At 41.1% G+C, this 144,179-nt stretch overlaps 1 protein-coding gene across 2 annotated transcripts; it reads right to left on the bottom strand.

The window, feature by feature from the left end:
• Positions 1 to 71,291: 71,291 nt before the first annotated feature.
• On the bottom strand, positions 71,292 to 126,837 carry pcdh19 (protocadherin 19). Of its 2 annotated transcripts, none has more exons than XM_080502648.1 (5): positions 124,532 to 126,837; positions 121,616 to 121,961; positions 97,848 to 97,906; positions 95,906 to 96,078; positions 71,292 to 74,065 (listed from the first exon to the last, which is right to left on the bottom strand). In XM_080502648.1, exons 1-5 carry the CDS (start codon positions 126,676 to 126,678, stop codon positions 73,506 to 73,508), a joined length of 3,285 nt encoding a protein of 1,094 aa, XP_080358774.1. In that variant the 5' UTR covers positions 126,679 to 126,837; the 3' UTR covers positions 71,292 to 73,505. The 2 variants fall into 2 exon arrangements, with proteins under 2 accessions (XP_080358774.1, XP_080358775.1); XM_080502649.1 differs by having other exon boundaries at positions 121,616 to 121,943.
• Positions 126,838 to 144,179: the final 17,342 nt, after the last annotated feature.

Genomic DNA, 144,179 nt, shown 5'->3' with positions numbered 1-144,179 from the left:
TGGGCCCCACAGTGCTTGCTGCTTCCTTGCTGTCTCTTCATTAGGCGCCTAACAGAGCGTTGGGCTGTGGCTGCTCTCTCCCTCAATGCCTCCCATCTCCCTGTCGCCCTTCAGGTCTCATCGCCTTCGCAATGGAGGATCCATCCGCCATGATCCCAGGACACATACTGTCCTCTATTACCCATCCTCACAGCCCACTGCATTCACATCCGGCTCCCAGGACTCATATATGCCCATTTTTGCATGTGTGTGAATTTTTAGGGAGTACGAGCGACTCTGCTCAGCCTAAACCAAGGACACTGAGTCGTATCTAGTTACACCAGCGCAACCCAGAGAGAGCGAGAGTCTGCTGAGTAAAAGATCAATAGGCCATTTCAAAGGGTTTTGTTTTTAGCTTGGATGAGGTCCATCCGTAGATTCCTTACACATTAACTGAATGAAAGACCTTCAGCAGTGACAAGTCATACCCCCGAGCCATCACACAAACACTGAACATCTGCTGTAAGCACTCCCAAGTCAACTATTAACATGGCTGAATAGTTTGTAATGAACATTTATTAGAGAAAAAAAACTATTGCTGAAAAACTAAAGTTGTTATTTACTTTTAGTTCAAGTTCTTTTAATGATTCTGAGAATCTTTAAAAGATACACATTTAAGATTCAACATTAGGATTTGATGATCGTGTACAGTTAAATTTTCGAGTCACAAATGCTTCCTATTGATCCTATTAGTTGTACATTAGTGTGATGACAGGAGTCATTTCCTTTTCATATTAATTTAAACTGGAAATGCTTTTACTCATGTTTGTGATGCTGGAATTTTAACAATAACTATTTTTTCAGATCATTTGTCAATTGTTACAATTACATCAATTGTTTTTTGTATTATTTCAACTTCTGTTGCATTTGTAGCGATCCCTTTTTGTATGGACTGAATATTTATGGAAATATTCGTCATATGCACAACATTGGTGAATGTGCCAACTCCACACTTGCTCCACACATTCAAATCAGATCACTTGGTCTACGCCTGGAGTCACAAACACCCCTCCCAAAAACCACGATAACAAATTGTTTTATCCATAAGATCCAATTAAAAACTGTGAAATCACTGAAAGCCATTTGGTGTCTTGGATGTTTATCTCCTACAAGTGCACAAGCGATTATACTTGTCAGTGAACTCCAGGAAATCACAGCGACGAGAGGAGCCAAAAACATAACATTCCAGCTAAATCCCAGCTAAAGAGACTAATGAGGAAAAACATAATTTGATCAAATCAAAAGTGGTAACTTAATATTCACTTCTTCTCGTACGGGCTTAATGAATTTTGCAGTTGTGATGAAAAAATAGAAGCATCTTGCATGAGAATAGACAATGAAAGAAATGGGTACTAGATGCATTAAAATTAAGGCTGGTTTTGTTTTTAGTAAGCTTGATGTGCCTGGATTGAGAACGCCGTAATATAAAGGGCTTTCAAGTATTGCTGTGGAAATAATAAGATATTAATCTAAAAAGCATTTTACCATTTAAGAAACAATGGTCTTTATTTTGACAAACAGGATATCAGAGAGAACATTCAAAGACAATCAATTGAAATGAAATCATTTGGTTCTGTGGTTTTGCCACGTTTCTCATCCATTTGGCCATCTGTGGCTGAACAACACATTTCTACCACATCATGATAATACAAATGTATTATCAAACATTAATAGCATTGCTTAATGGAGCAGAACAAAAGGAACTGAGCTAAAGAGAAGGAAAGGTGAAGTTTTTAAAGTACTTTGGGTCACATGACGTTATGAAGGCAGATAATCGTGATAAACAGCCTCAAAGCCAGCCACAAGGCAAAAAAGAGCCTTAGTACGTATTTTAATATGTTTTTTTTACTGTTATTGTGTGTATAACTATCCACACATTCTCATAAGCACATCAATCCAGCTCCCTTCATTCAGAGTGAAATGCTGCTCATCACAAACTCATACTCAGCCCTCCACTTCCTGACCCACTCCGACCTTTGTGATTTTTGTCAACACACTGCCCCAGAACTCCTCTGATGCTCCAGATTGCACCACGAGTTCTGCATTCAACAGCAACGTCAAATGAGATGAGCATCCAGTAACTGTATTAACTACAAGCACAAATATAACCATGAAGAAAAGTTACAATCCGATTCATTTAATGGCTTTCTGACGCCTGACCTTGCTTCAACACATTAGTTGTTTTCGATGAGGACTTTTTTATATGTTGATGAATCAAGCACACATTTGAGAAGCAGGAGTACATCTCCATATCCGAAGCATGCAGCCACTTTTATAGTTATTCACAGCTTAGCAATGATGCATATATAATACTAATGTATTGGTGAGAACATCATAACATCCTGTTAACAGCATCATAGTGAAAAAATAGATCATTCAAATGTGGCACACAGCTAATTTGATGATGAAACATAAAATCAAAATCTGGCAACTCTGCTACTGTAAACATCCATCCCTGTGCTCGGAGGCTCAGACAAATGGAGACATAAATTGAAAAGTACGAGTCGCTGCGAGGAGAGGAGGCGGATGCAGATGAAAATGTGAGTGGCAGATAGGAGGGGATGTCGACTGGCAGACAGGTGGGTGTGGGGAGAAGTCACACAACCATGAGGAATTGCATAATGGCAGGGGATGGGGAGGAGAAGGCCTCAGCAGGAGGGGAAGCTTCCTGTGAATTACCAGCTACATTTATAAGTCACTCCAGCAGCAGCATGCTAATGAAAGACTTGATAAGACAACAGAGCAGGAGTCAAGTGCAAGTCCTCTGCCGAGGCATAATTTCTGCACACCTATCCTTTTTTCTTTCCATTTAAAAGTGATGACAGAAGACCTCTATCAGGACTTTGTAAGCCTCACCTCATATGAAGGTAGTTCTACATATAAAATGAGCCCCATTTAATAAAGTCTGTTCAACAGTAATGTGAAATACGGCCTGAAAGGATACATCTGGAAAGGAATGGGTCATTCATCCCAGCGCGTCTTGCTTCTTTTACTTAGTGCCTCAACATACTAGCTTTATATGCCACTGCTACAGTATTGGTAGAGGATCATGGACATAAAATGTAGACCAAGGCTAAGGAAAATCAATAGCTAGTGATGGATACCGTTTACTGTTTTATTATTCCAGATTCATGACCTACCACAGCCCCATGCTGTTGTTTCCCCCAGGCTAAAGCTCACTGTCACTCACATTTGCTCATTAAGTGCCAATCACGCAGTACTCCAGGCTATAATTTTGCCAGCACTTGGTGGCACTGCAGATGTCACATAATGATCCCCTGCCTACTTCCTGCATAATTCAATGTAGATGCAGTTGACATGGTTTACCCTTGACATTGAACTCTGTTTCTGTGTAAACTGGTGGTCAACTGGGTCAGCTTCAATTTAAATGAGCTGTCGATAGTTTTCTGTGACTCATTCCTTTATTTTCAGATTTTGCAAATATGGTTTAGGCAGTAAAACTTTGTTGTTTGCATTTCATCTTCAGTAATGCAAACCTTTTTTTACTTTGATGATATGCAATCTTGTTAGAGGCCTGTATCTCCTATTGTGCAGCACATGAAAGACTCAGGTCTAATGTGCATTTATTATCCTCTTATATGCATTATGCAGCAAACATATGCTAAGCTCTGATATCACTGCAAGAGGACAGTTGGAATACAGTTATAAGTGGGCACTTCATAAATGCTTCCTCCTTATGTACAGATTTCAGTATAAGGACCTTCAAAGAGTCTGCACAATTCAGATAAACTTTGATCTCAGGGTCAAACGGCAGTTCGGAGAGCATGTTCAAATAGAAATAAGGCAGAATAGCAGACTGTGAAAGCATAGCACAATTATGGAAAACATTTCAAGGTTCCCGTGGATGACTGTGATTAAATATAAAGAGGTGCACCAGCATGGCAGTGAATAAAATGAAAACTGTCATGTGTCAGCAGCCATGATCCTGACTTTAATTGACAAGTTGTCATAGTTCAGGCATTGGGGAGGCAAATAAATCATTCACAGCCGAGAGAGACAGAGACCTGATACAATTCAATGCTCCAGTTCCACAAGTTAAAATCACACCAATTTCAATGTGATGGCCGTGTGAATATGTATAAAAGTACCAAGTCCCCTACCCAAGTGAATTAGTTTAATCAAGCTAAAATTCCTAAGCATGTAAAATTATGAAAATGGCTCCAGCATTTAATAGCCTTTCAACAACAAAAAAAAAAAAATCATTGTAAAAAATTCAGACCAGAGTGAGTTAATTACTTTCTTCATCTTGACAAACCATAAAAATGACCGAGTTTCATACACGGCCCCTGCTTCAAAACATTATTTAAAACACTATAAAAAGTTTAAATATGCATTTGCTTTACCTTAAAAAAAACATCCTGAGCTGTCCTCAATCAACCAGGTGTGTTTGGATGATGACACATGGAAAGAACCAGATGTGCTTTTAAGTATTGCATCCATAAAATGAAAATCTCCTACCATTGATTTGTCCAGTGAGTGATTCTACACTTACTAATTTATTTTATAGTGAGTGGAGTAGTGTGCTGCTACTCACTGCTTCATGTGGTCACACTCCCAAAGTGTTCATATGATCAGAGGACATTGAAAAAGAAAAGTCACTAATTTCACTGTGCTAATTTGAGGCTGTGAGTTAACACTACTTTTCTGACCAGCTGTTCAAGCCTCAACATTGACATATGCCCTATTATTTAAGTTTTACATGGGAATGTTGCAAAACGAATATTGCTAAAAGAATCAATACAAAACTGTGCAAGTGTGAGTGCATTTTCCTAGTGCTCAAAGCTAAAGATTTGACCCGAGAAAGGAACTAAATTGAAGCTCATCAAGGATTTAATAGTGTTACTAAGTGTTTTACAGAAAAAAAGACAGTTATCAGGCTTCACTCCCTCTGCCAAAACATCCTCATTAAGGGGCAAACTGTTGTGTGAAATAGAACAACCACCATGTATTATAACCCAAAGTCTTCAAGCACAGAATCCTTTAACAAGTCTCTCTGCATTCCCAATTTTTACTGCAGACGTAATTGATGAATAACACGGAATTGTATGAGATTAAATGTAACCTTGATCCACTTTCCATTTATGAACACGATCTTCCAACTACCAAAGCACCAGTTTATTTAGAATCATTATGCTGCAGATTTTAACCCAGGAGTTATACCAAGTCACCGTAAGGATACTAAAAAACGTTTATGTGAAATAAAACACTGCAAACTAATAATGGCATTTACTTCCAGTCCTGAGTGGTGATTATTCCTCAGGTAAGCTAATAGATCTCTCTCTCACACACACACACACACACACACACACACACACACACACACACACACACACACACACACACACACACACACACACATACAAATTCCCACGGCTTGAACATTGATGAGATAGGATACGTGTTTCTTTGCATGGGTCTGCATGACCTTAGACCTACAGTTTGAAGCACATGTCCACCCAATCCCACAGCTTTAAAGACACAGTGACATGCTTCAGAAAATGAATGGCATTTTTTTTAAACAATCATCTTGAATATGAGGCACTGAAAACATGGAGTGTTAAGGCCTTGTTTACCACTTAATAGTATTTCTAGCAGCAGTATTTATGAGATGTAAATCCAGTGGGACACCACCTGTCAATCATTTTCGCCGTCCCTCACTGCAGCAAAGTGCTCAGAGCGGAGGAGCCGGAGTCTGGCAAGCTCGCATTAAAATATAATACCACCAGTGAATGCCATCTGAGGTGGTCATGTGACATAGTGATGTCTGTTGGGGGGCAAATGGAAGCCGTAAAGAAAATAGCATTTCACAATGTGCCAACTCAAATAGAAAGACCCTTGAATCTTGATTGACATTGGTTTGAAAGAGAGAAATGATTAAAAACCAGGGGCAGTTTCCTTATCAGAGATTAAATGTTCACATGTATATCTAGAAAATAGGTTTATCCTATTTATTTCAATTTCAAAATGTATCTAAATTGTGCAAACATTACATTTTGAAAACTTCTAGTTAGAAAGATATACAAGTTCTACACAAAATATATAATTTCAGTTAAAAACACATTGTCATGTAAAAAAATAGATGAATTTAAAAAAAATATTATATATATATATATATATATATATATAATGATATATAATATCATTATATTTCCCTTTTCCCAACTCTTGTGTCCCTCCGAGTGACTATAAAGCTGTAGTAAAACGTCTGATGGTGTTTGATCTTGGAGAGAAAAGATGTGCAGAGGTGAGGTCGTATGAAGGAGGAAAAAAACAAACATTTCCAAGAAATACTCATTTCCTAAAAGGGAAGAAAAGGACAGAAAAGGAAAAGACGTGCACTAAACTGAAGGGGAGAGAGGAGATTTATGCCTTGTTGTGCTATTTATTGTATTATACATTGAAACCTTGGATATTTGGAGACCTAAAGTCTAAGGGCAGGTGTCCCCTGAAGACGTGTGTGTTCTCTTTGGAAACACACATCACAAGGACAAATTGTAGGACCAATTGTTATCAAATGAACCAAACATCAAAAAGGTTATGGAAGAAACATACTTATTTAAAAGCACATAACTGAACCAATACAAATATGTATACAGTATCTCTATGCACACACACACATATATTCATGTATAAAATATATACTAAATAAATACTAAATAAAATTTTACTTCAGGCGCCACATACAGTCCAGTTTCTTCTTGAGTGGACCAAACTGGTGAACATAGCGCCATAATAACCTTTACATTTACACTTTGTGGTGCACAGTGTACATGATGAAACATTCTGGTGCAAATTACAGTGAAATGTAAAAAAAAACAAAAAACTCACATAAATCCTATATGTGAGTTTTCCACATGTGAGTTTTCCAGCTTCACAAACCACTTGGTGGTTTGTGAAGCTGGATTGGAGCCTTTTGCAGCCGGTTTTGATCCCCAGACCTTATGTTTTACTCCCCCGGTGTAAAGTGAAATGTGAAAGTTTAGCTCAAGAGTCACAGCGCAGCATTACAAAGTGATGCAAGCAGCGATTAATTGAAAATTAAAATGTGGACATCACCACAACAATCAACTATATGAATAAACGGGTCCAGCCGTAGTATTTGAGCCATTTTAGTGTCGTTCAGTTTCACAGTTGTTCATGTTTGGCAGGTTGTCTGCTCATCAATGTGTGTTAACAGTTAAATTCCTGTCGGTGCACATTGAGTTGTCTATGCTTGTGGTGTCTGCTCGTCAGAGGTTCCACTGTATTTGTATTTGATTGTTATATTTGTGCCTGGTTTCCTTCTTTCCATCCATCCATCCATCCATCATCCATCCATCCATCCATCCATCCATCCATCCATCCACCCCAAGATCCTCAAGCCGAACAGCAATTGATGAAATACATATTCGAAGTTTACAGAGCAATGACTTTTTCAATTCAACAAACAAACAAATGCAAATGATTCATAGCAATTGAATCTAATGAATAATCTACGTCTTTAATTTGAATGTCAGTTGTACTTTTTGTCTTTGAGGATCAGCCACTCCCTTTTCCTATCAGCAGGCACAGAGCTTCACATCAGCAGCAGTGGGAGGACAGAGGAGCAGATGAATAATGTCTCAGACTATTTTTATATTACACTGTTCACCAGTATAATGTTATTAAATGTCCACCTTTTCAAATTAAAATTGAGAATGCGGAGTATAGCATTGTGAAACCATAAACCTTGTAACACTAAATGTTAGTGGAGGGAGATGGATAAAATGTGTTAAACTGTTGAGAGCCATTGATTGACACTATTATATTATTGTAAAAGTATTCATGGAAAGTCACAGTAAGAGAGAATCATTCTGCAGCTTCAGTCTGAGCGTGGGCATCATTTTTGTATTTTTATTTACCATGATAAGGCTGAGGGCTGCATGCTGGTGCAGTGGGCAGGTTCATGTCACCTCACGGTGAAAGAACCACAGTTTGAGCTCATCTGGGGGGAGTTTGCATGTTCTCCCTCTTCCTCCCACAGTTCAAACAATCCGTGGGATGGATGGATGGATATTATTGAATGTTATAATATTAATGAGTTATGTGTTGTTACAGCATTACAATGGTAAACGGTTTGCTTTATACTGCCTTTATTTGGTCAGATGTAGCAGCTGTCATTAATAGTTTACTATGTACTTAAGTACACTGCTGGTACAATAACAATGTCTTAGAAATGTGTACACAGAGTAGCCACCACCAGGCTGGGATGAAGCTGGAGTATCCAGAAAAAACCCTCACAAGCAATGGGAGAACATGCAAACTCCACACAGAACAGCACCCAAGTCAATCCAGACTGGAACCAGATTTTCTTCTTTAAAATATGTGCTAAACAGTAAACAAAATATGGTGTTCGGATATTTGGAATGAATATGTGAAACATTATGCCCGAGATATTTTCTGGGTATAAACATATCCATATATTTGATCAACTCAATTCAAAAGTTATGAAATCAGTTTCCTTTGATGCAGCTCTAAACTTTATATCCATTATTTCTTTAAAGAAACTTTAAATTAAGGAGAGACAAACCCATAAATCTGACACGCAGTCTGTCAACGAGAAGGGAAGAAAAAAGCTTTGCCAATACAGATCTATTCTGAGGCAAAGAAATCATAAATAAGGACTAAAAATACAATGTTAATCTCCTTCTAGCAACAAAAGTGCTGTGAAAAGCCTTTTCCAGGTTGCTGCCTGAGAGGCAGTCAAATGTGAAGAGTTAAAGCCGCTCAGAGTGGCTAACAGCACTGAAGGCTAAAAATCCCATTTCCATCTGGATTTGATTTAAAATGTAAACACACTTTGTTGCACCACAACACTGCAGCAATGTTGCAACTCATGACATGTCTACAGGCATTATCTAATCCCAAATGCATTCAACTTGCTCCTTGAGTTCTTTGCCTCCGTCTCCCTCCCTCTCTTTCTGAGCACTCGTCTTTCTCCAGTATTTTCCCACTTGGAAAAAACCTAATTGAATTTGAATCAAATGTCTTTTGATATGTGCGTCTTGTGGACACATAGATAAATAGAAGTTACTAATGGAGGGGTTAGAGAAATCCTTCTATCTCCTGATTCTTTATTCCTCTGGGATCTGGCTCACTATCAAGGCTGTTTTTAGTGATTAGGTCCTTGGTGTTCTCAGCTGAATGGCTCTTTTATCAGACACCACAGCTTTTTTTTCCCTCCCTCTTGCCTCCCTGCTCAGTGTGAGAAGGGCTTGGACGCACCCTTGCACCCTTCTCGTCCACCCTTTTCCCATGCTTCATTTCCCTGCCTTTCCTCTCCTCTGCTTTTCCTGACTGGAGGGATTGCCATCCAGCCTGTGTGTGTGCAGCTGACCTGCGTTATCACAAGCGCCACAGAAAATAAGTGCACTCCCCCTCTGACAAGTCTCCTGAGATGGCCATCAAGTCCTTAACAGTTACTGGAGCTACCTTAAGTTCTTCCCACTTACATTAATGTATGCCACAGGGCCAATGACAAATGGTGAGATATGACTGCTTTATTGCATATGCTGCAGATATGAAGGAAGACTCATCAGAGGGAAATGTCATTTACTAGCTATAAGACCCTGTTGCTGACACTCATATCATAGACAGCTAGCTGTAGCTTCACGTTTCCCTATGCTAAATAAGAGAACAAGGAATTTGACAAAAACTGACGAGGGTGCATATTCACACACACACTGACAAATTATCCTGTTATTATGCATTCCCAACAGTGCATTGCTTCATAAGAGAAATGTACTTTTAAAATTCTAATTATTAATGCAGTCTCATCCTTATATGCACATGCATTTCTGGCAAAACCTGCAAACCCTGAACCAATAAGTAGTTCAAAAATCTCTGAGTTTCATGCATATTTCTATGAGCACGTTGAATTATTGATTAAATGGAGGTCTCATTTAAAGAGAGAGAAGGAGAGGGGAAATGCGGAAGAGCAGATTGTTTTGATTTAAGAACGTGTTGATACAAGATAATTCAAAATGTGGGCTATTTTAGGGACCAGCTAATTAGCATTTTTCTTCTAGGGCTGAAACCAGCTTGAAGAGAAAGATAATTAAGTGCTCTATTTTGCCCTCCTATTTGTAGCTCGTTCCAAACTTAATTGTGGCTAATTAGGCAGTGATGTGAGTATTGATAAGTAGCAAGGTGACGCACCTTTTACGAGACAGCCATGAGAGACTTCAAAACAGCATTTCATCACACCAAGTGACCGAGTGGGAAGCCTGCCCAGTAAAATGAACCTCTGCATCTTAATTTGTCATAGTCGTTTGAGCTGCGCGAGTTCACACAGTTTGACCCAGGGTTGTCGAGGAAACACTACTGGGCCCATCTGTCCATGCATCAAGATGAAAGTGCTGCAAAAATGGTACTGCACATTCTAATAGATGTGCAAATAACTGGTGAAGAAGAGAAAACTATAAATAAACATATCAGCAACAAATATGAATACAACTGATCATAATGCAAAGTTTTACAATTAAATTAAAAACTTTAAAGTTACTCTACCAGAAAAAAAGTTTCAAAATATACTTCCCATGAAAACAAGGCCATCACCACTCAGTTCCACTTATTTCTACCACTCATTCCCTACCTGCAGTTGCCTGAATCGATCACACTAAAGTTCATATATTTACAAACAAACTCGAGCCATCAAACTGTTTATGTTTTGCTAACTGACGTCATCTTCAGAAATTTACCCCCATGGGTTTCTGGGATCTCAAAGATGGCGTCACAGCAGTTCCAACAAATATATCAACATAGGCATATTCAGCCCCCAAAAAACCCAGACTTTCTCAAAGAAAGAGTATTCAAGCCACGAGAAAAGTTTAAAATGTTGTGAAATCGGTTTAGTGGAAACGCTGGAAAATCAGTGATTTGAGTGAACCAGATCACTTTAGGAGCGACACACATGTCAACCTAATACACACATGTCAATCTAATCCATTGAATGAGCCAACACTCCTCCTACATGCTCATGTTAGCTATTTTCAAAACTCACACTTAAATGTACCAAGCGGCATTCAGACACGAAGAATCTATTTAAGTATCATCTGTTAAGTTTGAGTGAAGACTGAATCACTCAATCTTTTTGAGAATAAAGAAACAAGGGTTGAATTCCTATAAAGTGACATTAGGAAGAAAGTAGTGAAATGTTGCTTTTAATGTGTGATTGCTATTTAATTGTTGATTAATTCCTGATGACTTCAGATTCAAAAGTGAATCATAATAGTACAAACATTACAGTAGAAATCACTATACAGCAACAAGCAAAGACACATTTAACCCAAAACTCAGCTTGATAAGAATTCAAGTCATTTGTATTAAAAAAAAAAATAAATCATTAGATTGGATATAAATGATTCAGCCGGTGAGCGCCTTGACACAGCGTTAAATTCTTGTTTTTGTTGACCCCCAGCAGTTCAGCTCCTCACTTTGATGCAGTGGGGGAGGCATTGTTCTGCAGGCTGCTGTCACATGACGACTGACTGAGGTTACAGGTTCAGCGGAGGACACTGCTGACCCCCGCAATCAGTCACTGCCTGTTGTCGAAGGTGCACTGGTCTCTGCACCTTCCCCATATTGGGTGGTGAGCCTCTGCCTTAAAGGCTGGTGTTAACTTATTGCTCCAAAGTTTCCTATCTGTCAAAAGACAGCTGTTTTGTTGTACTGCTACACAGGAGCAACCGCAACGTCCATCTTTCAGAAGAAGGGCGAGGCGTGAAGCCGGCATTGTATTTTGCATCCTGCTCGACTCCTCTGTTTACTTGTTTATAATTACCAGCCAAGCCCTGCAGCCTGTTGACTTTTCTGCGCTTAGAATGCCACAAGCACATTTCATGCAATTTAACTCCTGAATAATTTCTAATTGATTGGGAATGAGACACAACACACCTTGATTTATTGCTGGAATATGGGACACTTTCAGGCAGCTAATTGCTGAGATTCTATCTTGAAGAGTAAATGTCTTTCCACGTTTCATTTCATTCTACATGATGGCAGTAATGGTGCATTTGTGGACCTTCTCACAGTAAAAAGGTTAGAATAATGCTGGTGCTATCTGTCACTTAAGACCCCGGCTGGAAACGGGAGGATGGAGGACCGAGGGATCGGTGTTTACCCACCTGACCAATTAGAAGACAGAAAAACCTACAAGATGGAGTCTGCCTCCAGGAGCAGGTACAAGTAGCTGTTATGGCACTCAGCAGTTGCTAGGCAACACCGTCTATCTGTTATTGAGCTAACTTGTTGTGGGTATAGCTATTATATGTATAAATCACTGGTAATCTTTGCACTTCAGATAAGGTGCACCACTCTTGGATTGTGTGTAAAAAAAATAAATAAAAAAAAAAGACAGTATAAGGTTTCGTTTATTACTGCAACAATGGTTGAAATTGATCACGTCTGACTCTTTAAGATCAAGTAATGTACATACATGAGAGCAGAAGAGACGTGGTGGTGTGAAGCCTCTGTATAGGAGTGGAAAGCTATGGGAAAATAGCAGGTTGTAAAAGGAGCATAGATTTATCAGCATCTTCTAAGTCACCCAATGCTCCCGATTTAAGAGATTAATCTTATGTGAAAATCCAGGTAAGAGAGCGCAGTGTTTTGTAGTTTGCTCAAGGAAAGATGAGCTATGGGTTTCTGTAAGGATTTGATATATGCACCACTTGGCAGGGGATGCGGCGTAAGCAGAAATGATGAGAGCATTGACACGCCGGCATACATCACATGGAAAGTTGTAACCGCCCAGAGGATGTCTATTGAATTAAACACCTACTCTGTGTCTATTATAGAAATTTATTTTTAATGCAATGAACAAAGAAGTAGTTAATTATATTTTGTACATTAGCATTTTCTCCCAATAACTCACAATTGAGCGTATGTGAGCATCACAATGCAATTAGTAAGTCATTATGTATAAAGATAGATTGTTTTGTATTTATTTCATTTTTGGGATATTACCCTGGAAAAACAACACGCACAGACACAAATGAGAAGAAAATGAGATAAAGCTGCATTTAATGCCACAATATCTCAGCTCCAGCCTGTGAACAGATCTCAGCCTTGGAAAAGGAATGCAGGAATTTTATCATGTTTCATTTAAGGATGATATGGTTCCAACTTTTTATATGAATACAGGTCCCTGCATGGATGCTGACAAAGAAACAAATAACATTAATGTAGTCAGACATTACCAAGATTCCAAATTCTAAGATTATACAGACATTTGAATATCAAACCTGGGCTACATAATGCATTACACAGAAAGGAGGGAATGTGAGAGCGAGAGCGATGGGGCAACCAGCCAAACCTCTCTGTTAGCCATTCATGTTTCCAGAGCCCAGGTGCTGAAGAGGGTATATATACATATATATAAACCCATGACCTTTTTGGATATGTAATTATATCCTTCAATATTATATCAGCCTTTGCAGCCTACAGCTGCTTGGTTCAAAGAGAGTTTGGTATCACGGCCACACACACACACACACACACACACACACACACACACACACACACACACACACACACACACACACACACACACACACACACACACACACACACACACACACACACACACACACACACACACACACACACACCTCATTTAATTTCCCTTACATTTTTTGCTCACACTCACGCACTCACTCACTCACTCACTCACTCACTCACTCACTCACTCACTCACTCACTCACTCACTCACTCACTCACAGCCCAGCAGCACCAGCAACATTTTTGAATTCCAGCTAGGATTGAGTCACACAGTCACAGCATCAGGCGCTACGTGTTAGTCAGCTCTGCTGTATTCCGCATTTGCAGATCGCTATGATTTAAATGGAATTTTAATGGCCGACTCTGATAAAAGTGTATCATGGTTTTTCTGTATTTGTCTTTGGATTTGTCTCCTGCTTGATAAAGCTCCTTGTGCTCATCCTGGTGTTTGCCTTTTTGGTTCAAGCTAGGTATGCTTGTGATCCAATTACAGACTTTACTTGAAATCCTATTGGTAGCCACATGACAGCTATTTTTGAGCCTCTAAAATGACAAACTCCCACTCTCAATTTCACATACAAAGTGCTGAAAAATACAATCATCTGGTGATGTTTCCATTTTAAGATCCTTAATTGATTAACTATCTGAACAAACCATTGGGTCGAAAATAGTTCAGAATTTACATTCAGAACTACAAAAAGATTAAAACAAAACAAAAGAAAAAAGGCATAATAATACATGCAGAGAAGTAATGTATTTTTCACATCCCATGAACAATACATGAAAATCTTGACATCGATGGAAAGATTGTTGAACATCTTCCTCACAACCTTTCAACACAGCAACACACTAACTAACATTAACCCATTAAGAGCTGATTTAACCATTGGTATATTCTGCTTTGAAACATGTATGGGGTCCTATACCTTTAGACGTGAATGCCACGTCTTTCCACTTTTCCTATGAGTATTTCTGATCCCATTAATCATGGGTATTTAAAGTGATGACATCACATAAATGTGTTCACAGCATATTTGATTCTGTAGGAGGAATTCTGTTTGTGCATGTTTAAGGCAGTTTGGCTTCCAGTTACTGCATTCAAAGTGGGTTACATCACATAGATTAAAAATATCCATGACAACCATCACCACCACCCCCACAGGTAGAGTTTGGTGCCAACATAATTTAAATTGTACCTGAAAACTTCAGCCATTATAACCTTTAGAAATTGGATGAAATTTCACTTCCTGTATTATGCAGGTATTGACATTCTCAACCAGTTGCCAAGCACGGATGAGTTGTAATACCTTGAGGAGCTCACCTATTTATATTCATAGTTGTTCCCATACAGGAGGGGGCAGTGCAGTGAGCCTCTCTCACTTCAGCCAGCGAAGGGATGCAGAGAGAGAACAGTAGATGGATAAAGTGAAAGTTTAAACCCACGGCTTATGCACACAGAGACCATAATCCCAACAAAATCTCCCTTCACTATCCTTCACATTCAACTAAAGAAGATGACCTTTGGTTATTCTATTGGTCACACACTCTACACTGAAGGATGTGTTAAACAAGCAACTTAATCAATCGGTAGAAGTCTATTCCAAAGGCTTAAACATTGACAAATGTCTCTATAGTTGGCAATAGGTAAGTGAATGAAATTATACTTTCCACCATTTCACACAGTGTATGGTTCACTCGCAACTTCTCTTGTTCTCTTGTTTTCCATGATGTTTCAATGCAAAGTTTGGGGGTAGTATTGCAAATAAGTTTCAGTGTGTTATGCAAATTATTTCATTTTGCATGAAACTAAATGCTCCCTTTCTTCTCTTCTGCCCCACCAGACACATGACAGACATAGATTGCCAATCACTTTTGATTTCACACGTTTTCTTTCTAAATCATGATGGCAGGTTGTGAGTCTCTCAACAAAGCATTCAGGAAGTTCATGGCAGCCTCAACGCTATCCCTCTTGTTCAAGAAAACCAAGATGTGGCACATGAGCACAATACATTTTCTTGACAGGATTCAGCATCAGTAGACACATCAAAAAAATATTCTCAACGCCCTGACACACAGTTAATGTAGAGTCATTTAACCACAGAAACAAACAAATTAACCTTTAAATACCAGTAGGAGTGTTTAAGTAGTGGTCACACTAATTGTGCAGCTACAGGGACTCTTCCTTCTCGTCTCCTCACAAACACACAAGATCCCCCCCCCCCCCCCCCCCCCCACTCTAAATGCCCCCTTTGCAGTTGGCTGCAGCTGAGAAGTGAGGTAATCCTGTATGTGGGACATCACAGAGCTCATTAATGTGACTGTGCAATCAAATCAGGTCAGATGGATGCATTGGTGCCTGGAGCAAAGATTTGATAGCCAGCACAGAAATGCCTTATAATAAGTTAATTAGACATTCACTTACTGGTCCTGCAGCTATCCCATCGTTTGATAGTTCTTTGATATGGTTTGGGTCTTAAAAATTGAGTGTCACTGACTGGCACCTTATCAGACCAGTGGAGTAATAGAAGAGTTCTCATTAGGATTACAAACAGCTTGTTTCATGACTAGGAGTTTGACCATCTGAGAAATATAATCACCATGCATAAACCATTAAGCCACCAATCCAGGAAAGATTAAGACATTTATCAATTATTTTGGCATGGGCACTCTCCTTATTTTTGCAGTATGATGCTGAGCCACACACAAACCTGTGTTTGAAACTGGATATTGCTTGATGTTATACACAACCATTTCTGGGTAAACTGGATATAACAACTTTTGTTTGCTTGTTTATTTCATACCTACGGGACAACTCTTTGCAGGCTTTTTTTTTTTTTTTTTTTAAATAAGAAAGAAATTCAAAGTCAGGCTCAACAACATATGTTTCCCCCGAGTGCATAGTTTGAACTTTCATTATTGCTGTGATCAAACTGAAAACAAAAGGTGAAATACCAAAATGTAGGATTACACAATGCTTCACTTTAAAACTGACTGGAGAGTTTGTTTAACCAGAAACTCACACTAAATAAATGATTAAGCTCAGGTGTAAGCTCAGGCAGATTCATCAGACAACTTTCTTAAAAGAGGGACATAATCTCTAAGCAATCATATAAAATAATATTATGACTATGAGGTGTGAACAGGATACTCCCCCCACTTCTTTCATCATACAGGTCAATACATTTCTATTTGCCTGCACCGATGCTCATAATTATCTGGCACTCTATTCTGTTCTCATTCTGATGCTAGATACCTTTAAGACCAATGTCATAGAAAAATATATTGCTCGAGAGTAAACACCAGGAATATTTATAATATGATCATTGATAGTAATAATAATAAAAACTAAATATACTATATAAATACTCATTCTAAGTGTAACTGTTGGTATATTGCATAAACTGTGTATATAACAGCTATGTACAGCTATAATATGATATGATGTGTATACATGTGTAGTTCTAATGTATTGTGCATACTTGTATAAATTAAATGTATTATTATGTTTTCACTATCGATGAAGCTTGAGTTCAGAGTCTGATATCTGCGGCCTTGCTACATGTTGTCTTTGATTTGTTCATAGGGTTAGGTGAAATAAGTATTTAACTTCAGCCTAAACCCTTTCGGCCTTTACATTTGTCAACCTATGGATGGAAACACCTATTTTATTTTGTTGACCATCAATCAAAGAAATAATTAAATAAAAATAAATAAATAAATGGTATAAAATCCAGGTTTATCAAATATAAAGACTAAATACAAGACATGTGGCTGGTTCACAGGGAATTACAGTCCTTAAATGTTCGACAAACTGGAAACTCTGAATTGAGTTTGCCTCATCAAGGATTGAAGGCCTGCCAGTGCCGCATGCTGTCTGTGGCCCAGTGTATGCTGGGATATGCTCCAGTCCCCAATGGCTGTGAATGGAGGAGATGGATACAAGCAGATGGATGGATATAATAGTGTAACAGTAACCATCTGTACGTCTCTTTCTGTCTCTCCTATTTCGTCATTTCAATAAGGCTTTTTCAGTGTTGTCGCTCACACAGAGCAGCGGTACCGTCACAAGGGTCCGACACGCTGATACACCGTCAGTTCACGAGAGACTTAGTCTTTCTCCCTCCGCTTTAGTGTCAGTCATCTAGGCCCTTTCCCTTGTGGCTGCAGTCTCTGGGGAACAGCCCAGACAAAGTGACATCTGTGGAATTACAGGAAATCAGGAGTAACAGGATAATGTTGAGGAAATAAGAGCTGCTGGCTCAGCCATTACAATACTAATTATGCAATTTATTACACTGTAACTACTGAATGATCAATATATCAGAAACATAACCCCATTACAGGCAATCCAACAAATTATTGCTTGATATTGGAAGCTTTTAGGGTCATATAAACTCTCTAGCTTTAGATTACTGATGAGCAGGGTAACCAACTTGGCTGTATAGATTCTATTGCATTTGTAGTTTGCATTTACACTGTTGGCATTTCACCAGCAAAATACTTAGGTAAAAGTTCAAGACGTTATTCATCCCCTAAATTCACTACACGTATAGCTCTACCAAGAATACGATTGGTGAATAATGACATCAACAGCTATAGTCAAGCTCTTCTCAAGTGAAACATTAGATGACATTTTCAACATTGAGATGGTCGCTCAGCTAAAACTACAGAAAGCAGTCAAATGCTGAAAGACAATGGAATGAAGTTGAGCATCAGAGGAGAGTGGTGTTTACAAAGCAGAAGGTGCAATCATTATTTTTTTCTGTTCTGTGGTGGTAACACAAAAAAGAAAACTGAAATTGCCATGTTTTCTGCATGGATGCATCAAAGTGTGGTCTGAGCTGCACTGTAGTCACAACTATAAACACACTAATACCACAGAAACTGTTTGATGATTCCATGTATTGCCATACTAAAAATGTCAAGCATTCAAAGCGCTATTGAAGAAAATAGAATCCACAATGAGGCTATTGGAGTTTGAAAACCTGAAATTCTATCCAAAATCTGATTTGAAACTAATGAGGAGTTACTATTGGAGTTTTTTTTCTCTCCTATGCCTTGTATGAGGAAGATATCCTGGATATTGGAAGGGGCTACAAACTAACTTTTGATGTTTCGCTGCTCATTGTCAAACAATTTGTCCATACATGAAGAGGATTTTAAACTATTACTGACGATCAATAAAAAAAAGGCTCATAGCCAATTTGACAGCAAAACCAATGTATTGTACTTGTGGCAGTACAACACAGAAATAGTATATATATGTTGTCAGTGAAACAAGTGCAAAATACCTCTAGATTTAGAACAGTGGGTGGCATCGGGGACTAGTTTGCTACTTAAGGACCTAAACTATCTGTCATTATTGAGAGGAAAATAAGTTAATGAAGGTAGGTTAGAGGATAATATCAGGATTGCGGATTTTCAACTGGCAAATTCACAGAACACTGTGAAAGTATGGGGGCTTTTGCAGAGAGCCATGTCACAGCTGAACAAGATGGTGTGGAATGAGATCAACAAAACTGTTCACAACAAATGACTACCACATGTTTAAGCTGACGCAGGAAGAATTATACTAAATTCCTTCCGAGTTGTGCACACAGGGTTTGTTATTGGGTTCACTTCCTGTGAGGTTTATTGGCTGAGCTAAAGTACAAAATAACAAAAGACACAACTTCAGTTCTTTTGTTGATTACGTTTGGCACATTATGTTATGTAACCAATCCAAGGACATTTGCACAGGCTTGTAATCTTTTAATGTTTTGTTTTGTTCTGCTTCTCAACCTTTATTCGTCACTTCTTACAACACATTTGGTATTTTCTTTGCATTAGCCGCTCTGGTACCTATAGACAGCTGCTGACAGGTCTCACTAACTCCGTTCTCCCTCTACACCTGCTGTTCACTCAGTGGCAAAAATGTTCACCTCACCTGAGATCAGTTGGCAAGGTCACTGGAGATCAAGAGCCCACCTGCTCTCCTTTTTTTCATGGTGGAATTGGGGCTGTACCTCCGTCTGGCAAAAAGCCGAGATCTGCTTCAGTTAGAACAGATGTGACAGTTGAGGGGAAAATGCTTCGCTACATGGAGTCTACTCCCCCCCCCCCCGCAAATAGTTAGGGTCAGAGACAAGACATACAGTCACCAAGAAAGTCTTATTACGTTTACTGATGCAGGTGCCAATTTAGGGAACACTCCAGTGATGGTTTTAGCTCTGCACCATTTCTGTGTTCAGACTGTGAGCAATCACTTCACCGCACTGCAGTCAGTGGGTGATTTGAGTCTACTGATTGATAACGGCAGTGTCAATGGTTTTTCAGCAGTAGGTGGGACACAACACACCTCAAATCCGGCGTGTGACTAGCAGCTGATGGATGATATTGCATGTTCAGTTACAGCTAATTTGTCTGCAGAGAAATGATGGATTTGTTTGATGCTGGTCAATGTATCTTTAATCATTTTATGTCAGGAGTCATGTAAACAGTATATCAGTCATTAAGGTTATTCAACTCAATAATTCATATCTTCAATAATATTCAGTATTCAACAATTGGTGCATTTAAATTATTTTGACATCATCTTTAATTGAAAGCACTAGCCTTCAGTTTATAAATTATTATAAACAGATTTTGTTATTTGTTTATCATGTGTATTTTAGTAAGTAATTCATATGATAAAGTGAGACGTGCAGCAAGACAATGCTTTTTCCCTTTGGCAATCAACCAATATAAATTGAGGCACTCATTAAGATTGGCATTGTAATTGCTTAGTGGTGTTCTTTGATTTACTCTCATCAATAAATAAAATACAATCCATTGTATTTGATTACACTGCATTTGTTATTCTGAAGTGATGAGATTAGGCTGCTACGAAGGCAATGTATGGTTAACTCAACTATGACTATTCCTCACTCTGTGTTGTTTAAGTTCCAGCCTATTCTTTAACTGCATGCCATGCCTTACAGGGAGCTGCAAAAAGTGGCCTGTCTTGGTGCATTTGCTGGCTTTAACAATAGAGAAATAAAATAATTCTGGAAATATCTTGCCCAGTGGTGTTTCGAAAAAGCCTATTTCCTCAACATAAAGAGCCAGAGGGAACATTTCTTGGAGGCAGTTTCTTTTTGTGTTGGATCAATTTCTTATGGCACGCTGTTGTTACCCTTCTCTAGTGGTGCATAAACCCCCCCCTTAAGAGCATTGCTTTAGGACGCAGCCTCATGGGTTTTAGCTCTGTTTTGTAAGTCAGCTGTAGTGGGATATTATGCAGCTTGTGTCTAACACATATATATATATATACACACATACATATATACATATATATATATGTATATATATATATATATATATGTATATATATATATATATATATATATATATATATATATATATATATGTATATATATATGTATGTATATATATATATATATATATATATATATATATATATATATATATATATATATATATATATATATATACACACACACACACATATATATATATATATAACCCTGTGTGTGTGTGTGTGTGTGTGTGTGTGTGTGTGTGTGTGCAACAACATAGATGAGATTCTCATTAAGTTAGTAAGAGAACTGTGAGTTTCCACGTGGTACAATTGAATCAGCTTACAAAAGAGAGAAAAAATAGAACTAGACTTCCTTTTTAATCATCTTCAGGAGTCAGACCTCTCAAGCACATCTGTCTCATAATTAGTAAAGCAGCAAACACATGAATCATTGTGTCATTCAGCTGCATGTGTTTTCTAGCTGGGTGATGTCATTTACTGACAAAGACACAAATATCAAGATGGAAAGGGAAGCATGGGGGACGCGCTAACAGAGAATAAAGATGAACTGCAACAATTAATATTATAGAAAACCCCTTTCGTTTGCATACATCTGGATTACACAAACACTCGACACCCACCTTCCCCTGCAGCCATTAGTTTTTTTTGCATCAAAAGTTTTATTGAAATTTTGTTGTTAAATGAGCATCAAGGGTTCCTCTCAATGGCTCCACAATAACTGAAGACATTGCCTGTGTGCAGTTAATTGAGGGTAATAAGCTTTGGCTAACTAAGTAATGTAAAATTGATGAGGGATAATTAGACGTAATGGGATACAACACTTTCTAGTTTTTGTCACCTATTAGTTTGTAGCAGCCAATCCTAGACTATGGTGAAAAACCAGTGCTGGGAGCAGACACAGCCCACTATGCTTTTAGTCGGTCAACAGAATAAAAATGCATTGGAAATTCTTTTTACGCCAAAATATTCAGAGTGCCCCATCTTTGAATGAGCAGAAAATGTTTTCTTTGGGTTTTTGTGGCTTTTAGGAACTTAAGTAGGATCATATAGCAAACACTGTATTCATCAGTCTTTAATCTATAAATGGTTTTGAATTCGCTCCAATAGGAATGTTTCAAGGTCAAGGTCAGGTACAAGGCAAATGCATAAGCACTGAGAAAATGACAACCACAGTGCTGAGAAAACAAAACAAAACAGCTCAACATTCAATAAGTAACGTATGAGACAGCAGTAATGGGCTTCTTGTCAAAAGAAACCTTTCTACTGTGATTACTATCTTTGTTCTCATTAAGATGGTAGAAATACACTCTGAAACACAAACAAATGCAGTATTTTAATCATGCCAGCATAAAAACTACCAATGGACCCTGGTAAAGTTGAGAAATTCATCCAGAATAGAATTTTGTGTTTTCTATTGTAGTTTTTCCAATTCAGTCTTACATAATTAAGACAATTTCCTAATCATTAGAAAGTGTAGAATCCCTATTCATAAAAACAATTCATAATGGCAAGATCCGTCAATCTTTTTTTGTTATTGCTTCATCAACCCATTGAATTGCTGGTTTGTGGTCTTGCGGGGGCAGAGGGACTTGAGTGGTACAGAGTGATACCACCAGGAGCAATGTGATCCATTTAGGTTCACCCCTTGAGATACCTTGTGGATGGAAGTTGGGGTACCATGACTAGCTTTGCTGGCGATCCAGCCTTTGTACTCCTGCTGTGAAAGTTGCGTCTGTACACTCAGCAATAGGTGGGGATTTGAAAGGGTGCCGAGGAGCAGCCAGGCTAAGAAAGGTATCATGAGCGGAGGCGTGAACGGGTCTGTTGTTTTGCTATCATTTGGCTTCATTGCATGAGACCTTTAGGATGCACTGGAACAGCTTGCAGTTGAGTATATGAAGTGGATGGGTAATTAAAAAAAACTCCTTGAGGTCTGAGTTTATGGTCTCTCACAGAAAGCGAGATCAAGCTGGCATGCCATTTTTAAGGTTAGAAACCTTACCTAGTCGGAGTATTGTGACTATAGTGCAGTTCTAATCCTGGGAGACTTGAGGAGGCCACAATGAGGCAAAGGCCCTCTGTTAACCAGTCAGGTTACATTCCACCCTCAGCTACTGTAATAATTTCCGCATCATGACTCGGAGGTATAGTATGGTGAGAAGCTTTCATCTGGGTGGGATTCCAAGTAGAGCTCCCACTCGTCCTCATTCAGACGAGTCATCTGATTAGGAAAATCTGCTGGTCACCTCCCATACAAAATCTATCAGACATGTCCAACTCCAAGAAGTCTGGGGTCTGCCCACGGCCTGCTGGAGGGATTACTGTATATCATTCAGTTGGTCTGATAGACATTAAGGGTTCCCCTTAGTTGGAGGACGTTACAGGGATTGTGATATCTGACTTTGTTTTGTTGTTTTTGATCTCTCTGTACCACCACCACACCCCCAATATCAGAAAAGAAAGAAAATTCAATAAATATAATGTCAATTGTAAACTCACAGCACCTTCATGGAATATCTGTTTGTCTAATTTAAATGCATCCATATTAATAGATTTTGCATTTAGGATGTGTCTATTACCCACATGATGCTATTACTACTGATATACTAGTTATATATATATATATATAATTCAGTCTCAATTTGAGCCCGTAAACATTTTCAAACAAAAAAGACTTTGTATCAGAAAAGTAACAATGCAAAAACAGACATCAATGTCATTTCTTACAGTTTTGTACATTAAAAGAAATTACTGCCTGTGTGAACTTGAATGGTTATATTTTGTCAGTAGTGGTGGTTGTTAAAGCATTTTAGTCATAGATTTCAAATGTTTCATTGTAATCATGCTTTGGTTGGAACACTAGATCTTTGACCTTGTGGTTACTGGCTCCTTCCCATTATGTGGCTCCTTCCCACATAATTTCTACTCTAGTTAAAATAGCAGGTTTGCTTACTTTTTGAATGTTTTACTTATTATTAGTATTCAATAAATCCTGGTAATTATGAGAAGAGTTTGATTTTAATTCAGATCCTTAGTAATCACCAAAAACAAAGCAAAACATTATAAGCTGTGTCTGTAAACCTCCATCAATACACTGCATATGAGTGGTGTGACAGCCATCTATTGCACACTGACTTTTCTGTAGCAAAGTGCAGAGACGTGAACCAGTCTGTAATAGAGGTGGGGACAAACATTTGTTCAATAAGCCAGGGAGCCCTCAATCTAACAATGTCTTTCATCATGTAAAACTGAAAATTGTAGTTCAAAAACAATCCTGAGAGCACACAGAATTCACTTTTTGTCCTTTAACCCAGCACTCTTTGAAGGCTGCATCTTATTTGCCCCTGATGGGTCAATCTGTAATGATGTTCAGGCTTTACTGTCTTTGAGCTGTGCTTATCCAAGGGAAAAACGTATTGTGAAGTGTTTAGGGATTTCTTGGACCTTTCCACATTGTGACTGTGCAGCATTGGGACTTTGAACGAGGGGAGGTTCAGTCTGAAAATCCCAGACAGTTTTTCTCAGGACTCCTGGCCACAAGTTTTGGATAAGTAGACAGAGCCAGAGGGCACAAAAGTAATCTTCTGCAGAGAATGGACAGTTGATGACACAGTCAGACAATATGAGCATGTGGAAATGTGTTATGGCTGTGATGAATAGCTGTGTCAGCCCCAGTGAGTAACCTTGAACCTCACTCAATAAGTATAAAGAGGTAGGCTCTATCATTAGCACATTCGGTTCCCTCCCATTCAAACATGTTGTCTCTTAATCGCTTAATTATCTCTGCTTATTCATTAATGTTCCATTCCTTTGTACTGTGATTTCTACAGATATGGCCTTTCAAGCCGGGATTTTGCAGAGAGACTTCACTGTCCTTCAATATTAAGTACTGTTCCATAATATGTGATGTGGTGATTACAGGCTGAAAAAGTCTTTTCATAATTTTTAAGGATAGTAATATACAGCATGTTCAATTACGAGATGGCACTGATAATGGAAAAACTGAGGGACATTTGTCGTCAGTGCTGATAGTTAGCACCAGTGCTTAGGGGCTACTTGACAACAACCTCTCACATCTGCATCTGAGCCACAGAGAAAAATAATACATTTTAGTCTCAGCAATTCTGGTTGAAACCCCCATTTATAAAGTAATGTGAAGCTGGACTGCCACTTCTTTTGACTGTAAATAAACCATTTTGAAATTCGTAATGATATTACTATTTTTGCACGTTTTAGTGTTCAATTATTCTTGTCCAATATGAAAGCAGGTCAAACTGAGGATTAGCATTACCATCAAATGTTATCTCGAATGAAGGTCTGCTCGTACAGCATGAATGAACTTGTGTTTATTGGATGTGACGTGCCGTCATTTATCCAGAAACTGGCTCGTTATGTCAGACTGCACACACAAATAATGTCCAAGTGTTGAAACCTTATTGTTAGATTGTATAACAGAACCTGCATTAACAGCATCAAATAAAAATTTATAAGGACTGTCTGCTGTCTGCATGTTGGGCTTATATCTCTATAGATTTTCTGTTGCATCTTCTTTCTAAGCAAACTACAAAAAGACAACGAAAAAAAATACATAAATGAAACTGGTAATAAAATGCATCGTCCCTCAGCTGAGTGCCACAGTGCAACAAAAATATAGTAATACAGCCATGTGCATACCACACGCATAGAAGGAGAAAGCAAAACATACTTTTTGAAGTATGGAGAATATTTCCTTTTTGTGGTGTCTAAAAAATTGCTGTATTTTTCAACCTGAAACTTCTATACATTTTGAATCTCTTCCACAAACTTGTTTTTTACACAAGGTCTAAATGTTACAATAATTCATTACATCTTAATTTGATACAGGTTCACCCTGATCCTGAATTAAATCTTTTAAATGGTTGTATGGAAAAAAAATGCACAATATCTCTAAAATGTGACCCTGAGAATCTAATCCATGCATTTATTACTTCAAGAGTAGACAACTTTATTTCCTCATTCCAAATTAAGAAGATGCTTAAGAAGTCTTCAAATGACTCTAAATGAACCATCAGGAGAGACCGCATCACTCCAATGTTAGCTTCTCTTCACTGGTTTCCTGTTAAATCTGGAGTAGAATTTTAAATCCTTCTTTTAACTTATAGAGCTCTTAACAACCTCCAGCCTCTATCATATCCTAAAGAACTGTTAGTCCCATATGTCCCCAGAAGAACACTTACTGGACGTTCATAGGTTTTCTAAAAGTAGAATGAGAGGCAGAGCTTTCAGCTGTGAGCTCTCATGTCGAACCAGATCCCAGTTTCAGTTAGGGAGGCTGACACCCTCTACTTTTGAGGCCAGACTCAGACTTACTGTGTGTTTACTAAAGCTTACAGGTAGGGCTGGTTCAGTCCACACTGGACCATTTTGCTGCAGATGAAGCTGCTGTAGGTTTAAACTGCTGGAGGACCTACAGTGATGTTTCACTACTACATGTCACTCCCATTCTCTTTTGTATGAAGTGCTCTATCACTGTCATATCCTTCTCTCCATTTCTATCCCCTAAAAGCTTCCACAAATGGCGCAATTTCTGGCCGTCTGAGATGAAAGAATCGGATCGTGGGAGAATCGTTAGTGAAATCCACGATCGCGGCTGAAATCAGTTGGACTTTGTGCACAGTTGTAGGACGGCCAAAGTATAGGTCAGAAGCCCACAACCACTATCGGATTGTGTCTGATATTTGGGGAGTCATAGCAGCAGCAGCGAGAAGCCCCTGGGTGCGGTGTTGATGAGCTCATCATGCACCAATGTGGGCGGAGTCAACATTGACCTAGGTTGGGTTTGTGGCATTAAGGACGATTCATACTCCATAAGAACAAGAAAAAATTTCGGAACGTCGGGATTCTGCCTAATTAAATGAGGTCAGCTCCCTATGGCCGAAGCAATTTGGTTCGGCTGTGGCAACCCTGCAGGCTGAACTGTGCTGTGCATGCACTTTTCAGCTCACTAATGATTGTATCAGTCATATTTGAATCATATCAAGCATGTAACCCCGCCTGCAAGTTTGACAGATTCTTCATGGAGTATGAATTTTCCTGGCAAAAATTTTTTTTTTTTTTTTTTTGGCAGCTGGCTGACGTCACAACCCAATTTTTCTGGTTGTTCTTAAGGGTTCTTATGGGAGTATGCGGGGGCCTAAATAAGTTAATTTAGTCTCTCTCCAATTCCCTCTCTGGACCATATATGCCGCAAACGTTTGACTCCACCCACATTCCTAAATGTTTGCCCCCCAATGTTGCTCCGCTCCTGAAGCTCATAACCTGCACCCTGCTCAGGCCTGTGATCATGTCAGCTGCTGCTGCGACCTGCAGCCTGCACAAAACAAACATTTACATTGAGTGTTATTTTGGGAAAATGAAAGACCTGGAGAGGATGCTAACATAAAATGCTTGTAGATGCTCATAGATGGCAACAAGACTTACTTCAAGCTCCCGTTGCAACATCTCCAAGTTGTCTTCTCTGTAATTGTGACTACTAAAGATTGTTAAAATCTCACAGTGTGGGGAAGACTTAATTCCAACCAGGTTTCTTCCTGTTAAAAGGGAGTTTTTCCTGTCCACTGTCTCCTCTTCTTGCTCAAGTGGATTTGTTGGGTTCTTCTCTGTAAAAGTTCCTTCAGATGATTCTGGTGCAATACAAGTAAAATTGCATTGAATACCGACAAATCAATTGTGGTTTTTGATTTCCTCTCTTTACTGGAATGCCAGAAGTTTCAGTTTTGAACATGAGGTATCCTGGTCAGCACACTGGCCCCATCATGATAGTATCCTTTCTGTTTATATTCTTCCTTGGGCCTGCATGGGTATTCCTCTCGGACTCGTGTTTCTTGTTGGAAAAACATGCATTTCAAGGCTTTTGACTCTATATTGCTCATACGCATGGATGCAAGTTTATATAATTGTATGTCTCTCTGTGTTTACCCTGTAAAATTATTTTCTTCCTGCTTAAAAGTAGCTTGAATTAGCTGCAACAACCCACAATATAAGCTGAATAAAGTGATGAAAACTACAGTTTTACAGGCCACGTTTGTCCTCAATGAGGCCAAATTTAGATTAATGTATCTACAGTTAGAATCTGCTCCACAGAGAAAGTCTAACAACAGCTCTCTAAACAGGAACACAGTACAAAGTAATTCACTATTTGTGACTGTAATCCATAAACTGGTAACAAAACAACAGAAAAGTGGGATACGAGACATAAGGGACTGAAGGAGTTGTTTTACCAGGGCAGCCCTACTTTTATCTGTTTTGGGACCTCAGAAGCACAAAAAACATTTGCACATTTATTCACTCATTCCAACAGCATTCATAATTATTCCCATTTGAGAAACAAGTTCAAGAGAGCCATATATAGAGGTTAAAAAATGAATAGTGGAGCAATATGTGGAGAGGCACAATGCACAGCTCTTGGTTCAGGTATAACACATTTTTTCTTCAGTTTATGGGGCCACTGTAGGAAGAAGACATGTCATCAATCAAATGTAGACTGCTCACCAAAACTGCCAAACAAGAAGCAACATTAACTGCAGTTAACAGGCACGAGAAGCAAACATGCTCACATTTAAGAAGCATGCAGCAAAAAGTACAGCTCAGTTAAACCAACAGTATTTCATTAAACTATAAATTGTGTGCTTCGACTAATGATTAAATCTAAGTCTTATGAGCATTTATTTTTTTTAAATGGGAAATTCGATCAAGAAATAACAAAGTGATTCATTTCAGTGCACCGTGCAAATTTTGTTTTGCAGTACAAAGCAATGAAGGGGTGAACAACACGTTATCAGCATTTCTCTTGACTTGTAATACGTCAGTGTGCAAGTGCAGAACCGCAAACACACATCGGGCAGTGTTCAGCTTGATGCATTTGACTGCACAGCACGTAAAAGGCAAGCAAGTTTTGCAAAACTGCAACAGGTGAATTTCTATGACCCGGGCCTTGAGGGGCTTTTTAGCACAGTGCAATTTCCTTCAAATGGTTTGTGCAGACACTACAAATGAGTAACATCACCATTTTTGTTGTTGTTGTTGTTAAGGACAAATAACAAGACGAGAAATGTGTATGGAAATAGGTGGTTGAAGCAGCTGAGACTGGTACCAGGGTAGTACAGATGCTTACAGATGGAATCCAACTTTCAAACTGTAACAGGAAAAAAACATATTAATATTGTTGTATTTACTATTTTTATTATCACAAATGGACATCGATATTAAACATCATTAGCTCTAAAGTGCTTAAATTGCTTAAAATTGTTTTAGAAGAAACATTGATCAATTCCAACCAACCGTCAGAATGTCGCTTTCATTTTTCTACAAAAAGTGGAAAAGATCATTGGCAATAACAGCCAAGAAGACATAGTTCTTTCCATCAGTCATTGAAAGCGATGGATTTTGTAGCCACTGCTATAAACAGCTCCCGGAGCCATTGATCTGTCAACCTGCCGTTTGCCACATACAAAGCACCATGCACAATAAAGTACAAAGGTGACATGTTGAAGAATATCGCTTTTCCAAGTGCCTAACATGCCGGTACTATTGTACATGACGACTTTGTAAGTACAATATTAAGAAAAACAGACTTTTCAAGGATACGTTCTTGTTTCCTGACTGAAAATGCTTACATTCATGCACTTGTAGTCTGTTAAACAAACAATATTAACTAGTGATTCAGGAATACTGACTAATTTTATTTGAGTTAATTCAACAAATAATTGAGGAAATTCACTGAAAAGTTGACAATTTCGACAGAATATAATAAAAAAACATTTTTGAAATGTGATTCCTTAAATATGTGGCTAAATCTAAACCGACTGATTGCACCTTTCTCATGTATGTTAAAAGGATATACAAATTATTAGGAACATCCTAGAACACGGCAAACCACAACATAAAACATGTGTGTGAAGTTAAATTAAGAGAACAGAAAAAAACATATTCCAATATGGCCATGGCCATTTTGATCTGAATGTTATATATTGTACACACGTAACAGGTTGATTGAAAGGCTTGAGGTTTTGTGTATTGTTGTCATAAAGCCACACAATTTATCTGCATACTATGGAGTATCCAACAACTCCTCCCTCACCAAATCACTCCTGAATATGTCCAGGCCTCCATAAATGCATCAAGACTATGAGATCATGCGAGGAAATGCACTGTGCCAGGAATCACAGGCACACAATTACACCACATGATTTGATATGTAGACACCAGACAGACATGTAGAAGAGGTGTTCAAAGACGGGTCCATGACCAAGATAGCCTTCATAGGAAGCCAACTGCACTTGAGAAATAAATTAGTTCCCTGAAGGCACACTGCTGTGAGCTGGTTCTGAGTATGTTTCTGTGTAAAAGATGAGTGCGGGTGATGCCGGTAGTTTTGTGAGTGTACTACTTGTCAATCTGTGCTTGCGTGGCGCAAGTTATCAAAGTTATGAGAATGAGAAAAACAACGACAGAAAGTGATTATGGCAGCCAATAGGGGTCCAAGGGAGAGAGTGTGATTAGTGTATTAAGCATGCATCAGAGCCCCTCCAAGCTGTCTTGGCAGAAGCATGGCGCCGAGATAAATAGCTTTAATATCCCTGTATTGCGATCGTGGTGCAACAGTTGTTTCCCATTGATAGCTTAGGGCAGGGGTCGGCAATCTGTAATGCCCAAAGAGCCATTTGTTCCTGTTTCCCTCTGAACACAACATCCAAAGAGCCGCATGCATTTTATTTTGACACTCCCCTAGGTAGACCATGCCAGGACGACACTACACACAGAACCTCCTTCACTGCTGGTTGACAACTTACAACTAATAAACTAAACTACATGAACTAAGCAACAAAAACAAAAACACAACACAATTATTACCAACACTACAAATCTAATATAACCCCCAATAATTACATTTAAAACACGACAAACAGAAACTCCCATGATGCATTGCAGCTCTCAGCTCCTTTATTGCTACACATTATTAAAATGGAAGATAAATGTGGGAGATGTGGATTGTTAGAACCAAGAGTGTGAGTGTTGTGGCTTTAATGTCCTGTAGTTGTTGTGTAATTCACTAGAATGTTCCGTCACTCTCAACAAGTCTGCAATGAACCTCCTGGAACTGCCGACGCTCCGGAGCACAGCAGTTTTACTGTGAAAGGTACAGGAAGCTCCCAGCTTCAGATACCAATTGAGCCGCTGTCATGACCTGCAGCTGCAATTCTGCATTGTTCATGCCATTATTGTTGCGTAATGACTTTACATTGCTGCGTCGTTCACGACCCTACATTTTACCACTCTTTGTAGCGGGACTGCGCTCTGGGTGGCTTTGCCTCCTTACGTCCCTCCAGGATGAACTGCAGTGGGACGGAGGCTCAAGGAACCGCAGTGGAGGGACCAAAGAGCCGCATGCGGCTCCGGAGCCGCGGGTTGCCGACCCCTGGCTTAGGGGGATGACAGACATAGACACCGACCTTTGGAAAGCAGAACGACAACCCCCTGTCCTTTCTACCCCAAAAGCTTGTGACCCATTGAGGCCCTGAGGACAATGAGCGAGCAGCGCCACTGGGAAAAGCCCATGTATGTTCGATGAACAAAGACTGCCTAATGCACTGTTTCCCCTTTTCACACCCTGGTGGGGGTAATCTGACCTTCTGCCTGTTGTTTCAATGTGGTGAAAGCAACAGCAGCAGTAAGACACTGACCTCTGGAGCCTTGTCCTCAACTTCCCCACCCCCACCGACAACGGCACATGCAGTCTAAACCCGACACTCCCGCATTGTCCTCGACAAAGTATATCTGAAGATACTTAAACACACTGAGGAAAAACGGTGACACACAGGTTTGATAAATGGTTGAATGCTTTCTCCTTTTATTTCGGTCTGATTCTTGCTCACTGTCAATGCAACTAATTCGGCTGAGGAAATGCTGACATTGTGTCATCAGGTTGCTGATATTCTTTAGGAAAACACACCATTACTCTTGAAAGTGCTACGATGTGGCCCCTCATGACGTTTCTTTTGTGCACAAATAATCCAACATGTGTAAAGAGAAAGAAAAGCATTGATTCCACATGCTGCTGCTTGTACTTTACTACTCTTGATTGATCCTTTGGTATGTAGATATAATCAACCTGAATAAGTACTGTTGGCTCTTTGATTATAAAAATAAACCCCATCTTTGAAACCTAATTTACATCACTGCTGGGTAACTGCCATGTAGCTCACACCCTCAAATGGACAAATCGGCCAAGAAACACACAATCAGTTAAAAATAGATACATTTGAAGTAAGCAGAAAATAACACCAGCTCAAAATATATCCTATTTTGCTTAATTAAATAGAGCGATTTCTTTGATATTATGTCTAAAAGTGTGGTTTGAATCTCAGACAACAAAGCTTCAATATCATTGTAATATCAGCAAGGTGTAAAAATGTATGCCCACTGATAAAGGAATCTGAAGTCCAATCTCCACTTTTTCTATCTTCTGTCTCAAGCTATTGACACTCAACAAAAAAAAGCACAAAGTAATCTCAGTCATCTTCCACTTTCTATATACCCTCTATCTCTTTCCCTTTTTTCCTTCACAAAAGACGGATTTGAGTTGTTCAAGTGATAGCTTGAGTGATGGCCATCTTGGGAAATGAAATATTTGCTGAAACTGTGCCCTTGAAAGTTAATTCACAAGAACACGGGTGGTATGGTGGAAACCGTGAAGGAGAACAGTAATGGGTTTTCTATCTTACTTTGTGACCTCTCTCTTGTTTCTTCACTTTGCTGTACCATTCATTTGAAGTTACATTTTTGTTTATTTGTCTGTAAAAAGTAGAGGTTTTTTTTGTCACTTTAGTCTTTATTGATTTTTCTCCCCCCCCCCCCCCCCCCCCCCCAACACTAACAGAAAAAAACAGGAAGGTATATCCTGAACAAATGTAGTTGAGGTTAACTTAATCTAGACAGAAATAGGATATATTAAAAAAAAGAAAGAAAAGAAAAGTAAGGAAAGAAAGAAAGAAAGAAAAGAACAAAGAGTAGTATCCTGTTGGGAGCTTCAATCTGTTTTGTCAGTTCTTTTGCTCAGTTTTTGTCTTCTTTGTTGCTCAGTCTTTCAATTGTGTGTCGCTATCTGAGTTCCTGAAAAAATAAGGTCAATTTCGTCCACTTATCTTCTTGTTGTGCTTCTTGTAGTCTTAATCGATACGTCAGTTTTTCCATTGTATAGATTTCCTGTATTATGTCTGTCTATTATGCCCATGTCGGTGGACCCACTTTACCCCAGTTCCTTGTTCCAGCCTTTTATGCAGCTATCAGTAATAATCTAACCAGATATCTTTCCCGTGCGTGTATGTTGTTTTCCATTAGATTAAAAAGGATAGATCAAAAGGAGAGTTAAAGAAAAATCTAATTTATGACAGTGAGTTGAAGGTTTTTAAAATTTCTTACCATCAAATGCATCAAAAAAAAAAAGAGTGACACAAAAAAGACAGAAAAGCAATCTCCACCGATTCTATAAGATTCTACATACAGTGTATAATGAAGTCCTTCTGTATGTAAACAGCCTTTTCTCCTCGTCCTCACATTAATATCCTTTTAATTTGGATTTAATCTCTCGAGTAATCCATTGAATGAAAATAATCAGCAACTAGTTTGCTAATAGATCAATTGTCTGAGCCATTCTTCCAGGCAAAATATCAGCCTTGATCGGTTACTTCACTTCTCCAAATAAAGCTGACAAATAAAGATGACTGATATCAGGAGCTTGTTGAACTAGACATCCATCTTACGCCAATAAAAACTCTGATCTCTCCAAATGAGTACAATCAAATCATGCTGTGCACTCTTGTGATGAATACGCAAGGTGCTTCAGCCTCAGTGGAAGAACAGCACAGTACCAAGAATCATCAAGTTATATGGTGCAATGTTACGTGAAGGACATAGGAGATTTATGTTTGGCATGGCCCACAGGTTCAGGAGGAGCCAGACACATAGGGTGTGACATGCTGCCATATGTTTTCTGTGATCTCTTCCACTCAGGAAAGCACAGACGACGACGAGCCAGGTTTGTGGAGGTTAAAAAACAGTCACCATAGCAAAGGTTTTCAGACACAAAACTGTCTGGAGTCTTTTTTTTTGTGCGTGATAACAAATCACAGTTTGTTTGTTTTTTTTGTTTTTAAATGTTCAAATATTTGGTGAGAAAGATGAAGTAGGAGGATTCAATATTTTCCTTTTTATTGTGGTCACAAATGGTAAATGGACTTCACTTATATATCACCTTACAGCTGTGAGAGCAGCCCCAAAGCGCATTACATGGTTCATCACATTCACCCATTCACACACACCATTGCAGCTCTGCAAGGTCCTGTCACCCCAATGGGAGCAGTTTGGAGATCAGTGTTGCATTTTGATTGGGAGACTACCGCTCAACCAAGAGAGCCATGCCGCCCCACAAACATAACTGATCAAACCTTCATCATAAAGGTAACCATTTGAATTTTTTTTTTTTTTTTTTTTTTTACACATCAAACTCAAACTTTTGCAAAATATCTGCTGGTTTGTCTTGTAACTCAGTGGAGAAAATGTACTTTATCTCTGCCCTCGTTTCTTAAATGCACCTATATAGGTATTTTTATTTTGGTGAAAGTGTTAATTACCCTGTATTAAATAAGAAACAAAATATTAATGAGCCTTCATAAGCTGTGGAGTGGTAGCTGTTATGTTGGAACATCACCTTGGTGAGTCAGTTGTGCTATAAACACCACAAGGGTGAAAATGCTACCAATAGGCAAAAGAAGAATGAGCAGCAAAGTGCTGCTAAATTCAAGTAAGAAAAAATATGTTTTGCCTTTAATTTGCTATGGTAAAAAAAGATTTGCATCATAATGTTGTCATACAACACTTTCTATGTTTTTGTTGGTGTTTTGACAAGTTCTGAGCTGTATTTTCTACCAAAAGCACACTTTAATGGTATTTTTTTGATAATTTGCTGATGAAAGCTAAACTTTTCTTTTGCTCACTGATCCAAGGAATGGATCCAAGTGTTGGGATTGATACGTTTTGTTTTATTTCATGCATTGTATTACAATGAATTGATTAGAATTAATTTAGTAAGTCAGAAAGACATTAAAAATGTGAGAAATGTATGGGTTATAGAAACAAATAATTCCTGTACACCAGTGTAATTTTGTTTTTAAAACGTGTATGTATATTAATGATGTTGTGTATTACAACAATAATTCCATTGTCATTATGCAGGCTAGGTTTCAATAACTGGTTGGAACTATGGCTCGAACCCTGGATTCTCTCCAACTGGAGATGGCGAGCGTGTGCCCTGGACTGTGAGCTATTTTGGAGAGCACCATTCCTCTCGTCTCACTTCAGAACCAATAGAGTTGCAACAACTCACCACAAAGAACAGGAACATTTATAAGTCTGAATTCAAGGACACTGAATACCACTTCAAGACTTAAGATGCCACTGAGCTCAGTAGAAGGACTTTGGTTTGATTTGTGTTATATAGTATAATTGTTGATCTAGCTGTTGTCAAGAATTCATTCCTTTATATTTTTTCTACTTTTTGTCTCTTCGTTAGTCTATTGGTGTGTTTTCATGTCCGTCTTGTTTTAGTTTGGAGCCCCGGATTGGCCAGAGAGAAACCAAAAAAATAAACAAAAAACACATGAATAAGCTTGGGGCTTATTTTTCAACATTTGGTCATTACATAGTGAATTTATGCTCCTTTCACTTTATTTCTGGATGTGTCGGAATCAAATGCTTCAGCATCAGGAGGAATGGAGGTGTAGAATGATAAAACACAGCGTTCTAATGCCAGCATATATATACTGTATATATGCTGGCCTGTAACCACGATAATCACTCTGGGACTCCATGTTCGCTGTAGATTTTAGAATGCATCTGGGCCCGCACTAGCTCCGCTTTGGCCCAGCTTCGTACCCATTACGCCCCTGATTGGCTGGGACTTTGGCGGTGGAGACACAAAGAACTGGTACCCTGGCTCCGAACTAGAACCTGGTTCTTGAAAAAGCCCCCATTAAGAATAAAACAACCAACAGCACCAACTCATGGCCTGCCATGTTAACTACACATTCTTTTGAAAACACTGCCATGTAAAAGCGAAACCTTTCTGAAACGAAAATGCATAAAACAATGCGTTTTCACTTGAAATTTGTCAATTGGGACGTAAAAGAATCATTATAACATTATAACTTTATAACTTACATTATACATTATAACTTACAATACTTACATCATTGATCCAAATTGGTGACACTTCTTAGAGTCAGGCAGCTTGTTGCGCAGGTTTATTTTTTCAGTGTAAACATGGCAGAAAGCCACGGTGTGGACAAGAAACCGTACTGAAAACAGTCACTGTATGTGGACAACAAGCAGAGAAAAAGAAATTACCGCAACCTTATTGTACTGAGCAGTTACAGTTTCTAATTACAAAGTATTGTGATTTCTTGCACTGTCCAGCCACATGTCTGGAAAATATTACTATATACACTGTGAATGTCTTATATCATCTAATAGTACGTTTACATTATTTTCTTTTGCTCTTTAATTTATTATTTAAAGATGTAAAGTGGAAGACGGAACGTGGAAAGTGGAAGACGGAACTTAATTCCATATGCTGGAGATGATTCTCCAGTGCCATGGCAGCCACTTCCATTGGTCTGTGAATGAATGTGTGAATGGATGAATGTGATTAACAATGTAAAGTGCTTTGGGGACTGCTCACATGGTGGAAAAGTGCTATGTAAGGGGAATCATTTTACCATCTTTACACGTATTATGATGTAAGGAATATGATATGAGACCTTAAGGGGAATGTGGTAAGGTAATACATTAAATATTAAAGACATTTTGATGTGATGCCCTCACTTTATTTGTGGCACTTGAATTAGTCCAATGTGTGTTGGTGCTTTTTGAACATTTGCAGTTTATCTAAACGGCACTGTTAATACAGATAACCATGGTTTTGTTCCTAGCTTGAAATCTTTATATCATTATGCGCATTAGCTGCACTTTGGAATGATTGTGTGCTTTTTTTGTGAGAGTGTGCCATATCAGACATATTGGATGAAGCCTGTTGCCATATGGCCCCACCCCCTTCCTCTGGAGGATCAATAGATAGGCTGTGGAGGAATGACCACTGCTCTGGGAGGGAAACGCATCATTAACGATGCACTACCTCGGATGCCTTCCGAGGAAAATCGCCACTGACAATCAGCGCATTGACCTCGTAATACTGTAAAAGCTGTCTCATCCAGAAGACTGTCTTTTAAACACCATAGTACTTCCTCGATCAGGGAGCGATAGTGGCATAAAACACATTTATCTAAAATATCTGGAATTTTAAATGAGATGTGGCACTGATGAGATGACAACAGTGAGCGACAAATTGTGGACCAGAAAACCCAATAGTCACCATCACACACCTGCTTTGCCATCAAAATGGCATCTGTGCTCATCGCAGCAGACTATTTCATTGCAACCAACCTATAGAAGCTCCGATCTCTCATCTATACTGAGGGAATGTAGGAATAAAGCTCAACAGGCTGCCAAAACACCCCAAACAAAATGTGTGTTGAAGTACATTTTCTTCCATCGTGTCTATCACACTGGCCAGCACTGATTTATTTAAAGTGCCGTCCTGTTCAGGCTAAAGCTTGACTGAAAATACACACAAGCCTGGCAGAAAAGAAATGCTTCCTGTGTTTTAAGAGACTTTATTGCCGCATTTAACAAACACTAATGCAACCTGACAAAATGCTGCGAGCCAATCTAAATTCTTTAGATCCACAGACAAAGTCCAACTGGCCACAAACCTGGGTATATCCTTCCAGTAAAGCATTGAACCCAATTTTCCTAAGAGAGATACTTCAAATTGACGAGACAGCAATGCACGGTTGCAGTGTATTTGATTCATCACATGTTGGACAGACATCTGATGACTTTAGAAGAAATTCCAAAATGCTGAAGTTGTCGTCATATTCATACAGACGTGTACCACACTGTTGTGATGTGGTAAGCACTGTCCTCTCATAACAATAATGTTTTCAGTTGAAATCTAGGTCAGGCCTCTCTGTGTGGACTTTGCACGTTCTCCCTGTGTGTTTTGTTTTTGTTTTTGTAAGTACTCTGGCGATTTCATACATGCAGACATATTACCTTAGAGAACACATAATACCAAGGCAAATATCAGCACATACACATAGCTCCCTTTTTACTTCACTTCAACATCTACCTTAAACATCCTACATCAAACATCGACTCATGCATGATGGAACAAATTTAAAATTCCCTGTAAATTAAAGAGGACAAACAACCTTCTCTTTGTCTGTGACTGTGAGTATAGAACACCACGCCAACATGAGCTGCATAGCGATTGGCCAGTCGGCCAATATAAGTCAACAAGACAATCTCAAAGCCCTGTCTGATGAATCACAAGACAAGTGACATCAAATTGTCTGAAGTGCCTTGAGACATTCAAACATGTTATTACAGTTTGAACATGAACGTTCTATGCCCAAATGAATTTTCCAAGCCCAGGCAAAAAAAGTGACAGGCTTACTCGAATAAAGTCAATCTTAAACTTAATTTAAAATAATTATCAAAAAAAAACACTAGTTGGCCTTGAGGTGGCAGTGTGGTGATCTATCATCTATCACAATTCTACCAGAGAGGAAGTTTATGATAACACAAGCTACATTTCCAGCATTGACTGTCCTGGTTAAGAAGCATACACATGTAAAATGTCTGTACATTAATACATTCCTATTGCTTCTTACACTTTGAGTCCAATGACGATTCTCCGTCTGCACTAAATCCTTTGGCAGGAAAACAAAACCAAATGATATTTACTGTGCTAGGACTTCAATTATGTTTCACTTCAAACCCATTTTCCCTCTTCCAGACAGCCAATTGGAGACCACAGACATGAGTAATTGGCCAAAAGTGTCAGTAGTACATCTGAAGCAACTCTTTGTTGACACTCCTCTCTTTACAGCTCCTGCAGATGCAACAGCAGTGCAGCGTTTTCAGCCGTAATTGTGAGAGGTGAGAGGGCCAAGGCTCTCTCTGAGGCACCGAGGTGGCTCAGAGGTGACTGCAGTTCCTGGACTTTTGAAGAGCTGTCTGCTTGAAAGGGAAGTTGACCTAGACAAGACAGGAGCCTCTCTTTGCCTTTTGGGAAGCATGAAGGAGGGCAAAGTTCACAGCAGTCTGCCCACATAGCATTACTAAGACCTAATGGTTAATTGCCACACCGCAACACACCTCAGCCACAAAGAGATGTTTGAGGGACACGGGCAAAAGCAACTTCTCCAAGGTTGGACAGTCATTGCCAAAGGGGAGCTTTGAGTTGATTTCAGTGCGACCACAGTTTATGGTTTCCAGGCAAAACAATCCCAGGTGAGAGTTCCGGCATTTATTTTCCCTTCAGTAAATAAAGGTGTGGAAAGTGCTCAAACTAATATCCCTGTTTTCATGCTGCACTCTATGTCTGTGTTTGTCCGAAGAAATATACATATTTATTCGGGTGACTTTTAGGATGTTCATGATGTTCAAATATAGTGTCGACTAAATTAAAAACATTTATTTAGTCTCGTATTGATGCTCAGAAATCAGACATTTTTGCACAATTTAAAAATAAGGTATTTTAAACATTGTTCTTGAAAATATTGCTTGTATTAAGAGCTTTTAATCACACTCCAAAAAAACATATGTTGGATTTTCAATTGTGCTGAGGCATTGTGAATTTAGGCTCAACATAATTCATGTACTTCATGAAGTCTTTACCTTCCATAAACTTAGTTGGAAGAATATTTTGTACGGTTGCAGTAACAATGAACAATGTTTTGTAAGAGTTTCGGTGTAATGATGTCAAGCTGGCCTGAGAGTGGCCACCAGCTGTTTATTGTCCAAATGCTTAACTTGAATGGTCATTTTCTGTCTGAAACAGTCTACATACTAGTCTGTCTTTATTTTTTTGACTACAGTACTGACAACCCTCACTGGTGTTTCAAGAGATTTCCCACTGCACTGAATTGAGTAGTTGCATTTAGAGAAAAATTGCAGTATTCATTATAATGTCATTTAAAGCAGTGGAGGTATGCACAATTAAAATAAACAAGCAATATACATGATACATTTGCAACTATTAACATGCTTCAAAGACAAGTGGAAAACGCACATTTATTTTATCCAGCACCCTATTTTCTATTGAAAAATTATTGAAATAATGCCTTGACCTGACACACAAATTAAGCATATAATTGCAATAAATTTAGTTACCAATTTAACTGATAGACAGTGTACATAAACATATAAATAGACAGGAATCTATCAGATACACAAATTGACTCATGTCCATCTGTCTTATAAAAGAAATGTGTTGTTTTACATCATATTTATATAGAAAATGGCTTCAAAGTTGATGAAGTGCAAATATTTATGCAAAACAATTAAATTACTGAAATACATAAAGAGCATATAGTCTAACTATCTGATATGCAAATAAAAACAAACCAATATCCTAGAAATAAACACCTCAAGTGACCGTTCAGCCCTTTCCTCTATCTTGTAAAAATCATTTGTCTATATCATTATATTCACTTTTAAACAAGCTGTGCTGCTTAATCATTTCATTGTTGTTCAAAGGCATCTTTCATCATCATTATATTATTTTATTGATGTTAAAAAAGGACTACTGCACATATACATGCACTCACTGTATTTTCCACACTTGACGATAAGCCGCAGGCGTGCACGTTATAACAGGGCAGGAATTTCACTGCGGGAATATGGGGATGGCTCATATTTTCATCAATTCCCACAAATCTGTCTTTCATAGTGCTGGAAATTCCTGCACACAGTGCTGTGTGTGTGTGTGTGTGTGTGTGTGTGTGTGTGTGTGTGTGTGTGTGTGTGTGTGTGTGTGTGTGTGTGTGTGTGTGTGTGTGTGTGTGTGTGTGTGTGTGTGTGTGTGTGTGTGTTGTCCACCTGTTGTGGAGAAACCTGCAGAGAGAGAGAGAGAGAGACAATCACTGGGTTTTATCTCTGTTGATGAAATATTTTATTGGTTATTTGTTGATTGTGATTCTGAGGAGGAAGATTTCTTAGCCATGGAGTCCAGCAGGGCGGCTTTACGTGATGCACCTGAATGCATTGGTCAAAGCCGCCTGCTGCTGAAGTTACGAACCAAGGAAAGTGACACAAGACGAGGCCATGAAGAGCAGAAACATCATTTTTAGGGCTAGTTTTGGACAAGTACATACAGAAGTAGAATCTGGTGGCATGAAGCCCGTTACCCTGAAAAAACTCCAGAAATTAGCCGTAAGTTAGTCAGTAATTCTATAGGCCGCAGGGTTCAATGTGTGTGGAAAAAGTAGCAGCTTATAGTCCGGAAATGATGGTATGTTCTAAAACTTTAGGTTACTTGTGTAACCCTGGTTCTCTGAGTAGCATGAGTGAGTGTCTCATATTGGGAATGCCTTCAGCATGACCTCATCAGAAGCTTCTATTGCATTCTGCCAGCCACTATTGGCTGGAATCAAGCGCGTCAGTGTCCTTGGGGGCGGAGCCCCTCCCTCTATAAGAGGGCTTGACACCGTGCTGTCCGTCATTCCAAAAATTTTGACTTGAGGCATCGTACGGAGGCCTTAGCTCTCCATTCCCTCACAGTCAATCGTGGAGCTGCCTGCCACTGGGTGCTTATCTCTGTATGGCTTGTCGCGCCAGGAGACAGCAAGTTTGTCCAGTAACTCTGGAAATATCGGCAGGAGCTGTTTCTCCGTTCTCCTCACTTTTGGAAGCCTTTTTCCATCAAAGCAGGAGCGGGTCATCTCGGTCTGTGCTTCGGGCCACTGGATGTTACGCTTGGCAGCGGGGTGTTTGCACACATCCTGCAAGTCCAAGTCTAGCATCGGAGACGGGGATTCCCTGTGACGGCATCGTCACAGTGCAGGGTTTTTCAACCCGGCCCGAAAGAGCCAGTGAAGGCTGTCGTCCTCCTCATCCTCGTTGGACATGAGGAGGTAAGGCTCGCCGTCCGAGTCAACATCGACCGCACCAGTCATATAAGCCAGTGGACCTGCTTCAAAGTCGGGCTCATCTACAGTATGTCTTGGGGTAGCGGATCGACGAGGTCGAGCTGTTCTCCCCAGCTCCGGTCGGCCTCTGTTTCGAGGACCAGCTCTGTGAGGTCGATCAGCTCTTGCACCGTTGCGGAAGATGCTAGCAGCAGGTCCATGCTGGACAGATTCGTTATACAAGCCAGGTGGTGACGAAGTGCTTTGAGGGAGAGGCGGACACAGTGTGCACACTCATCCATGGACTCAAAGGCGGCTTGGGCATGTTTCAAGCCGAGGCACGTCACACACATTGGGTGAGTGTCCCCACCTGATATTTTGTTACGGCAGGGACAGGTTTGCTCCTCTGCCTTCACCTCTGCATCCGTGGGAGCGTTAGCGTTAGTGCCAGCCAGGTCCACTGGCAGGGTTTAATTAGTGTGAAGCTACTGTCGCACCGTGTGCACTCGCTCGCTTTGCGGGAAGCGGGGCCTGGCTGGCAGTGTTGCGACTGCCAGTCAGCTTGTGCAGTGGGAGTATTGCTACTCTAAAAGTGCCTTAGCTGTGAAGCTAGTGTTGGAGTATTGCCACAACGGGGGGGGGGGGGGGGGGGGGGGGGGGGGGGGGGGGTATGGCTACTTCGGTGGTATATTGCAACCACGGTTTTGGCTAGCTGTTGAAAATATTGCTATTTTCAGCAGCCGGCAGGTCATAGCTATGCTTGCATGAGCAGTACCACTCGGCCTACTGAAGCGTACCGTGCACAAAGCGCCCAGCGACCGAGTCTTTCGCTCGTGTCTGTGGACAGTTTAGCTATATTAGGGTGATATTCTGGAACTTCTGCTCGTTGCAAGAAGAGGTTTTTGAATGACGGACAGCGCAGTGTCAGGCCCTCTTATAGAGGGAGGAGCTCCGCCCCCTGGACACTGACGTGCTTGATTCCAGCCAATAGTGGCTGGCAGAATGCAATAGGAGCTTTTGATGAGGTCATGCTGAAGGCATTCCCAATGTGAGACACGAAACAAATGCTATGAAAGAGAACAATGACCATTATGTGTGTTACCATTATTGGTATATAATATTTTTGTCATTGTGCAACACAATTAGAGAACATGCAGACTGGAGGCCTCCCGGGCCAAACGTCTCATCTTTTCTCCACTGTACATTTTGCCCAAACAAATTCATTTCTCAGGGGGTTTAATGTTCACTCCTCCATAATAATAATAAAATGCCATGTAAGCACATTCACTGCATTTCTGAAGGCCAATTCTACTGTGGTGTGATTCTCAACATGTTAAAAGTTCACAAATTAACACTGGCCGGACCTCCCAAGCTTTTTACTTCAAATCAGATGAACTGTGCTCTAAATGCATAGTAGGAACCCATTACAATATCACTACCTTTCTGCTCATCAGAGTGCAATTGAAGGTGTACAAGTGTACAAGTACAAGTGTACTATGGCTAAGAAAAATCTTATTTGACTGAAGTGCAACCCTTGTAGATGTGATTTTTTCTTGATAAACTGCATTGAAAATAACCTTGCTCTCAAGTGTTTCTCTTTGAAGACTGCCTCAAGGGTTAGAATAAAAATATTTAAAAACAGTTATTTACACTCCATGCACTTTCTTGCTATATGTACACATCAGGGTGTACATGATGTTTGAATGCACCTGAGAACAATTATTTTGTAAAAACAATAATCTAATTTGTGTTGGCATAACCAAGATGAGAGACTACGGCCCCATTTAACGAAAGGTGTCCTTTTACATGACAACGGTGCTCGGACCCACTGAAAACGATGCCAAAACAGCTCCCAAAGTGGGACCTTTTGACTACGTCTCCATGGAAACAGGCAAAAATACAACTTTTCTGAAATGCACCAAATAGATCTTCTGCACATGGGCGTTACAATAGTCAATTCGACAAGAGATAAAGGCATTAGCACCTCCTCTTGCCTGAGAGAGAAATGGGCGGACTCTGGCTATATTCTTCAGATGATAAAAACCAGTCTTTGTGACATTTTTGATGTGTGAGATAAAATTAAGCTCAGAGTCAAAAGTTATGCCCAGGTTCTTTACAGATGAAGATGAGTTAAAATCTAGCAGTTTTGGTAAAAGTTTGGTAAAAGTTTCTTCTCTCTCTTGGTAAAAGTTTCTCTCACAACTAAAATCTCTGTTTTGTCTTGGTTGAGCTGGAGGAAATTTGCTGCCATCCATGACTTGATATCTAAAATACAGTTAAGAAGGGCATCAATCGGCCTTGTGTCATCAGGAGACACGGCCACATACAGCTGTGTGTCGTCAGCACATTGGCAATATACCAATATACTTTTACTCTTGATGTTCTCTGCCTGTAAAGTGGGATCAGATCTGCTGCCCTGCAAAGCCAAACTGGATAAAGTGCAGTGGAAGATGTATAGATGTATAATGTTTAGTCTTGTGCTGCTTGATGCTTTCCTCAGTTTCTTTACCCACACTGAAATAGTCCATCTAAAATAGTTCATATTTATCATAGTGCATTCAAGTGGCTGCAGTCTGGCCTGATGCTGACAGCTTGTTCTGGGTCCCACAATTGCAGTTCCTGTATTGACTCATCAATGAAAAGCACTGAGGTGATCAGCAACAAGACACATGTAGTCTAAGACAATGAATTCACAGGGTCAACAATTAAAGGTTAGTACAAACGTACTTTTTAAATATTCGTAAGAGCGAACTACTAACTTGCCACAATGCAGAATAAATTGTGCGGGTTTTTCCACAGCCTTGGCAAGATCGGATAATTTAACTTGGTCAAACCGAATAAAATCAGAGCGAACAGCTGCAGGTGTTCCACAGATGAATTATGAGATGTCCTCATGTAACTCCCTTAATTTCTTTAAATTAAATTATCACTTTCATCCAGTGTGTCCTTGTCATTTTCCCATAACGCTCTCAAACTGTGGCTTATGCCTCTTCATACAATTGTGAAATGACTGGATATTTCACTCCATCCAGATTCTACACATGAAACGAATTGGTTTGGTGAAGAAAAAAATAAACTGCAGCTTTGGCATTAAAGCATATGATAGTTATTTGCAGTCATAACTGGGCACGGCATCATAACAATATGAATAAATACCGTTTGAGGAGAGGAGTGATAACGAACTTAGAGCTAAAGCCCATATTTGAAAGCAGGGATCTCTTCCCAATACAGAACACTACGAGGCCTGAATGTCAACAGAGATAGAGCATGTGTGTCTAACTTGTGTTAAGTAGCATAAGTACGGATGGGTTTGACAGTTTAAATGACTGCTGCAGCCCACAATCTACTCCTCTCCTTCCACTAAAAGGTCGTTGGCTGTCAAAGGGCAATCATAGCAGTCACTATGAACAACAACACTGATGTGTCAGAACAATGTCATGTCAAGCTGAACCAGTGTTCATTCACAAGTGAGGCGACAGAAAACAAGTGTCCAGTAACAAAGACAAATATGACACAAGCATTGAAGCACTAGGCAGAAAAAAAACAAACTGAGTAAAATTGTCATTGTGGACACACATATACAGAAGACACACAGTTTAATCTTCACACCAAGTTTTAGTTTGAAAGTATTTTCACCAGTTGTTGATGAGTGATAGTTCCTCCTGCTACGGTCCTCAGGCTCTAAACTGCAGAGGTTCTGGCTGAAACTGATGAGTTCGCTCCAAACTCCCAGCACCACGGTGCACATGAAGATGCCGTGCACCCAATTCTTCTCCTGGCTTGTCCCGACTCTTGGCCTGTCCTGTGCTCGCTCTCATCTTTACTTTATCTGCCCCGCGAGAGCTGTCGTTTACAAGCCCTGCCAAGCAAACAGTACCGTTGCTGATGATAGCCGTGCTGCTGGCGGTGGGACTAATGTGTCTGCTCCAACACCACCACTATCTTTCCTGCAGATGTCTGACTGCGGCTACTCTTGGCAGCAGTGTTAACTGATGAAAGTACCTGTTGCTGATGCTGTGATTTCAGAGGTTGTCTCTTCGCCGCAGTATTTTTACTGACAGCAGAAATGTGGGGCACATATTTATTAAACTCAAAACGATGTGAAATAGTTCACTTATCACTTTCCAAATGCTACTCAAATGGATATTTGGTCCGTGAAGCCTTGCCACATGTTGACAATACAAACTTGCCCTATAGGGCAGGTGAACTTTACAGCATCTTTTATTGTGGTTTTCAGTGGGGCTGCACAATATTAGCTGCAATATAAAATGTCACTCTTGAGCATTGTGATTGCAATATGACTCGCAATAACCACACAAACACTTGAGGATCTGATTTGATGTCTACGTGCCTTTGTATTTGCACTTTCAAATAGTGGTTCAAAGTGGTCAATTTGGACCAGTAACTCGGCTTTTTTTTCTTTTCTTTTTGTTCTTAATCACATGCATGCCAGCAGCATTCCAAAGCATCGGAGCATGAGTTTTTTTATTGTTAGGTCAGTCTTTTGCAAGAGGTATATAGCGAATGTTGGATTTACAAATACAATATATTGTGAAGTCTAGTTCGTGCAATAGATGTAGCTTCATAACTCTTTAGTATCTATGACTGTCACTGCCAACAGTTTTTATCATTTCACTGCTCCTGTAATTTGTGAATTCGGATTCGATCCAAAATTGGATGTCAACTTTTGCAAATGACCTTTTGACGGAGTGAAGCTTCAGTCCTTCAACACAAAATCTATGTCTATCTCTACACAGTGTGAGTTTATATACAGGAAGACAGAGTGGCCTCACATTGTCATGGACACTAGTTACTGTAGTGACATGATTTCCAAAATACACACATTTGGAGATTGTTCTAAAGACTGAGAATCAAGAATCAGGCAAATCTAGAAATCAAGTCAAATATTTGCCTGAAATAATATACTTTTCAATATGGCAGGACTGTGCAGTTCTTAGGAGGAAATTTAAAGGGGTGATATTATCTACCTTCACAATTACAGGTATGGGGACACTTATTAATGTGAAGGGAATTTTGTATTTTATGACTCCTTTAAGTAAATTAGTAATAATTGGAGAAACTATATTTGATTTATTTTCAGTGAAATGCTGCGTTTTAGCATTTAATGTAATGTATTGACGAATATAATACAGGAAATTGTGAAGGAGATACCTTGAGTGTAATGTTGAATGCTATTTTCTATTTCTGATGTGGTTTACATAGCACAGTATATGGAGAAGAGGAATGTTTCACTTCTCTGTTATGCAGTCCATGACATCTCCATCATTAGAATAACCTAATTTCATACTAAAGCCTTTGAGTGTTTGAAAAAGCTACTTATTTGGCACTATAAATATGCAATGCACTTTCCCTCTACATTCTCAGCTTTTTCCCTTTTGAACATCTTATAATTTTAATAAAGATCATCCAGCAATTACTGTGTGTTGGCACTCTGTAAATACTTGGCTCATGAGGTGCTAAGAGAACCCCCCCTACAGTTTTGCTCTGTATATCGAGAGTCATCAACTGCAAAGCCAACGCATCAAGTAAACCTGATTTGCTTTGTTTTGTTTAGTGCAACACAATTGTTGCTCCCTTTTTGAGTGAAACCTATAGATTTGTAATTGAAGAGTCAACTTTGATTTGTGTCTTCACATGTGATTAATTTTTCTTGCTCTTGTCTATTCATTGTCCCAATGCCCAATTTACAAAAAAAAAAAGAACACTTGAGAGAGCTGAGAAGACTAGATCTCCTTTGAAAATAAAACTCTGATAGTCTGTACCTTGGAAAGAGGTTTGCCTCTTGGGAAAAGCTTCTTTTTTTTTTTTTTTTTTGCCCAGAGTTTTCAAAGAGATACAAGACAAAGCTATCATTAGCATCTCCTGAGCTGTGACCAAGGATACTACGCCTCTGAAAACAAGACTTCCTGTGACATTCCTCTGTTTGATTCTCTGCAGTAACCTTGGCAATTGCCTCAATCACAGAAAATTAATTCCAGTCATGCCCCTCCCGCTCCCTCCCCTGAGTTGTATCGGGCCCATGCATCGTACTACTGGCCCTGGTTCACCCTGAATACCAGCCAAGCCTAACGATTTCCAGGTCCCCAGGCCCCTATTGGTATCTGTCTGCCTCAGTTCTCGAAATGGACCAGTCCTTTGTCTGCACACAAATTTCAGCTGCCAAATTGTGGCATATTCGGTCCTTTTTTATTTCCATATTCGCACAAGATGTCGAGGGGCAAAGGTTTTCTTTGCTTAACAATGGTCAGTCTTTCTCTATAGTTGTGGGAGTTTATGTCAAGTGCAAGATTACGAACTTCAGCCTTTAATCTTATCAGGTTATTCATATGACCCAGTGTTTTGAAATGATATCTAACGAAAAGTGAAGAGCATGATCTTTGTGTACAGCCTTCGTAGAAAAAAATGCACGGCACAGATAAATGGCTGCACAAGGGTTTTATTTGAAATTTCACTGATAAAAGATCGTGGGAGGAAACTGGACTACAGAGAGAAAACCCAGAATCGTGCAGGGAGAACTTGTAAACACCACACACAAAAGGCTCTGATGCGAATTAAAACATTTTTCTGTAAACATGGCTAGAGCTCTGCTGACCACTACACCACACCACTGTGCAAAACTGAACCATTATCTTTGCTATTACAGAGCTGAAATTATATGTCACCCTTCCAATGATTTATATTTGTTTTGAGTGATATTTAGTTCAACCTTGGCTTCAGAATATTAAGATAAAGTTGAAGCAATGCCAAGGAACTTCTTTCATTTAGGCTACATGAGAATTTGTACTGGTTATTATAGCAGCAATGCATTAATGTATTTAAAGTGAATTTACAGTCAATCAGACCTTCAAGTGTTTGTTTTTTCCCCCTGTGGAGCTCAGACAGTTTTCATTATTCTAGATCTCAACTCATCTTTATTGGGAAAACAGCAGTGACGGCTTAATGTCACTGTGCTGACAATAGCCTTGCCAACAGTGAGTCTGGCTATGTAAAGGGCCGTGCAGTTGTGCCATCAAGTATATTGCTGCAATTCCAGGCAGGTAACCTTATTTCCGCTGCCACGGCTTTGTAATGCACAATTAATGAGCCATCTCACACGAGTTGGGCAAGGCCTTTTAAATACTAAGGTGCTTTCAAGAGCAATCCTATTTTGAGTCCTCTTTGTTCTGCCAGACTGACCACATAGAGGACTGTTTGAGGCTGTTGTATGGCAATTCTATTGAAACTCATGATCCAAACTCTCTGTTGGTAAGGTTTTAATGAATGATAATCGACTACTGAGTGCAGTCGCCTCACAGCAAGAAGGGTAGCGCCACTCAAACAGGAGTGTTTGTGGTTAGCGTACTCTCCCTTTACATCTTCAGGTCAAGGGAATTGGATAGTGAAAAATATCATTAAAAGTGGCTTGCTTTCTACATATGTTTTCCAAGTATTATTGTTGTGACTCTACTTGGTGGGCATTGCCTTCTGCTTGATGTTTGCTTACAAAAGCTCCACCCTCTCATGATCCTGAAGAAGAATGGTTCAGAGGGTGGAAAAAAGAGACACACGACAAACAAGTAAATCAAACAATACATCTTTAAAATGTGTGCCATCAACATTAAGGTTAACGCCATGTTTTCTTATGATTTAGCATGTAAGCCTAGTCTGGTGGTTGTTTCATCTGCAAAAACATGCATAATGTATATCTTGAATGGATTTTTGTCATGGGGAAATGATGTATGTATGCTCATGTAAAGGAATGGTGACTGAGGAGGAGGGGGTTGAGTCTACAGTGGGAGGTTGTCTTCGACCAAAGGCATCTGTCTGGGAGTGGCTGTAATTGGCTGCAGTGTGGCATTGTCTCATTAATATGGAGCCCAGGGGAAGGAGACAGCCAACTTCCTCCCTGTGTGTTTGGTTGTTTGACTGTATCTCCATTGATGCTAAACGCGGTGCTCCCGGGGCACCCCGTGCTTGTTGCCTGCTTCGTTAAAACCAAGAAAATGAATATTAATGTTATACAGACTGGAAGCTTCAGCAGCAGAAGGGGGGTCGTCAGTCTAAAAGGCAGTTACCACTGGTTTCTGGGTGTACTTAATGGAGTGTGTTTGGGAAGGTCCAGATCCAGCATGAAGACATGCTCGATCAACGTGCTGCAGAGGCCTGCTGACACCTTATTTCACTGTCTTCGGGGAATCATGGCACGAAGTGCCTTTAATGAAATGCACAGGATATAGATGAAAAAAATGGCTAACTATGACGTACTTGCAAATATATGCCTGAGACATGCTGGATATAGGTTTTCTTATTCTCAGTGGCCACATACACACGACAAAAAAGAAATAAAGAGTGTAGATATATATTCATGGAAGCCACTGGTGCAGAGTGAAGTAAATTGACAAAACTGAGAGTGCATGGGCAGCTGCAGAGGCAAAACCTTGATCTGGGAAGACTGTAAATAGTGTCTGTAACTGCCACAGTAACATTTATGACAGCTACCACAGCACGTTTTCAATTTACTTGACACCAGTAACACCGGGAAGCAGACGCGTCAATTCATCCACGGATGTGAGTAAACAGCCGAGCACAACAGCATCATGCGTTCTTTCTCCTGATGATGAACCTGCTTGGAGGGCACGGATTGATCACACATTGAGAAAAGAATCTTAACACACTTAAAAAAAAATATTAGCACATATTTGAAGCAAAGGCTCAGACCTTGAACTGACTTGTGAAACAACAATAACATTTGACATTGTGAGGAAAAAATGGCTTTCTTACTGAATTTGAAGCCACGACTTTGTGATGTTAAACTTTTTTAACATGGAACCCTTGAAGCTCATTTATGCTCCATGTTAGAAACAAACAGGCACAGAGCCCCTCGTCCCATCAGAAGCTTGTGCATATGAAGCAAATGTTGCATTACCACTGAGAATCGTGGGGGCAATGCTGAGATTCGAAGCAAAAAACTGAAATTTTGCTGTGTTTAAAAAAAAAAAAAAAAGACAATGAATAGAATCTCACTTTATTAATCCCATTGGGGAATATTACCTGTCTGCATTTAACCATCTCATTCATAGTTAACATGAACGATACATTCAAGGGATCAATAGCGGTGAGTTGCCAGCAGTGGGATTCAAACCTGCACACTTCCAATCCAAAGTCTACTTCAAGAACCTCTCGGCCAGGGGTCGGCAACCTATAACTCTCAAAGAGCCACTTGGACAATAAAGAAAACTCACGGCTTCGCATGGCGGTTGAGTTGTGGCTTCAAGGAGCTCACAGCTTCGGACGGCCGCATCACAATTACTGCGCTCTTCATGCCAACCATTGTTGCGTAATGACGTTACATTACCGCGTTATTCACAATCCCGCCTACATTTTACCGCACCCTCTGTAATTGGACCGCACAAGTGGGACCGCCCATCCACAATTCAAAGCCAAGGCTGCGTTTCAGAATTATCCCACTGTGGATATTGTTTTATAAAAAAAGAAAATGTTTTCAGGCTCTTAAAACATCTCGTCATGTGGATGATTGGCCAGAAACTATGTGGTTACATGAAAAGATGTGCTCGTGTGAACAAGCCCTGAGTCTTACATTAAAAATGGGTGGGGTTCTTTTTCGCTTTGTAAACATGAAACATCGTCACCTTTTTTGGTTGGTGTACTTCCCTTGCAATCCTGATTTAACTGCATCAACCCTCTCAAATAATTCTACAAAAGAGAGCGAACAGGCATCTTTTCCAAAACACGAGTCGGTTCCTTTCTGTCAAGCTGTCCAGCGTTATTCCAGTTCACGCTGTGCTGACTTTCTGTTTCTGCACTCAAATTAAAACATACAGTTGTTGCCTACATCAGAGAGGGAAGCTGTGGTTCTGAAGCCTTTTTACAAGCTGAATCATGCATGAGGATAAAATACTTCAGGTGGGAATAAAGACGGCCTTTCACTAATCATTAAGCAAAGTGCAAAATTCACAGATTTATTCTTCAAAGCTCAGGATAATCTCAAATAGTGCACACAGGAAGTCGAAGAGCAACGTCACTCCTCTTTTTGAAAAGTCAGAACGGCTCGGAGAAAAGAGCAACTCAATGTTGAATATGCGCAGTATTGTTACATAATTAAATACAAACACCTCATTAAGATTGAGTGAAGAGACTGCCCCAAACTACTAAAGTGTCAGCGACCCCAACCCCCCCAACAGACTGCTATCTGTTAGCAATGAGCTGATGAATTATTAATTATAGAATACATAGAAACTCTCACGAGGGAGCGACTCTCAATCCTCAAAGCAGACAACCACAGAGGGACATTCAAGGTCAAACAAAATTGCTTTCTTTGCCCACAGTGTGGGGATAAAGACACTGGAAAATACCTATAATTGGTTTAAAACACCGCGATGTGGAAAGCTCCCCGCTAGCCCTGCGGTCATATTGGCTCTTTTTCCAGTTGAAATTCAGCAGCATTAATAAAACTTCAATTAACCATCGGGGGTCCATCTTCCAGCTCACCTTCCTAATCCAGTTTGATAGAAGCAGTTAAAGAATCAGCAGAGCCAATTTATGCCGCTTCCACCTTGGTTGTGAGGGAGAACATTCGATACATGTCGTTATAAAAGCGACACGCTTTCACTGTTGGACAAAGTGCTGCATCATGTAGCTCCACACCGTCCCTCTTTAGTTTCCCCAATAATTTGCAGCTCTTTAAACACTGCTACGATATAGTCCTGATGTCACACTGGTTAATCGGATATGACCCCCGATGGTTAAATTATTTAGGTGCTTTGAAGAGAGGAACCCAACAAGTCTCCCTAATTGTTACGCCCACACAAACCGTCACACTGCTGTGAATGGGTGTGCAGGTCCTCCACGTGGTCCGTTGTCATTCTTCTCTCAGTAAATTGGAGGTTTTTAATGAGCGACCACCCTGTTTCTCCAGCATTCTCTGCAGCACAGCCTTCTACAGCTGGACTTTACGGTCTGACAGACTGTCCATTATGTTTCCTCAGTAAACGAGATGAAGTGCAAGCAATAGAGTTTCCTCCTGTGTCCGTTTCAATTATGCAGATATTCTCTCAAAGTCCTTTTCACACGTCATTCACATCAGAAACAACAGTTTGTTGGTGTGTCACAATGTTTTGTTGCACATCATTGTTGAATTACTCAGAGGAAGTTTCTTTATGCTGATTTCAATGTCTTCATCTCAAAATAATTTCAAATTCATGAATTCAGCTCTTTCTTGTTTCTGAGGAATGACAATTCGGTGCATGTAACCTCCTGCAGCATTTAATTGCAAATTAATCCATTTTCTTTGGTGTTTTATCGGATTCAGTCTGAGTGAGGACTGGAGCACAGTGGAGAGGTCACCAGTCTGAAACTGGGAGCAATTTCGAATGACCAGGTGATCTCAAAATCCGAGAAAACTCACATACACCGAGGAATAACATGTAAGCTCCACACAGATAGAACCCCAGCTATGTGCAGTGATAAAAAAAAACAAAAAAACCCCTCTTTGTTCAAGTTTGCTGATGCTTTTGAAGCCTAAATTTCCAAAGTAAAGTAATTATATCATCAATAACAAATCAATTGTGTTTGTGTCAGGCAGCACCGTGTAATTGTAAACCATCTTTTTTTTTTTTCTTTCTAGAACAATGTCAAAATTCGTAAAGATTTGAAAGGACCAGTGACCGGAAAGTAACAAAGAGCAAAATAACATTTGTTAGCTCCACAGCGCGTGGATAATAACATAACAGCATGATTGTCACAGTTTCTTGAGAACAATCTTGAAAGGGGATGAATGTTCTCAAATATAATACCTCAGCAAAAAATAAAGAAAAAATACAGTGTGCACATTGTGTTTGTTGTGACTGCTGTCATCTATTTTGAACAAAGACATGAGTCACGTGACTTTCTGAAAAGTGTTTTCATTGACCAGGGATTTGATGTCTGGTTCAGAACAAATGTTTTTGCTGAACACAATGCATCACTTTTACGCGGCCCAAAATTAAAAATAAATGAATTAATTATGACTCTTACAGAAGCACAGATCCTTTGGTGTTGAGTCAAAGGAAATTTAACATGTCCATTTTTTATTTCCTCTAACACGGATTATCTTTGAACAGACAACGTTTAACAAAGTATCTCAACATCTACATCTAAATAGAATCATGCTGGCTGTTTCCTTTGTTTTTTGTGTTTTTTAGCCTTCATACTTAACAAATGCCATAATAAATTCAGACTCGTGTCTCATCAGCTGCTTTTCTCATGCAGCACCGTGGTGAACGCCTATAAGGGCCGGTTTCTTTTGACATTTTCATGTTCTCTCTTGAGAAGCCATCTGCTGCCGTCTGTTTACATGTGTCACCGTGTAAATTAGAGCGAAATAAATATCAGTGTCACCTCGTGGATGAGGCGGAAATGTTCAGTTTGAATGAGGAAGTGTCACCACTGTGGAAATCTTATGGAGACCTTGAAACACAGAGAATTCCACTGTAGCGTAGTTATCAGTAAGAAAACAAGAGCAATTAAATATTTATCTTTGCATAAAGAAAACTGTTTGTATGGATGTATGGTGTGCACAATGTTCCGACAGTCTTATGCACATACATTTATTTGACAAAGAAATGTACTTTTTAAATTTTTACTGTTACAGTATGTAAGTCAATTTGTTTCTTTAATCAATTGGTTGTCAAGCTTTTTTGTTCATCTGGTGGCTTTTTTAAATTCATTGTTACAATTTTTTATTTTTCCATTGTCAAATAGATACATTAGTAAACAGAATAGAAATACATAAGCGAAACCTGAGCATCCTATCTATGTTTAACAAATACAGGAACAACACTAACAAAATTAAACAAACCAAAACATAAAACTATACACAATAGGAAAGAAACTTTGTACACATATTTGTATACACCTAGACACACATACATTTACCTATACATACCTACACATATACACATGTAAACCAAAAATTTACTTGTAGCATATATCTGGTGGCTTTTAATTTAACTCAAATGTGGACTCAAGTGCTCAACGCAGCTGAGATATTGTGAGATATTGTCTTTTATTTTGACAATAAGGGAAAAAGAGAGGTGGAAACCGTTGAAGCTAATTCGAAGGGTCACAAGTCTTGAAGGTCAGAGGGGAGGGCTGGACAGGAATCGGACAGAAAAAAGATCAAAAAACACAAAAAAGACAAGAAATAGAGTAAAAGGCTGGAGCGACTGGTGAAACAACACGGACCAACTGGCAACAAGACACAGAACAGAAGGCCATCTTCAAGAGCAGTCACCAGGTGGAAACAATCACACAATCAGGCCCAGGGTGAAAGACATCAGGGCAGGTAGCAGCAAAAACACATGAGGGGGGGAAAACAAGAAGCCTGAAACGAGAGACAGCATGAACTACAAAATAAAACAGGAAACAGACAAGACAGAAATGTGCACTGTTACATAAAGGTAATAAACAGCACTTTCTAGTCCTACAGTCTTCAAACTGGGTTGTTGTTTTAAATCTCTATGAATCACTGTTCATGGAGAGAATAAAAGGAAGACAAACTAATATGGTGCAGAAGTTGACACCTTCAAGAGCCATAAAGTTACATCAATATTTGATGAATGCTGAGACTTATTGTTTCTGTTTCGAGTTGTTTTATATGAAGCCCAGACAGGATATTACTTTTTTTCTTCTATTTAATTTAGAAATTCACTCAAAACTGTGATACAAATTGAATTACTAATGCTTATTCTGGTGAATCCAGATGAACATAGAATTACAATGGCACAAGTTATAACACGCATGTAATGATAGGTGTAATCAAATTTTTGACCACGGTAACTTTAAACAGAGTATGTTTAAATGAAGCTTAAACATGTTTATTTTACATTTCATGTTTCAATAACTCCTTCTTTCTTTTTCTTAAGGTAAATAAATAAAAATATCAGTATTTTGCACCTTTATGCTAAGAATAAATCACACTGTAATCAGATCTGCTGATCAACATGGCACGTCCCCGGATTTCACTAAAGATTAAGTTCATTGAATATTATCACTGCTAATCGTCATGATTTTGTCTCAGAGAATTCCTTTTTTTTTTTGTTCAAGTAAACGCCTCCTGTCGATACGTTGCCCAGACAGGTAAAGTGAGCCTCACTCATGTCAGTTTGTTACGCAAGGCGAGAATAATTTAACGCTCCCTCCATACGCTTCATCATGTAAAACACACAAACACGGCGGTGATTTGTTGGCTGCCAGTTGTCCCCACATCCAGGGAGAGCCAGCGGATAGATCAAGCCAGCTGGATATTCCAGCTCCACTTTCACTTTGGAGCCATTAATCCAGACCTGTCGGTGTGCCTTTGCTTTGTATTCACTCTGCAGAAAGAATAATACAGACAAGTCTGTTTTGTGTAGGTCAGAATATTACATTTCTGTCACTTTCACTGACCATTGTTTTGTTTTTTTCACAGCAAACATTTGCACTTGTGAATGTATATTGAATTCACACGCGCTCTGTCCTTCCTTGTAAACACTGTAATGAGATGTATGCATTATCATTATGAGCTCACATAGTAGCTTCTTCATTCCAGAAAACAGACATTAAATTGCTAATCAATGTATGGAATCAAGAAATCTGTTGCTATAATTTACAACAATCACTCTTAAAACTAAACTGTGCTGAAATAATCCACTTTTTAAAATTAATTTGGAGCGTTGTGATTAATTAAAGGCATCTCAGTATTTGATATTTGATAGAAAAGCAACGTTTTTCTTTCTGAGCTGATTTTGAACCATATTTTCTAATCAATGAATTGACTCATTGTGTTTACAACATATGTTTATTTATTTATTTATTTTACTTCATGTATTCGCAATGGTTTGTACTTTCAATATTACGCCTGTAATAGTCTTAACTTTAGCTTGGGTGTCCATGAGGGTGGCTTCATGTTTAGCATTGTGTGGACGTTTGAGGTCATTACACCAACACTCAGATAACCGCACATCACACACATACTCTATTTGTACATAGTGTTTGCTGTTTCGTAGATTAGATCTCTATGTTAGATGACGTTTGCTACTTGGGTGTGTTGGTTTATGGAATGATTTCTGCATTATTTCTGAATTAATACATTTTTATGAATACACACCTGTTCGCTGAATTGAACGATTCCTGGTGATTATTGTGTATTTATTGTTGACATTCACTGGTTTGTAACAGTCTGTGTTTGGGTCTCACACCTTCCCTGTTATTTAAGATTGTTGAATTTTCACACAGAAATATTAACTAACTTAAATTAACGTTTTACCAAACAAGACTGATATTTTAGTATTAGCTATTTCCAGATTCTCTGGTAGTGCCCCTTTTATTATTAATGAATAAATAAAGAATTTATTGAAAATAATATTTTTTCATTAGTAAATAATTTTGGATAATTTATTAACTTTAAGTAATTAATCAATTTCTTTAGAAGTTGTTTATGAGTAAATGACAGTTTCCTTCCATTAATAATATAAATTTTTTTATAAATTGCTTCCAGTGATTTATTGCTTTCAGTAATCTATTAGTGACCGAAATTTTATGCTAATAACCAACAATAAATTCCAACACACACATTCACACATACAGGCAATTATGAAGTGGTCATGTTATGCAGAATTCAATTTCTAAAGTTTTCCAACAGTAATAATCCTCCCCATACCTGGAATGACGCCCCAGAAGTGAAGAAAGTGTGTCCTCTCTCCTCCTGGCTTGTTTTTAAAAAGTGTGTTGCTCCAACCAGCCAATCAGAAATCAAACCCTATATAGTGTCATTGGGGGTTTAGCCAATCCCAATCAAGGTTGGCTCCTCCCTTTGACCCCTCCCACAATTAGGTAGCTCTGCTCTGGCACATGGAACCACAAGAGGAAGTGCTTCCTCCTCTTCCTCCATGTGTGGGCGGAGCCAGTCCAGCTCACACAGACACAGCAGATTGTGAATGCAGCTCATATGATCCAATATTCAAATGGAGGAGAATCAAGGAAATGCTGCAGTTGTGGAAATAAACTTTCAATACAAAGTTTTTGGACCAATGAGACCCACATGAAGTGTTATAAACCTGGATCATGTGACCCTAAATGGAAGTGACAATGTGCAAATACAACTAGAGGAAATCATAGATCCTCCTCTTCCAAAGATGGGCGTGTGTGGGTGGAGCCCGTCCAGCTCACACAGACACAGCAGATTCTAAATGCAGCTCCTGGGATCCAATATTCAAATGGATGAAAATCAAGAAAAAGCTGGATTTGGGGAAACAAGCTGTGAATACGTTTTTGGACCAATGAGACCCACGTGAAAGTGTTGAACAGCTGGATAATATGACCCCTTTAAAGTCACCAATTAATGCAATAATCAATTTTTGCAATCTATTCTGCAATAAGGTTTGATTAACAACTGCAAGCTCTCCACCAGCTGCCATTATTAACATCTGAACAATCTAGGCTGCATTGTTAATGTGCTTGATTTCCATTGCTTTAGGAGAAAACAGGAGTGTTTATGGCTGCTGAAAGAAGACTTTGAAAAAGGTTAAACTTCTCCGATGTGCAAGTCCTTCAAATATCGAACAAATGAAATGTCAAAGTTGGGACCCCTGAACAAATGAAATGTCGGGGACAATACCAGAGCTCAGGCCCTCCCACACCAGGCTCATCATTTACAAGGCAGTCATATTTGTAGTCAGACGTCAGAGGACAGACCAAATAGGCTTTTCTCTCACCGGGCTGACCTATTAGCACCCTATTATTTGATCCGCTGAATGAAAATTGCTGGGGTCCTTTCAACCTGAAGCAGAAAGTTGAAGTCAGAAAGTATAAATCTCTTGTACTTTCCCCCATCCTTTGGCTCCTGGCTCGGTTCTCTCCCGTTTCCTCTGCCTGGCACAGAGCCTCAATTCCTCCCTGTGTGGACATTCTCCCATGCACCGACTCTCACTATCAAAACAACAGTCATTAGGCAAATTTGCTTTGGTGCAGGATTACGTTAATTATCATGGAATTATCACTTCATTAAAGCAGGCAGAGATAAATTATCTCTGATGAAACGAATGCAAAATGAGGAAATAATGATCAAGCCAACTACAAAATAAGAAAAAAATTAAGAGACTGCTCGTTGAGGAAATCAAGTCATTGTGTTTCACAGAGTTGATCCCAGAGAGGCAGTGCAGCACCGCGCAACATGACTGAGCAAGTGAGGCTCCACAGAGAGCGACGAGGACCACCCACCCCTTTACCCAGAGCCCCCAATCCTCCTGCACAAGTCTCAATGGAGCCGGAGCTTCCCCCTGCAAATCGCAAGTATCATTAATCATGCCAAATACCAATTTTAATGAATGCTTGCGAAAACCCCAGCAACACTCTTTTGTTTCCAGGCAAAACGGCTTCCATGCTGCAGGGCCGGCGTCACATTTCCTACACTGGAAGGATTGTGTTCTCTCATGACTGTTTTTCATGGACACAAGCTCTTCCTGTATTGACCTCACTGCTGTCATGTTGCAATGGGGAAATGACCCACCAGGGTTACAAGATGTATTTGCTTACAAGTGTGAAAAAAAACCTTGACTGTAATTTTTGTCATCTCTTTTCTTTTACAGTGGCGGATATTTATGAGACAAGTGAGTAAAATCCTGAAATCAAATTAATCACTAAGGATTGTTTTACACTTTTGCAAAAAAAAAAAAAAGCGTGCATGTAAAACGGTTGTGTCGCAGGTATAATAAACAATTCCATTCTTGTTTTAATGAAAGTATTGCCTTCATACAAATTGTTTTGCCACACAATTACTCCTTTTAAAAGCACCCCAAGAGATATAAAGCCATCAAGCAGATTACATATTACTTAAACTGGATTTAATTATTTGTCTATCTATCCCAACGATGATGTAAAAGACTTCAGAACAAGGACACTTGTCTCCAGTTGATTTGTAGTAATGAAAGCAACCATATTTCTATGACATCCTCGTTTGCCTCAGAAATAGTCATTCATCTACGGAGAGAAATATTGTGGGAGAATCATGAAGAAAAATATTTCCACAGATTACTCTTGACCTTTATTTCCACTAATATCATTTATTTGAGCAGGCTGCAATTATTGTGCGGGTAGAAGAAGCGAGTTTCCTCGTTCTGATGGAAGTGTTTTTACGGTCACTGTGATGCTTTTTTCAGGCAGACAGCAGCGATCCGCGATGTCACAATGACAGACAGATTGTTTCTCCGCAAATTGAAAGGGCTTTTCAGTATAAAATTTTGATGGAACAATATAACCTCCAACATGTCTATGATTGCGTTCTCATCATCACACAAGAAACGACAGCACATCTCACTCTGAACTCCTGTGCGACTATGATGGTGTCAGGCCTCAGTGTCTGCCCCGGTGTCTCACTTTGTGTTTTTCCAATCAACCAATGATCTTCTCGATTTGTGTGCTCTCTTCGTTGAGTTCCACCTGTGTGCTTTGCTTACCTGTGTATGCAAACCCTCTCCATCTGTTGTCTTTGTCGGTTCGTCTCGTCATCGTGTCTTGGCGACTTGTCTCCTTGTCGCCCTTGTGTCTCCTGCGTTTCCTCATTTTTCCTGGACTGCAATAAACCTGATTGTTATGGAACTCTTTGAGTCTGTGCAATTATTTTCATATCTAAATATCATATATACCAAACATCGATCAGGCTGTTACAAGGTTTTGCTCTGGATCATTCAAGTTATGGTATTTTGTATTTTGTTGGCAATTCGCCCAGTAATTGTTGACCAAAGCACTGCGCTCTTCACAGTCATTAAGAAAAAAGTACAAGGAGTCAGAATCAGTATTGATTACTTACCTGGACTTCATTGTTGAAAATGTGAAGAGAAACTTTTCAGTGCCTGTAACACCTTTTGAAGAAATAGGATCCTACATCAAATCGTTTTTGTGCTCATCCATCGTTCTCAGGACAAACAAAGGGACAGATAGTCACACACACTCACATTCAAACATACAGGGAATTTTAAAGGGGTCATATTATGCAGAATTCACATTCTGAAGGTTTTTCCAACAGCATTAATCGTCCCCATATCTGGAAATGACATTGATTATTGATTATTAAAAATACCTCTTTAAACTTGGGTAAAGGCATGCCGTCAAGAATAAACTACGCACACTGAACAAATCAAAGTAGAGCAGTAGGACTGCATGCATCAGGTATTTAGCTTGAATAATTTTTATACATAATTTTCTCATTAATCTGATGCAGACTGTTCAATCAAAATACATTTCAGTGCCCCAGATGAGATCTGATGATCCCACAGGACACATTTCTTCTCAAAATGGCAGCACATTGTTTCATATAAAATATTAGCTTCCTTCAGAAATTGAGGTGCAGGTCCATTAAAAGTCAAGTGAATTTAAGAATAGCGATCCAGCGAGAGAGGCCAGAAGAGTCATTGGTGACAGGGGAGGAACTTTCTCATGCTCACGTCTTGCTTTCGGTGAATTCCTGGCAGCTATTCCACTTTCTCCCTCCACTGCACTGTTGGTGGTATCACCCAGGTCTTCCATTGTTAAAGCGTTTGTGGGGAAAAGCTCACACCAGGCTACTTATTCTTCATGAGGTCACATTAAACAAAGACGCTTACTCCCTGGGGTTTTCTGTGACTTCTAAAAGCACTGCACAGAGAGGCTGAGCTGCAGATGAAACAGAAAACAATCTTCCAACAGAGGAAATAGAAATCTCATCAATCTGAATGCTGAACACCAATTTAAATGAAGCTCTGGGGGACTTCAAACATGGTGTTTAACAACAAAAATGCAATGTTTGGAGCACTAAACATAAGGATGGAGGCACAGTAAATAACAAGTAGGGGCCAAAATTGTTGGTAAATCTTTAGCGATTGTCTGCTGTTCCAAGGAATATCAGCAATACAATCCTCACAGCATGGCGATATATACACTGCTGTGCTGAATATCCTGGTGTCGAGTAACAAATTACATAAACCGCCCACAAGAAATCTGTGAAGATGTATTTGCAATGATGCAGCAACTCGCCACGATGGCCAGAGCGCATCCTTTCTGTTCTGACGCTTGATTCCCGGCACTGTTTAATGTTTTTCCTTTTGTGATGAAGGGAGTGCGTCTGGAACAACTCCTACAACCCAAGGCTCAACAAAAACCATGTCCAATTGCTTCCAGCAGCTGCAGTAGAAACCACACACACCTGTAGTGGGAGCTGCAGGCGAACCGCTCGCTTTTGTGCAGAGATTTAAATAACGGGACAAAAAGAGGGAATGCTCTGCAAGTAATCTTCCATTCTTCTCGGCACAACGGTTAAACCCATTCAACTCCTTTATACAGCCACCTCTCACAACAAGAACAATGATATATATTTAGGGACATCCTCAGCAAATAGCACATCTGTGCATGTGTTAAAACTTTATTTCAATACAATGTTCCTAATTTGTATGATAATTTGATGCAGGTAAATATGAAGAGGATGTATACACACAGTGTGTTTATGTGTTTGTGCGTACTGAAATATATATGAGCAGATGTTGCTCCCTCAGATTTGATTGACTGCTGGCAAGAAGAAACAAACACTAATTAGTATCTGATCAGGTTTGCATTGGTGCTGAAATCAAACTGGTTGGAGCGTGATGCTGAATCAACGCAAGTAGAAAATGAATCGAATCAGCTTCACTGATGTCTTTGCTTTCTGAAATGAAGTAAGCATTGATGAAACTAGAAAGTTTTTAAAAGACAAGTCTTCATTTTAAATATGGGAAGAAAAAAACCCAATGATTTACAACCGCAGGATTCATAGAGATACATATTTATGTTCAGTACATTTATAAACTAAAAGGTATAATAATCAATCACTAGTATTTAGTTTTATTTCTCTAGTTCGCTGTGGCCAACAAATGAATATATTCCATCACAATGTAACATCAGAGGGCACTTAACTAAAAGGCAAGCAGGACACAACAAAAGTTTTTAATTTATTTAAATTTCAGCTGAAAGCTTCTTATGGTCACATAGTCGAGATGTCGTTTGTCCTTACTTTACTTTCCTCAAGCTGCACAGCTGATTAACTGAGTATCTGCAGTGTTTTAGGCCACGTTTACATGTAAATTAGTATTTTAAAAACAGTGATATTTCTCTACATTTGGGTTTTGCGTTTACACATGAAAGCTGCTCTGAACCTTGATTCATGATTCATGAAAACTCCAGCTATAGTGAAGATTTTGAACAACGAAATGTCTATTTGCATCTAAGGCCCCGTTTACATGACGTTTCACATTACAACACCTAATCGAGGGGTTTAAAAAAAAAAGAAAAAAGGAGTGTGTTTACACTGCAGCAGTGGCCACACAGACAACAGTTGCTTGATTTTGTAATGAAACCACACAGGCGTGTGCAGAGAACAATATGCTATAAACGTGAATAAAATGGAGAGAACCCGACATCTGTATGGACTGAAGATGCATCAGATGCTATCAGGGGAGAGTTTCAACTATAAAACTACTGATATGGAGGATAAAACTAGAATACGGACCGCAAGTCAAACCGCTATGAGTCCGCCATGTTTGTTTACAGGTGGACGAGCAGAAGGAAGGGAAGGAGGGGGAGATATATATGCTCATGGGCAGTGACAGGCTCTATGGCCTCCAACAGTCTCTGCAGGAGGGAACAGAGGCAGTGAAAGAATATTTCCACCTTAGGAGCTGGTACAAAAACATATAAGGTATATAAGACAAAAACAATTGATTTTTGTCTAGATTGTTGAGCAGCCTTATGAATTTTTTTTCTGAACAAATTATGGAATAGTTGCTATTTCATAGATAAGATTTTCTTACAATTTAGGCTAAGTAAATTGGCCTAAGTCAGTGCTTCTCAAATGGTGGGGCGAGCCCCCCTGGGGGGGCGTGGTGGGGTGTCAGGGGGGGCGTGAGGCAGGCGCGACTTTCAGTATTAGTGTCTTTATTCATGCTTGAATGATAAAAAAAGGGCCTCCAGCTCATTTTATTAATTTATTTTGATAATCAGGCGATTGTATGCAGAATCCTGGTGCCAGCAAATCATACAGTGGTTTATACAAATAAATAAATAAATATTATCAGGTTCTCAATGGTAGTACAATTCGGGGGGGGGGCTGAAAAAATGTTTGTCCTCTAGGGGGGGCATGACAGAAAATAATTGAGAACCACTGGCCTAAGTAACAATGTTGACATAGGCTGGTCTACTGTAAGGCAATATGATCTGCTCAATACCGGGTGCCAGTTATCTTAATAGAGCTGTAGAGCAGCACTTCAACAACATTATTAAGTAAGCAATACAAAAGCAGTTCTTTAAATGTGTATGCTTGTTGCTTCTTTATCTGCAGCGTTGCTCTGACTGGCGTTTAGCAGCACATAAAAGGTGCATTACCACAATTTACCAGGCTGACATTTTGAACAAATGAGTGGCCTGAAGCTAAAGAAAGGAATAATAATAATAAAAAAAAACCCTCAAGTACCCAATCAAATATTCTTGCAAGCAGTGTTTGGTAGCACAAACATTTTGGTCCACTGAATCAATGAGCCTCAGGACTCGAGAGGCCTTCAGGTGTCCAGAGTGCCTGTGTATATTACCTGTTGCAACCTCCCTTTGCCTGCCTCAAGTATATAGTGCAAGAAAAAAAGGTGACTATTGAATAAATATAATGAAGCATTGACAGAAAAACACTCAAATCAATAGGTTATAATGGTTTTGATTATAAATATAAAATCCAATACAGTATATACCCCACACATTACTCACTAATCTATTAAAGCAACATCTTTTGATGTTTGTATTTAATTGTCCTTGTTAATTCAGTTTAAATCTAATACATTTGTTGGACACATTTTTAGTAAAAATATAGTTTCAGATTGTTAATATTGGCTAAAACATTCAAAAAAACATTTTTGTTATTTTAGACTGTTTAACTTGTGTGATTGTCTGCTATGAGTGTATTTACAGGAATGATACAGACACAAAAGCAAGGAGAAAGAACAACTCACTGCTTTACCAAACAGAACAGCCAGCGAGACATTTGTCTCTGCCTCCGACTGAAAATTCAGCTTGACATGCTGAAATTGGACAAAAGGTGCGATGCCTCTGAAGTTTGTATTTTCATTCATCATTAGCTCAGTACAAGCAGAACATTGCACTCTACCATTCTGCCTACCAGGAACATTATTTTCACTTTCTCATTTCTCATTACCTGAACACAGAATAACTTTTATTTTCTTTGGCAATCCATAGAGAGCGGGATGGCCAAGAGATGAGCAGTGAAGCATGTAAACTTCACAGCTTGACTAAAATGTTATCTGTAGCAGCAGGAAAAAAAGAAAATGTTAAAATCAATATATCACTGATTTATAGTATCAATAACACTGACTAAATTGAGTTACAGTGTCACTCACATGCAAACAACCTGAGTCTAGAGTGTTCAATAAAAAGGCTTTGTTTAGTGTCAGAATAAGTTTTTTGTTAAAAGATCACAACAATCTAAGCAGCAACATTTAACACCCGTGAACACAAAGATCTCTCACTGCAGCAAAGGCTCCTGACGATGGTGCATATTTTAGAAAACTATCCCTTTGTCTGCAAACAGCCAGACGGGAGAGTAGTTTTAAACCACACGAACTGACATTTGCAGTGATATGCTCCTTTGGTTTTAGCTTTTCGCAGCAGATTCTAGTCTCACTCTGGACTGCAATCCATCTTTCTGAATTACTGTAGCAGTGGAACAATTGATCCAATCTTTTAGTCCCCAGTATATTCCTGTAAGAGACATCATCCTACAGGGACAGAAAAACAGACGGCGATAGACTGAAAAGCAGATTAAAAATGCTCCCTAAAACACTTGTTAAGCATTTATGTCTCTTGTGGCCAAAAGTTCAACTGAACTCTGGTGTTTTTGTCACTACAAGAGGGTGACGAGGTCAGACAATGTACCTGTTCCAGAGTAAAATAATCATTGGAAACCTGAGAGTTTGGGTCAAATAATCACTCCTTCGATAATGCATGTCCATAGAGAGACAGCAGAGATTCATTGCTGTGCTCGCGCTGACAATAATGGAGGCTTTCAAAGGCCACAGTCTTTAATTTCTCGTTGCCGCTATCAGTGTTTTCATCCTCCAGGGAGGGGGAGGTCAAACGCCCCTGTTCCACAGCCCCAGAGCCTGTATCCTGGGCATTAAGGGCTGAGTGAAGGGACTGAGGTCAGGCTGTGATTGCCGCTGGAGATGGCAGGCTGACGGGTCCCGGGGCTCATCGGACCCTTTTCAGACAAAGAGGCTTTACAGAGCAGCTCCCAGGTCAGTTTTATCAGGGCATCACTAATGGTTATGATATGATCTGTCTAGCATCACTTCCAATTAAAGCCTGCCGCAGGAATGTGGCAGACGCCGCTCCCCGTCTCACTGAGGGCTCAGCGGCGTTCAGTGAATGTAGACTATTGTTTGAGTAGCTCATTTTAGAGGCGATCAAAGTTCCATTGTGACCACTACAAAGGGAAGTGGTCAGTGACCAGGCCTGTTAGATATGTGGCTGTGGTGTTGAATTGGACGGAGAGGGTAATCTGTCTTCTTACTGATAGCAATGACCAGTCGACTCCTCACTGAGACCGACCTCTTTGATGCAATATACAGCCATAACAATAGTGTCCTCTCCTTGTTGCGGACAGGCCTGGACAAAAAAAAGAAAGGAAAAAAACCAAGGAAAGACACATTCCCAACAGTCCTCATAATTTCTACAAAGTTTTTTTCTGGGATTGAACTAAAGTCTCAGAGCTAATATCCAATTCTTTGAGCTTGACATTTTCAAATAACTGTGACTGCAGCAAAACCTCAGCAGTGGCAGAATCTGAACTTGTCATCCACGGTGCAGCACAGGCCATAGTCCACCGAGGACCAGACATCTCCACCCAGGCTCCCACTGCATGGCTGCTCTGCAGATGTGCTGTGTGAGGACACACCACACGGTGAGAGGAACTCGGCTCAGTGCTGATCTGATTTCTCTCCAGCAGTGAGGATAATCATCCTTCTTGTAGGTGTGTATCAGAGGAATGAACCATTTTGTGCCTGTTAATCGGCCTGAAGAGGATGTAAAATACTCAGTGGAGGAAACCCAAAGGCCAATATAGAAACAACATTTATATTTTAGGGATAATTACTTTTATTTCTCAGAATTTTAAAGTTTGTGTGGGAGTTTTACTTAACTTCTCTGCTTTGTGGCATGAAAGTCTCTGAAGTTTCTTCATCTGGTTCCATGGGAGAAAACTGGGAAATACTTAAGTGTCTAAAGCTAGTGTCTCTTTTGCACCAGTCAAATAAAATTAATTAATGAGCAGTGAACCAGGAAATAATAATAATAATAAAAAAAAAACATAATTGGTACCTCCTGTATTTGTGGGTGTAAATACTGAAATAAAAGACTACATTATCCCAAATGGACATTTTAGCTACATCATATAACCAATAAAAGCAAAGTAACTAATTATCCTGCATTTTTAGAAAAAAAAGTTTTATTATACAGTATCTTATAAGTTGACTTCTAACATTTACATGTTGTAACGAACTTTGTGAAGGCAAAAAGAGATTGTTGTTGTTGGCTGCCTCCTAATCCCATGGTGAACCTCCACTGGAGGTTACTGAATGGAGTAGTTGGTCATAATGAGGGAGCAGCAGCTGCAAGCCCTTTTGATAGAATGAGGTCACTGGAGCGAGAGCTATCAGTGCGTCTGATTGGGGGCTGGTTGAGGTTGGGTCTCCCTTAAAAGAGCCGGCGACAAACTATTTTGTATTGAAGGAATTTGTGAGGCTGCGGGCCATCCTCGTGCTCCTTCACAATTCACATCTGTGTGAGGAATAAATCATTTTAATTGTTCTGTGATTTCCCCCTCTCACCATTTTGCAAAATGATAATTGAAACATTAATAGGATGTTAATAGGATGTGTGTCCTGGTAACCTTTGATATAAATCTCATCGAAACAGAGAATATTCTCCATGACTGCCACGAATTAGCAGTAATTAAATATGTGTGTGGACCAGCACCAGTTTGGGGATTTCCTGCATTGGCAAATAAGGTTTGACCAAGGGGAAATTAAGATTTAGATTGAGGACAAAACTTTATTTGTTCCAAATGTGTTTGTTGAACATAGAACGGCCACACGATTGTGCCACCAAGTCCATTTTTTTCCCCCTTCAGGCTAATGATATTGAGAATGTCTCCTTTGAAATGGATATTAAAATGGACATGTTGCCCTTCAGTGAGAGGCAAGACTGCACCTTGGGTTCAGGAGACTTTGTCATGGAGACCTGGGGGTTTAAACACTGTTGAAAGGCCATAAGTAATTCATATGAGCAGGGCAGGGCTACCGTAGCGGTATTGCCCATGAGAAGAGAACTTAGCTGGAAGAAACAAGATCCTCCTTATAGACTAATGGATGTGTTAGCAAGTACGCTTTCAGACCAGCTTTCATGTTGGCTCCACCAAGGGGTACAGAGGGAATGGCAAATTAATTATAGAAATGAAGCCAACCTCTTTTTCTTATCATAGAGGGCAGCTGTGTGGCAGCTGTGCACCCCCCCCCCCCCCCCCCCGCCACCCCCCACCCCCCGCCCCGCTTGTTTTGAGCCCTTCTCTTTCTGCGCTGCTGGAATGTGTCCTGCTCTACATCTATTCTCTGCCTCTCCTCATCAATCCATACAAACCTACTCTATGGTAGAGATGAGAGGGGAGCGTTTATTGAGTGAAAATGTCATAGAAAGTGTTGCGGCCTTGCTTTTCAACTTGTTTCATATCTTTTAGACCATTCCACTCAAAGTCAACTAATAAATCAATAAATCCCAATCAATAAGTGGGATCTACTGCTGAAATGACATCATATTGTTGCCTGTGGAAGTACATTAGCCACCAGTGGAATATGAGTCTCAATGACAGGCGACATGGTACCGACCAGCGTTTACATCGTAGCCTTTTTGAGAGACGTTCAGAAATGTTAATGTCTCAAAAATGGCATGTGTGTGACCCACTCTAAGAAATGAAAAGAGCGCTACCATCAGAAACAGTCTCGACCACATGCTCACTGCACTTGTGGAAGGATTCCCAAAGGTCTACTTAGGAAATAAATGGGAAAAAGCAACAGTGAATGCATAGAATATTAATGCAGAGTCAGAATGAGCCACAACTGAAACTGTTAATTTCCATTTTTATCCCAACATATAAATGAGACATGAGTTTGTCTCTTACTGCGCTGATTACAATGTCAGACAGCTTCAGACGCTCACCTCATACCAACAAACTGTAAATACATCATTGGGAGGCCAAATGTAATTCCCATTTGGGTTTCTGAAACAAGCTGCTCTGACCTCCCACAATAGTTTAGGGTCTTTCAAGGTAATTGCTGATGCTCTAATCTATTTTAAACAAGAGTAGATTTAGCAGTTCCACTGATAATACACATTTTTATATTAAAAAACCCCAGACAGTTCATGCGTTCATGTGAACTTTTGCAGTTTTAAAAATTTCACTTAATTTCTGAGAAAACGTTATTAATTCATTGAAAATTGTTTTTGTTCTCATCAATCTGTCCCACTAATCCAATAAAAAGCCAATCAAATTTAAAGAAAATGTATTGCATTAATTTGATCTTTTTTCTCAATAACTGTGTGTGATTAAAAAGAATACAGCATGTTTTTTTATTTTGTTCATTTGGATGAATTAACTGTATACACATTTTAGAGAGAATCGGTACCTTAAAGATTTAAGAAATATTTTATAGATTGATTCTGCAGAAATCCTTCAAGTTAATTTACCTTGGGGCATGTCCACATTCCCCTGTGTGATCCTGACCAGAGCTTTCTTCATGGTAAAACTGTTTTCATTTGGGAGACATTAACACTTCCAAGAACTCTGAACCGGAGGTAACACGCAATCTCTGGTCCCCTTGAACTATGAGGGGTACGTCCAAATTGTCCTTCCTATCCCTCTATCTATCGACTTTAGCTTAAGGAAAGGTGTTTGGAGGCTTCCTAAAGGCGTTCATGTTGGTGTGACAGTGAGACCACACTTTCACTTAGTGACGCCATAATGATCCAAAGGCGGCGCAAGTCAGTCACGTCTGCTGTGGTGGGGTAAAGGACTACAAGTTTCTGAAAATGGGCTACAAAAAGTGCATTTGGGTTTGAGATGATTTATCTTACTGAGAATCTTGAGTTTTCCCAAATGCCTGGATGAGCGGGTCCCTTTAAATGTCGTCACCACAAGGAATTGTGGGGTAGCATGAGCTCACCTCCTTTGCAAAAGGATGCATCAGTGGTTCTGATGCTGAAGGAGGCTCTAAAGGAAGCAATGAGCCTCCTTTTCTTTGCTTATTGAGAAGTCAGACTGTCCTTATCACGGCCACTACACAAAACACTTCTGGGGTTGAGGAAAAGTTGACAGATAAGGAAATAGGAGGGACTTTTCAGACGTACCCTAGGTTTCGCTTGGTTTGCAAACAATCTTTCTTGGGGACGGGGTGATACGACGGAGTGAGAGACGTGAAGTAGTGCGCAATGCATTCTGGGTAGTCAATAAACAAATCTAACGACATGAATCAGAAGAAGCAGACACAGAAAGAAAAAGTTGGAAAATATCTCACGGGCAGACGTTGAGTCGTAAGGAAGGAGTAGAGACGAAGACTCATTGATATCTGGCCTGAAGACTATATATCATGGTTGTTTGTGGCTACCCATTAGCCACGAGCTAACTAGCCAAGCTTTTACAGGCTAAAGCAGCAGTATTTAAGCTTTTGGTTTGGATCAATCAATGAGCCTTGTTTCTTCTTTGCTTCCTCTCTGGTCAGTGTTTGTTTCAGGCGACGGCGCCCCCAAACCAGCAGCTGGTGTAATTGTGGGACATTTTTCAGGTGGTTTGGTCTCTAAAGTGAATGTGAACGCCACCGAACCAAATGAAGGGGTGAAAATTCTGGCTCCCCCTTATGGGTTAGATCAAATAACTTTTTTGTATACATTTATTTTGATATATATATATATATATATATGTCCGAGAAGCTCTTACTTGGTTTGGATTCATTTCAAGTTCATATTACGTTCCATGATTTACAAGTTGACAGAGGTAAAGTATTGGTCTATTTATTTTAAATGATCTCCTATATATTTAAAAAAGTTAAATGTACATCATATCAAAATGTCTTCGAAATTTATGCAAATAAGCCTGAGAAATTGCATTTAGTTTAGACTTCATATCCCTTTGTATAATGTTTGGAGTGAAGCTTTAAACCTCACGTTTCGAGTAAAGACAAGGAAACAGAGCGGAGAACATTTAATAGTTTAATTATAAGCTGCTGTATACATTCAGTGATTATTCCGATTTTCATGTTGCCAGAAGCCATGGGTGAGACCAGCAAAACATTCAGCTACAAGATCTAGTTGGTTGTATGCAATTTTGTCCATTTTCATTCATATTTTCCACATTGTACATAGTTCACTGCAAAGCAACATAAACCACATTGCTGATGTGCAACACGGTTCTTCCGAGACCTTAGTTTATCCAAACATGATTCCACCCAGTCTGTAGTGTGGTGCTCGTAGGACTGGGGCGGGAGGGGCGGGGTTGGGAGGTGTGGGGGCGGGCTGTTACCTCTGCGAGCTCAACCTTTATCTTTGAGATCGGCTGAACACACAAGGCAAGCGGTGACAGGACTGCTGAGTAAAGCTAGTCTGCATGTCAAAATGCCCTCAGTTGAAGCTGGAACAAAAAAAAAAAAAAAAAAAAGAAATCTAGTTTAAACTTGATTGGGCCCAATAGAAAAGCTGACTGGTTGCACAGATAAAATAGGTGGAACCCTGTAACAGCCCGAAGAACACTGGAAGCTGTTCGCTCTCCTCCTTAGATACTAAGATTAAGCAACATCCTGCAATCATTTAGGTTTTGTTTGCGTCTTTTTTGGTTTCTTTTGCTATCTCACTCTAAGCTCATTGAACTGACACACTAATGTTGGTGCTGAAATCGCTTTTTTTGACGATGTTTTTTTGTCTTTTTTTTGTCTTTTTTTTTTTTTTACATTTTCTAGTAGCCCACACAGAAACTGGATGGCACAAGAACTGACCAATAAGAAACTCTTTACAACAAGGTAGACTGCAAGTCAACAGTTTCCAGGGATCACACAGTAAACAAAAAAAAAAATAATCCAAGTTCATTTTGAAAATAAAAAAAACAAATCAGGTTCAATATAAAAAGCAAAAGACAAATGAACAAAAGCAAGTTAATTTCAAGTATAACTTACTCATAAAATAACTACACAGCATTAAATATTCTCATTATACATTTTTAAATTATTTATAAAATATATTTTGGCATATATGTTTTTTTTATTTTTGTGTTTGTGTAACAAACGCTACTGTAGCTTCAGTTGAACACCAATGTTTATTTTTTTTTCTCTTGAAACAAAACATTAAAGGGATTGTCACATAACAACAGGTTATTAAAAATGATAATAGTAAACCCTATACAGAGTTTCACATAGCAAGACATGAGTGACGATCCCTTCTATCCTAGCCCCATAGTCAAAAGTCAAAAAAGTACAAGACCAAAGCACAAGGTTCTAGTTTGTGCTCCACTGGCTACAATCAAAGTTGGGCACAGGAGATTTCAAAAGCAGTAAGTCTCTTTTTATTATTTTTTTCATACCACTGGATTTGAACACAAGGATCTGTCTGTCCCACTTCCAGTGTTCAGAGCGGCTTGGCAGATAGCGAGAGTTCATTTAGCTCCATCCGTGATAAAATATAAATACTGTAAAGACCTCACAGTCTGATGACAGTAGGATGTCCTCACAGATATGCAGAGAAAGTTTCTCTTTTTACCATGAAGAGAGGGCCGAGAACGAGGCCGGGGAGCCTCTCGTTCCTCCTCTTGAACGCTCTGAAAACTGCTGAAGGATTAATCGACAATATTTTTGGATGACTCCTGTGTTTGTGTCTGTGTGTGTTTATGCATGTGTTTATTACAGTGATGGAGCTCACTATACAAAGGAACAAAGAGCGATTTTGGCAGCTAAAACAGACTGCAAAAACCAAAGAAGGCAAATGTCAGTTTGTGATACAAAAGTAGTTCAAAAGGCATAACTGTACGTATGATCCGGCACCTCGGGTGTCCAAACATGTGGGTGTCCTGCTTTGGCTCCAGGGCTGGAGAGCTCCACTGGCCGTGTCCATTCAGTCAACAGTAACCTGCCTGTCCACTCTTTGCAGACCGATAGAAAGAAAACCGAACAAAAAGCAAACAAGGAAAAAGTTCTGCGACTACAACAAAGCCACATCCACTATCTCTCGAGCACACAACTAGCTGCAGCATACTACAGTTCACCGTCGTCAGCCCAAGCTGGTTCTTGAATTTTTGTATACTGCAAATGGGTGTGTCTCTCTCTACTTCCATAGCCTGGCTTTCTTCTGTGTACACACAGCTATTGCGGGGTATATATATGTGAGTTTACGCTGTATGCGTGTACGTGTGTCCTAGAGAGACTCGCTAAAGTACAATGTCCTTCAGGCGCTTGCTGCTGGGGGATTCCTTGTCCCGGCTGTCATGGAGAAGCGTGTTGATCTCCCTGACAGCCGGCTCACTGTCCTTCCCCTCCGGCTGCCGCAGCAGGCTGTGGTTGGCAATCCGCTCTGCATCGCGGCATTTCAGTGTGTTGTAGGCAGATGAGGGTTTGGATACTGGGCTCTTCAGGTGCACGGGGGAAGTGATAGGGCTGGCTGCCTCGCGCCCATTGCCAGCTTCACGAACAGCCCCTCCATTGGCCTTGGGGCTACACACCTGAGACTCCTGAGTCCACTTTCCCTTCATCTCTCCCCGCTCCACATCCTCCGGCCCATCCTTGCCAAAGGTGGCAAAAGTCCTCTTGGTTGTGCCGTCCTCGTAATGTGGCACATCCACTGTGGTGGCCTCAATGGACAAAGCAATGACGTTACGGCCGTGCTCTGGTGACTTGGCACGCGCCGGGATGGGAACGCGAGGCATCCAGCAGCGGTCAGAGTGGCCGAGGATGCGACACTCGTCCTGGCAGTGGAAACCTTCACTTGGATCTGTGGAGAAAACACAGGACAAACAGTTAAGAGTTGTCTCTCAAAGTTTTGCACACAGATCTGCTCCTGACAACAACAAATTCTGTTTCAATTTACAGCTTGAGGAAAACATTCATCTATCAATCCATCATCTGCACTGCCTGTCCAAACACAAAGAGACACATTCACATCTACGGGGTGTGTTACGACGGGTCCGGCTGGAAGAAACCTTGGTTTTATTGTTGCTTTAGTGCAGCCCATTTGTGAAGCCTTGAAAGCTGCCATGTAATGGAGTCTGATTGAATCTGATGGGATTATGAAGCCAGCACGGACCAAAGAGCTGTAAATGGACAAAACGTGAGCTGTGAAGGACTGTGGATGCTTCTTATCCTCACAGTGCATCGTAATTAATGTTTATAACTGAGGAATTCCTGCTGCTATTGAACTTCTCCATACAATTAATAAGCTATTGGTGAATTTTTAGCAGGTATAAATACGTGACAATGATCCAGCACACACTTTGTTATATACTAAGCTCACCACACAGTATTTTTATGGAAGTTTTGGTAAATATTATAAGACAAAGGAGCTTTCACTTTGTTCACATCACGAGATCCAATGTCATAAAAGTCAGTGTGAGCTTGAAGGAGAATGGCGCAAACATTCCTCTGCCTCTCTTTCTTTAGCCACAATTCATCCATCTCCTTGATCACTGTATCAGGGTTGCAGGGGACTGGATGGGCTGCAGGCAGGGTACATCCAGGACATGTCGCCAGTCCATCACAGGACAAACAGACATGATCACACATACTCACAACTATGGACAATGTCAGTCACTAATTAATCTCAAATGCTTGTTTTTGGGTAATGGAAGAAAACCTCAGTACCCAGAGGAAAGCATGCAAAAACAAGGCCCCAGAAATGAATTGGGAATGTCTTCACAGTGTGGTGAGAAAAATAACCACAACACCACTGTGCAGCCCTGAGTTAAACATTTCAGAATGATTTTCCTTCACTCGAATTGCGCTCAGTCTTCATGAGCTCAAGGCCGCTGTCCCGTTAGCGCTGCATGCTGATAACAGGAGCTGGATGTTTGGGGCGCGTCTAATATGCCAATTAAATTATGTATTGTTAAATCAAAAGTCCATTTGCAGCTCTTGTATAATTGGGTTTTCTGTTGCAACATCGGATGAAAGTCAGGTTCAAACAGTGCAATCAGATATCTCACAGAGAAAGACAGCAGACGAGTTGTGGTGTTGCTGCCTGGTTCATATCTCTCTCCCTCTCTGTCTCTGTCATCTGGCGCCGAGTTATAAATATGTAATGATGTTTAACGCTCGAGTGAAAAAAAGATTTGTCTGAGTCTGTATAACTGCGGCGTCTGTAGTTTGTTGTTTTGTGGGAAGAACTTTCAAGACCATTTTTACATCATTATGACAACAAAAAAAAATGGTTGTAGCCTTCTATTGAATCTCAAATGGTGTGATTTGTGTTTGTTCTTAATTTACAAACACGAGTTAAAATAGAAGCCCTATTTTAAATCCAAACATTATGTCGTTTGTCTTGGTGCTCATGACAGCGGATTTATTGCACATCAGAAGCAGTACAATGATTTTTTTTCCCATACAGCTGTATTGTAGTGTTTTCCTCCAGCTCACATCTAAAGGAGGAACACGCCTCACAGACACACAATGACATATTTCTGTGCTTTCCTACCGCTCGTCTCCCTCCTCACAGAATCCATCCTCCATCTCACAGACCCAAGGTGACAAGAAGGGATTGTGAGAGAGGGATTGCAATCGACCCAAATGCATACGCTTACATCTGGCAATCGCAGCTTGACAGATCACCTAATTAAAATCACTAATGATCTGTTTTTCTCTGTTTTTTCTGCACTCATGAGAGGCACCTCTGCTAAGACCCCGGGGGATCGATATTTAAAGATTGGAGACGTGCTTTTCAGGGGCAGATATGCCAGAGCTGTCTTTCATAAAATATAATCCGATGAGACTGACAGATAACATGGTAACTAAATGAATGAGTGAGTGAAGCCAGTAGAGGGGATCATGGGCAGTTTGAGCTTAAATATGGTGAGTGCAGCTCTGGAAGGATCATTTGGCCTGTAGGCAGAAAACATGAACACCAGCACCGAGAATGCAGACCACGAGCAAGCAATTGTCCACATGACTGGTTCAGAGGCGTCACAGAAGTAGTTTCCTTTCATCGTGTCAGACTAAATGCACACACTGACACACACACGCACGCAATCTCTCAAACAGATGCAGATCGGGAAATTCTCTCGCTTCAAATCGTTGAATGTCTCACAAGCTTCCTCCATGTAGTCCACATAAACAACACGCACAATTTATTGTCTCAGAATTTGAATTTGTACAACATTTCATGATAACCATATTATGCAAAACACGGCATAAATAGGCTGTTTTATAAAAGCACTGTAAAGTAAAAATCTGGGGAACTGCGGAAATCAAGAAGGCAAAAGGCATGAAAGTGAGGGTTTTGTTTAAACATATCCAATCAGAATGCAATCACAACACAACATCTTTACCAGGTACCAGAAAAATGATGAAGAGTGATGAATAAAAAATAAATAAATAAATAAGTGAATAGAGTTGAAAAGACCTGATTACATTGTCCAATGCAACAGCCCTCCGAAAGCCTTTTTAAATCCCTGGTTTTATTATTTTCTAAATCCTTTGCGACCACTAAATGTACCCTTTTGGTGGCTTTTCTTTTGACAGATTACTAACAATAAAGCTGCATTAAGTTGTCAATTTTTCAGCTCGCGTGGCTACGTAAAGTAGATTTGGACACACTACATTTAAGTATTACCTCATATTGAGCCTTTTGCACATAGCAAGCATTCAAACACTGTAATACAAATGCCAGCGCTATATTTCATACTCTGAAATTTCTCCCCAAAATTTGTTTGACATTTCTGACAAAGTGCTTCTTTTTCTCAGCTGATTAAAAATTTACAAGCGTCTCTGTAATGAATGCAATTTCCTCCAAACACTTTGGCTTATTTCTATAGCCTAAGGCATTTTCTAAGGCATGAAAAGCCTTGAGGCACAAAGAAATACACACAAGTTGTATGCTGTCTCTTTAGCAGAGCATGCATATGCAGTGAATGTCATTTTCCTCGGCTTTCTTTTAGGGGTCTATGGGAGAGCAACTGGGTAATAAATGACATTGTTATGAAAGCCAAGTGCTATTAACAGTCACACATCCTGCTTCTGCTTAGAGCTTCATAAAACGCAGATGTTACTCTGAAAGACCAGCAAAAAAAAAAAAAAAAAGACGGGACCCAAATTTAAATAAAAAAATTACAGGCCATCGACTTTTGACAGAAGATAATCTCATCCCATCTTGAAAAAAAAGAAAAGAAATCTGCAATGATATGAGATAAATTAAAGGCTTTTACAGCTGCACTTTAACTTTTGAAGTCAACACAAGGAGAATAAAAGACAGTGAAGGCACCTCCTGCAGTGAATGTGTATTCAAAGTCATCAGGGAAATAAGCTTGCCAATCACTTCCAGGAACAGACTTAAAATACAGTACAGCACGGAGCAGGATGTCACTGGGAACATTTCCGATCCACGTTTTAATGGCAATTAATTACTGACGGGGGCAAAAGATGCTTGTGCATTTAAAAATCACAATACAATCTGATGTAGCGGGGCATTAAAACACACGTCAGTATGACAGCATTTTATAACTATTATTTATAATATAATTTAAATATAAATTTGATAAATTAGACACACTGCACTTTAGTAATGAACTGAGGTCAACGGGTCAGTAAAGTCACTCGGGAACTCTTTGGATGTGTACACACTGATGTACCACTTCAAACAAAAAAGCCAAATCCTCCTTGTGGCGGTGTCCATGATTCTTCTGTTTGTCGTTACCTGGAATAGCATCACTTTGCATCAGCACATCCAGAAAACCCACAGGTTCACTGCCATTTTGTCTCTGCATCTGCCAGCAGCAGATTCGGTCTCATCTCTTTTCCCTCAGTCAGATGAAGGCGTCTGAACTTTTGAGCTACAGCAGAGATCTTTAACTCCAGCGTGGGAATCCCACAACCTGACAAGCTCATTGCTCAATTTACCCTTGTGCACTACATGTAATGATCCCTTCATATTGTACAGCTGCAGGTGCTATTTGTTTGCTGCTCATGCAACAAAAAGAGTGGAATCAGCAAAAGTTTAAAATTCTCTGATGCAAAAGAAATGCATTCAGAGAGAGAGAGAGAGAGAGAGAGAGAGAGAGAGAGAGAGAGAGAGAGAGAGAGAGAGAGAGAGAGAGAGAGAGAGAGAGAGAGAGAGAGAGAGAGAGAGAGAGAGAGAGAGAGAGAGAGAGCGGTAACTCCCTGTAAAACTCTTGGAATTTTTGCCAGCTATTTTGTTCTGTTTGGCAAACACTAAGAGTCTGGCTTGGAAAACGTGGATGCTTATTCCTCCGAAAAGTAGCGCACACAGCCTTGATGTTTAAAGCCATGATGTCATCATGTAAAATGAGAGTGCGCAGCCACAAAAAGTTGGTGGACCAGATTTAAGGGGCTGCAGACAGGATCTGAACCCAGTTTCAGGTGAACCGATTTTCATTCAGTATTTCTTCTTTGAACTGGAACCACAAGGCGTTGGGGACTTGGAGTATGACACGATTCAGTCAGTTTGGTTTTGCAGCACGGTGAACCCTAAAAAGAATTTGGAGCAGCAGCTTGGCACGATAAATCATTTGAGAAAGAATATCTGCCACTTTTGGCTTCAACCACTTTTTGTATTTTCTCTGTATGCTGACAATTGTTTTTGTGGCGGCAACAATAACTGTCCTGATTCTGTTTGTCACATGAAAACAGATACACAGACAGACAGTCACAGGTAATGTACATCTTCCTGTGATGTTGCTGGTATGAAAGAATACAATTTAGGACAATTTAAACCAAGGTATATTTTTCTCGTGGCCAGCCCAGGTTTTAGAGATTGCCTTTGATTTCTCTTGCTTTCTTGTTGTTTCCTCACTGCCTTTGATATTAAAGCCCATTAAAACGACAAACGATAGAGCCTCGTCTATCTCAATTCTGAAAAGACAATTATTCAGCTTTGTTGAGTGAAACAGTAAACAGCAACTCTGTTTTTATGCTTTGAACTTGGTTTCAACGTTGAAATCTACTGGTTTTGATAGGGAAGTTACACAAATGTGACCACAGCCCTGGGGAGGTTTTCTGAAAATGGATAACAATGCCTGCCATGTCTGAGTGGTGAAAAGATGCTTTTCATTTGCTGGTGAAATGTCGCCCACTTTTCTGCTCTCATCCTGATATTGTAGAGTATCTTTGACGGTGAGATGGCTGTTTTCTAATTGTGTTCCATATTAATTTTCCATCTTGGCAGTCACATGGCAAAGATTGATTAAATCTAAATTGTTACTACGGAGTCTTGATGGAGGCTGTGATGCAGAAGCTGATGAAAGTAACACAAGGGAGGGTGGGAATCAGAAACCAGCAGAATAGAGGGCGACTGTCTGTGGTTGCTGCTCAGACTCCAAAGCATGCTCAAGACCTAACAGGCTTTGCCCTGTCTGATCTGAACTCTGGGAATGAGGCTTAACATCGAGTCAGTCCTGACTACAGCGGAGGACAGTTCTACGGCCAGCTGAGGCTGAAGCCGGGCCAAGCAGCCTCCTACACTACTCACCGGGGAGAGTCCAAGCACTGCTGTCATCCCAGCCAGCCAATTCAGTCTGTGGGCCATAAATCAGCCTGGAGGCTTGGCTCCTGCGGGAGCGGCAAGATGGAGTGTGATGGTCTTGTTTTTACAAACAGTAGAGGGGCACCCTTACTGCGCCACGCAAGCCATCATTCTCTGCACAGCACCGAGTCGTCTCCTTCTCCCCACAGCATCTGGTTCAGTCACATCAAGCTATCCCCCCTCGAAACCTCCGGATTCATTCCTCGCAGCTTCCTGCACAAGGCCATCCTTTATGCGTCTCCTCCTTCTGTCCTCTGCTCTCATCTAATCAGTACTGCTGTCTCACGTACATTGATGTAATTAAATGAATCCCTCACCCAAAACTCTCTCCGACCCGTTTCTGCCTATCTGACTAGATTTCCTTCAATTCTTCCAGTCAAACATTAATTGTGGGGAAAATGAGACACGCTGGGCGGCCTTGTTAGTACTGGCTCGTGAAGTCAGAGGTTCATGTGGTCATGATTCTATTTTTGAGTATTAGCAGCAGTCAATTTATCAAGAACAAATCCACTGTCTGGTCCACCCAGCCATGCAAAATGTCTGACAACTTGTCACATTCACCAGGCCTGCGTGCATCCTCCAAAAAGCTGACGTGAAATGGCAAGCCAACACAACTTTGACTCAGACTGACGCATTTGCAAGTGTTCGTTAATATTTGTTTTAAAGGCAAACAACAGTTCAGGTCAAATTCCACAAATGTTTGCTTGCACTGTATGCTCCCTTCCCTCGCTGTTGGACCATCCAGCAGAGCCAAAGCTTGCTATAATGGGTCCTGGTATAAAGAATGAATTTCCAAAGTGGTGTTGACAAACAATGCACTAGCTTCTAAATTGGTACAAACAGCATCTGTTTAACAGCTGTGTAACAGCAGCGGGAGGAAAAAAACCAATCGCTACGCTGTTTTATAAATCACTATGTCATCGCTGAGCACTGTTTGTTCAAAAGGAGGACCACTAGCCAGTGGACTGTTTGATGTCGTGGAAATGATGCAAACTAGTTGTCATGATGACATACGGAGTCGGGGTGGGAGGGGGGATGGGGGTATAAATGCCCTGGAAACCGATTTTACTGAGAGGATTCTTTCAATATATAATGCCCTGCTCCAAACATGACTGCTTCCCAGATGATGCAGTGTCTTACCATCAGTTTCTGAGGCTCTAAAAGCATTGCGCTTGACTTCTATCATGACACATGCAACACTTAGAGAGGCAGGATTTACAATGGTCAGGTCTGGTGTGATCTGTGGGTTTATAGACAAGTCGGAATCAAAATGTATGCCTTGGTTTGAGTCAGTGACCATTTAACTACCTTTAATAGGCTGCATGAACTGGATTTAACCCAGACAGAAAGGAATAAAGAGCTAAGCCTGGTTGCACAAGGGTGAACTGTGGTGGGAAAGTCATAAAGAGGATTCTTTAGATAGGCCTCAGTACAATGAACTCAAACACAAACAATCTAATAACATGCAGATGTATGGATGAGTTCTTTACCAGCCACTGAAATACTTCCTGTAAATGTAGAAAGGGGGCACTGGTAGCCAAGGGGTTAAGGAGGCAAGCTTGTGACCACATGTTCAGCTGGTTTGAATCCCAATGCCCAGGGGTCACCACGGTCACTCCCTGTGTAAGGTCCTGAACTCCAACTGCTCAGGTTGCATCAGAAGCAGCATCCAGAGAAAAACTTGCACCAAATCAATGTGACAACCTCCGAAGGCAGCAGCTGAAACACTTTCAAATCAGGATGCGAAACAGATTGTGTCAATACTGGTCAGATTGTGTGGAATCACCAGAGTTTTACTTATCTTTACATATTTTCATTCAGGAGCTATAATGTTCTATACACGAACCATTTCTTTTCCTAACTGAGTTGTACATTTCTAAAATTGTATTTCACAGGTTTTTGAGATGTGGAGCCATTAAGTAACTAAAAAAATAAAAGGTAAACATTGAGACTAAAAACAAATCTCATGAAAGAATGGAAACCCAGTGAATAAATAGTCACATTTCCCTCACACATGCTGCAAAGATGATAGGAGAAAGGTCATTAAGCGTTTGTTTGATTACATAAAGTTGATCTGAACACATTTCAAAAGAACTCATAATAAAAAAGTAGATTCCTCCACTGAAAAATAATGATCTCATCCATATCACTGTCAGTGGAACAAGAAAGTAGCTTAATTACTTTATGGTAGTAAACTACATATTTTTGTGGCCATGTATAACATTTCCAAGAAAAACTAATTAGGGATGTAATTCAGTGATGTATTTCATCGAAGAAAATTCATCTTTGGGTTAGAAGTATGAAAGGGACAGTAATTTCTAAATGTGACGGATACAAGATGAAGAAAATGCAATTAAATTCAAAATTAAACTGAAACTTGAGCTCATTTTGTTCTCCTAATTTGAAGTATTTCCACTAAAAAATTGGATTTTAGAGGGTGGGAACATCAGGATCAGAGAAAAGAAGATAGATGTGACAATCACTTTTTGTCTTTTTTTTTAATGGGGGGGGCGTTTCCATATTAAGAAGAGTCACTGCATTTCTGCATGAAACAATTTCCAATGTGAATTGCAAACTACATTCTCCATATATTTGGTGCGACTTTTGTCTCGTTATCACCCTACAAAGTTCTTGACCTTCCCAACATTCTCCGCTATAAACCCTTTTATAATGAACAATATGCTCGTATTACAATCTGTGACACTATAAGGGTTGCCCCCCCCCCCCTCTTTTTTATGGCTTCAATAACATATATAGTCATTAACACCAGGCTATAAATGCCACAAACTGATTCTATCAATGATCATATGCATTACTCACATATTACCAGTATTGTGATCTACTGTGATGTGATGTACTTTGCCATAATGGTGCAGCAAATATCACCCTTGTCAATTGTGAGCATCCAAATTGCCCTTCTAATGATGAGCTACAAATTAACCTGTGCTCTGGCGCCCGGGGCCCACAACAACAATACAGTGCACTCTCTACACTCAGCACAGCAGGCTGCTGGCGTCCCATTTGCAAGGCCTGCCCGCGTTTGCTTGGCTCGTTTCCTCGACAATGTATCGGTAGAGGACATCTTTAAATACACCAGAAGAACTGCAGCATTTCTGTGTTTAAGCTTGACCGAACTAGCAAGCTAATTTCCTCCTAAACCCTTGAGTCTGAGAGAAACAAGGGGGCTGAAAGAGACTCTTAAATTACATCCATGAATGGGGGGGTTCGGTGGGGGTGGAGGAATGCTATATGATGAGCGGAGATGAAGAGCAATCGGAGATTTGGCTTCAGGATAGGAGCACTTTGGATTGTGATCACTGATGACAAAACTGAAGGAGGAAAAAAACTGAGGTCACTTCATCTCATTCTGGAGTAAATTAGCTTGAATATACTTCTTTTATAGATGAAAGGATTGAGCAAACTTGGCAGAGGAGAAATAGCAAGCACAGCTGTCAAAGAAATATTACACTGGAAGATGGAAAACAATGCTTGTGTCAAACCACAACTAATCACTTTAGGTGGAAAAGTATTGTCGGCTTTTTAAAATCTATAACCAATAAACAGCCCAGGCAGAGAAACCATTATATTCTCACTCATCTGCCAGAAAGAAGCATTTCTAGAACTTTTTGCTTGCTGATTACTTCTCCCTCCTTTTTCCTTTATCCATATGAAATAAACACAATATGTCAGCACTTGTCATCATGGCCAAACAAATGTGGACGGCACACCGGGCAGCAAACCAACATCTGAGGATTTCTTCTCCCTCTCTGAGCTTCTGATTTGTCTCAAAAGAGCGACCTTACATTATTAATATAATGTAGCTTCTCATTCAGTCATGTTCACTTTGTGTTAGCCAGGACTATGTGTTTTTATATTCCATTTCATCTTGTCACAGAGACACCAGTATGGCTCCAACTCTGTCATGTCATAATTTTTCTTCCCTCCCTTTTAAAGAATTCTACTTGTGCCTTTTTCTCGACGGCTTTAAAGACGAGACGCTATACCACAACACTTGTGGTGATATGTAGCGTGATAGGCGAGCTTGGCTCAGTGCGCAGAGACATATAGAGAAAGAGGAGGTGTGGGCCACCTTGGGCAACAGATCATGGCTTGAAAATACTATCCTCCTGCTTCCCACTGCACTGGACAGACAGCGTCATTTAGGGATGAGCAACAAATAAAAGAAACAAGAGAAACACTGTGAGGCTCCCATTGTGTGGTGATGCATTAGACTTACACCCACTGGGTGAAGGAAAATCAAGAAGGAGGCCTTCTCACACTTTCTATCAAAGTGTGAGAAGGCTGTGCTTTCTATTTCTTCGACGTGAAGGCCAATCTGTTTGGCATCTGGGAGGCATGCTGATTCTCTTCCAGGTTCTCCATTGCACACCACAGTGAGGTCTTCACCATGATATCACTTAATATGAGACAGTCAGGACCAGTGTCTGTAGCATTAGCCACCCACCAGTCTATATAGAGGATTGTCAGTAGCGAGGCAGTCCGTGAGAGGAGCTGCAGCTCGTATCTAAGACACACAGCTTGAAATGGAGGTGGGAGACTGGTCTGAAGAAAAGAGAAGGAACTAATAGGCACATCTTCTCTGATTTGAGGAACATGACTATAGCATGCATAAGGATGATGGCAGGGGTCTGACACAGTGGTAGTAATTGGATTTCTCAAGCTCTGTGCCCACTCATGATAACATGCTGAGCTGTGACATGAAAACTCCTTATGTGTGGCAAGGGAGCAAGGTGCAGCAGAGTGGAAGTGGCAGGTGTCAAAGATCCAATTCCCTCACTCCTCTACATCCCTGAGTTCCTTTTCTCTGGAGACAGCTGACGAACAACCGGCCCTGTGGTAAAGCCAAACACCAACCTCGACATTCAGTTGCAACTCCAAGCCAGTTAAAGCTATGTAAAGTGCAGCAGAGGAGAAGGAAGGCGGGGTGATGGCTGTGGGGGTCTGAGGTCACGGCCTGATTGCTTGCTTTATTTATTTTCTGATGCTAATGTGAGCTGAAGACAGAAGCAGTGCGGGGTCCTTCGCACACAAAGGAGCCCGAGACCCCCGTCGCACGTCTTGTAGAGGACCGGGGGGGGGATGTGAAGTCTCTGGCCACAGTCCCCTCCCTGTCCTATCCCTGCATTCTGGCCTCATCTTTAACGAGCGCTGCATGAGAAGAGGCACATCATTAAAAAGTGCCATTCTGAGATCTTCCTGTCCACCATTAAACTTAACAGCCAACCTCTCTCATTATCTTTAATCCTCACCTTTATGAAGGTGAGGGGTTAGAAAAGTCACATTTCACTGGCAATACACATCCACAGGATGAGATATGTTCTTCATTTATTCCCACGTATATGTAGACAACAACACGAAAGCATTTTCTTGACCAATATAACATTATTTCTCTGAAAAAACTCAATTAACAGTCAATGCAGTAATCATATGTTTCGCACTAACCTGATTTTACATAATAAACTAATGTGAGATGATAATTAGGTTAATGCCCAGAAAGATATGTTGTAGCCTAAAGGAACTACTTAGCCATGCAATATAAAAATAGAGGAAGCATTGTGAATGTTTTTCAATGCTGATGAATATACTTTAATTTGATTATGCACCACCGGCAGCTATGCCATGATGTGGAAACACCACTCTGAATCCTGCTCAGCTCTTGACCTTTTTCACAAATGAACCCAGTCAAAACAAGCAGGGTACACTGTGTGTACAGCGTAGTAATTCATATTGACTAGTAAAGTTGATGTGGTGTTCAGGCTATGCATATTACAATTTGCTCTTTCTGCAAGTAAGAGGACCCGGCTAGGATCAGTTGCAATATGTGCTTTCTTTACTCTAAATTACGAGCGTGCGTATTTATTCACAGGGAAAAGAATAAACACAGCGCGGAGGATTAAAAGTCAGAGTCTCAGAAATATGAAGATGTGTTGAAAGATGAAATGCATGTACGGTTCAGTGGAAACTGGTGGGCAAGGAACAGACGGGGAGGCTCTCCAGGTCTGCACACACCTCAGCGGGCCTTGCATCTCCGTTACTTTCGCTCTCATCAATAGTTTATAATCTGGGTCACGAGCAGCCGCAAGGTGCCTCCCACAATTCAGGCAGACTTAAAATGTTGAATTACAACATACTGATCTCATCTGTGCAAGGTCATGTGGGGGACAGTGAGGGAGAAACTGACACTAATTGGTGAATGGATGACAGTGATGATAGAGGTGGTTTGCTAGACTTCTGTTTAACCTCTGGTTAACTTCTGCTTAGCACAAATCCAATGAGCACACTGTGCCATGCCATGTTTTACAGCATGTGTAGAGTCTCCGCCAGCATAATTCAGGTTTCCAACGACTTTAAAATGTTACAGAATAAATCATTCTCACTGAATATACATGAGCAGAGCAAAATATGGAAATATTACAGCTCTCTGCCTGAGGTAGTAACCTTTTGTTGCCACAACTGAGGAGGACGACATAACTTTACATATCCCTGCTACATATTCCATCTGAGTTATAATGTTGCAGGAGAACCAAGGTGATGAAAACTAAGATAAAGAAAAAAAAAATAGGCTGGTGATGGGGAAGGCATTCGTGCAGGCAGACAGTAACATAAAAGAAAAAAAAACAGGAAATCTCAAATGGATTATAGCGGATGGAGGTGTAGTGTTTTTTTCCCACAGAAAGGAAGTAATAGGGGTTAAAAAAAGAAACGCACATCGCTGCAGCACAGGAGACCCCCCTCTCCGTCTCTTCCTCCCTTACCCCAGCTGCAGTGATAAATGTCTCTTTATATTCTGGACAGAAAACTGCGGGCTACAATGTACTTGTCAGAAGACAGCTGATTTTCCCCTTAAACAGAGCAGAGTATATTCTTAATCTTTCCTTTCACAGAGGGAGAAGATAAAACAAATGCCTTGTGCCAAGACGCATAATGCCCAGAAAATCTCTCCCCATTCACTGCATGTTTGTGTGGCGTGCCGTTATGAATGCGCTGCAGTATGCACAACCTGTGCGCCTGTTGCAGGTGGAGCTATATCATGTGCAACAGCATGCTGTATGTACTACCCTTGAATTTCACAACATCCTTAATCCCTGCAGTGTCCAATAGTTCCTCTATGAGGGCTCCTAAATAGGAGTCAGTGCTACAGGTAACGGAGCTGATTATAGCTATCTGGGCTATGGGCCAGCTGCCAGACTGCCCTGCCTGGAGGGAGCACAGGCCGCCTGGTGTCTGATATCCTGGGATCCCTGTAATACAAGCCTGGCTTTGGCAGTGACTCCTTGACTATCCTGCCCACTGCCAGCCACACACCGAGGCTCCTTTGAGTTGGTCTACGTGTATAGTATGTCCTCATCAGGTTGTTTACACCACATGGTCAAGAGTCAAACTATTTCAGCAACAAGGCTGTGGTAAGCCATGCTTTTCTAAAAGAGCAGTGTCACGACAGGGACTTGAGTTTTCAACAGAGGAGCAGGAGCTACTCTGGAGTTTCAACGGGCTATTTTCTGTCCTTGGCGCAGAGTGGTTCTGGTGGCCGACAATACTGTTGCGTGCTGAAATTGCATTCCTGACACGACAGATGACAATAGCTAATCAGGTGGGCATGCTTTCCCTCAGCCTTGCCATAACAACATCTCTCTCTTAGCTGAACAGCAGCGATCAGCACTAACACGGTGGTCACGCTGCCTCATTTCCACTAAATCTCAGAATTAGGATGTTCAAAAGAGGGCTGGACATGGAGCATTCAAAAAAACCATGTCAGTGCCCCAAATGAGGGTTGACAGTAATGTAATTCACAACTGTTTGTCAAGTCCTTCATTTAAATGACAAAGCACAGCTAGTTATAGGGATTTCCTAATGAATCTTTCCATTCTTCCCAAACATATTCCACTGTGAAAGAATGTCAATCGTGCAGTGCAGATATGGTTCAACACAAAGCGTTTAAGACTGGATAAAAGGCATTTACTTAACATGTTTACAGTGACAATATAGTGGACAAATACGCCCTCGAAACATCTGATGGTTCGACCTCCATCTCCTCCCACCTCAGAATTTGCTCAACAATAACACCACCTGACCGTCTCCTTTCTTCCTGCTGAATTACTACTTCGACTAGAGGGTATTGTCGCTTGAACATAAAGGAGGGTTGAAACAATATTTGCTGGGTGTGTTTCCCCAAATGACTGATGCCGTTGCCCGTGGGAGGACTGCTTCTATAACCGTGACTTCACATCTAAAATTACAACAAACATGCATCAGCACACTCAATGAGGTGCTGTATTTGTACAGTTTCCTCTGGCTCGTTGTACCTTTTTAATTTGCTCACATGCCCTCACAACATAGCAAGATGTTCACAAAAATAAATAAATAAATAGAAAAGCATTGCCACAGAAGGTAGTCTTTGTTAATCTGTGTGTATGCTGAATTCACATTACGAAGATAAGATCGTCACTGCAGGATGTTTTATCGTGTTCAGATGACGATCAACTGTCCATAACAAAACCCTCACGATGAACTCGTGGCACAGAATCATTGTCAGGGTACATCTACAGTAACAGTATGAATATTTTAACTCGTGCTGAACACAGAAACGGAGGATAAGTTTATCCTTTGAATCTGTGGAGGGGATGTAGAAAGTTTGATAATTCTAGGACAAGCTGTTTTTGGATTTCTGGAGCGTAGAAACAGAGAGAACGTGCAAACTCCACACGTGAAGGCCTTCAGATGCAAAGCAGGGGTTTTCTTTCTTTATGCTTTTTCATATTTCTAAGTACATAACTTGACATTTACTCAATCATCTCAAAAGTTTATTTTGTCCTGATTTATTTTCACTTCTCATGTTTTTTCTGCTCTTGAAAGATAAGAGCAATGTAATTTGACATTATGCGCAAAAAAAACAAACAACTTTTAGTAAGATGGTAGTGGTCACATTGTATCATAACAGTTCTATTAATATTAACAATGGGAATAAGTTACATTTTATACAAGTAACTACACTCAGATAAACCCATTAGGAGTTTGTGATTTCAGTACGAATGGGTCTGCAGCCCCTCCGGTCACTCGGCCATCTGTTTTGAACCCATGGCCCTATTACTGCTTGCTTTGTATTACTGTGGAGTAGATGTTGTGTCCATGCTGTGACCTCAAGGAATTAAAAACACAATGGTGCGTTAGAAAAATGGCTGCCGCCTCAGCTCCTCAGACAAGAACCCAAATCAATCAGAGCCACAAAAGGCGGGCGGACTGGAGACAAAGCAGCAGCTCTGCTTCTTGAATTTCACACTGTTTCCCCCCTCCTGCCCATACCATTTCTCTCCTGTGCCATCTCTTTATCTCTCTCTCTCTCTCTTTCCCACTCCTTCTCTGATTAACCTTTAAAGACACACACTCGGCTGCCACACGCACAGACACTCAATATACTCTGTACACTCTCATACAGATTTAAAATTCAGGTACTCTCTCCTCTCTTTAATACACACTCGGCCCCCATCAACTTCTGCACATTACCTGTTCTTAATCTCCCTCCCTCTGTCTGGGATCATCCTGATCCCCCTGTTTTCCCATCTGCCGTCGATTGGGGCCCAGCTTGGCTAGGTGTTCAACAAACAACTGTGATTCACTTGGTTTCTGCGGAGATTATTAACACACCTAGCATGCCACAGTGTTATGAATAAGCAATGGAGATCCAGAGCCCTATTTTCTCCCTGCCTCTGTGTTTCCTCCCTCTATCCCGCTCTCACTTACCCTGCCGCGTTGTGAACTGAATGCCAGGATTGTCTAGAAAATGAGCTGTCAGTGGAGGGCCTGCAATGAGATACATCAGGCTCATTGTGAGTCCTAGAAAATAATGAACTATTCCCATTTCTCTCTCTGATATGTTCAATGCGCTATCCATGACAAGTGCAAAGAGATAAGCAGTCCCCTCTTGAGCTGATTAAACACACTGGGTATATTCAGGAGAGCTTTGGCAGAGTGCGGGTTCAGGGGATGCCATTATAGCATTATACCATCACTATATGTTTTCAGACTGAGCTGGAAACCGACACCGTTTTGCAGGCAGTGTTGTTTGAGTCTGTCTTCGCAGCATTTGCAGAGAAGGGAGAGCGACTTGAGACGATGCTGAGAAAATGTTCTCAGGGAAAAAAACATATGTCACATTCGTTTTGGTTCCTCTTCACATCTTTTAACATGTTCTCGCTTGAAATTAACTTGAGCCTGCAAATGATTGTAACAACATTTTTATTTTACATTTTTTTGGGAGGGGGGGGCTTACTTATGAAAGTATTGAAAACAAATATCATCAAGGGACTTTTTCTTTGTTTGAATTCAAACACAAAAAAAGAAGTGTCTATTTTTTCTATGACATATGAAAAATAAAGAACGTGAGTGAGATGAAAAAAGACATATTTCATTAACTTGATAGACTATTTCACCATAGGCTAAATTGATATTGGTGAGCTCGGTTCTTATCAAGCTGGATGTGATTTTTACATGAAAAAAACTGACAAATCGATGTTGTAAGCAAAACGATGAGCACAGATGGACACAGCTTGAAAAGACGCTTCAGTCATTTCTTTTTCCTCAAGTTGCTTCATCTCAAAGGTGAAATCTGCACGGTGGTTATTCATTACAGACTTGACTACACCTGCTCACGAGCGATCTCTGGCATGTTTGAGCGCGTGTTCGCACTCGATCTTCCTTAATGCTCAAAATGCACCGAGCTCTTTGTCACTGTCAGCCATTTTACCTCCACTGGCTCCCCATTAGATTAGGCAAATCAAAATCAAAATGGATGGTCCCAGTATGGAGTTTATATGTTAATCTAATCATGAAGTATCATAACGCAACACGTGCTGTTGCCAGGCTGAATCACAACAAGAGTTTTGATGCTTAATTCAATCAAATGTTGTTTGTGAATCAGTCACATCCTCTAGCACACTCACAGCTACCTTGGAGTGCAAGGAAGCGAAAAAAAAATGTTTCTTGCTGTCAGAGAAATTGTTTCTTCTCTTCCTCTTTTTTATTTTCCCTCGCTAAGACTGCTTACTAGACTCTCAGCTCATCTCTCAATCTCTGTCTCCCTCACACACGCACGCACGCACGCACGCACGCACGCACGCACACACACACACACACACACACACACACACACACACACACACACACACACACACACACACACACACACACACACACACACACACACACTCTCTCTCTCTCTCTCTCTCTCTCTCTACCCAGCTCGTGTTGTCAGCACGGCCCTGTTCCTGTTGCCTTCCTCATTCTGACACCTGTCAGCATTTCCGTTAGTAGATCAGAGGACTGCAAACTAGAGATGTTCCTGCGGTGAATTTAGGGCAAGTTTGCAGCAGATACATGCGAGGTGCCTTTACTCGTTCTTTAATTCAACAGGGAAAGAGACCTGCTTGACTGGCATAAAGTTGGGAATGTTGGTGGAAGATGTTTGCAGTCGATGGATGGAATCAGATGAGAAAGACGAATGGAGGGAGGGAAGAAGGAAAAGGAAAGGTGGGGAGTGGGGGGTTGAAATCAATTAGGAACAGTGAAACCCTGTGGATCTGCTGATGGAAGAAGGGAATATGGAGAAATCTTTGGCCCGTGGAGGGGGCTTCCATTCCTGGGCTCCAGCTTCAGGCACACACCCATAGGGAGCGAACAGATAGATGAGAGATATTCTCCAGAGGTGGAGGCCAAGCAATATGTCAGAAATAAAAGAGGCCTGTGCCTTGTTCGAGCTAATTGAGCAGTCTTGGATCCCTTTGAGCCTAATGCGCTAAGAGGAAGGGATTTTATTTGAAGAACACTTACACATTGACCTGGAAACAATTCAAAAGCCAACACCACAAACCTCTAAACCCACAAATCGGACACTGTAAAGTGACATCATGCTCTCTTTTTCCCTCCCGCAGAGATAACTGGAGAGATTTAACAATACATGAATCTTAATCCCTGAAAACCGTGGCTCATCCATATCCGGGAGGAATTAAAGTGTGAGCTATGACAATCAAAGGAAGTTGGAAAAAAATAGATTAAGCTCCCTTTGTCACAAGCCCCCTCGGAGTCTGTTCCCTCACTTCTCCCATGACACTAATGGTTCTACAGAGCCAAAGCTAGCATGTCGCACATTTCAACCAAATCCCCCCCCCCAACTTCACAGACATGCCTATAAAGATAGAGAAGAATTCATTTTATATAGCCCTTTTTCTCAATTTATAGTTGCAGCAATATCATCCATTTTTATTCTATTGGCGGATATAAGGGAGCCATTACATGTTAAAAGTACCCGTTCCTTTATAGATTTTAAGAGATTTAATGTAATTTGCTCTTCAGATACTTCCCTAATCTAATCCACTGGGTGAGGATATTTAAGGGCAGGTTTTCAAAGAGAGCGCACACGCCTCTTTAGATTCTTGGCAGGGATTCAACAAAGAATTATTCGCTCAGATTTAGGTCTGAAATCTCCTCCCAAGCACTTCGCTGAAAGTTACCTTGGTAGTGTCTGGTGTAGGAATAATGAATAGCACTGAAACCGCATCCCTGAAGACGAAAGCATAACTGATGGACAAGAGCCAAATATCAAACTCATAAATTGCTTCAGAGTGGGAAAATATGCCCACTGCAACATGGTGCTGGGCTAGTTAGCAGCTGATTCTCGTCACATGAATGGAAGTCAGCAGGATGACAGGGAAACGGGGTCTTTGTGTGAAGGCAACGTCTTGTCTCTTGGGCAAACAGCATCTTTACGTGGCGCTGGGAATGGTAAACATTTGCATTGTAAAAGCCTGAGAGTTTAACCCTTCCTCCCTTCCTTTCCCAGCTTCCTTTTGTTCTCACAGCTCAAGAAAACAGAACAATAAAAACACACACAAAAAACAAGGGTTCTCTATCCTCTGCTACTGAGTGTTGGTGTCCTTTGGCAATTCCAGTCTCTCAACTTGTTTTCTGCTTTAGCTGGCAGGAGAGGCCCACTATACTACAAAGTTACTCCCGGAAGACATCTAAGCAGCGGGGTGTTTATAGAGGATGCCTATTTGTTTTTGGAAAAAAATTCTCCATTCATTCAGTACAACTGACTTTTGTCAGTCAGATTGTACTCAGAGTAAAACCACAGCAGAGTAGGGGAGAGCAGACACCTATAACACAGGTCAGTTTTAACACTTATTTTCTCATCAGGAACAAGCAAGAATGACTGGTTTAATTTAGGTGCACCGTCCAAAGGCAGTGCAAGAGAGAAAAGTACAGTCGTGGTGCAAAAGTCTCATGTACTGTACGTTTGGAAATGTTATTGTTTTATCATGTTAAAATGTCTATGACTGATGATCTTCTGCGTGCACACACACACACACACACACACACACACACACACACACACACACACACACACACAACACACACACACACACACACACACACACACACACACACACACACACACACCAGTACAAATATTACCAAAGAATTCCCTCAAAGAACTAATTTCAAAATGTTCCATGTGACCACAATGTCATTTATATATATAACCTGGATTAGCTTGGTGATGCAGCTGTGAGAATCCACCATTCAAACAAAAGCTAGCTTTTTGTAAAATAGTTTCAAGGTTTCAGGCAAAAGGGAATCTGAGATATTGACGGAAATCCGAAGATTTTTACGACTGTCCCTTGTTGTCCTTATGTCTTATAATACACAAACCTTAAATATTCTGTTTTTGCCAGAGCGACAAGGGTTTTCCTCATGAGAACGAAAAAGAAAATCATCATAAATGAATAGAGAAATATTCAGCTGTGTGTCATGCTGATTCTGCCTATTACCGCCATTCCACCATGCCACTAAACTATGTAATTAGACCATCAAGATTGTAATAGAGGGACAATTTCATTTGCCATGTCATTACATTTCCGCACGTGATCCTTGGTCAGTTCATTTAATGGCTATGAGCAGCCTCTTACTGGGCTTGAAAAAAACAACAACAACACATTTTTCTCAGTCCTTATTGAAAGAAAAATGCAAGTTGAAAATCAAATAACCAAGTCATCACATTGTGATTCTAAACAGACACTTTGTGATCATCTTTTTGTTCTGGTCAAAAGAGAGGACGGCGCTTTGAAACTGCCTGGGCTTCTGTTTACCAGCAACGTGGGATTGCATTACACATTCAGACGGCATGCATCCATTTTGCTGAAACAGATACAATCATTGGTGGTGTTAATGAAAAAAAGAACTGCCTCGGAGAGCTCTCCCCACTTGTAATATTCCTCATGTACATCATTTCTAATTGTCTGCTATAATGAGATCCCACTACTAGAGGACCTGTCAGTATGCATTTTTTAGAGCCACAGGATTTTTTTGCAGGTTGTGAAGTAATTACAGCTGGCAACCAATAGTCAGCAAAATTCACTTTTCATTGTTCATTATCGTCTGACGCCGCAGAGGGAACACTCAGTATAAGTTCATTCTAATGGTCACCATACTTCTCAACCCTATACACTTCTATCTCTATTTGTCAACTCGTCATTAATGAGAGCGACTGGCCAAGCAGGCACATCCATTTACAGAGCTCATTTCTTGATTAGAATAAAATGTAGTATGTCTAACGTTATTATTTCTCAGTCAAACAACATCAACAGGCTAACTGCTCCAAGTGAAGTCTCTGGTTAGTTAGATATACCAGCGACCAGACAAGAAAGAGCCTACACATATCTATTACTGCTTTTTGCAACCACACCCACACACTTCACAGTCTACTGATAAAAATAGATGGATAAATAATTAAATGAGAAAAAAAAAACCACATAATCTTCAGCCCTTTATGCATTTTTATAAAGTAGGCTTCTTTTTCGTTATCTCTTGCTCATTAAAATTTCTCCTCTATAAGAGCAGAAGAAGAAGAAAGAGTCGGGAGAGAGTAGACAGCCATACTAGGCCAGCGTTAGGAAAAAGCCACTCAAATGATGTCGCGTTTAACTGGGGGGGAGGGGGGCAAAAAAAAGTAAACTAAATCTGGCACAAGTTCCCAAATTAGAGCACAGAGCAGATGTAAAGTTCAGATACAGCAAGTGATATCTGTAAATGCTGTCCTCAGGAGTGTGCTTCTAATATGAAACAGCCAGTGTGTCCGCTCGACTCTGAATGAAACAGCTAATGCAAGTCTGCAGTACACACACGAACACACACACACACACACGCACACACACACACACACACGCTCACACACTCTTGTGCCCCACTGAGCCATTGCACCTGTACATGTGGCATTTCCTTTGAGCTCAGTAAATACCCTCAGGTGCATATAGTAACATCCTGATCTGTCCCAGACAGCTTTATCCTGCTTTGTCCTCCTTTCTCTCGTGCTTACTGACCCACTCTCTTTCCCAGGCTGACTGGCAGTAGTTAAGAATGAACATGACCCTCACTCTGACTTCTGCCAACCAAGAAGATGTCTTTTTAAACGATGAGTCAGAAATGAAACATCAACATTAATTCCCTGCTAAATGATCCCACTGAATAATGGATGAGGGCACATGGAGATATGTAGATTTCCACCTTCTACCTTTGTGAGCCTAATTGCTGCCATTCAAGCACATCTGAAGTCAGCCCAGCTTCAAGAACAGACATGGCTACTATCAGTCAATAATGTTGCCTAAGCCTGTATCAAAGAGTAGCCTTAGATGTCAGAGATCCCTCACATTAGCGGCACGAGTAGGACATCAAAGACAAAAAAAAGAAAAAAGAATCTGTGATGTTATTCAGACCTGCACATTTGAGACCTGCAGTGGGCCTAATGCATCTTAAGAGATGCTCTGGAAACATAAAAAACAGTCTCAAATGCACACAAACACAGCGGCCTTATCTTGAAACTGGCAAATGTTGTCGCAATCCCTCAAACACAAACACACACACGCACGCACGCACGCACGCACGCACGCACACACACACACGCACACGCACACACACACACACACACACACACACACACACACACACACACACACACACACACACACACACACACAGAGAGAGCACACACGCCGACACAAGCACAGGTTTTCTTACCTTGGTCTGGCAGCTGGCAAACATTGGGGGGGACAGTCATGTTCAGCACGTCATTGACAGCCGTGTCAACATAGTGTCCTCTCTGGACATCATGTTCGCTGTCGGTCTGGTCGCTCTCCTCGTGGCCGCTGTCCTTCAGACTGTTCCCCTCCAGGTCCTTGAATGTCGATGTGCTACATGGGGGCCAGAAGGGAGGAAAGGGAAATGTTGATTAACTGTCACATCACCTTCTCTCACATGCTCGCGTTCATCCCTGTGTTTCTAATGCTTGGTGACGAGCTGTCAGTCTTTCCCTCCACATCTCTTTTTATGTTTTCTCGGGATTCTTTGCCCTCTAACACAGTTTTTCCTCATGAATCCAAAACAGATGAATGGTAATTTATTTTGCTGTAAGTACACCTCACAGAAGAACAAAGACTCTCTGCCACTTCTGTGTTTCAGTACCTGACATACAGAAGGAAGTTTAAATCTGCATCGGGTCCTCAGTGGATTAAAGTGAGCATTTATTTAACATCACGGATAGCTCGGCAGCCATGGGACGTTTCAGGCAGGGAGGGACATTTCGGATGGATGCATTGACTTCAAGGACATCGCATTGAACAAACAGGAGGCAGCCGCTCACTACAATCAAACAAATACTGCGGTAATCAGGAATTCCTGGAAGGAAGATGGATGTAGGAAACGCTGGAAGCATACAAACTGAGCATCTGTCTTGTTCGGGGCTCACAGTCAATAAAGAGGGTGGGGTGTGGGAGCACAATCAACAGCTGCACAGTAACAGCGTGATTTCCCTTCATTTGAGTTCCATCCCACTGGAACAAATTCTGCTTTACAAACAACACTAAATAGGGGTGAATATATGAACATGTGTTTCTTGCTGGAGAGAAAGAAAACCCAGATGAGTTCATATGAGGGAAGACAGGAGGTTGGAAAAGCAAGGGGAATCATGGACAAAGGAGAAAATGAAAGTAAACAAAAGTGTGCAAACAAAAAGAAAGGCCAAGGAAGTGAAGGACAGTGCAAGGTGGCTGCATTACCCAGCCCAAAGCTCACATTCACAAGCCTGGGAGAGAGGACTGCAGTGGAGGTAATGCTGGCTCTCTGATGTTATCACTGTAATTGCACCTGTCCCAGACCATAGGCTCACTGGCTCCTGGGGGGATTTCTTTGTAGTATGCTGCAGAGGCCCACACTTGAATGCTCTTTGTTTACATTAATGCAGGAAATCTTTTGGGGGTGGGAAATTGCCATAATGGCTTTTCAAAAGGCTGGGATGGCCTCAAACAAAAGCAAGCCTGGAATGTCCTATAGCTGCAGGTAAAAAGGGAGAACTGAAGTTTGTGAAGCGAGCCTGGTTACAAAAACCTCTGTGGCCAGAGAGAATTACAATATGACCCCCTATCCGAACCCCCCCAGTGCTGAATTCCTGCAACCTTATCTAATACCCTCTTTCAGGTGGACTGAACAACAATGCACAGTGAAAACATTCACTCTTCCCTTCTTCACCTAAGAAAGACTGTAATTACTAACTATTCATGACGCTATTGTCTTGAATAAACACAGGAGAAGTGATTTGAATATCATTTAATCACTGTTTAAAGCCGCAACCTGATGCAATGCCAGCCACACGTGCCACTTATGAACCAAATTACTCGAGTGTAATAAGGTTATCTGTAAATATGGAAATAGTTTCTGCCGTTCTGTGCAGTTTAATAACCAGAAGTATGACTTTGCAGCTCATTTCAACAAGTGTTTACTAAACGCATTACGGAGTAAAGCTATTTATCCCCAAATCTTATCCTCCCATTGCAATTATCCCAAGTGAAAAACATGCAGGTACACATGCAAACCGCTGTAACGGGAGCTGTGCACTCATTAGATAAAACAATTACAGATAACAATGGTAATGAGGTGCTGGTAACAATTCCTAATCAAGACATACCTTTTAATGAGGTGGGCTCTGCTGTTCACGTAACTGGAGTCGATGGAATAATTCTCCGTCTGTGAGAGAAAGATGAACAGGGTGGGAGAGAAGGTGAGGGTGGGGTGGGGTGGAGGAGAAGTGATGGGGGGCAACAGAGAGAGGTACTTTTAATAATGGAGGCAACCAAAATAATGTTACCAGTAATTGGCTTTCAGTAGAAATGTTATTTTACACAAAGGCCCTGGTGAGCAGCCTCGGCTTTCAAAGGGCTCAATCCTATTCTCTTTCAAAGCACACACACAGAGAGGCTGACCGGGAGCTGAGTGCTGCAGTGAGCACAGCCTCTCGTCTGCTCTTCACCCTCCCCGCTCTCGATCCCTTGCTCCCTCCCTCCACTGCCGGTCAGCCCACTGTCTTTAAAATGGAGTCATTAGGGAGGACAGACTATCATGCAGACAGACGGAGAAGAAAACTTTCTCTCTTTTCTTCTCTGAACTCTTCACTTTTAGCATGTTTGAGAAGACATTAATGTAGGAATATTAAATAAATAACTGTGAGAGAAGTAGATGAAATTAAGAGTGTACCAGGGGAATCTTAACTCTGCAATTGCAGATGAAAAGGCTTTCAGAATATGCATGCGATAGATCTCTGACCCACATTAGAGAACACAGTTCAAAGGGATCCTACATTCATTTTTTCCAACGTTTATTTAGTGAAGGGACCTCTGCCGAGAACACTGCACAGACAGAGGAGGCGGTGCACAGCGAGCAGGTAACCCCTCCTGCATCTGCCAAGCATCTCCTCACATGAGGTGAGATGTCAGCGAAACATGGGATATCAGGGCCCCTCGAAGGACTTTCCTGGTCCCATGAAAAGTCAGGATGTGACCCTTTCCACAAAGTTTGATAAGAAGCAGGTGTTTCTGCGGAAAGAAAGCAGATGCCCCACTTAAAATTCCTCTGTGCAGATACTGTATCCTGATAAAAGCTGTGGGTCTATGGCGGACTTCCGAGAGGGAGCGCCAATATCAAAGGCTTGTTGAAGAAAAAAAAAAAAAATCTACAAAAGTCACCCTCATAGTAAGAAAGATTAATGCTGGCACTGGAGGAGCGTTGCTGATTATCAAGTGAGATTCACATTTGACACAGTCCCGCTGTTGAGGTGGCGGTGGCCCAGCACAGCTGTCATACAGTGACCAAACAGGTTTGGATTAAAACTCACAGTGCCACTGAGTGAACGCTCTACTTATTACACATAAAGGTGCTTGAACATTTGTAACTGGTTTTTTTTGTTGTTTTTTTTTTCTTCCTGCGCCTGCGTGAATGTGAAATGTTGAGTCGTCTGAGCAGCAAGGTCGAGGTAGTCGGGGGAGGTAACAGGAAATGTCAAACATTATTCCCAGTTTTCTTGGATCTCTTTTGAAATACATAAATAAATAAATACATAAATAAATAAATAAAAGTGAAGCTGGCAGATCACAGCAGCGAATGTGGGCTGTTTACTTCTGGCAAAACGCTCCCAGGACCTGTTTGCGGTCTATAAAAAATGTAGGAGCGTGTTAATGCGACCAAATGCATGTCCTTGTTTGCTCAGATTGCTGGTATTGATGCCATTTTCCCATGGCTTCAAAGACAACCTATAGCACGCGCTGAGCTGCATTATTTGGTGTTTGCAGAAAATGGTCTGGTCTCTTCTAAACATCAGTGACTACGTATTGCTATCAGAATTCAACAAATGCACTCGAATCGACCTGAAATCATTAGATAAGCTGCTGCTTGTCTTCTCACCTTTTACACTCATTATTTTTGCAGAAAAAAACTGTACGATAAGCAACAATGAGGAGCACGCTTCTGATTGAGGCTTTTTAAATTATAATGCAGTGTGTTTAGGCACTGAAGGTTAGCATCATTCCTTTTTTCTTTTTACCATTTACCCCTAATTAAACTCTACCTCATTAGTACGGGGAAGACATTTCGTAAAAAGGGGATTTAATTAACATTTTATTATTATTCCATAATTTGGAGCACACAATGTTTGTTCTTTTGTATTTCCCCCGCCTCATTGTGTTCCTCTTCGTCTTGACTCCGTTGAATATCAAAGGTAACAGTGGTGGCAACATACTCTAACTCGGAATATAAAAGATTAACACTTTTAATGTATAAATTCATGACATATTTTATAAAATGTTCTATTTCATTATACACTTTGCTTCCCCAGTGAAACTACATGTAGCTATAATATTTCTAGATTATGCTTAAAAAAAAAAGAAGATATGAATAGGTTCATGCAAATAATACAGAAATTATGATCTGCACGTGTGCTCGTAATTTGCGCTCCACCTGTACTCCCCTCTGGTCTTTGTGTACATGAATTAAACTGCCTCTCCTGCTACAGTCGCTGAGCATCCGGAGAGAGACTAATGAAAATGCAAGGCATGAGTAACGAGGAGAAAACTTCATTTAAAAGACAAGATAAAGAATTTCTTGCGACTGTCATTCTGGCTGCAGCCTGTAATTGGTTTGGTTGGCATGTTCTGTGTGAGCGCAGCCTGAAGAGGAAGGCAGTATGCTCTTGCTCTCAAGCTCTTCCTGTCCTGAAATTTTTATCCATGATGTAATTCTCTCTGAGGGTTTCTACATGGAGTCCTCTTAAGGGTGTACTAGGTGCAGCAAAAAGAGACGCTCCATAGTGGTTGATCATTTAATGGTTTTGTGTCGCCATCTCTTCAACTGCGCCTCTTCTCCAATGCCACGGCTCCTCATTAACTGCGTAAAGTGGTTTATTTTCTCAATTTATCAAAGTGTCAGTGGAAATAAACAACTATCATGTGAGGGCATAACCTTGGCTACTGATGAGTCACTCAGGACTGCCTATTCTGAGGGAGGATCAGATGCATTAGTTTAGGCGTCCTGTAAAGAAATGTAATGTCTTACCCCACATTTGTGACCGACCTCAAATTGGAGGACATGTCAATATATCTTGCTGGGAGTTCAAGTTTCAGGCAAGAGGATGAGGACTGCTTAACTACAGCGAGGATGCCACAAATGGCTACTTAATCTGGTTGGACAATGTGTTGTTGTGATTTGAGCGGCCCCAGTTTGGCGGCCTGAGCTACTCTATCCCCGTAATTATTGCTCCGTTTCATCTGGAGGACTGGAGGCAGGGATGCAGTCCCCGGTGTCGCCGGGTGACTGATAGGTATTGTCAGGAGGAGTAGGGAGAGAAGTGGAAAGAGAGTGGAGAGCGAGAGACGGTGGAGATGGGAGGAAATGGGCTCGACTTGACCTGCGTGTGACTCGCAGGTCTTGATGGTAACGCCCAGTAGCTTTCCCCCCCTTTTACTCTTTTGCTTTCATCTCTCTCTAAAAAAAAAAAAAAAAAGACAACAACAAAAAAAAAAAACCTGAGGCACAAGGACGATGGACTTGCATCTCTGCCACTGAGAGGATAAGCAATCTCCTTGCCTAGTTGCTGCCGTAAGATTTGATTTGCCTTCCTCCCAGCGTGACAATTGGTTCTGTAGTCTGGATGCAAGTGTATTCATTGTGCGGGGGCATGGGGAGCACCAGAGAGGAGAGGAGGGGCGGGGGAGTGAAGACACCAGTTGTTACACCAGTAAACACCCGACAAGTTCAGCAGATGTCACACAGATAAGGGAAAAAAACTGAAAAAAACCTCACAGCTGCCTCACTGTATGCCTCACAGGGCTGCTATTGCATAGAATAACATTTAAACAGGGAAGCAAGCGAGAAAAAAAAATATGAACAGATGCAGCTACATGCACTAAGAACATGCTATTCAGAGGAAGGGATATTCATGAGATACTGACATCAGCAATCTGCTTCAACTCTAAATCCATTTAATCAATTGTTTTTTTTTCTTCTGTCGAATACAGTCGTTAAAATGACTGATATGACATAGAAATCATGAGATCGTTATCACCAATATGACGCATTTAAATATTTCCTAATTTAACTATAGGAGATTGAATCTTGCTGAATTATAGAAGCAAGCACAATTGTTTAATAGAATGTTGAGACAAACTTCAATTATTGAATATGAGTAGTATTGTTCAAAAACAGGAGGGATTTAAGGAAGTGCATGTTCAGGGATGTTTCATAAAATTGAGCCTCTAGAGGAAGATCACTTACAGAAGAGAGTGGTTCATGTCTGTCATGGATACAACTCTTTAATGTCATCAATTTAAGTGACACAAACCATCCTGCCATGCCTCCCTGCAGACACGAAATGCTGCACACTAAAAAGCACAGTTGAAATAAACTAAAAAACAGATGAGACAAAATCAATTAAAACTGTCAGTTCATATCTTGTTATTTCATTCTGTGTTTGACCAGTCTGAGGTTGTGCTTCAGTCTTTGTTTGTCGTTCCTGTAGCTTAGTCACGGACTCCCCTCAGTACCGGAAGGAAACATTACCCAGAATGTCCCCGGTTATTGATATCCCATCGCTAAAGAAAGGGATGAGGAGAAGGTGATACTCATACTTTACAAGGGAAGCCAGCCACACTTAGAAAATAAGATGAGGCTTCACCGTTCTGCACCGTGCGATTTGCTGCAGGAGGTGAGATGCGCATAAAAAAGGAAGCGGTAACTGCAGCAAAGCTCAAATAGGTGAATGACGGTCAGCAAATGAAAGTGGCTGTTTACGGATGCATATTCTCCTCTCGTGTAATTTTGCAGCAAGACGCAGTGGAGTGTGTGTAGACCTGCTGGTGACTTTATTATGCTATACACTGCGACTCTGAAAAGAATTGCTTCACTCGCAGGCTCGCGCACATTCATATTCTTGCACACACAGACGCTCTCTTTCCACTTGCCTACAAAAGCCCTGCTCCTGCAATCCCTGAGTTGCAGGTCTGTGCTGGCGCCCGCTGTCCTCGCCTCTGGGTCTGCACCCAGCAGAGACTCTCAGCAGCTCCGATTGAGTCTGCATGACACCCATGAAAACAGAGCAGATCATGAATGCACCTGCTTATATTTTGTTCTCTATTTATTGAAAAAGAAACCATCTTCGGCCTATGCTATGCAATAACCAACCTCCCACCAACTCTTTGCCCTTTCCTCCCAATGACCGTCATCTCCACCTATTCTTTTTATTATGAAATATCCCATAGACCCGCCACCATCTGCTAGATTATAGATTTCTCTCTTCCTTTAGAGAGGGCAGGGTCCCTGAGGGAGGATCAGCAGTAAAAAGGGTGAAAGAGTGCCCGAGGCACAGCCATGGTTGTGGATGAGATTACATTTTCTATTTCTGCCTGCTAAAAGGGGCCTACCATGATGAATACAGAGAGTTGTTACCACTTAATACCAACTGGCTCCCCTGCAAACTCTAAATTATACACAATCAGTTGTGACAGAAGGGTACATGTGTGACAAATAACCTGCCACATTCTCTGCATCATTACACTTCATCAACCATCAATTCACCCCAAACCCAGTTGCCCATTTGGAAATCAATCATGTTGTGAAAGTGAGGGATTCAGGGGAAAAAAGGTTTATTAAAGGACTGCCTCGCTCTGTGGGATTTTCAACATGTTTTGTGTCTTTGTGACTGGAGAAAAATATGATAATAATAAGAAAGAAAACACACACACACAGGATGAAATAAATCCATTGTAAGGTCACTCATGTCCATGACCGGATGTCTTTTGGGATCACGATTGTTTCTGCAACCTAAGAAACTGCTCTTTCTGATAAACAATGACAAAGATATGTCAACACAACAGCACTTCCTGCCTGCATTACCTTCTCATTTTCCTTGCCTTCCCGTGTGAAATTAAAACAAACATGAGCCCATCCAGACCAAAACAAACATCTGCTGTTCTTGTAAAGTCTGAGAAAAAAGGACCAAAGTGCCGCGGCTAAAGCTCGGTCCACCTGCATGTCACACCCACAAAGAAAAGTGCAGATCATGCGGCTGTCTTTCGCTCTGAAACAGAGACAATAGTCCAGACAAGTCTCCATGTCACTCAGGACTACAGGCTCCACAGAAGTCCAGTTAGTAGAGATGTGATTAATTATACATACATTGATAGAAACAGCATTCATTATTCATGAGCTTCTCAACGTCAAAGCTATTTCCCTCCCTTTCAGCGTGATGAAAAGATTTTAAATAATAGGCCCCCTTTGCAGACGTCTGCATTCCAGTGGAGTCGGCTGACGCTAAAGAGGCTTAAGCCAGAGCTGTTGTCTTACAGGGAATCGCAACTCGGTCCCAACATGTTTGAAAATGTTGGTGGTTGTTTGGCTTCCCAGGTCTGTGTTTTTGTTTTGTCTTTGCTCTGTCGTGACAAGGCTGGTGCTTTTAAGTCGTTCAGATGATGTTACAGTGCCCACTTAGACTGTGCAGAGGTCTACTGCATCAGCCCGGCACATAACCGTATAGAGTTTCACTTAACACCTGTTCAGCCTTGTTCAGGTCCACATTCTCCTCTTTTCCCCTGTATCTGCAAGCACAGACAGAAAACCTGTGCATTTCCATGAGGTTTGGATTCATGGTTTTACATTGGAAAAAGGAGGGAGGAGAAAGAACAGACTTGACTATCTGTGCTGTTTCCGAAAGGAAATCGGCTTATTTCTCTTAAAGCCTGTGGAGTCCAATCAAACTCAAATGGCAGGAAGTTCCCCTTCAGGCAAGTCTTGAGGGATTTTCTTTAATTTGGGTGTCAGACAAAAAAGTTTTCACACTCCTCTCATCCTGAAAATCCGTTAATGTTTGTGTGGCGCCACATGAGAGAGGTAGGCGGGGATTTCTGGAACAGACTCCGGAAGTGTTTGAGGGAACATCTAATCCAGGTAGAGCTCGTGTTTTCCGGCCCTGTTACAAACACGTATTTTCAGACGTTTTTCTGAGAGAATTAAACGACAGAGACTCCTGTCAGTGGTTGTGGCCTACATTAGCCAGCGTTGAGGGGGATAGAGATGGGGTGGCTGGGTGGGGGGTGGGACATGGGGGGTGTAAATTAGCGCACAAGTTATTCCCAAAGGTTTCGCTCACCTCCCCTGGGCCGCTCCGTAAAAACAAACATACTGAAACTCTACAGATTATGTAAACACGTTCCCTTTAAGCGCTTACATGATCGCAGTGACTGAATGAACATCACGGGTTTCAGCCACTTCTGCAAATCAGTAAAGTTAAAATTAATTTATGATTAACTCGATGCCATGAGGAGACAAGAAATGAGAAATCCGCAGATCTGTGATGAGGGCAGATTAATTTCCACTCTCCAACATGGTGGAGCACGGCTTGCTGTAATTTCTCTTAGCAGCTTAAAGGTGGCTGCCAGTCACATCGGTGCCGCTGCAATCTCTCCCGCTCTCCCTCACTCTTTTTTCTTTCTTGCTCACTGTGACAAGGCATCTTTCCAGACATTTTAGTTGGACGTAGATTTGCAGCAGCTCATTACAGACTGGGAGGCTCTGTGAGCGGATGCAGTCACTCGGAGATGGATTGAGTGGGTCTGTTTATTGACATGCCTTAATCTGACACTGGGTAAAGGGAATGAGTCACCGCCTCCAGACACACTACCACATCACAGCCACTCCAGCAAATAGGGAGGCAGCACCTCGGATACAAGTGGAACTTCATCAGCGCTCATTAATCCAACAACCCCAGGCCACTCGCTCAAACAAACCGTGTTTACACTGTGTGTTGGCTGGATTGAGAGGTGATGGAGCTTTTCAAAGGGCATGTGTGCAGGTGCACAGATTTCCAACACACACACACACACACACACACACACACACACACACACACACACACACACACACACACACACACACACACACACACACACACACACACACACACACACACACACACACACACACACACACACACACACACACACACACACACACAAAGACAAACATGTGCTCCAGGCTTCAGCTCATCAAAAACACTCCCGCCCTCCTAACCCACAAGTCCCTAAACACAATATCTGTGTACGCCAGCTGCTAAAACTCAGTTGATGCACTTTGTCTCACAAATCAGAGCTGGTGCACAAATCAGGGGTAGATGAGTGGGCTTTGTGCCAAAGTGTGCATACGAGAGAGGAGCCTTTTATTTAGTGGATTCTTTAGCCTGCGTCACAACAGGGCTTCTCCTATCAGTGATCCAACTCTGGAAACCTGCTTCAATGTGAAGCACTTCTGGTACTAATATTTGGGATGGTCCTTTAGGCAGCTGTCAGTATCTGGATTGACAGCAGAGTATTAGCTGCTTTCACATCACCAACGCATCTGTAAATCCAGCTTGTTAACAGGACAGTGACAGAGTGGCATCAGGGCAAAGGCTGCACTCGACAACATTCAACACTTTGTGGTCTGATACCACTGTTTGTTTTATATCACATGACTACTGTTGTGTGCATTGTCTGGGAGACAAGAACATGTAAATCCTTTGTATCTGATATTTTTATCTGTACATTTCACAATGAAATAGCCGTGTGTGTGTGTGTGCGTGTGTGTGTGTGTGTGTGTGTGTGTGTGTGTGTGTGCGTGTGTGCATAAGTGAAATGCAAGAGTCTGTAACAAACAAAAATAAATCCTATTTGAGAAAAGGCATACAGGCAGAAGAAAAACAAACCAAAAAGAATGAATATTGCGAGTCACAGAGAGAACAACAGAAATTTACAGTAAAGATACATTCACACTTACAACACCGTGTTCCCATATCCTCAGGGGACACTGCACTGACACACATTCATTTCCTGCAGACTTACTCTAATCTATACTCTCAACATTATTTGTTTAACCCAAATTGAGACTTCCACAGTAACCTTAGACCAACCTGAAAACATGTCTTTAATTTAAAACACAATTTTGTAATAAAATAAGAATTTGCCTCTTTCCCCATAGGGAAGCCTATTCCTCATAATGTGACTGTGTAACTAGACTGAGGTCCCCACAACAGCATGGAATATAAGGCAGCACACACAAACACACGCACGTACAGTTGCAGTGGGGCAGAAAGTCTGAGTGGGGCCTGCTGTCGTCTCTGTCGGACTGGGATCCTGGCAGCTTGAGAGCAGGGCCAGTGGATAGGGGTCCAGATGCAGCAGGCTTGACCCACTAACTCGCAAGGGGGGAGTGTTTGTGTTTGTGTGTGTGTGTGTGTGTGTGTGTGTGTAGTGATGGTGGTGTGGGGGAGGGGGGGGGGGGGGTGTAGTTGTTTTAGCAGCTGAAACACACAGGGATTAGCCGCACTGACTTAATTTAATTTAATTTGTATTATGGCCATCTTTAGGGGCAAACATCGCTTTTCACTGCAGGGGGATATAGAGGGTCACAGAAAACAGCAACAGACGGTGGATAGTTGCCTCCCACCCCTGCAGTGGATCTGCGGGGGGAAAGCAATGCACTGTATTCTCACATCTCTGGCACAGAAACAAACACACTCCATGATGCTTCCTCCCCTAATTATGGCTCTATTATCAAGTCAAATCTATCCAATTGACATGCATTTTAGACCCTGCATCCACCATAGCTTGATTTCTTGAAATGAAGACCTTCAATCCTTTTGTTCTGCCACCATAAGCAGCATGTAGTAATTTTCGGTGCTTATCACTGCTCCACTCTGTGTACTTGTATGCCTGTGTTTGTGTGTGTTGCAAACACACAGTAAGCTGTTATCTACCAAGAACACATCTGAGGGGTGGATGTTTATCTCTGCTGATGCAGATTGGAGAAGTCCTCTTTGTCTCAGTGCCGTGGCACATAATATTCTGTCTTTTGTTTTTTTCAACGGTTATTTTTCCAGGGCTGATATAGTTTGATGTCCTATAGTAGAGAAATCCTTTAAGTTACCCCCAGGCGTCTAATGTGCTTTTACTTGTAATCTGGGAACGGCAGAGGCAAAAATCAGTACACAATCGAATAATTCAACTCTTTTTTGTATCCCGTGGAACATGACTTATACTGTTAAGCAGAGGAGGAAAACAACTGCAGCGAGAGAGTGAGTATCCAACATGCTTCGATAATATTTATAATGGCTGGGCGGAAAAATATGATCAGCCATCAAGCCACTGCAGCCGAAGCCTGCGGTCAAAGGAAAACCTCCCTTCCGTCTTGTACAGGTGACATAGTCTGTGAGACAGCTAATGTACCATAAAGTGGGAAAAGTAGTTTTATTGCAAACACATCCTCAACAAGATAAAGAACATGTGCAAAAGCATTACCTTGTCTTTGGTAGACAGGAAAGGACTCTACGGCTGGAGCTTGTTCAAGACTATCAAGCGCTCTGTGGCAATTGTTTTTTTCTCTCTCCCCGAGCCCCTATCAAAAGATGTTACTGTGTAAAATGTCAAAGAAAAAAGAGGCAAGAGAAGTAATCTCCTTCTCCTTTTTGATCGCAATGGAATAATTGGAACCCTCTTAGGCTCATTACACGAGTTGCCCGCCAGCCAAAAGACGGCTGCAACTGCCCCTCTTCATTCATGTTGGCTTTGAAAAATATTGCTTCCTCTGGTAACAACTCTTCATGAGTTGTGATGACTAGAGGTCCTGCTACCTACATTAACAGATAATCCCGCAATGCCTTTGAAAAATATATCTTTCAACTACCACTGTCAAACATCGATTGTGAGCAATCATAATGAAAGAGCAACAATCTGCCTCTGTAATAATGGCATTACGCATATTGCACAGCGTGTTTCACCCTTGCTCTTTTTTGGCAACGCCATTCTTCTCAATTACATAAGGCATTGCGTTTCTGGAGCAAGTTCATTTATACCTCTATTACAAATAAGCTAGTCTTCTGTTATTACAACTATGCTTGTAATTATTGTGACTCTAATTACTATTACTGTATTAGCCAAATTAACCTTATTCTGGGTTTAGATCACCCGCGTTGACGGTAGCCAAGACATGCCTATGTAGAATGGCACCAATGTCCCTTCAGATAAATCCAGTATAATTAGCTGTGTGCCTTACAGGGCCTGTGTGATGGTAATAATTAGAGCTACTGTAGCAAAGGTCATGCAAAACAATTTGGAGAGGATGCTGGCTGCATGGGTAATGGGAGGAGAGGAGGGGAGAGACTGGAGGCGACTCCTCTCTTTTCTGCCTCTCAGAAATGGAAAACATATAGTTCCTTTACCTCTACCCTTGCTCATTTTTCATCCAATGCTCTCAAAATAATAGAAATTGAAAACCCATTTTAATGGCAAGTAGACTCCTGGATAATGTGGTTAAAATGGATCCATGATTAGATTTGAGGAAAGTGCTACAGGGTGTATCTGCGAACTGGTATCAGCTGGAATCGATTGGCTCTCTTTGAGGTGTGATAGCTGCCCCGTCACCCTGTTATTGCATCTGTTTATTAGCTTGTGGTGGATGTGTTTATGCTTACCCTTAGTTATTGCTATTAATTGTGAAAGCGCAGGGGGGTGGGGGCTGAATGTGAGAGATGTTCTGATCCACCCAAGTGCACAGGTTAATGAGCTGAGTCAAAACTGTTGACACAGAGATAAACAAGTAGTCACACTGAGGTACTTCTATTTCTCTACACTCCCCCCACTCCCCATGCGGTTTGGTTCTCTCTCTTTCTCTGCAACTCCCAGATTGCTCCGAAGCCGAGAACTGAGACCGGATACACCAAGGAATTGACTCTGCTCCCTCACCTCACCACCAACACACCCTGATGAGATAAGTAACAGCCTCACAGTCAAATATAGCATCTCTAACAACACATATTCTTATGTGTGCTAGATTGGTCTCTATTCCCAGCTGGAACACAGAGCCCCTCTCCTTCTACCCACACCAGCAACAACACTTCTTTAGGAGCGAGTGACACAAACTGGTTATAAATTGGTAAGGTAAGGCTTTTTCTGCAGCCTCTGGTCATAACCTGAGCTGTGCTGCACAGTAGCCTCTTCACAGATATTTGTTTTGTGTGTCTAACATTTGTGCAATTACAGAAATGGTGTATTCATAACACAGTTATGCTGATCTTACATACAATCATTTGCATAAAATGTTCATCTTTTTCTCTTGATTAACATTACAGTGCATTATTAAACCACAATCATCTGTTGAATATAAGAGAGCAGATAATTACTCATTTATTTTGGGACCTGAATCAAAGAAAAAAACTCCAAAATATAGCCCACTGGAGAGCTGTTTGCAGCACTACATGTATTTTTACTCCTAACCTGAAACTGCTAATGAAAATTTTAAATGGTTTACTTAAATCCAATATGTAAAAACTTCATTAATTCATCTGATGTTTCTGTGAAAATAGAAATCAGAAAACAGAAATCACCACCACTCGAGACTTGGAAGGCCCATGCTATTTTGAAGAGAGGAGAAGCTGTCTTCAAGCAAATAGTGTTTTAATTTACCAGTAAATGTGGAACCAGAAAGCAAATTTGCACAGCCCCTTTCTCGCAGCTTTGATCAGCTTATCTTGACACATCTCCAGATGAATTTGGATATTCTTGTGGCCTGAAACCCACATTTTCTTCTGCAAGAAAAGCTGAAGACACTGTGTCAAACATTAAATGCATGAAAACGATTAAAGGTGACTCAAAGTGCTGTTGGACATCTAATTCCGCTTCCTTTTTCCAGTTAGATCCTCAAGCCTGATAAAACTGACTGTAGTGGGAGTGGAGGCATATGCAAAGATCCATATGTCTTTGTGGCTGAGAGGGTTTAAAAACTGTAAATTGTGATTATCATTGATCTCAGCTGTCAGATGCCTAATCTCTAACTCATATCCACAACGGCCACATTGGGTGACGATGAAACATCCTCCCCCACATCTGAAGTCCCAAACAAGTGTTGAGGGAAGCAGTGATAAGCAGGTCCTTATCCTTTTAAAGACACTCCCGTAATCCAGCAGTGGTGGGAGGAGGGGGAGGCTTCAGCTTTATGGGACTTAGTCTGGATTATAGCTAGTCTTCCAAATTAAACCAAAAGTCAGCTTTCTGCAGTTGCTCATGCAAGCTGGCAACTGGCTTGTTACCAGCACTGCAAACAAGACAAACGAAAGAGGACTATAATTAGAAAGTTGTCTCAGTCAACCCACCAGATGAACCGGCGAAGGCAACACAGCGGTGAAACCCGGCGAGATACCTCCAAGAATGAACATTCTGTCTTCTCGTTGACGTGGTGTGTCCTCATTCAAAATGTCTTCCAGGCTGCGTACCTGACTCTCGCTGCCAACCAGCTTAGCTGCAGACAAGCTTCTCAGTCAGGGCAAGGCTGCCCTGTCCCCATTGATGCTGCTTCCCACAGCAAAACAAGGCCAAATCTGGGGCTTAGAGGCTAAAATAATCATTACTGGGTAGCAAACAAATGAAAAGTCAGAACACTACTCCCATGTCCGTCTTCCCCCAGTACTCTTGGTATTTTGTCTGCTGCTCTATCGTGCACACACAAAAAGGGGTAAAACACACATTATCATCTGGGATGAAACATTTTGGCCTGAGCGTCATGACGAGGGAAAAGAAGACTGAGCCAAGGCTGCGTTCTCGTTTTTGAGAGCCTGCAATTTGCTCAAGGACAATATTCATTTTAAAGGAACTGTTTGACATTTTGAGAAATGTGTTTATTTACCTTTCTGCTGATGGTGATGTGACGAGATTGACACCACTCTCATATGGCGATATGTAATGTAAAGGCAGCGGGTTAGCCTACGAGACTATAACATCCTGGAAGGGGCAGAGTAAAATACCATGGGGCTGTCTATAGTTTGTATTCAAAACTCATTAATAAAGATAATGTGAACGCTACATTCATATATATACACACACACACACCATTAGAAAATACACTGTCAAATGTTTCTATATAGGAGGATGTTTGATGATACGCTGAATGCTCATAGTGTTGACGCTCCTTTGCGTGCGTGGATTTATACGAGTCTGTTATATATTTCAACGAATCACAGTTTGCTTTGATGTAACAATCCCCGAGCAAGATAAGAGCACTCCAAGTCGGCTCCGTAGTGACCTGCCAGCCATTCTCCCCAAAGAGGGGAGTCGATCTCTGTTGTTAAAGCACAGAGATTATAAGCAATCTTCACTTTAACAAGTATAGACATGCTGCCTTCCCTACTCACCAGCTCGCTATAAAACTGAACTGGGAACAGCTAATCTTGAACTAAGGAGGTTACTGAGGAGCGCACTGCACTCAGAGCAGTCTGACAGAGGCCAAGTGCTTTTCATTCATTAGCTGGGCTGCCTGTGCTGTGCTATGTCAAATCATGGACGTGAGGAGAAAGACAAAAGTGATGTTCCATTGTGCTCCACAGTCAGACCTCAATATTGTTTTCTGATGCCATAAGAGAGCACAGCGATGCGGGTAAAGTCATTATCAATTCCCTTGCAAAGGCAATAATAACTATAATCATTAGTGGAGCCTTCAGCTTCTCTGTTCAGTCCAGAGTTGATATCTAATCTATTCCTTTGAACAAATTCTTGTCTTTCTAACCTGACTGGGCATCGCTCGAGCAAAGAAATGGTTTCCCACCTCCATGGAAACTAAATATGGCTGTAAATAATATGCCTGGGTACTTTCTCAAAAGCGCTAATCCCAAGGAAACAAACCTGAGTGAAACAGGCCCAGCTGAATCGTTTTCAGGGAAACTAGATAATCAAAATGCAAAACAGCGTTTGATAGAAAAATGAGCCAAGTCCTAACGACAAATCCCCTACAACTAATATCAGCAAATTCTCCTCCTGAACTTTTATTTGTGTTCAGTGTTTGGGTTTTGAATGCAATCACACTACATTCAGCGCTCCATCAATGAGCTATTCTGATTTATGTCATCCTGAATCAGACTAACTGCTCAGAGGTTTACAGACATCATGAATGAGAAAAGGAGCCACACACTGAACGCATTAGAGGTCTCACCATCTCCTCAGACAGGAGCACAATGGGGAAGGGAGCAGAGATAAAAGAGGGGGATAACAGGGGTGAAGGAATGGCTGACACTGATCGGGCAGAGAAGAAGGGGAGAATGGGGGGAGAGAAAGGAAAGGGGCCCGAGACACTGGCCACACAGGGCAGGGGGAACACGGGGGCTCTGAGAGGCCTGCACTCGGTCATAGCCCATTAGGCTGGCTGGGTGAAAATGCTACAGCTCATTACATGCTCTGCCTCTGTTCTGTGGATGAACAATGCACAATTACGCTACCCTGCTGCTCCTCCAGCCATACTGCTGCATGCCTCCGAGACGGCTGATATTGCCGCTATAGTGGCTCGCCTGCCAACAGCCTCTGTGCTCATCAAACATCCCATACATGCGCTCCCTAATGCAAATCCAGGTTTATGCCCACAAACAAAGCACTGTATGAATTTGCAGGAATGAAAGAAAGGGAGGAACAGGAAAGGCTGCTCCACCACCAGAGAGAACACAACAAAGGTATAATGCAGCATTTGTGTGAGTGATATAACATTTGCTCTCATTTGTCTGCTCCAAGCACCAGGCTGTCTTTGCCATCTACAGCAGCGGAGTTAACTTTAGGTTGATGGTAGAATCGCCATAAAGCCAAACTGCAACGTAAAGAGCCAAAAAAAAAAATCCAAATGAAAGCACTGTGCCGGCATCTGCAATGCAGTGAGGAGCTAATTCCAACAGTAAATTGGTACATTTCAAGTCTTCTTCCAGTCTCGTTTCCATTTTACAATTATGCATGCAGAAGTTGACATTTAATCTGATTGGGTAAATACTAACTAACATCCTCCTGCTCCCCTCTTTGTTTTAGGGGAAAAAAAAAAAAAAAACGGGACACTTGTAAAGGCCATTCTTCCCTGATGTCAGAGCTGGCTGCTTGGAAAAGTTTCCGTCCACAGCGAGTATTGTTCTGTTTTACTGAATGCCTCCTCCCCCGTTTCCCTGTCATTCAAAAAGAGAAGACCGGCACACAGGTGAAAGGCTTGGGAACTCTCTTTAACAATGAGGCAACAAGTCTGGCAACCCGTGGCCCAACAAAGACAGGATAGTGAAAGGAAAAGAAAAAAAAAAAAAACCTGAACCTTTTATGCCTGATCTCCAGCAGTTTTAATTAATACCTTTTCTCTCTGCACATGTGGATAGAATTTGTTTTTGGCAGACATATTAGTTGTTACACAAAAAAATATAATTACTTTTTTCTCTCACTTCGTTCACTTTCTGAAAAACATTCTGGTTTTGTTGTTTCATAAACAAGAACATGAAAAAAAAAATATATATTCTCCAAATATGGATTGCAAGTCCTTTGTTATTCTTATCTGCAAAGGGGGACAAATATATTAAGAACACACACGCACGCACGCACGCACGCACGCACGCACACACACACACACACACACACACACACACACACACAGAAGAAAAAGCTTGTTTTAATATTCCTAAGCCACAGGGAAAGAGGTGGGCACATTCCTCTTGACACAACCAAGAAAGCAGGATTGTGAGCTTCCTCTGTGACTGCATTTTTCTCCTGGCCATAACTTGTCTGGCAATATGTGTTTTTAAATGTGTACGATGACCTTTTCTTTTCCAATATTAATGTAAATACAGGCATTTCCACCACAGGCAGCTAAATCTGCATTAATGAAAGATGGGTTTGTTTGAGGTTTTTTTACTCTTGAACTTGTTTTGTCAAAAAGTTTTTCTTAACCTTTTATTTTTCACTGTAAAAATTCCTCTCAGCGAAGGTTTGGATTGAAAACTGGCACTTGCAGCAGACACAACACAAATACACATGCGCACACACACGCACACACAAAATGTGTGAAAGGCTGTACATGACCACTTCATCTTAGTAAATGCGTGCTAATGGTACATTTCCACACCTTGGTGTTGGGACTTGAGTGTTCAAGGATTTCGATTAAAGAAAACACAATCCGACATATTTGTGTCAGGGAGCAGAAAGAAAAAAGAAAGGAAAATACAACGCTGTGGGAAACTCATTTAAATGGGTAATTACGTCCACGCAGCATTGCTTGCAGGGCTTAACAAGGTGCGTAATGATGTCCCCTTCCCCAGCGATAAACATCATCACTATGTCCATTTCCCTCTCTCCATTTAGCCCTTTCTCATTTATGGGTGGACCCATCAACCTATAAGCCCAACACCATTAGAGCCTTTTTTTTTTTTTTTAATCCAGTAAAAACCCTATAACATAAATTGTTGGAAGACGACTGCCAGTATGTCTTTTTTTTCTTGCCTTCCTTTGATGCTTAATTGGTTTACAAGAAAGCTCATTCTTTCCCTGCGACTGAGCTTTTGAAGCTTTTGAATTTATGTCTATTTTCAATGTTGTCATCTCAAACCAAGTGAAATGTTCATGATTAAGTGGCTTGGATGTCTGCCGACATCTTGTGTAATACATACTTTGATGTCCTCAACATGTCACCAATTTGATCATTTTAAATTAATCTGTCAAGACATGAAGGAAACATTTGGTGGTGTAAACTCTAAACATTGAACATGGCTTCTCTGTTAGTGTTGCCTCTTACATCTGCAAGTACACTGAGGTAATAATATTTGTTTTGGGTTCTTTTTTTTTCAGGGGGAAAAACAATCCTGCACGAGCAATAAAAAAGGTGGCATGATTGTTTTCTGGCAAGGTTAATAAGATTTGTGCAATGAAATCCGTTCCTCATCCAAACACTGCATTTTACACAGAGAAATAACATGGTTCAGGCAGCAGCAATACAGGTTGGGCAAAAATCATTGACAGTCTATAAATAGATCTCGCTCCCCTCTTCTGCCTCACTCTGTCGCTTCTCGATTCTCTCGGCCTCAACATTTTTCGACAATATAACTCTCTGTATAATCGGCACGAGTCACATGTGGTTAAGGACACATACAGTGACATGTGTACGTCAGCCGCTGTCATTCATGTGTTTTGACTCTTAAGCTCTTTTGGCTGGACGCTCTGATCCCGACGAGAGGGTGGCAACCCGGCGGGCCCGGACTCTTCTGACTGGCTGCCTGGGGTTGTTATGTCATTTCATTGTACCTCCACGACATCAAGGATGACATGCAGTGATGGGGTGTCGCGGGTTGGGGGTCAAGGCTATGAAAACCTAACCAAGTGTAAAACTGGCACTGGTCGTACATGAACTGAAAACCATCTTGTTGAGTCATGCTGCTCAATCACCCGCAGCGTCAGCAGTGTTGTGCGCTAAACACAAGGGGGAGGAGCCAGCTGAGGGATGTAATGAGAGGCCACCGAGTACATCAGTGTCACACTGTTAATTTATTTTTGACAGACACGGCTTTATGTTACCTTATAAACACTGACACTTGAAAAGCGGGGCCTTTCTGAAGCCTGTGCCTCACAAATAACCTCTCTAAATAATTAACAGGTTCATCTGCCACTCAATCAGTGTGCATTTAAAGCTTCTGGAGATGAAATAAAGAGACTTTAGGACCACACAGTTTTCCAATGCAACCAAAATAAACAAAAAAACGAAGACTTTTGAGATGAGTCAGTTATTTATCATTTCCATAGTTGCAAAATATCTATCTGCCATTGATCATTTCCCTGATTAGTCTGACAAAACTGATTAGGGCTGAAAAGGGTTTTGTTAAGATGGAAAAAAATTGCTTCTTCTGTCCACTATCTAAATACATGATCCTTGTATTTGACGAAAAGTGAACTGAATTAACAATAATCACATCAACAATTCAATCATTACTCCTTCAGCAAAACATAAACATTATAATTAATATTCAACAAAAACAGGAAGAGTAGTATGGGTCAAGTTTTTTTTATATTAGACAACATGTGAATTAAAGAAGTTGGGAAATAGAAACATGAATGTCTTCCACTTTGAGACAAAGTCATTGAGTTCCACTATAAATATAGAATATATGTGTTTTGTGGTTCAAATTAAATATCTTGAATTGACTATATATGCCTTATAGATTCTATCTTTGGGTGTTGACTTGCTTCCATATCTCTTAAAGGAAAATCCAAATATTCCTGGAAGATGCCATTTTTTCAAGCTTCTCAAACTAATTTTGACATTACCCTACATCCAACCAAAGGGAGGAATTAAACTCAAATGCAGTACCAAGAGAAAACCCATGCACACACACAGAGAACATCCAAACTCCACACAGAATGAGCCCATATGGAATATATGTGAGTGGAAATTATATACTTGATTGGTTTGATATGCTTGCAAGACAGTCAGGCAGTGGATAACTAATCTCAGCTGCTGAATTTTCACATTTCTTAGGGATTTCACAGTGTGGCAGTTTGCACTAATGCACGAGTTCTGTCACAACATGAGAGCCCGGGCTCACTTGGCTTCCGGTTTATGCTTCTCTGCTCTCGGCGTTGTTCTCTCCAAGTTACACTTTCTTCCAAGAGTGATGTCCCCGACTTTTTTGTCAATCACAGTTTGTTAAAGACAACAAGTAAACAAGCAAAACGAAATCATTTGGCCAGATGGTAAATCCACATCATTCTCCGGATTCAAAAAGACATTCAAAATCAGGAGTTTTCTTTAATGTTGACAATAAAAAGCTGTTAAGCAACAATGAAAATATCCATTAATATCTTATCTCTTTTAACAAAGCAGAGTAAAAACTGTGGTGAAATGCAGGGAGTCTTGTATTAAAACTACTAGAACTGCCCTGTAATTTCCAACAGTTACATCAAACCATATTGTAAGTGAGGGCTCACAATATCATAGCAGCACTAAAAGAATACTTTATATGCAGAATCTGAACAATGTTTGATTATTGAAAATGCTGGATTATGCCTCTCATTTCTCTTGCAGTGAGATTTCTGAGTTGGTCATAATGATGTAAATGATAATGTCACAGCCCATATTTCAAATAAATGTGACACTCCATGAGAAATATTGTGTGTCCGTGTGTATTCACGAGTATTTGTGTGGGAGGAGATTGGCAGTTTCAACAGATGTGTGGTGTGCACTGACAGCATGACATCTACTTTGCATGCTCAATATGACACGTTTCAATGCTCCCGTGCATATTGTCCTGATGTGAAGTGATAGCGAGGGATGTGCAGCCTCGGTGGAACCACTCCCCGTTGTCTCTCCCACATCAATATCAAAATGTCTTGCTTACTAACGGGGAGAAACGGCAAGGCTGGTGCAGCGCAGCAGCCACATCCCTTGTCAGTTGTTTTGTTTCAATTTTCATTTTCTTACTTAGCATCCTGTGATTGACTGCGAACAAACACATGCAAAATGTTCACGTCTTTGTCAGGATTCCAACCAAAGAATGTGAAACAAAGTGATGCAACATAGCCAAGACTTATATAACAACAATACCTTCAAAGAGGGAGTGCGATGAGCATCCGGAGGATGATTGCTTTGATATTCAACATGAATATATGAAATGGCGTTGAGCCTGAAAACTGCACGTTTAAGCACTGTTGTTAAGTGCAAATCCTAACCACCTTTCCCTAAATCATGAATAATACTTTTAATTATTTTATTGTTGGTTTGTAGTTAAACTCGCCCATCTATTATTTGAACAAGGCTGATCGATAAAGTGAGATAACTCATTTTTCCACTACGCTCATTATCTGAAATCACAGGTGTGAGAAGCCTTAGTAGGCATTACAAATTCAAAAACACATTCTAGCCAAAGGCCATTCCTTTACTGTATAATTGTCTCCCCTACCAAGCGATTCACTATAATTAAGCCATGGAAGACAGCTCTATTCTCCTGTGAGCGTTCATATTAGTGCTACCACAATCAGGTCTAACAAACATCTCACAGCTGATGCTTTTCACTACTATGGACAAATATGATGTTGAGGGAGGTACTGTATATACCGGTACACATACTCGCCGGGGAGAATGCTATATACACAATGCAATTGCAGACAGGTACGAGGCCTTAAGGGAGACCTGTCACTGTTATCTTGGCAGAGTCTGCTGTTTATATGTACTTGTGTGTGTGTGTGTGTGTGTGTGTGTGTGTGTGTGTGTGTGTGTGTGCCACCGTGCTTTGTCTGAAGCAGGAAAAAGCTCGACTCCAGCTGCTCCGACACAAGCAGGATGCTCACAGCCCCAAATAAACGAACAATGAATGACGATTTTTGTATCGATCACAGACATAAATGGCAAGTAGGAACAAACTCATATCCTCTTTCTCTCTGTTGGTAAACTGAAACTGACCGTATGCTGATGGTAGGGATCATTTCAAGCTGCATGTTTGTGAATTACACAAACACGGAGGCACCCATATGCCATGGTGTAAAAACAAAAACGCTCTTCTGCCGAGGATAAATGAATCATGGATAATTATGAGGTTGCCCTCAGGATGAAAACAATTTTTGGGACAAAGCAGCCTCAGTAATCACAACAGTGCAGCCACTCGTGTGTCTTAGCCAGTCAATGGGATATGGGTTGAGGACTTGTGGAGTCAAGTGGTTTTGAGCCCAAGCTTGCTCATTGTAACAAAGCAATTATCAGTCATTTCACTGCTGTTTATTTCAGCTATAAATGGCATTATGATCATACCGCAAACAATTTTTTTAAGAGAAACATTTGCACATATTGTATAGGTTTTATTTTTTGGAAATGTCACAATAGCAGACACACACACGCACGCACGCACACACACACACACACACACACACACACACACACACACACACACACACACACACACACACACACACACACACACACACACACACACACACACACACACACACACACACACACACACACACACACACACACACACACACATAGTTTTCTCAGTCCAGAGAAAATGTGCACAGACCAGGTCAAAGAGATGTTTGTCAACATCAAGTGCAAGAAGCAGAGATGGAAGCTGCATGCTAAAAAGCCCCGGCCTCTATCAAACCAATCAACTGCCTCTAAGAAAATGAGAAAATGTGGTCAGGGCTCAGACACCTGGCACTAAGTCTCCACATTTACCCTCACTCCCTCGTTATCTCACGATCTGCCCTCACACAGCTTCATCAAGACAACAGCAAGCTTTGCATATGGAATCATTGAAATCAATCTTTCTGCCAGTTTGTCTCCCTCTCCACTTTTTCATTAGCTGAAACAAATAAAGGGCCCTCATCCAGCGGGAAATGTGCTTTTATTGGATGCTGCAGCCACGGATACAGGATGTGGGGAGAGATTTTTACACTGTTTGTTGATATCTTTGTTAAAGCCAGCCCAGATGCTTTCGCTGGAGAAGGGTTGCATTTCCTCCTCAATCACAGCATACGGGTCAGTGTGTGCACCTGCTGAACCCCCCCACCTCTGCCTCCAACTGGCCAGACAACACCACAAGACAATCCCCCCATGACATTTCTCATTCTTTCCACCGCTGTTTTTCACACGCACACACACACACACACACACACACACACACACACACCTCACTCAGAACCAGCTCAGACAAGCCCAGTAAATCAGCATGCCAGTAAGTAGGTCTCACTGACCCCTCAGGATCCATTGGTGCCTGGATCTCTCTGGATCATCCAGTCAATACATCAATATCCATCTTGTGCTTCTTGTTTTAAGACCCCCACTCTCAAACCCACATTCTCCGCACCGAATGTCAAACGAAGATTGAACTCATCAATTACAAGCAGGCATATGTGTGTGTGTATGCGTGTGTGTGTGTGTGTGTGTGTGTGTGTGTGTGTGTGTGCGTGCGTGCGTGCGTGCGTGCGTGCGTGCGTGCGTGCGTGCGTGCGTGCGTGCGTGCGTGCGTGCGTGCGTGCGTGCGTGCGTGTGTGTGTGTGTGCGTGTGTGCGTGTGGCTCATTTGCTGCCATCCACATGAGTAAGCGCGATACACACACTCACATATCAAACCACACACACATGTTCATTTTCTCTATCACAGACACAGACCACAAATGTCCCACTCTCCCATGGGATTAAGTAGAAGTGGGTCATGAAGGGAAAGGAATGCTACTAAAAAGGTGAGAGAAAAAACTGAACAACAAGTTTATACATACAAAAATCTATAAGCCACACATCAGCTTGCTGGCATACACCTGTCAGCTTGAATAGTCTTTCCAGTCAGACCTTCACTGCTCTGCTGGAGCCATGCATGGTATGTCAGGATAATTCAATGGCTGGCTGTGCAGAGCGGCCATGCGGTAACACTGCAGCTAAATGGACGACATACAGATTTCAGCAATGATTATTCTTTCTGCTAGCACCTGAAATGATGTGTAGTGGAGCTGATTAGTCGGGTCAATACATCTGGCAGGTGCACAAACCACTGTTCATTTTGCAGTAGCTCAGCACACACAAATAAAAATAGAATAAAAAAGAAAACAAGTGGAGTGAGAGAGGCCAAATAATCCACTTTGTCAGGCCTCCTAATTCTGCTCGGCAAAGCGCTGTTATCACAGGTCGGCTTTAGTGTCTCTGCACCTTAAAATGCCTTGAAGGATTCCACTCAGCCCGACTGACATATTGCCATTTCACATAGCTCAGCTTTTCCATCAATAACAGACAAGCGTTTCTCTGATATCGTCTCCTGCGATGCAACGAAATACGAAATATCACTGGACCATGGGAGGTGTTGAAATGTACTGCATAGCATCGCTACACTGCTTTGTTGCAATTTATTTGGATCAAAACACATTAATTATCATTAAAGAGGAAGACCACCTGTTAAGTCAACTATTTCATTGCCTCTACAAAAACAATGCCTTTGAACATGGAATTCAATTTCACAATCCCCCCCCTCCCTTTTTTTTTTCTTTTCTTTTCTTTTTTTTTTTTAACTCATCCCCGTACCGCCAAAGCAGACCAGCCAAGGATCAAGGACAGAGCACAGTGGAGTGTATCTCACCTCTGGCAGTGGCATGCCGTTGATGATGAGGTCTGGCTGCTGGTGCCCCTGCCCTGTGAACGGGTGTTGATAGCCATGGTTGGGAGCTGCATTGCGTGAGTTCTGGTTCTCCACGTTGAGGAAGGTGCTCTCGGAGCGCCTGCAGCCCAGCGGCAGACTCTGCTGGTGGTAGTCGAAGTAGTTGAGCGAGGAGGTGAGAGATGAGCAACTCACCACATTCATCTTGTCTGTCTCCTCAACGTCACGCGGCACCAAGCGGATGTCATTCTTGCTCAGCTTTTTCTTCTTGCTGGACTTCTTCTGGTTGCCATATGAGTACTCCGCCACCCTGCGCAAGTAGAAGAAACTGAACAGACTCAATAAAGCAGTGTTCTGCCTTCCCCTCCTCTGTCCACACGGTCAAAAAGCTTGCCTATCATGCCAGCTAGGCGCTGTTCAACCATGGGTACCAGACAAAGGCTCATTGCTCTTGTCCAGGGGTGGAATAGTGCACCTCAGTGACTTCCCACTCCCGGCTTGCAGTGGAGCTGTCACCCCATTCTTTGTTTGCATTTGCATGCTCAACAATCGACATGTCACAAACAGGCAGACAATATGCAAACATGCCAAAAACCACGGAAGCAAAGCAAATAAGAACACACGGATACTGAGAAGCACCACCGGTATATGCACTCATATTCAAAGTACACAACCCACACTCATTCCTCTTTTTTTTTTTCTCTTTCAATATCAAGCGAGCCTACGAGCAATACAAGGAGCAGGAGAACTGAAGATTCAAATTCGTTTAGCTGCTCGCGGTAGCTGCTGCAAACTTGAACTGAGTATTTTGACTTTAATAAGAGTAAATGAGCAACACAGCCATGTTTTATCAAAGGATCCTCAGACTGGGGGAAATATCCATTATTTGCGTAGCCTTGCAGTTTTCCACAGGAGAACAGATGCTAAGTACTCAACAGTGATGGCTACAAACCTCACCAGGCATATTCCATATTTCAATGTGAGATTTTTTTTTTTTTACCATCTGCATTTCTTCAAAAATCTGGAAGAGGCTGTTTTTAATCGAATGGCACATAACATATGGTTTGAATCCCACATTAAACTCACAACAACACCAGAGCCAACCAGTAAATTGCAATATCTGGAATGTCTCTGTTCCTGTCTTGTCTGAAATGTCTCTGCTTTACTATGCCCCACTGGCCCCTGTTCCTCACTAAAACACAGCACTGATCCTTTGTTGCTTCTAAAGTCACACTCGCTAAGAAGAAGCATCGTTATAGTTTGCCTTTTTTCATTTTTCTTTTAGATTGCATCTTGGAAAAAGAAAAAGTTCCCACCTTCATTCTGCTTCCCTTTGATTCAGAGGAAGGAAAGTGGGCAGCTGCAAGGGTAGAAAATACCCCCAACTCTTTCTCATTCATCATTTAAACATGTTTGTCTCTCCACTTTGTGCCCAAATTGAAATCTGGGAGCGGAAATCTTCAGAGTCAGACCAACTGACAGAGGACAAGCAATAAATTGGAGATAACTGCTCCTGATATTCGAGGTGGTGACTGAGAAGCAACGCACATCAGTGTTGATTAAAGCACCCAGCAGGGAGAGTGGCTCACACTAGGAGAATAAAGTCCCAGGAGCCGTTTGGAATTTTGAATTTGTTGTTCTGTATCCTTGTTTCTTCTCTGGGTGGAAATGAATGACTGTCAAAAATATATGACAAACTTTCTGGCCTAAGTTGTCAGAATATTGATTTCTTTGTATTAAAAAAGACATTTAGATAAAACTTTGAAAGCCGACAGTACAAAGCTAAAATTATTTTTCTTCCCCACCACATCCCTGCAATCAATAAAACATAGAACATATCTTGTTTCTTTATTTCACCAGAAAAGCTGTTAGAAGAAAAAAAGAAACACAAATCCTCATCAATATTGAGAAAAAAGGAAACCCAATCAATGTTAAAGGAGTTTTTAAACTTTTTCCCCCCCTTCATGGGCATCTATGCTTGAAAAATTGAGCTAAGTTAAAATCAACAAAATTATGTTTGGAGCAAAATATGATTATAGCTTCAGGTTAAATTCTCAAATCCAATCTATATGTAAATTTATAGGGGTAATGTGGCAGTGGGAAATCAAAGCCCTAACTGATGTTCAGATTGATGAACAAAACAGAGTGTGTAATATACAAGGTCAGAATGATAATAATCTGCTCTTTTCAAAGATACTCCACAAACATTTACTGACTGGTATTCCTCACATACTATTTCTATTATTATTACTGCATATAGTATTTTATTTTATTTGCTGGTGCTGCGTGTCCTACCTCAATACAGCTGAAAACGGAGGGAAATCCGAATGATCCTTCACGACTGTCCATAATCACACTAGATTAAAGCTGATAACAGCCAATCAGCCACGGTGGACGTTAAATAATAAATGTCTGGGACTGCTATTGAGCCAGTGGGACGTTAATTGTCCGGCAACACAGCCGCAAATTGAACATGACAGTTGAACCGTCTATTTATGAGTCAATTGGTTACAATGGAAGGATTAAATCCATCAATCACGTTTCCCTAACACGGAACAGTGGGCCTCAGCAGAATGCCTTTGATTTAAAGCAGTCGGGTTTATTTAGGTCTCCCTCGATTTCAGCTGCAGGGGGAAGAAAACCTGCAGTCCTCACATTAGAGCCTCTACATGCTGCATGACTAAAAAAAAAAGCGATGCACGGACACACTGGCAGTTTCAGGCGCCCGACCACGGACAGACTCACGGCGCATCCCTCTCTCTCTCTCTCTCTCGCGCGCGCGCGCACACACACACACACACACACACACACACACACACACACACACACACACACACACACACACACACACACACACACACACACACACACACACACGAGGCGGGGTTCAGTCAGTACCTGCAGTTGTAGGTCCGGATCTCCTTGTTGTCCCTCTTGCATTTGACCGCCACAAAAATCATGGTGATGAAGAGGATGGCCGCGATGGAGCCCAGGGCGATGATGAAGATGAGAGACAGGTTGACAGGTCCAATGGGCTCCTGTGCGTTCAGGTCTGGTGAGAGGTACACCACGATGTAGGCCGAGGCGGACAGGGAGGGCTTGCCGTGATCTCTCGCCACCACCGTGATCTCGTAGGTGGATTTGGCGTTTTCCCCAAACATCCTTGTAGAGCGCACCTCTCCGTTCACCTGGTCGATCTCAAAGAAAGCCCTGTCCCCCTCCGAGATGGTGTAGGTCAGTCGCCCGTTCTCCCCCTCGTCGTAGTCGTCAGCCTTCACCTGGGTCACCATGTAACCCACCCCAGCGTTCCTTGGGATGGAAACCTCCGCGGTGCCATTCACCAGAGGAGGGTTGGTCATGACAGGTGTGTTGTCGTTGACATCCAACACCACGATGCGCACTGTGGCGTTACTCGATAAAGAGGGATTGCCATTGTCTCGGGCCAAAACTTTAAAGTCAAAAGTACGTGTGTATTCATGGTCGAAGGATCTCATTGAGTAAATGCGACCTGACGGATTTATACTGACATATGTGTTAACATCCATGTGCTTAATTTCTCCGGGGACAATTGAATATGAAACTGTGCCATTCATCCCCAGGTCCGGGTCCTCTGCGGATACTGCAAGCAGACACGAGCCAGGGAGGTTGTTTTCCATCACCATTTCTTGATAATGCGGCTTAAGAAAGTGGGGAGGGTTGTCATTTTCATCCATGACTTTTACAACCAGAGATTTCGTGGCGCGTAAAGGGGGGATTCCACTGTCTTCCGCCTGGATGGTCAGGTTGTATGTGTCCTTTTGCTCTCTGTCCAGCCTGCCATCAACAAGTATGGTGGAGAAGCTCTCATATTCTTGTAATCTGAAAGGCACATTGCCCTGCAGTCTGCACTGCACTTTTCCGTTCGCCCCAGAATCCTTATCTGACACCCTCACCAGCGCAATGACATAGCCACGCTGCGCGTTCTCACTAACTTCCACCATCTCCGTGTTCAGTGAGAGTAAACTAATGACAGGTGGGTTGTCGTTCGTATCCATCACATTCACTGTGACTTTGCAGTGAGCCGGTATGGAGTTGGGACCTAAATCTTTTGCCTGCACGTCGATCTCGTATATCTGCATCATTTCGTAATCCAAAACACCGTTGACGGTGATGATCCCGGTTCTGGGGTCAATTTTGAAAGCGTCCCTCGTTTTCTCGGTGACGTAACTGTTGAACGAGTATACCACCTCTCCGTTTGTCCCTTCGTCAGGATCCGTTGCGTTCAGGTCTATGACTAACGTATTAATAGGGGAATTCTCCATCACATTGACTGTATACACCGGCTCGTCAAAAACGGGGTTATTGTCATTAGAATCTATTACTTTTATATTTAACTGGACCGCGCCTATCTTCGGAGGGTCCCCTCCATCTTCTGCGCTGATTTCATATGAATAGTGAGACTGTGTCTCTCTGTCTAACGATTTTTGCACAACAAGCTCTGCGATTTTGGACCCGTCCCCTCTCGTCTTTATTTCCAGTCCAAAAAGCTCATTCGGGGTTATAGAATATGATTGCACTCCAAAGGTCCCCGAGTCCGGATCGCTTGCCCCCTCTAGGGGAAACCTGGTACCAGGGGAGGCGTTTTCAGAAATTTCAATGTCAATGTGACTAGTTGGGAATCTGGGCGCGTTATCGTTCAAATCCTCAATTTCAACTTTGATGACACAGATTTCCATAGAGTTTGACATCACTTCAAGAGAAATAATGCACTTTGGATTTTGTCGACAAACTACATCCCGGTCAATTTTCATTTGGGTTGTAAGGATTCCGGCTGGACTGAGTTCCACCCATCGCGGTTCTGAATTGGAAATAACCCTTAAGTAGGGGGGCTGCGGAGCAATCTGAAATCCTTGCTTTAGTGCGTCCTTTGTCACATTTCCAATCACTGACCCGGGCTTCATCTCCTCGTTTATTCCATACTTGAGGTTGATAACAGCCTCAGTGCCGACCCAAAACAAGAGGAACACAGCAGTTAATTGTATTAAATCCATCTCCTTGGTTTGCATTGTACCTGTTGAGTTTTACTATGTCTAACAAGGACCTTGATAATTACGCACAAGGATGTTCGTCAGAGAGAACTGGGAAAAATATGCAAATGACTCATGTCATTAAAATGTTCGGGAAAAGTGTTTGGGCGATGATTATCTCCCCGTATGTAAATTATATCATGGTGTGAGGGCTATGTTTCTAACAAGTGCCTCAGCCTATTTTACTCTTCTCGGGCAGAGCACATCTCCGGGTCTGGTGCAGCGGACGAAACGTTGTGGTCGACGGATATGTGAAAACATGCTTAACCTTCTCACAATAGTGAATTAGTGGTATAAATCCGTGGAGCTCTCATCAAGCGGCAAACTGCTTTTACGCATGAGTCATATGACGAACTGTCCATTTTCAAATGGGCTGAAAGAGGGGAAAAGACTGCATAGACACAAAAAGGAGAATTCCTGTGCGTAAGTCCACAAAAAATAAAATGTTGTCTTCCGTGCAAATGAAGTGATGAGGCTGAAAAGTCCGTGTTGAATTATCCGGTCAATATTTAAGTCGCATTTCGGTTTAACATCTTGTTGTTGTCAGTGATTAAAAAAAAAAAATCCTCTTCATTGGTTGGTAACAGGCTTTGAAACTGCACGTCTGATAAAAAGAAAAAAAGAGCCAAAAACGATTTGCAGTTACAAAATTATTCAGCAGCCTAAGTCCGTATATCTGTGCCTAAAAGAAGGATGCCACTGCAGGAATGTCTCACCACGCCACTCAAGTCCAGATCACCTTTTTTTGTTGTTGGGGTTTTTTTGTTGTTTTTTTTTTTTAATTTCCAGCAGCTTCACTCTTTCATCCCCTCCGAAAGTCTTGAAGCTTTTACTTACTAATTAATTTCCTCGGATCACACTTGGAAAACACTGCAGGTATCCTGGATATTATTCCACGCAGCACACACACAAAAAAGAATCCGTTGAAAACGTAGCCAAAAGCCAGTGGGATGAAACGATGCCAGAGCCTTGCTGTATGTTCAAAACGCACTTCATGAAGAGCTGCAGCAAACTGAAGCACGGTAGCCTATATCCAGCCCGACTGAGGCAGAGAGGGAGAGAGAAAGAGAGAGAGAGAGAAAAAAAAAAAGAAATCACCACTCGTTGCCAGTAGGCTGTCGAGTTGACTCAAACAAGCGCTCCTCTCGCTTCACTGGCGCACACTGCCGAACGCGCAGCTCCGAACCGAGCGCTCAGTCCCAGGACCCGCAATCCCCTCAGCCAATCAGGGGTTACACAGGAGGACCGGAGCTGCTGGTGGGTGGGGCAAAGTACAGCAGTGAAACACGGCCAACTACCTGTTCTCCTGCAGATGGACGGCTCCGCGGGCAATTACGGCGGCGAAACACGAAGCTGAGTATTGGATGATCGTTGTTGGAGCTGCGGTTTCCCAAAGTAGGGTTTTGGGACCCACAGGGGGGCCCCAAAGAAGAGTCCCTTGGGTGCCACAGGGGGAAAGAAAATAATAACAGACTAATTCCCCCAGTGGGGGCAGAGAGGAGATGTTAAGGATAACTTTTCACAGATTTGTCCTTGGATTTCTCTCCTGCTGCAGCAGTCAATTACCTGTAAAAAAAAAAAAAAAAGTCAGATTTTACAACCCAGATCTTCAGAGTTAAGGATCTGTGCTGGAGGCACAGTGGCATGCTGAGGCTGAGGCAGAGGAGGGGCATCATCGGTGTAGAGTCGGTCTGATTTCCTGCATATTTTATATTCAAGTGGCCCTGTTCATCTGCACACAACTGTTGCAACTGCATGCATTGCGTTACATCATTTACATCCTAACATGGCTCTTTAATGTACACCCCAGCCCAATACCAGCAACACCAGGCAGCATGGTGAGGCAATCCCAATAATGAATAAACAAGCACTTGGATGACGCTTTCACTGTAGCAACATGAAGGGGAGGAATCTTACCACAGGCCAAATCAATATTAACAGTTTTTTCTTTATGAAATTAAAGTGAGTTAAAACCGTTGTCAACAGGTTAGACCTGCTATAACTTGATTACAACAGAAATTTGATGCATGGATATGAATTATTTTATCTATGTGTTCTGCTACCTTCAAATTAAGAAACATTTTATTAATAGGATTGATCATGGAGTGGATGGACATTGACCTCCAACCTGCTGCTAATCACCATAAATCTGGAAACAACTAACTCACCTCTCATTAGTTATTATTCAGAGGGCCTCTTCCCTCTTATCTGCATGTAATTCAGACTGACATCATGTGGTTCTTGTGACGCGAACAATCCTGCACCCGCCGCACAGCCGCAGACATGAGAAGGAGCTGCGGTTCCTATGCAAGGATATAAAGTTCCTGTTGTAGTTCTGCACATATTACAGACTGTCACCACCCTCTCTGAAATCTCACTACACACGCACACACACACACACACACAGTCTCCTCCCATGCAGCCTGCCAGCAGAGCTCAGCCACCATCACATCCTGTGAAGGGCAGGAAGACTTTAAAGTCACAAGGGTGACACCTAGCGTCCGCATCAGCCAGCGCTCCGTTCTGCGCCTCCATTGTACCCTCACACTTATTTCACTCTGATGGAAAACAACAAGCGTGCAACAAGACTAACAATGAAACTCACCGGGAAATCAATTTCCCCTCTATATTGGAATAGAAGTCTGCCGCTTGACCACAATTAATATTCTATCCAAGGGGTGAATTAGTCATGAGCCATACCCAATCATTGTAAATCAATAAAGAGTGATTGAACTCTATATGGAGAGATGCAGTTCACCTCCTTTATGAACATTTCTATTTATTTCAAAAGCTCCAGTTGCACAAGACTAATACACATTTAAACAGCAAATTTACAGGGACCGTTTCTACGCAGACATCAAAAATGATCTTGTTTTCACACAAATAAAAAATATTAATTGTTTAATCTAACTAATTATGCTATATTAATCCCCTTGGGGAAATCCCTTTTTTCCCCCTGCATTGCACAATCTTGTCTCCAGGATACGGAGGTGAGGACCCATCATGGTGCTCCAGGGAGATGATGGGGCTCACAGTCATGACACTTCAGCTGTGGAATTCCAGGACATACTTGTAAAATAGATTATTAATTGCAATGTGGTTCTGGTGGGGAAATAAAAAAAAAAAAAAAAAACCAAACCCGCAAATTCATGATCTCAAGTGTACTTCCCTAACCTCTGCCCTTAAATTAAGTTGTAATTTAATTAATGATACTATGATGATATAATGATCAATGATGCTATATTGAGCAAAGTCTTTATTATACCATTGTTCTTTTGGAGCACTTAAGGTTGCATCATACCACAGCAAATGTGAGCTGGTGAATTGAGGAAACACATTCACTTTCACAGCAATATTGGGCTGTAACAACCAATAATAACAACAACAACAATGACAATATTAATATTTATATTATTGTTATTAATTATAATAATAATAATAATAATGATGATGATGATAAAAATAAGAATATAATAATAATAATAATAATAATGACATATCTTCCAATAATGTATACATTCTAGTGTTTTTCAATGTAGTAAAGCTAATAATATAAGAACTTGCCAATATTGTGATATGGCATTTGAGCCATTATTATAATAACATACTGCCAGTAATCAAATAAGTTAATACATGATTAAAGCAGCAATATCGCAAATAAAACCACATTCCTTGTCAACTAAAGCATTTAAAAAAAAATGAAAAATAGGTGTAGTGGATGGCACAGTACACATATTCATTCTATCTATCTATCTATCTATCTATCTATCTATCTATCTATCTATCTATCTATCTATCTATCTATCTATCTATCTATCTATCTATCTATCTATCTATCTATCTATCTATCTATCTATCTATCTATCTATCTATCCAGCACTCTCTCAATTAGGCTGTAACAAATTCTTGACTATTTTAATACATTATCAGCAAGTTTAAATATTATTGTCTTTATAAAATTCAAAAAAGGCAAAGTATTACAGTGTAGGTAGTTATTCCATTATTTGCTATGATTATACATTATTATGGCAATTTACAATTTCCCACTTAACTTCAGATGCATTGTTTTTTATACTGTGGGGGAAGCCTCGGTAACCACCAGGAAACCAGAGTAACCACAGGGAAACCATGCAAACTCCACACAGAAAGCCTCCCCCACTTACCCCAGCCCTGAAGTTCAACCCCGACTCTGCTTAAAATGCCGCATTTGCATTAATGTATTTTAAATTGCACAATAATGCAACCACACGTTGACAGTCAGGCAAATGTAAACAAAACTACTTGTTTGCTCTCGCTCAACAATTTCCAAGACATGTTGCATTTGCAAAAGGAGAGCGCCAGAAAGATCTTCAAGCTTATAAATTCTTAATGGCAGTGAGTTAAATAACCATAGGCAGTGGCATGGGACTCCTATTTTCCTCAGGGCTTTTCCTATGGCTGCATGTACAACGTAGTGCAAAGTACATGTTGTATTTCCACCACTCTGAAATGATGATACAGAAGCGAGCATTGGCTTCTTGATTGTCTTAGCAGGTGCAAGTCATCTTCCAATCCCAAATGTGGTGGTTCAGTCTCCCACCGTGCCGCGTTCACATGCAGAACCCTCCACAGGCAAGACACTGAAACCAAGATTGCTCCCAAGTGAATGGATGAATGTGACTAACAGTGTGAGGCACTGTGAGACTGCTGAAAGTGGTGAAAAAGCGCAATATAAATGAAGTGCCATTACTACTGAACTACTAAGCTGCATGAAAATGTTATTTCATTCTTGAATAACATCTATTACTCAGAATATCGTATATAAATGGATGTGTGTGCGTCATTGTTTTCATTCAATGGTCATATGGTCTACCATTGTTGTTGGAAGTGAATATTGATGGATTCTGTTCAGGAATGAGCTGGCCCTTGTCAAAAAGGTTTGAGGAATCAAAATGAAGACCTTTGGTGTTTGTGCTGTATGTCCTTGAACATTTCGATCTATTTTGGAGAGCTCCGGTGCACGACGAAGGCTATGAGGGTTAAAAATGTTGCAGATGTTTCCTCCCCCCTGCAGTTGAGCGCAGTGTGAATAAAGGCAACAGCGGTGCCTCGAGCAGCACGGCAGATCATGAAATATAGCAGTAATTTAGCCACAATGTATTTCTTTCTCTCACAGAGCTGTGGCATATTTCATTTATGAGCTACAATCCACCTCAATATACTTCCTGCTGTTGATGTTCCTTTGTGTCCTTTATTGATTTTACCACTAAGTTAAAATCCCTAAATTTTCTGGTGTGACTGGTGCACGGCATTGACCGTTTAGCATCGGGGGGAGGTGGGGGGGGGGGGGGGGTTCCACTGTGATCATTTGTTGGGTGAAAAGTCATTGTAAGAAAGCATTGCGTTTGTGTCCTGTGATTCATTAAACTGTCTGCCTGGGAAGATCGACCATACTATAGCAGAATGGACTCTCGTTTACGGCTGATACACTGATTAGTAGGTGGCGGCATCCCTGAGAAAATGACGTGTAGTTATGTGTCGGCACACACCTGCCCTGCACTTCCGACCTGGCGCTGATGCAGAGGTGTGGCTTGTTGGCGTGAGGCTGCAGTGGTTTGTGCTGTGGGAGTTTCTCCAGCACCTGCTGGGAGTCCTGTGCAGCGCCAAAGGTGAGCATGGTTTCCTCCTACCGGCACACACAGCCATTCACTCCATGTTGTGTATCTGCAGCACAGTGTGCGTTTGGCTGGATGTGGATGGTGCTGCGGGCTCTCCGCTCAGTGTGAGCTCTTCATTTACCCCGAGGTAGGCTTTCTTCCTCCTACTGCCGCCGCTCCATTTTAAAATGAGTTTGAGCGCCATTATTGGCTGTGGTTTATTCAGCTGTCATTGTGGCCTCCTGACTCCTCCCACTCCAACTCACCCTTTGCATACTATAATGGCCACATGTATCTGAACTTAATTTTAAACTTCTTTGCTCAGAGCCACGGTGCACAGCCTGTTAAAGCCGACTCTCACTGCCTGCAGATTCACTGGCTGCTGCGGTAAGACAAACCATCTGCTTCCTGGACAGACATTTCTTCCCCAGCAATAGTGAAACTCACCTGTCCACTGCATCCTTTTTAATGTTTGCTCGAGTTCGACTGATTGGTTGATTGCAGTACCCTTTTTTAACTTGACTATGTAAAATAAAGTGTGGGAAATCACATCTCCAGCTCTGATTTGAGAGCAAATCTGCATGTTCTTTAGTTGTTGTTTTTGTTTTGAAAGCTGTTTCTTGGGGTGAAATGTCCTGGGTGGCGTCAGCAACCTTTTTAATACAAACACCCTACCATACTGCGACAACACATTCTTGTCTTCTCTTCTTCAGCTTACAATTGACATACCTGTACAGCTACTGTCTGAGGACATGCGGTATTTTCCTGCAAACTATATTTCACACAGAGTAAAATTTTAAGTTGATAATTAATGCTCATTACAAACTTGTCAGTGTATCCTTCAACAATGTATACAATGCTGCTAAAACAGAAGTGACCTTACTTAAACTTCCACTAGTCTATTCAACACTTATTATAATTAAGTAGCTTTTGTTTGATCTTAATGAAGACAACATGTCCAAAAATATAAAAAGCGTAGAAAGGTGTTGTATTTGTTCATTGTTCACTGAGAGTAGATTATATTTGAGAGAAAATTACATCATTTTGCAGTTTATCTACCAGAGTATATGAATGCATTCACTGTGTGTAAATGACCAAAGATTTCTTTCCTGGCATTTGTCTGGGAGAAGATTTATTTTAAACTGGAAGATAAATGTGTGAGATACTCTACTCTATGGGAATTGCGCAGCCTCACATCAGTTTTGAACATATTTGAAGCATTTGTGGTGGAAAGCTTGAACCCGCCCAGTTGAAAGCACACAGAATGACTGATTTCATATCAGGTTGTTTTTTTTTCTCGACTGCCAAGGAATGGCACACGTCTGTAGTCTGTCCCTGCTGCTTGCTTGGAAAGGAATATCTAAGCCTCTCTGACAGATGCTGGCATTATCACCTCTACGTCCTGCCCGGCACTGGATCTTAGCCCAAGCACAGGCACGGACTTACAGGAGTTAGCATAAGACAGCAGAGGCAGTGGCGCATTGATTCTGAATGGACAAGATGGCCGTGCTTATTTTGGCTGCGATGAAGATGATGTTATTATTATGGTCCTCATCCATACAGCTTCTTAAAAAATTGATTCTTCCTGAGCACCCCTTGCCCGAGGCATAAAAAGGAAGGGGAACTGACAGGCTTAATCTATGGGCCTCCCGTCAATGACAATATGCCCTCCACTCCCTTCCACACTGTGTCTGTCCATGATACATCAATTAGTATCAACTCTCACCATCCGTCTGAGGGTTCACCGAGTCCCTTGGGCTCGCCAACACGGATGCAACAATTCAACCACAAAATTGGCTCTTTTTCTGCTCTTCAGCAACTTTTTTTTCCTGATGCGCTAGTGGCTGTTATGCAACTTTTAATTCAATCCTAATTTCCCCAAAGCACTGGCGAGGGACTCCATTTTGGCTGAAGTGAGGAATAGAGATGGAGGTTAACTTTATGCTATTCCGTATATAAATGCTCCTCAGTACGATTTCCTCCATTCCTATAACCTCTGTGTATATCAGTAAATGGAAGTAAAGTGTGCGTGTTAATGCTCGAGAGTTGGAGCAGAGCAAACCCTTTTTTTCATGGCCTCTGGTGACAAACCTGTTGGGCACAAATGTTTCCCTCTGTCGCTGAAGAGCTGCTGTCGGGTCTCACATATCTAATCCGATGTGTTGTGCTGAAATGTCAAAGGTTTTCTTGAGTAACCTCCCTCAAGGTTTAATGAAAATTACAGCTCTCACCTCGCTTTGTGCAACACACTGTGGAAAATGGATGCAGCCACTCTGGTGTAGGAAAGGATGTGGCCCTTGTTACATGCAGATGCAAATGAATGAACGGATTGTTGAATGTGGCCGTTTGAAGTTGCCTGGTTGGTGGGGCTTGCAATCATCAAAAGCTGCATTGATTTAATATGCAGTTTGTCGATGTTTAAACAATTAATAATTTGTAAACCAATGACCCATTTGCTTCCAAAGTGAAATATGTTTAAGAGAAGCTTGTTCTATTTATGCATAATTGGTTTATCTATTTATACTGTTAGATAGCAATTACCAGACTTTGTGTACAGTCCTCTTATGTTTACAGCCAATTGTGCTCTCACTATTTCTATTTGAATGTCTGTATGTTAAACAGTGATTTAAACACTAAATTTGTTCAAGGGGAATTACAGTTTAACAACACTAGCAATTTTCCTGTATTATCTATTACTAGACGTTTTGATTTTCTCATTTTAAAGCTGCAGTAGAATGAAATGAGGTTTACAAATTCAATTGTTAAGAGAGTTTTTTCAATCATGCTTTATTTTTGGGTTTTTTAAAGGCAGACATACATATAGCTTAGCAGGGCGTACTATGTACATGGACATAGGGTCCACAGGCACAGACAACCATTCAAACAACTAATGAGATTAACTAGTCAGACAAACTGTACAGAAGTACACATACCATGAAATGTTCACTGATTTCTTCTCATCAGCCTGCATAACCTTTGTTAAAATACAAAAAGATTGTTTGGAGCCTTGTACCATTACTAATTTTGGCCATTTATAGTACAATTTCACACAAATCAAAAAAGTCTTACTTTTGACACAATTTAATTTCCTTTGAGAAGACTGACCTCCGAGAGACATCCTTAAAAGAAATCTCCAAATTGGGAAATCGAAGATTTTATTTTAGCCCTGACAGCTTCAGACAACTCGAACAGCTAAAAGTATCATTGCATTTTTTGTAACAAATCTACTGTATTGATTACTAATTTAGGAGCTGCATGTATTTCAATGCTCGACTGTTCAGACTGTGATATTTAACATTGTGGACTGGACATGAAGCACAATGGGTGTAATCACAGGCACAATGCCGGGCCAGAGATTTCGCTCTGATCTGATTACTGTGGGATGCAAAATCAGTTTTCTTTGTCATAAGGCCTGAGCTTATTCAAGAAACATATAATATAAATAATAAAGGCTATTGAATAACAACACTCTGAAGAGACATTAGAGAGGATCTGTGAGCAGACAAGTTTCTGTTCACCTGGCTTACGGTCAATTAGATTCGTGTTGTTGTGTTTATTCAATGTCAGCTCTGATTAATAGTCACAACATGGTGGATAGAACACCTGAAAATGTAGCGTGGTGCCTGGGTGGGACATTGTTGCCTTCTGATACTATCTCAACAACATGGCACTTATCTCACCAGCCCTCTTGGGGGTGTTTACAGCTGTTTTCTCATCAAGACAAATTAGTGTGACTCTGTACCTTTTCACCCCCTCACAGTGAAGCAGCGAGCGGAGACATCATGGTCACTCCCTCTCGCTGTGCTTTTCAATTGGTGCATGCTTGACCATGCTTAGTGGTGATCTATAGGCAATGATGACACACATCAGTAAATGTGTCCCCAGGTCTTTGTGTTCAGAATCGAGGGAACCAAGAAGAGGGAACCATATTGTTGGTGTTTTTATTCCCCCTCTAATCTGTCTATCTAATCTAATATCCAAAATGCTTTGAGCGGCTGTGGCTGATTTAGATGTGGTAATACTCTAAATCCCGACTAGCCTGACAGGGCTGTGTTCTGTAAAAAGAGAGACAACGAGGGTATACCCACAGATGACGCCTTCCTTCCACACACACACACACACACACACACACACACACACACACACACACACACACAGACACACACACACACACACACACACGATACAGCCTTTTGTCTGCCATTGACTCTTTCTATCGCCCAAACACATCTCACACAACAGCTGCACACATTTTTACTTAAGACTGAAGTCTTAGCGGGAAGGTTACAGTCTCACTCTCGCAAATGTCGACTTCCTGCTGGTGGAAAGGAGGTTTTGTTAAGACTAAAATGGCTCTTCTTTTTACAATGACCATGATAGTGTTGTTAGCAAACCCCAGGCGGGTAAGCACTGCCACCCCTGTGGGCACCCATATGTTGCCAGTGTGATAGATGCAGTGGAGTGAGGAAGGGTCATGTTTCTTACCTTTTCATAATGTGCTACCATGCCTTCATGGTAATGAGGACTTTGCCATATGATTGTGTCAGTTTAAAATGTCCCAAATCATCACCCTAATATTGGGCTCCAAGACAAAGTTAATGTCATGGGAGCCACAAGGTCATCCATTAATTAGTAGGTTTTGTTATCTTACCATCAGCTTGTCAACACCTCATCTTAATTTCACAGCAGAACCACAGAAATGGAGACCTTGAACATTTTGGCTGCTTGTGTTGAGGGGAGATAGAAGGTGAGAGCATGTGTGGGTGTAAGCACATAGACGTGCCCATGCCACTGCGTATGGATGCGAGCGTGTGCGTGTCAACATGGGTGTCTAAAAAGGCATTCTCCTCCTCAGAGAGATGCGAATTCAAATAACAGACACAGAAAGAGAGGGAGAGAGACAGCGAGACTGAGTGAGAGGGAGCGAGAGAGAGAGAGAGAGAGAGAGAGATAGAGAGAGAAAAAATAATCTCATGCTATGTTATCCTTGCAAAACCTGACAAACCACCCCCGAGACTGATCTGGCTTAGCATTCAGTGTGGTTAGGGGCTTGTTTGTGCTGCTATGATTGGAGCAGGCTGGCTAAGTTGGCCTCATAACAGTCCAGTCACAGTGGAGCCCCAGTGGAGTCACGCTGCCTGGGGATGGCAGGCCTGTCTCTATCTGGCCACAGATATCAATAAAGGCAGCAGTGAAGTCTTCTGGGAGGCTGGACAGTCCAAATTCTCTCCCCTGAAGGAGGGTTATTAATTGTCCCGATGTTGTATGTGGTTTGCTTGCACAACATGCTTTTTGTTGGACATTTTGAATTCCAGGCATGTATCCCAGAATGCAATTAGTCCTTCACCATTAGATCAAGCGACACATGTCTTCTTGCCTCATGTCTGGTCTGGAATTACAGCAAGGGGGGGAAGAGAAATTAGTATGGAAATTAGCTGTCTTCAAAGCCTGTGGCGTTAAAGGTGGTCTAAGGTGCAACAGGAAGGTGGCAGTTCCCTTTGCAGATATCCAAGGAACAGAAAACCTTGGAATAAAACAGGACTGACTTTCTTGGAAGACTTTTATTACCTGTGCAATGCAGGATTAAGAAGATGACACATGAAAAGAGCACAGGTTTGTTTGGTATACTCTGATTTTGCATTTAAGGTAGCTGGATGGTAGTACAGTCTCAAACTGATTTCTGGAGAGGTGGAGGTCTTCGCCATATAAAGATATCAAGCTTCACCAAAACAAACGCTTATTCAAAGCTGTTAGGAATGATGAGAAATTAAGACATTAACAAAATGCAGTGAACTGTGCAGGTCTTTAAAGGTTCAGAAACGTTATTTCTTAATGTAATAAAAATATGCATTTTGATGGTTCTCAGCAGGCTGTTTGCTTTATGTCGGTATGTCTGAGGCAGTTTTCAGTGAAAGTATTCAGAGCTGACCGAGCGAACTACCTCATACACATAAACACACAAGATCCCAGTAAAGGCCATAATTATCAAAGCATTGCATTCACAAGGCTGAAATACACCATACAAACGTAGCAGAACGGTACCTTGTGTTGAAGCTTTTGATAAGATCTTAAACACTAAACTGGGTTTGTATGCAGCCAGAGCATTCAAGAAACGTAAGTCCCTGCGTTTCTGTGTGAGCCACTGAAATTTGTATCCCTCAGAAAATATAAACATTGACGAAAATTGGGTTTATAATTCATAAAGCCAAGCGAGGCATTTATATCTAGAGTGCAGGTATATTACAGGGCAGCTGTGTGCTGCATTCGTGCCAAAGGTGAATGCTCATTAGAGATCTGCTGTCGGCTGTAGTGAACGTCGTCCTGCGGAGTTGGATGTGTGGTAAGTTGTGAGAGTCCAGCATTAACACTTGCAGTGTAGCCTGTAGTCCGGCAGTACGCTGTGTTTAAGTTGATTTTCTGGTTTTTATCTATCGAAGGAACATCTGGAGATTGACTTGGTTTCTTCAGGCAGATTTTAATGGAGTTATTGAATTAGATCGCAAGGATTGGTCACACACACAACTGTCATTCAAAGAGTGTCACATTACAATGTCAAAGCCTGCCCAATTTATTTGATTATTTGGTATTTTTGAATAGCTGCTTTTCTGGTCTGTAGTTTCTGAAGAAGGTATTGATGATATTGATTAACAGGTGAAAATGCTCAAATGAATATTCAGCAGGAGCCTGCAATTATTGCTGAATGGTAGAAAATGTGCAAACAGAAGTATCTCAGTTGGAGCCAGTAGAAGTCCTGGTGAGGTGAACAGAGGTTAATATATAAAGAAAAATTAAAGAACAGCTACCAGTCATCTGGTTGGCAACAATTCATGTAAAAGAGTCACCTGAATCACGATCTTCAGACAAGAAAAGAAACTTCTTGATTAGTCTTTATTTATCGTTGACAAATAGTGGCATTTGTGTAGGAGTCACATTACGAGAAGGGTAAAAGTATTGCAGAGCTTTCTAAAGGTCACATATAATTATAAATATCACAGACACATTTAGTATCAGATCCATTTCTGTTTTTTTTAACACGTGCCTGCTGTTTTCTTTTAATATTGCCTCAAGGTAAGCTATGGTCATCAATACCTGAATATTTAAAATAATTGCTCTTTCTTGCTCCTCCTGGTTTCATTATCTCTCTTGTCTGTTGTAGGGTGGTGGTGCCTGTTTTGGCAGGAGGCATGGCCCTGAGGCTATGGGGATTCCTTTCCCCCATGTGTCAGCTAATGTTTACCGAGGCCTGAGGACTCAGGATGGATCACAGGATTTCATAATCCACTGCCCGTACAGTGGAGCAAGGGCAAAAAAATAATTTTCTTTGTGTCAACAGTTGTTTCATTCATGGGTAATTTCCCCATAGCTAGCCTCATGCAGCCCAGAGATAGAGAGAGAGAGAGAGAGAGAGAGAGAGAGAGAGAGAGAGAGAGAGAGAGAGAGAGAGAGGAAAAGGAAGAGATAGCAAGAGAGATGTTCACACTCAAGTGCTCAGCTTCCCTGGAAACTGCTTCATGATTTGGTTGTAAAGCCTCGCTATTTGTATTCCACCTGAGTTGTTCCCCCTCATTCATGTGTTTTAAGCAACCTTGTATTTGGATTTATGAGCACTACATAGAGTCAGGTAGATGCAGATGATATCAGCTGATCTTTAAGACTGAACGAGGGGCAATGGGTACATCTCGTGAAGTGCCACTCAACAGTTTTCCTCTTGCTTCCTCCATTTTCCAAGACATATAGTTCAGGATCAATGCACAGTGGAAGTGAACCCAGACCTGAGTATTGACAGGGCACCTCTGAAATGCAATAAGTAAGATATTTCATATGGTAAAGACCACCTGTGCCTCCTCCATAATGTGTCCTTTTTTATGTTCTGACATGGTTTGGCTCATGTTTTTCCAACAGGGTTTTTTCACACATTAGAATTTCATTGCTTGGAGAGTCGCGGCTCTTGAATATCTACAAATCACAGGTGGCCTTCTTTTCATTCAATGTGTGTCTCCTTGCCATCTGAGCAAGATGTTGAATGTATTTCTTCTCCATAAAACTTTAATTATTTTATATTTTTAGTGCGTTGTTTTCAACCTTGTTAATTAGATTTCCATTTTTTTGTCCTATTTAACTCATTGCCATGTTGCTTTGTGCAAGACTGCAGGGTACTTCTGAATTATGCACTCTGCAGCTATCACACACACAGAACATTTTTCTTTCCACTGCCCACCTTATTAAGGCCAGTCAAACAACAGTGGAGGGAAATGAACAGATTCTTCCAGCCACTCCTGAAACCACAATGTTAAACTCCCCCATCAATATGTGTTTATACCGTTGTCAGTGCTACAACCTGATGCTCCTCCGCCGTGTCCCTCAGTGATCAAGGAGGTGAAACAAGCCCGCTCCGCTTGTGGGCGAGCCATCATGGCCCATCACAGACCTCAGGATGTACACTCACTGCATACCCCTGTACTTATTCTCTCCTCAGATTGTGACTGGTATGTGGGCTGCGCAGGACTGCAAAGAACAGGATCATCTTAAGGTGGATAAAGGAGAACCTTCACTATCACAACCCTGTGGATCAAATGGTCCCTCCTCTAGGCTGATATGAGAACAAACTGCATTGCAGGAACAGTACATGAGCAGTGCAGGCAGCGAGAAAAAAAAAGATGAATTGCTTAGCATTATATCAATGTCAATACGACACTGATAGTTGACAAGTTTGCTTGAACTACAGTACTACGGTTTTAATACTTTGTCATCAAACTGCATGCATATACTGAAATGAATCAGCCAAAACATCCCGATTCTAATAATGGCATAAAGAAAAAAACAATAGGCACATTAATTATTAAAGCCAAGACAAGGAAGCAGAAACAAAACATTAAAAACATCCTGTACTATTTGTGACCACCACTTCCAGCTGCTTCTTCTGTACCACTGCATTCAAGACACATTATAGTGCTCGTAAAACTAAACATTCAAGGAGGAAAAATACAATCATCTCAGCATCTAAGTATGAAATGTTGTGACAGCTTTGGTATCTCTTGTTTGCCAAAATGGACATTTCACCCAACACAAATAGTTTTGTCAGCAACACTGTTGGTGCTCCAGTGCAAATAGAATTCAATAAAATGTTGATAGCTGTTGATTTAGTTAGTTTCCCAAGCAAAGTCTTGTAGAAGTTGGAGGTCAGTAGAAGTCAGAGTATCAATGTACTAAACAGGAAAATGACTCAGCACTGTCTTACTTTTGCATCTTTGTATTAAGTTCTTCCTAAAGGTGACCTGATCAGGCATTGCTCCAGCTGCACCAAGTCGGGATAAAGTGTGCCCCCTAACCTTTCGTGTGATTAGAGAGTCGAGTCATTCACCGAGCGTGCTGTACGGCTCTATATTGCCATACACCACTTTTCCTCACAAGTTTACAGTTTATCATACTGGCATTTTCTGTATGCACACTGTCAATAGCAGCACTGTGGCCCTTCCTGTGTGCATGAGTTACTTGTGAAATATAGATTGCTGTGAAATGGCATCAGAGACCCTTCCACAAGAACACATGCATTGATTTAATTCCTGTGTTCGCATATGTTTCATTAACTTTTGCAAGAAAGTGATTGATTTTAACAATATGAGATCTAGTTCAGCTGGGGGCAGTGTTAAAATTGAATTTAGGTCTGGGGTTGATAGACTGCTTGTTTTTACAGTATTTACATTAAGTGTGTGTGTGTGTGTGTGTGTGTGTGTGTGTGAGAGAGAGAGTGAGAGACATGTCTTACTATCTGCATCACGTTTACAGGGCACTTTTCTTTTTCACACCAGGCACAGAGAGAAAAGGCCTGGTTTCATTTTCACATGGCTGAGCCCAACATGGAGTCTGTACCAGATTTGCTGTCGCAGTTGTAAAGAGTAATTTATGTGAAGCCGACAAAAAAACTGATAAGAAGCGGTTAGTGAAGAAACCACAGGATGGGGGTACGGAGTTCAGAGGGGGACATGTCAGGGAACAAACAGTTAGGCAATGTGGAAAACAGGTTTTTCTTAAAAGGAGTTTTTATTTACTCAAAAAAATACAGAATACCAACTTAAGTTTCTATGACGATAAAAGAGGTCAACAAAACAAACTCAAAATAACTAACAAACTGAGGTATTACACTATAAACTGACTTGACAGAATGAGCCATGAGGGAGTATATATACGGTAATGGCTGGGTAAAACCAACTAAGACAAAAGGGGGAAACACCAATGACACTACATAAACTAATAATGGGGAAAACTACCTAAACTCAAAAATCTCCCTCTGCCATGGCAAGAGATGGTATGGCTGATTGATTGGGCGTTGGCATAAAAGAGTCTCTGGTCTGTTTCCCCACCTTTTGGCTCAGTATGACTCCTCCCATCAGCAGGGTAACAAAACAGAAAAACACAATTAATACAACAGAAATGTGGCAATGATAGTCTTTCAGCGTGAAAATGTGTGCACTTCATTTAACAGTGTAAGACTAGAAACAATAAATTATAAATAAATGGAATAAATCAAATGTGTGGTGTGGACATGAAATGTTTGGGGTGTGACTACAAAACAAACAAGGAAGTGAGGTGAGGCTAATTAATGGCATCACCTTCAGCCTTCACTGTGTGGACTTGTCCATCACAGGACAACATGATGAAAAACAAGAGTATGGATGGATGGATGGATGGATGGATGGATGGATGGAAGCATACATTAGCCAATAACAACAATATTGTGAATGTGAATTTAGAGTTACATGAGTTTCCCTGTTATGGTGAAAGTTGGCCTTACTTCACTTTTTACATGTTTTGCTGGTGAATTCATCTAAATTGCAATTAATCAATCCCACATGCCCCCCACATCTCCCCACCCACCCTCCAGCAAACCACACCCTGGATATTCAAATAATAAAGCAACATGTTTGAAGTTCAATAGATGAGCATGGATATAACATCCATTTTGAACCACAGCAACAGTAACATCTTAATTTCCCAAACAAACGGCAGTGAGGCCGGGGTCCTGCACAGCGACTGCCCCACCTCTCTGGAAGCTCACAGCTCCTCAGTGTTAGATAAGGCTGTAATAAGATATAGTCAAAACCTGACAACTAATCTGATATTTCACCTCGGTGAGAGATGGGAAAGATATAAAACGTATTAGAAGTGGGCACTAAGAGGATTAGAGTATGGAAACGGATGTGTGGCAGCATTTTAATCCACTCATGCTTAACCCTTTCAAGCTCCCCAATCTGTCACATAGAAACAATGATTATTTCGTCTTGCTTTTGATGAAACCGCTGCTCGTGTGGCAGACCAGCACCTCTCCACACACACACACACACACACACACACACACACACACACACACACACACACACACACACACACACACACACACACACACACACACACACACACACACACACACATTGTTATTATTATATTACAGGTGAGTGTTGGGCTGACGGCGCCGGACTGTGGTGAATTACTCTTGATTGAAGACTGTCATTTTGGTGGTCAGTTGTGTGTGTCCATGCTTTCACTTCCATGTGCTGGTTAAAGCAGCCACCCTGCAGCCTATGATCCATTTTTCTTTTTACATATGTGCGAACGTGTCCTGGTTTGTGTATACACCAGGCGCTTAGTGGCTTAGTGCAGCCTAATCTCTCATAGCCACACTTTGAGGATGCAAGATTAAGTACAACCAGACTGTAGAGGGCAATTAATCTTCCTTCCATATCCAGGCAGCCGTTTTAATTTGAGTGTGGGCCGATCATTGCCAATGTGCTCTGTGTGAAAGGTGAAAACACACGTCTTTGACCTTTTGACATATGTTAACACTGA

The sequence above is a fragment of the Blennius ocellaris genome (assembly GCF_963422515.1).
Source record: "Blennius ocellaris genome assembly, chromosome: 9".
NCBI classification, from domain to species: domain Eukaryota; kingdom Metazoa; phylum Chordata; class Actinopteri; order Blenniiformes; family Blenniidae; genus Blennius; species Blennius ocellaris.
Note: the sequence above shows the minus strand (reverse complement) of the source record. Positions and strands in the feature narration are given on the sequence as shown.

What these genes read in the sequence shown, in the direction of transcription:
- pcdh19 (XM_080502648.1), bottom strand. Translation starts at nt 126,678, where the DNA reads ATGCAAACCAAGGAGATGGATTTAATACAATTAACTGCTGTGTTCCTC. An exon ending in ATCCGGACCTACAACTGCAG is followed by an intron (nt 121,962 to 124,531) that starts GTACTGACTGAA and finishes GAGTCTGTTCAG; the next exon opens with TTTCTTCTACTTGCGCAGGG. An exon ending in TTGCCAGCTGCCAGACCAAG is followed by an intron (nt 74,066 to 95,905) that starts GTAAGAAAACCT and finishes TTTTCTCCACAG; the next exon opens with ATCCAAGTGAAGGTTTCCAC.